This window comes from Convolutriloba macropyga, chromosome 12 (genome assembly GCF_964194025.1).
Source record: "Convolutriloba macropyga chromosome 12, txConMacr16.3, whole genome shotgun sequence".
Lineage (NCBI taxonomy): Eukaryota > Metazoa > Xenacoelomorpha > Acoela > Convolutidae > Convolutriloba > Convolutriloba macropyga.
Window position 1 is genome coordinate 10,072,088 of NC_134479.1, and position 144,179 is coordinate 10,216,266.

The 144,179-nt window shown below is 35.2% G+C and overlaps 4 protein-coding genes across 4 annotated transcripts; 2 read left to right on the plus strand and 2 right to left on the minus strand.

Moving 5' to 3' along the window:
• Nucleotides 1–34,708: 34,708 nt before the first annotated feature.
• Nucleotides 34,709–44,075, minus strand: LOC142350366 (uncharacterized). Its single transcript, XM_075402210.1, has 4 exons — nt 43,960–44,075; nt 37,039–37,200; nt 36,644–36,877; nt 34,709–34,830 (listed from the first exon to the last, which is right to left on the minus strand). The coding sequence occupies exons 1-3, from the start codon at nt 43,974–43,976 to the stop codon at nt 36,652–36,654; spliced, it is 405 nt and encodes a 134-aa protein (XP_075258325.1). The 5' UTR covers nt 43,977–44,075; the 3' UTR covers nt 34,709–34,830; nt 36,644–36,651.
• A 2,332-nt stretch (nt 44,076–46,407) lies between these two features.
• On the minus strand, nt 46,408–107,228 carry LOC142350989 (uncharacterized). The gene is made up of 4 exons (XM_075403020.1): nt 107,099–107,228; nt 50,890–50,943; nt 49,797–49,835; nt 46,408–46,508 (listed from the first exon to the last, which is right to left on the minus strand). Exons 1-4 carry the CDS (start codon nt 107,226–107,228, stop codon nt 46,408–46,410), a joined length of 324 nt encoding a protein of 107 aa, XP_075259135.1.
• A 26,797-nt stretch (nt 107,229–134,025) lies between these two features.
• Nucleotides 134,026–135,258, plus strand: LOC142350372 (uncharacterized). Its single transcript, XM_075402219.1, has 2 exons — nt 134,026–134,348; nt 134,547–135,258. The coding sequence occupies exons 1-2, from the start codon at nt 134,026–134,028 to the stop codon at nt 135,256–135,258; spliced, it is 1,035 nt and encodes a 344-aa protein (XP_075258334.1).
• A 45-nt stretch (nt 135,259–135,303) lies between these two features.
• Nucleotides 135,304–136,293, plus strand: LOC142350373 (uncharacterized). Its single transcript, XM_075402220.1, has 2 exons — nt 135,304–135,734; nt 136,041–136,293. Exons 1-2 carry the CDS (start codon nt 135,304–135,306, stop codon nt 136,291–136,293), a joined length of 684 nt encoding a protein of 227 aa, XP_075258335.1.
• Nucleotides 136,294–144,179: the final 7,886 nt, after the last annotated feature.

A 144,179-nucleotide genomic window follows, 5' to 3' on the forward strand; every position in this document is an offset into this window, starting at 1 on the left:
AAACAGTATTCCCCAAGTTTGGCACCTCCGGACATCTCAGAATCGCACCCCGTATACTACAACACGAGGAAAAATCCAGAGTTTACCAACCACTAGTATTCATACTTTATGTAAATGACTTCGGTGAGGAAATAGGGAAAAGTTCGGATGTTTTACAATTTGCAGATGACACAGCAATTTTATATCATGAAAAAAATGAACAGTGTTTAGAAGCAAAGGCTGAAAAAATATTGATGGAAACTGAACAATATATGAAACAAAACAAGTTAACTCTAAATGAAGGGAAAACAGAAATAATGGTTTTCAAAAATGAGAAGATACCAAATGTCAATTGCGTTGAATTTAATAGTCAATCATTGAAACCAACAGATGAAGTCAGATACTTAGGTGTTATTCTTGACAAAGAGTTGACATACCAAAAAAAAACTTAATAATGTGATCAGTAAAATGGCTTTAGCTATCACATCAATTTATTTGGTACGCAATCAAATACCTTTGAAGGCTCGAATAAATCTCTGAGATCACTTGTTTTATCCCATTTAGAATTTAGTGCAATATTTTTTCAAAGTCTGCCGTCCTACTCAAGTGACAGAATAAACAAACAAATTAGATGGGGCATAAAAGTTCGCTCTTTTCGAACAAAATATGACAGTGCTCATAAACTACTTCTTGAAAGTAAAATACTTCCCGCAGAACTTCAAATATCAAAAACTTCACTAATTAGACTTTTCGATATTGTCCAACAAACAAACATACAGGACCAAAAAAAATTCAGAGTAATCGGAGACGTTGAAATTAAAGTTAATAATCGTACATATGATTTTTCTATCACAACAAAATGTAAATCAAAATGGAGTCAAAATTCAATTATAAGAAATTTTGTTCGGAAATGGAATAAACTTTCAAGAGCTCTAAGAAAGGAAAAATCAAAGACAAAATTTTAAAAGTATTAAAGGAAGAGATGCAAAAAAGACACGAACGAGTTCCAATGGACAAAAAAATTGAAGGCTTTAAAAGTTTATTTTCATAAAATAATTCACGAGAACTAGAAACTGAACCTTAGTTTTTATTATTATTATTATTATTATTATTATTATTATTATTATTATTATTATTATTATTATTATTATTATTATTATTATTATTATTATTATTATTATTATTATTATTATTATTATTATTATTATTATTATTATTATTATTATTATTATTATTATTATTATTATTATTATTATTATGTTTAGTTATTCAAGGGAAAGATGTAGTATGTTTGATTTATAATATTACAACATGTAACTTTAACCTTGGGGTTATTCGAATTTACATGTTTGAGATTTTAAAAAAACCGAGGGCAATCCCAGAACCCATACCACAAAACCAGGCTATTCTCCTCAACATCAAACGTACCTTCAGACCCAAATGAAGCTCTCATCATTTATCCTGAAAACTACGACCCCATCCAATTGCGGCGGTACAAAGGCACTACAACCGAGCATGGGATACATAGCATACACGTAAAAATTACATTGCCACTCAGTTAGAACGTAATCTGAAGCGCTTTGCTGTCAGGTGCCCCATAGGACAACTTGAGAATGAATACTTTGAGAAAATACTCGAACAAAATCTTTTTTTGGAGGGTGTCCATTTCAATATAACTTCGCGCTTCGAAGAACGGTTCTTGCAGACCTCAAAGTTCTTCTTTGCGTTGGCCAAATTTGCCAACAATTAGTTCAACAAAACTTTCACGCGGTACAGCTCCCTGCCATTGTGTACCAAAATTACAACCCCTTCTTTTTGCGATTTGTTTTTCTTTTTTTTGAATCCCACCAAAATGCATGTAAAGAACCAATTGCATCGTTTCAACGAAACAAAGATACAACAAAAGATCCATAACTATCAATTCAGTCAACATCACTTTACGAGTACAAAACGTTACGTTAGTTCTCATTTATGGTACGTGAACACAAAAACAACATCCCCTTATTATATGCTCTACTCGTATACTATCGAGCCACAGTATGGCAAAAACATCTCGAGAAATTTTGATCTAATCAAGAACTAAATTCTTATCGTGCTGTTGACCGCGGCAAACTAACGCACTATCCTCCTTCAAAACAAAAATCCGCTATGTATCAATGGTAGCGCCACGAAGTGTATGTTCGGCTGTACGTTGAAATAGCAATATCTCGATTAGATGGCCCATAAGCTCGCGGATCACATACCGTTGACAGAAGAGAAGGAGTACCACCATCTCATCGCAGCGCAATGCCGATGTTTCCTTAAAACTCTTGCAGCCTGTCTTGCAGCATGTCTTGGGATTCGGAATTCCTGGAGTTCTTCCGCGATCCACAGATTCGCGCTGCAGGGTTTTGTTTTCGAGCGTAGATAACAAATCTCGCCCCTGAGGTCTCCGCAAACAGACACAAATCTCACAATTGGGAAACTTGCCAGCCAGATCTACCAACAAAACTCAAAATCTCTCTTCTCTCTTTAATCTCTGTTATTTCCGCCTGTTTCCTTCACTTTCTTTTTAATTCTTAATTGACAAAAAGAATGAGTAGCTCGCAGTGGCTAAATAGGATGCTAACCAGAACGTAAGCTTGTATATCCGGTCAAAAATTACCCGTACCAATAAGGAAATGATTATGGAAATTTTGTCTTTCAACTGAAACAAGCGCAAAAATTACATTGATCTTTCTATTTGAGAACAAAACGCTCATTATAAGACAGTGGGAGCCGGCTGATAACTGATAACCGACAAGGACTTTACTGACAGCTTCAAATTGCCCTCTAACTGGCACCTCCACTGATCCTACAGATCCTCCAGCAACGTTGGATTATTTTCTGACCAAAAATAACAAATTCACTCGACAGAAACACACACAATCTGCGAATCATCTGCTGCAGACTACAACCCGGACCCATTTTTTAACCACGGATGGTTGCTTTTGCTGAAAATCAAATCCATTGCGTGTATTCTCCAACAATCACAGTCTTAGAAGACTCTGCTCGCTTTGATGTATTGCACAACACTTTCACTTTCAGTCTCATAGATTTGTGCGCTTTTTCTGTGTTGTTGACTATGGTGCTGTATGTTTTTGCCACCATAGCAATTAAGTTTATCATCAATGCCTGCATTTGCCTGAGTCAGTCGGTCGGAAAAAGTAAGGTAAGGCTACTTTGCAGGCAGGAATAAGAAGTTCTAGCCCAGTAAAACCTTAGGGCGGTAAAAGGAACCCAAATATTGTCTGCCCTAGCCTTACAAACATCATGGTACAATTGGAGAAATCATTTGAGGACCACCGTATGATCAAGAGAGAGCGAAAAATTTTCTTGACTTTCTATAAAATCACTGTTTGCGTTTGGATGACTTAACATATAACTCCTCCAGACAAGTTCCCAGAGATCGATAGTTCGTTATTCACACGCTGTTAACTCAGATAAAAATATTTAAAACGAGTTGCAGTTCTACGTTAACATCAAATTCGTGAATTAAAAAAAGCTAAGCTGATGTGCAACCGATGGGTAAAATTAATTTGTCGATTTTAAATACGTGCATCAAAACTAAATTGTTTTCTTTCTGTTAGGTTGAATTGATTTTCTGTCGTCCTATAATTGTCTACAGATTACTTTAATAACTGGCCTCTGGTGAACATCGAGTAATACAGCGAAGATCTTGCCAACCACACTGCCAACTAATTATAAAATTAAACTGATTAAACCGATTCCTGGGCCAGGGCATCCACCCGCATCCCACCCGTTTTTAAGCGAAAATAAGGGTGTAAAGTCACCTCCACTCTTAATTAGCAAGGAAAAGAGTGTAAGATAGTAATTTCGAAAATTCCACTTTTTTGTACACTTTTGCACTAATTATACTCTTCAGTCAACCCTAATACACATTTAAAAATACAACACGATTAAACTCTTTAGTCCTTCCTTTATTACACTAGTTGAAGCCCTGGGGGTCGGTTCGTTTAAAGCAAAAAGTTATTTACGATATCCATTGAATATGTGAAAATAATTTTTAATAAGCGGGTTTGGCTGCATTAGTTACAAAATACTCAAGAGACATCTGAAAATAGAGCCAAAAAATAGCATTTTTTGCCAAAACTGATAAGTTCTCCAAGGTTTTGTTCTATAAACAGATTTTTTAAAATTTAGCTCAGCAAAGATCAACGAACGGCCAATGCAACATTACCAACAATTTCTATTTCACTAAAAATTGATCAATACTAAAACTTTTATATTATTCTAAAAATCTGAGCAAAAAAGTGAACAAATTGGAAATAGATGTTGCAATTTTGTTTGTTTAGGTTCAAAAACTGATGAAAACAAACAAAAATAACAAAACTAGCCTACAGGGCATAACTTCAAAACTAAGTATTGTAAATAATTTCTCAAAAAACCAATTGCAAGAGCTTTGTAGTGGTTGAAAACCAGTCAAGTATCGCTAAAATATGTTCGTTGTATTATGCTTCCACCAATATTTCAATGCTAGGACGAGTTCAAGGTTGAGGCTTGTGAAAAGAAGCTTAACAACGGAAAGAATCCAATAGAGCAAATTCATAAAACTGCTCGACCCTCTTCAACGATAATCATATTTCTTCACTACTTTGTATGTTTTTCGACACTTTTTGAGAAAACTTGACATTGGTCAGCCAAAAAAAAATGCCAAAATTAAGGAAATCGTGTTATTTAACTGAAACGGAAAGAAAACAGAGCCTCAAGGAAATAGATTTTTCCTCTTGATGCCCCTTTGCGCACTTTATAAAATTATATTTGAACTGAAAAACCACGTTGCTCTTGAAAGCTCTTTTGTGGTCTGGGGAAAACCAAACTTGGCCTTGATTTTGGTGAAGCTGATGCTAGAGTCCAAGATCTGGCGAGCTTTAGACTTCAGTGTTGTAGTTCTAATGTTATGGACGTCGTGGTTCCGCCAAGGTTTTTAGGTTATTAGGTTTTTAGGCTTATCACGAAAGTGACATAGAAACGAACGCGCAAACCTTGACCCTTCTCCGAAAATTAGTTTTCTTTAGGTTAATATTAGTCATTGCCGTATCGTATTTGGACATTCTGCGGTTAACATGCCAGTTACTGAATTTATGGCTACCAGAAAATTTTTTTCATAAACTGCATGGAATACCAGATGTAATCATTCATAGACCACAAGAACATGTTCTTGTGATCTGCGAATGATTACATCTGATATTCAATGATAGTCATAAGAAGCAGGTGATCTTGGTCTTGAAAGTGCCTAATTAATATTGTGCCTAATTAATAAGATCACCTGCTTCTTATGGCTATCATTGAATGTCAGGGATGCTTAATACCACGTTCCAGACAACCTAAGGGTGAGAGCCCTGAACTTTTAGTACTTACCATAAACGGAACTTAAATTGTTTTGAGGACTTTTTGCTTTTTTTGACTTTTTTTACGAAAAAGATTTCATGAAACATCAAGAAACTTAGAAGTTTTATTAAAGTTTCAAAGAACGAAAGAAGAACTTACCTGACGAACTTTATTGCTGTGTCGATAAGTAATGGCTACAAAACTAAACTCAATTCTAATTTTGTTTTGGCGCTATCATTATCTTATTGACCTATCAATCATATGTCAGAAGTAAATTCTCCCACCAACAGAAGCCTGATTCTAACATCCACTGACCTCCAACTAATGAACTCGATTGTACCCAAGCCATATATGATTCTCATGAAATGTTGATGAAAATAGAATATCACCTCCGGGATTCGGAGTTAAGATCTATTCACATGCCAATAATGTAAAATATTTTTAGCTAATCTAAATTTTCTCTGTATATTTTCGCATAGATAACCACTATAAATACAAGCTAATTTTTGTATATTTTCAGTTCAAAATTTAATTTAAAATTCAACTTATTGAATTCTTTGAACCGTGTTATCGACCACGACAATGGTGTCCAGACCACCTACAGACCGACAAATTTTGGATCTACAGAATGCAGAATCAGCTACTGCGTGGATTATGTCTTTTGTGGCGAAATGTCGCGCAGAGAAGAAAGAGGACAAGGTCAACACCGATGGCACTGTACAGGACCTACAGGTAACCAATCTCTTTCTTAGTATGTGCGGGCAAGATGCAATTATTAAACTTAGGAGCTTAATGAGTCCTAGGAATTTGATAGACACTCCGCATAAAGACATCAGATTGGCGATTCAAAATTATATTTCTCCTAAAGAGAGAGCAGCAACGGCAGAAAGGTGCTAAATTTCTGTCCGTAATCCAAGGTGGGGAGTCAGACGACGACTTCCTAGCACGTCTTAGAGAAGAAGCACGCTATTGTGACTTCGAAAAATTGAAAACAGCGGCCAACCCCGAAGAGGAGTTGGTAAAAATAAAGTTTATCTCAGGTTTGAGGGACCCTGAAGCAAAACTTAGACTACTAGACGGTATTAAAGCAAAACTAGCAATGTCGGTTACTGAAATGACCGAGAGCTTAGAGTTCAGAATTCAAGCAATGGCTTTTGCAAGTTCTTCATCAGGTAATAAGCCCTTTAATGTGAAAGAGGAAGTTGGGTTCAAATTCAAAAAGACTTTTCGAAAACCAAATAAAAAAAAGCGGCTAATAAATCAACAACATGTGCACTAGGTGTGGATGTAAGCCACACTCTAGTAGACCTTGTCCAGCGCTAAGTAAGAAATGCAACACCTGTGAAAAGTTGGGACACTTCTCAAAAATGTGTTGAAGCAAACCCTAACCAAATTCAGGTAAGTACAATAAACAGAATAACTTTTGCGAAGAAGAAAATGTTTCTTCAGAGCAAGCATCTCCAGCATCGGAGATGGGAATGTTTTATACTAAAGAACAAATCTTTAGCATGTCTGTGACATGGGAATATATCTCAATAAATAACTGCAAAGTAAAAATGCAGGTAGACACAGGTGCAGATAGCACAGTGATATCATCAAAAATATGGACTGAGCTTGGTAAACCTCAGTTGGATGGTAAGATAAGACATCTTGAAGCTTATGATGGTCATCAATTAACGCTTCTGGGGTCACTTACTTGTGACGTTGAGTGGAACGGAAGCAGGCTCACTCAAAAACAACTTGCAGTTGTGCAGTCTGATAAAGAATTTGGACTACTTGGTAGAGACCTTCTACCCAAGCACGGCGTGAACAACAAAACAGCCGAGCACCTACCTGCTGTGAAAGGTTACAAAGCTCATGTGAAGTTGATACCAGGAACACAGCCAATGTTCTGCAAAGCCAGAAAAATACCTCTACCTCTTCAAGACAAGGTCACAGAGAAGCTGGAACAAATGGTCAGACAAGGCATCCTTGAACCGGTACAGCCAGGAGGAGTCACTAATGCATCTCCAGTGGTGTGGCAGAGAAAGAAGAGTGGAGAACTGAGACTTTGCGTGGACTTGAAAGTGCACATCAATGGCAAGGTCATGGATGAGGACTACCCAATACCAGACATGGAGACGATCTTCCATAACCTACATGGCGCCTCATACTTTGGCAAAATTGACCTCTCAGATGCCTACTATCAAATTGAACTTGACGAAGAAGCAAAAGATATATGCACAATCAACACATCTCAGGGACTGTTCAAGATGTGCCGACTACCTCAGGGATTGAAAAACTCTTCTTCAATCTTCCAGAATTGTATAGAATCAACACTCAAAGTAATCAAAGGTGTTGTGATCTTTCAAGACGATGTGTTGGTGTATGGAACTACCAAGGAGCAGTTCGACAAGAGAATGCTTGCAGTCAAGAGTCGACTACGTGAGAAAAATTTTACTATTAATGAGAAAAAATCTAACTCAAAACCAGTCGGTAGCGTTAGCTTTTTGGGATACTCCATTTCAAAGGAGGGAATAGCACCAGATCCCAAACATGTTGACAAAATAAAAAATGCAAAAGCACCAACTAACAATAAACAACTCGAATCGTTTGTTGGGCTAGCTAATTTTTACGGAAGAATGATTCCTGATTTTGCAACAAAAATGCTACCCTTAAATAACATGAGAACTAGCGATTTCTCATGGGGCAAAATGCAACAAAAAACCTTTGAAGACATAAAAAATGAATTATGTGCTAACCCACTAGTACAGCCATATAGTCTACAAAAAGAAGCAACAGTTACTACTGACGCCTCTGAAAAAGCCATTGGCGGGGTTCTTTCGCAAGAAGGACATCCAGTCATATATGTATCGAGAAAATTGACTCCAGCGGAGCAAAACTACTCGAACATAGAGCGGGAAGCACTGGCAATTGTGTTTGTGGTCACAAGACTAAAACAATTCCTTCTTGGAAGACGATTTACCCTACAGACTGACCACAAACCACTCAAATATCTCTTTGCACCAGACGAGGAGATCCCGAAGACAGCATCAGCGAGACTCACAAGATGGGCAATAGCTCTAATGGGTTTCGACTATGAGTTGAAGTACACACCAGGGGAGCAGATACCCCATGCAGATGCTTTGAGCAGAATGGATTTTGACGAAGACGAATCCGACAACGATCGAGTGTGCTTCGCACTCAATAACATCTAATTCGCCCACAGTGATTTGGTGACCCAAGCAGAAATCAAAACTGAACTTGGAACAAACAGACTCTTCCAGGACATAATGAAACGAATCAAAAGCGGCAATTGGAAACAATGTTCAGAAGCGGAAAAAGGATTCGAACAACAGAAAGATGCACTTACTTTACATAATGGAATCATCTTTAGAGGCGTTGTTCCTTTCATTCCACCCAAACTACGACACTTGGTTTTGGCAAAAGCGCATGAGACGCATCCCGGAAAGAATGCAACTGAGGCATCAGTCAGAATGATAACTTGGTGGCCTGGCAATACCCAAGACGTTCAACACTTTGTTAGTAAATGTAAGAATTGTCAATTGAACAGGCCTAGCCTGGGAAAACAGTCTCTACGTGGCCAGAAGCCGACGTTTGGGAACGGCTCCACATGAACTGGGGTTATGTTAAGGACCAAGGCAATATATTAGTAATTGTTGACGCGGGTTCTGGCTGGATAGAAGCTTTCCCCGTGGGAAATAGAACATCAGAAACAGTTAAAATACATCTTAGTCAAATCTTTGCAAGATTCGGAATACCGAAAACTTTAGTATCTGATAATGGTCCTGAATTTGTAAGTGGTGATCTTAAACAGTAGTGTGAATCACTGGGAATTAAGAAAATAGAATCACCCGTCTATCATCCAAGAGCTAATGGACTAGCTGAAAGAGCAGTTCAGACAGTGAAGCGGGCACTTCAAGCGTGGAGTCCAAACCTTAATTTGTCATTTGGAGCATTCCTGCAAAGGGCACTGATGACACATCGCAACACTTCAAAGACGAGGAGCAAAACTCCAGTTGAGCTCCTGTTGGGACGCAGAGTGAGACTACCAGCAATAGCAGATTTCGACTTGTGCGAACCCATTCTATTCAAGGCCAACGAAAAGACAAATACAGTTCCTGCTACCTTCATCATCAGGAAGGGCCTGAACACATCTTTCATACAGCCTGAAAACTCAGCACGGACTATTCTAGTGAGCGACAACCAAATTGCGAGACTAGACGAGGACAATGTGAAAACTGAACCAGCAGTGGAGGAGACCATACTTCAATCAGAACCACAACCTCAGAACACAGATGTGGGACCTTCACATCAAGATGAAGCTTCTGCAGCCACATCATCTGCAGAGCACCAACAACCCGAAACCTCAGAGCCTTCACGAACATCAACCAGGAACAGAAAACAACCTGACAGATTTGGAGAACCTATACCCACAAACTTGCTTAAAAAAGGAGGAAGGATGTGATGGTTTCAATGAAACATCAAGAAACAATGGCTATCATTGAATGTCAGGGATGCTGAATACCACGTTCCAGACAACCTAAGGGTGAGAGCCCTGAACTTTTAGTACTTACCATAAACGGAACTTAAATTGTTTTGAGGACTTTTTGATTTTTGACTTTTTTTTACGAAAAAGATTTCATGAAACATCAAGAAACTTAGAAGTTTTATTAAAGTTTCAAAGAACGAAAGAAGAACTTACCTGACGAACTTTATTGCTGTGTCGATAAGTAATGGCTACAAAACTAAACTCAATTCTAATTTTGTTTTGGCGCTATCATTATCTTATTGACCTATCAATCATATGTCAGAAGTAAATTCTCCCACCAACAGAAGCCTGATTCTAACATCCACTGACCTCCAACTAATGAACTCGATTGTACCCAAGCCATATATGATTCTCATGAAATGTTGATGAAAATAGAATATCACCTCCGGGATTCGGAGTTAAGATCTATTCACATGCCAATCATGTAAAATATTTTTAGCTAATCTAAATTTTCTCTGTATATTTTCGCATAGATAACCACTATAAATACAAGCTATTTTGTATATTTTCAGTTCAAAATTTAATTTAAAATTCAACTTATTGAATTCTTTGACCCGTGTTATCGACCACGACACTTATGGCTATCATTGAATGTCAGGGATGCTTAATAACACGTTCCAGACAACCTAAGGGTGAGAGCCCTGAACTTTTAGTACTTACCATAAACGGAACTTAAATTGTTTTGAGGACTTTTTGCTTTTTTTGACTTTTTTTACGAAAAAGATTTCATGAATGAGTTCAAAAAAGAAAAACATATACTAATGGGGGTTTTGATCAATTAAACAAACAATTTTGGTTCATCTAGAAAAGATCGTAGATATAAGGAAGTATTGTACGTCATCGGTTAATTACTCCCTAGTCCAAATAACTTCTTTCCACCATACGTCTCAAGAGATCTTTTGAGGCAAATTCCGAGCTCCGATTTGCTGCTCCTTGCACCTACAAATAAGCTAAGGCAAATCCGATTTGGGTTCCTTTTCAGCCTCCAGCATAATACAGCTAGAGCCAATTATTTCTGCGCTCGATGTAGACTTACTTAAATCTACTCCATTAACCGATGCACGAAAACACATGAGAACTTATAACGTCGGAATATACTAAACACACCGGAGCAAGGGATATACACATTTTGTACAAACCAACAAGAGACTGACTGTAATATTTGCGCATGCGTCATTAGAAAGCAGATTATAGATTTTCGTCTGTTGCATGCATCGGGTGTTGAGAGTTTTATTCGAAATGTAGATAGCAGCTGAAAATTGGGTTACTGGTGTCTTCTTTGTCCGTGGGCGGGTGCTCTGACCAGTACCGTCGTGTCCTTGTCAGTTGTCAAATTGATAATGTCTCCCGCTGTTATTTGTGTGGATTTGATTCCTGCTGTGTGCAGTGTGTACCCGTACTTAACGCCAAGTCAATATCAGTACTGGGCAAGTCTAATTGCAAGTCTAGGTATCAGTACTGATTCAGAGCTATGATCATAACACATTTAAGACTTGTCAGACTTGGCCAAGACTTGGCAAGTCTTAATCCAAGTCTTGGCCAAGACTTGGCAAGTCTTAATCCAAGTCTTGGCCAAGACTTGCCAAGTCTTAATCCAAGTCTTGGCCAAGACTTGGCAAGTCTTAATCCAAGTCTTGGCCAAGACTTGCCAAGTCTTAATCCAAGTCTTGGCCAAGACTTGGCAAGTCTTAATCCAAGTCTTGGCCAAGACTTGCCAAGTCTTAATCCAGTCTCAAATGGCCGAAAAAAAGGTCAAAAATAGCCGAAAAAAAGGTCAAAACTGATCGAAAAAACGTCAAAAATGGCCGAAAAAAAGGTCAAAAATAGCCGAAAAAAAGGTCAAAACTGATCGAAAAAACGTCAAAAATGGCCGAAAAAAAGGTCAAAAATAGCCGAAAAAAAGGTCAAAACTGATCGAAAAAACGTCAAAAATGGCCGAAAAAAAGGTCAAAAATAGCCGAAAAAAAGGTCAAAATTGATCGAAAAAACGTCAAAAATGGCCGAAAAAAAGGTCAAAAATAGCCGAAAAAAAGGTCAAAACTGACCGAAAAAACGTCAAAAATGGCCGAAAAAAAGGTCAAAAATAGCCGAAAAAAAGGTCAAAACTGATCGAAAAAACGTCAAAAATGGCCGAAAAAAAGGTCAAAAATAGCCGAAAAAAAGGTCAAAACTGATCGAAAAAACGTCAAAAATGGCCGAAAAAAAGGTCAAAAATAGGCGAAAAAAAGGTCAAATCTGATCGAAAAAAACGTCAAAAATGGCCGAAAAAAATGTCAAAAATAGCCGAAAAAAAGGTCAAAACTGATCGAAAAAACGTCAAAAATGGCCGGCAGACCTTGCAAAAAAAATCAACAGGACCTCAAAAAAGCTACAAAAGCTGTTTTCCTATACTCAGTTAAAAAAGAGTACTACAACACTGAATTGGCCGCAAGCGACCAAAAAGTATAAAAACACCGACAAAATTTAAAGACATAATTTTTTTTAAATTAAAGACATAAAAAAATAGAGGCATCGTATTTAAAATATAAAGGCATCAGAGCTGATTTTTTTTTTCGTTTTTGACCCAGAGAAAAATTAATCGTTTTTTAAAGGCAAGTAAAGTATTATTAGACGGTTTTTGGGTCAAAACGAAAAAAAAAACAGCTAAAGAAGAACACGAAAAAGAAAAATAGAGGCATCGTATTCAAAATATAAAGGCATCAGAACTGATTTTTTTTTTCGTTTTTGACCCAGAGAAAAATTAATCATTTTTTAAAGGCAAGTAAAGTATTATTAGACGGTTTTTGGGTCAAAACGAAAAAAAAAACAGCTAAAGAAGAACACGAAAAAGAAAAATAGAGGCATCGTATTCAAAATATAAAGGCATCAGAGCTGATTTTTTTTTCGTTTTTGACCCAGAGAAAAATTAATCATTTTTTAAAGGCAAGTAAAGCATTATTAGACGGTTTTTGGGTCAAAACGAAAAAAAAAACAGCTAAAGAAGAACACGAAAAAGAAAAATAGAGGCATCGTATTCAAAATATAAAGGCATCAGAACTGATTTTTTTTTCGTTTTTGACCGAGAGAAAAATTAATCTTTTTCTAAAGGCAAGTAAAGTATTATTAGACGGTTTTTGGGTCAAAACGAAAAAAAAACAGCTAAAGAAGAACACGAAAAAGAAAAATAGAGGCATCTTATTCAAAATATAAAGGCATCAGAACTGATTTTTTTTTCGTTTTTGACCCCAAACACAAAAATGCTTTTCTTTTAAGACAAAATTGGTTATGATTTAAACTGTTTGGGGTCAGAACGAAAAAAAACCAAACAAAACGAGAACACACTAAAGAAACATACGAACATCGTATTTAAAAATAAAGACAATAGAGTTGGTTTTATTTCGTTTTTGAACCCAAACACAAAAATGCTTGTCTTTTAAGACCTAATTGACTATGGTTTAAGGTTTTTGGGGTCAGAACGAAAAAAAACCGAAGAAGACGAGAACACACTAAGGAAACATACGAACATCGTATTTAAAAATAAAGTCAAAAGCGGTGATTTTTTTTCGTTTCTGACCCCAAACACAAAAAAGCTAGTTTTTTAAGACCAAATTGAATATGATTTAAGATTTTGGGTTCAGAACATAAAAACATCAAAGAAAACAAGAACACACTATAGAAACATATGAACATCGTATTTAAAAATAAAGACAATAGAGTTGATTTTATTTCGTTTTTGAACCCAAAAATGAAAATCCTAGTTTTTCAAGACCAAATTGACTATGATTTATTGTTTTTGGGGTCAGAACGAAGAAAAACAGAAGAAAACGAGAACACAGTAAAGAAACATATGAACATCGCGTTTAAAAATAAAGTCATCAGAGTTAATTTTTTTTCGTTTTTGACCCCAAACACAAAAATGCTTGTCTTTTAAGACCTAATTGACTATGGTTTAAGGTTTTTGGGGTCAGAACGAAAAAAAACCGAAGAAAACGAGAACACACTAAGGAAACATACGAACATCGTATTTAAAAATAAAATCAAAAGCGGTGATTTTTTTTCGTTTCTGACCCCAAACACAAAAAAGCTAGTCTTTTAAGACCAAATTGAATATGATTTAAGATTTTGGGTTCAGAACATAAAAACATCAAAGAAAACAAGAACACACTATAGAAACATATGAACATCGTATTTAAAAATAAAGACAATAGAGTTGATTTTATTTCGTTTTTGAACCCAAAAATGAAAATCCTAGTTTTTCAAGACCAAATTGACTATGATTTATTGTTTTTGGGGTCAGAACGAAGAAAAACAGAAGAAAACGAGAACACAGTAAAGGAACATATGAACATCGCGTTTAAAATAAAGTCATCAGAGTTAATTTTTTTTCGTTTTTGACCCCAAACACAAAAATGCTTGTCTTTTAAGACCTAATTGACTATGGTTTAAGGTTTTTGGGGTCAGAACGAAAAAAAAACGAAGAAAACGAGAACACACTAAGGAAACATACGAACATCGTATTTAAAAATAAAATCAAAAGCGGTGATTTTTTTTCGTTTCTGACCCCAAACACAAAAAAGCTAGTCTTTTAAGACCAAATTGAATATGATTTAAGATTTTGGGTTCAGAACATAAAAACATCAAAGAAAACAAGAACACACTATAGAAACATATGAACATCGTATTTAAAAATAAAGACAATAGAGTTGATTTTATTTCGTTTTTGAACCCAAAAATGAAAATCCTAGTTTTTCAAGACCAAATTGACTATGATTTATTGTTTTTGGGGTCAGAACGAAGAAAAACAGAAGAAAACGAGAACACAGTAAAGAAACATATGAACATCGCGTTTAAAAATAAAGTCATCAGAGTTAATTTTTTTTCGTTTTTGACCCCAAACACAAAAATGCTTGTCTTTTAAGACCTAATTGACTATGGTTTAAGGTTTTTGGGGTCAGAACGAAAAAAAACCGAAGAAAACGAGAACACACTAAAGAAACATACGAACATCGTATTATTTTAATCGCTATATCTTCTTTCGCAAACAATTTGATCGCAATATCTTCTTCCACAATATGTTCTTTCGGAAAAGTTTTGACCGCAATATCTGCTTTCACATAAGTCGTTTGCAATACTTCAATCGCTATATCTTCTCTCGCAAAAATTGTTCGCAATATTTTAATCGCTATATCTTCTTTCGCAAACAATTTGGTCGCAATATGTTCTTTTGCAAAAATTTCAATCGCAATATCTTCTTTCGCAAAATTTATTTGCAATAATTTCGATCACAATATCGTCTTTCACAAAAATTCTGACCGTAATATCTTTTGCAAATAATAATGGTAAGAGTAAGAAAACGAATAGGAATAAGAACAAAAACAAGAAGCAGAATAAAACAGAAAAGAATTAGAAGAAGAATAAGAACAAGAACAAGGAGAACAAGAATAAGAGTAACAGAAAAAATAAGAATAATAATAATAAAAACAATAAAAATAAGAACAATGATAAGAAGAACAACAGCAACAATAATAGTAATAGTAATTTCCAAAAATAATAATAATAATAATCGTAAAAATAATAATATATTAATAAAAACAAATCAAACAAAATTTGCGAAAGATATTGCGATGGAAGTTTTTGCAAATGAAGATATTCTGATCAAAATAGAGCAAAGATTTTGCACAAGATGCTGCAACAAAACATTTTGCGAAAAATGTTATTGCTAACGAATTTACGAAAGAAGGTAATGGAATCAAAATATTGCCAAAGATATTGCAAAACAAGATACTGCTTATCGAAAATTTCGACCGCAATATCTTCTTCAACAAAAAAATTCGGTCTCAATAACTTCTTTCGCAAAACTCGGTTGCAATATTTTGATCGCAATTTCTTCCGCAATACTTTTGAGCGCACTATCTTTCGCAAAACTTTTCATCGCAATATCTTTTGGAATATTTCGATCGCAAAATCTTTCGCAAAAATACCGATCGCAATATCTTCTTTCACAAAAATCTTGATCGCAATATCTTTTGCAAATGATAGTAATAAGAAAAAGAATACGAATGCTGAGAAGAATAAAAATAGGAACAAAAGCATGAAGAATAAAAAATTAAGAATAAGACGAAAAATAAGACCAAGAATAAGAGAAAGAATAAGACGAACAACAAAAAAATTATAATATAAGTGATCTAATAATGAGAATAATAAGAATAAGAATAATAAAATTAAAAACAATAATAAAAAAAATAATAAAAATAATAACAATGATAAGAATAAAGAAAATAATAATAGTAATAATAATGATAATAGTAATACATAATAATAATAATAATAATAATAATAATAATAATAATAATAATAATAATAATAATAATAATAATAATAATAATAATAATAATAATAATAATAATAATAATAATAATAATAATAATAGTAATAATGCTGAGAAGAATAAAAATAGGAACAAAAACGAGAAGAATAAAAAATTAAGAATAGAAGAACAAGAACAAGAAAAAGAGAAAGAATAGGACGAACAACAAAAAAATTATAATAAAAGTGAAATAATAATGGGATTAATAAGAAGAATAAGAATAATAAAATTAATAATAATAATAATAATAATAATAATAATAATAATAATAATAATAATAATAATAATAATAATAATAATAATAATAATAATAATAATAGTAAAAATAATAATAATAATAATAATAATAACGATAAGAATAAAGAAAATAATAATAATAATAAAAATAAAAATAATAAAAAAAAAAATAATAATAATAATAATAATAATGATAAGAATAAAGAAAAAAATATTAAAAATGATAATAGTAATAATAATATTAATAAGAAACAATAAAATAATAATAATAATAATAATAATAATAATAATAATAATAATAATCACCCTTTGTTTCATCTGTTCCAGAGGATCAAATGTTGCTCCATCTTCTTCCCCTAAAGAAAGAAAAACACAAGGCAGAAGATTGCAATTACAAAGAAATCTTTTAGAACAACTACAAAGGAAGAGTTCAGATAGCTCAGTTTTTCAGAAGCTCATATTTAAAGCTCAGTTTTTATAGTAATTCACCAAAAGAGTCAACTAGAAAGCTTAAACAGTGCTGCATCATGTGATTGAGTCCATTTTTGGTGTGCCGAAGGTGAAACTTGTCTCTACCCTTCGCGTCAAAGTCGCTTTTCTTTATAAGTCTCGGGCTTTTGTATCTATCTTTAAGCTTTTCAGCTAAATAAAGATTACTTTTAGTCCTCAGATCCGGATCAAAATCCGCTCTGGGCAAAAAGCCACTAAATCTAACAATGCGCGGATGCAGCGCTTTAATGACATATTCAAAGTTTCTACAGATTTCGTCAACTTTCGATGAGTTTAAATCGTTGTCACCGCAAATGATGAAAACGTGAGTGTATTTCAGAAGATCACTGGTCAATGTTCTGAGATGAATGGATCTCCGGCCGCCGTGGCAATTATAAGACGGGCTGCAAAAAGCAAGAGAAAAGTCAGTAAATTTACATGACGAAGCCAACAACATAACACAATACTTACCGATAACGGCGAACTCGCTCATTTAGAGCAAGCAGCCCCTCAGCATCACGGAGATTAGAATCTCCGACGAAAACGATTCTTGTCTAAGGAAAGAGATACAATACTAAACATTAACCTCAAAGAAAATCATATAATAAGATATCGTATAAATTTAAACCTCAAGAATTAAAATATATCTCAAAGAAAATCAAATTGAATGTGAGGACCCACAACTTGCGTTATGAGTCTAAACATTCGAAACCATTACTTGTGTAATAGCTTCAGGCAACAGGAGGAAATTAGTTTGATTTTAGGCGTGTTTTGAAAATTATACCTCAATACTTAGCATTTAATTCAAAGAAACTCAAATTGAATGTGACGACCCATAACTTGCGTTATGAGCCTAAACACTAGAAACCATTACTTGTGTAACAGCTTCAGGCAACAGGAGGAAATTAATTTGATTTTAGGCATGTTTTGAAAATTATACCTCAATAATTAGCATTTAATTCAAAGAAACTCAAATTGAATGTGACGACCCATAACTTGCGTTATGAGCCTAAACACTAGAAACCATTACTTGTGTAATAGCTTCAGGCAACCGGAGGAAATTAATTTGATTTTAGGCATGTTTTGAAAATTATACCTCAATACTTAGCATTTAATTCAAAGAAACTCAAATTGAATGTGACGACCCATAACTTGCGTTATGAGCCTAAACACTAGAAACCATAACTTGTGTAATAGCTTCAGGCAACAGGAGGAAATTAATTTGATTTTAGGCATGTTTTGAAAATTATATCTCAATAATTAGCATTTAATTCAAAGAAACTCAAATTGAATGTGACGACCCATAACTTGCGTTATGAGCCTAAACACTAGAAACAATTACTTGTGTAATAGCTTCAGGCAACAGGAGGAAATTAATTTGATTTTAGGCATGTTTTGAAAATTATACCTCAATACTTAGCATTTAATTCAAAGAAACTCAAATTGAATGTGACGACCCATAACTTGCGTTATGAGCCTAAACACTAGAAACCATTACTTGTGTAATAGCTTCAGGCAACACGAGGAAATTAATTTGATTTTAGGCATGTTTTGAAAATTATACCTCAATAATTAGCTTTTAATTCAAAGAAACTCAAATTGAATGTGACGACCCATAACTTGCGTTATGAGCCTAAACACTAGAAACCATTACTTGTGTAATAGCTTCAGGCAACAGGAGGAAATTAATTTGATTTTAGGCATGTTTTGAAAATTATACCTCAATACTTAGCATTTAATTCAAAGAAACTCAAATTGAATGTGACGACCCATAACTTGCGTTATGAGCCTAAACACTAGAAACCATTACTTGTGTAATAGCTTCAGGCAACAGGAGGAAATTAATTTGATTTTAGGCATGTTTTGAAAATTATACCTCAATAATTAGCACTTAATTCAAAGAAACTCAAATTGAATGTGACGACCCACAACTTGCGTTATGAGTCTAAACATTCGAAACCATTACTTGTGTAATAGCTTCAGGCAACTAGAAGAAATTAATTTGATTTTAGGCATGTTTTGAAAATTATACCTCAAGAATTAACATTTATCTCTAAGAAACTCAAATTGAATGTGACGAACCATAACTTGCGTTATGAATCTAAACATTCGAAACCATTACTTGTGTAATAGCTTTAGCCAACAAGAAAGGAAGTTATTGGATTTTTGGCAAATAGTTTAAAATTTATACTTCAAGATTTAAAATATATCCCAAGGAGATTCAAACCGGAATCTGACGACCCATAACTTGCGTTATGAGCCTAAACACTAGAAACCATTACTTGTGTAATAGCTTCAGGCAACAGGAGGAAAGTAATTTGATTTTAAGCATATGATTTGAAATTTATACAAGAATGAAAATATATATTTCAAAGAAATTCAAATTGAATGTGACGACCCGCAACTTGCGTTATGACTCTAAACATTCGAAACCATTACTTGTGTAATAGCTTCAGGCAACTAGAAGAAAGTTATTAGATTTAATGCAAGTAGTTTAAAATTTATACTTCAAGATTTAACATATATCCCAAAGAGATTCAAACCGGAATGTGACGACCCATAACTTGCGTTATGAGTCTACATACTAGAGACAATTACTTGTGTAATAGCTTTAGGCAACAGGAGGAAAGTAATTTGATTTTAAGCATATGTTTTGAAATTTATACCTCAAGAATTAACCTATATCTCAAAGAAATTCAAATTGAATGTGACGACCCACAACTTTCGTTATGAGTCTAAACATTCGAAACCATTACTTGTGTAACAGCTTCAGGCAACAAGAAAGTTATTAGATTTTTGGCAAATAGTTTAAAATTTATACTTCAAGATTTAACATATATCCCAAAGAGATTCAAACCGGAATGTGACGACCCATAACTTGCGTTATGAGCCTAAACACTAGAAACCATTACTTGTGTAATAGCTTCAGGCAACAGGAGGAAAGTAATTTGATTTTAAGCATATGTTTTGAAATGTATACCACAAGAATGAAAATACATATCTCAAAGAAATTCAAATTGAATGTGACGACCCACAACTTGCGTTATGAGTCTAAACAGTCGAAACCATTACTTGTGTAATAGCTTCAGGCAACTAGAAGAAAGTTATTAGATTTAAGGCAAGTAGTTTAAAATTTATACTTCAAGATTTAACACATATCCCAAAGGGATTCAAACCGGAAAATGACGAACCATAACTTGCGTTATGAGCCTAAACACTAAAAACCATTACTTAAGTAATAGCTTCAGGCAACAGGAGGAAAGTAATTTGATTTTAAGCATATGTTTTGAAATTTATACCTCAAGAATTAACATATATCTCAAAGAAATTCAAATTGAATGTGACGACCCACAACTTGCGTTATGAGTCTAAACATTCGAAACCATTACTTGTGTAATAGCTTCAGGCAACTAGAAGAAAGTTCTTAGATTTAATGCAAGTAGTTTAAAATTTATACTTCAAGATTTAACATATATCCCAAAGAGATTCAAACCGGAATGTGACGACCCATAACTTGCGTTATGAACCTAAACACTAGAAACCATTACTTGTGTAATAGCTTCAGGCAACAGGAGGAAAGTAATTTGATTTCAAGCATATGTTTTGAAATTTATACCACAAGAATAAAAATATATATCTCAAAGGAATTCAAACCGGCATGTGACAACCCATAACTTGTGTTATGAGCCTAAACACTAGAAACCATTACTTGTGTAACAGCTTCAGGCAACAGGAGGAAAGTAATTTGATTTTAAGCAAATGATTTGAAATTTATTCAAGAATGAAAATATATATTTCAAAGAAATTCAAATTGAATGTGACGACCCACAACTTGCGTTATGAGTCTAAACATTTGAAACCATTACTTGAGTAATAGCTTCAGGCAACTAGAAGAAAGTTATTAGATTTAATGCAAGTAGTTTAAAATTTATACTTCAACATTTAACATATATCCCAAAGAGATTCAAACCGGAATGTGACGACCCATAACTTGCGTTATGAGCCTAAACAGTAGAAACCATTACTTGTGTAATAGCTTCAGGCAACAGGAGGAAAGTAATTTGATTTCAAGCATATGTTTTGAAATTTATGCCAGAATAAAAATATATATCTCAAAGGAATTCAAACCGGCATGTGACAACCCATAACTTGTGTTATGAGCCTAAACACTAGAAACCATTACTTGTGTAATAGCTTCAGGCAACAGGAGGAAAGTAATTTGATTTTAAGCATATGATTTGAAATTTATACAAGAATGAAAATATATATTTCAAAGAAATTCAAATTGAATGTGACGACCCACAACTTGCGTTATGAGTCTAAACATTCGAAACCATTACTTGTGTAATAGCTTCAGGCAACTAGAAGAAAGTTATTAGATTTCGGGCAAATAGTTTGAAATTTATACTTCAAGATCTAACATATATCCCAAAGAGATTCAAACCGGAATGTGACGACCCATAACTTGCGTTATGAGCCTAAACACAAGAAACCATTACTTGTGTAATAGCTTCAGGCAACAGGAGGAAAGTAATTTGATTTCAAGCATATGTTTTGAAATTTATACCAGAATAAAAATATATATCTCAAAGGAATTCAAACCGGCATGTGACAACCCATAACTTGCGTTATGAGCCTAAGCACTAGAAACCATTACTTGTGTAATAGCTTCAGGCAACAGGAGGAAAGTAATTTGATTTCAGGCATATGTTTTGAAATCTATACCACAAGAATGAAAGTATATATCTCAAAGGAATTCAAACCGGAATGTGACAACCCATAACTTGCGTTATGAGCCTAAACACTAGAAACCATTACTTGTGTAATAGCTTCAGGCAACAGGAGGAAAGTAATTTGATTTCAAGCATATGTTTTGAAATTTATACCAGAATAAAAATATATATCTCAAAGGAATTCAAACCGGCATGTGACAACCCATAACTTGTGTTATGAGCCTAAACACTAGAAACCATTACTTGTGTAATAGCTTCAGGCAACAGGAGGAAAGTAATTTGATTTTAAGCATATGATTTGAAATTTATACAAGAATGAAAATATATATTTCAAAGAAATTCAAATTGAATGTGACGACCCACAACTTGCGTTATGAGCCTAAACACTAGAAACCATTACTTGTGTAATAGCTTCAGGCAACAGGAGGAAATTAGTTTGATTTTAAGCATATGTTTTGAAATTTATACCACAAGAATGAAAATACATATCTCAAAGAAATTCAAATTGAATGTGACGACCCACAACATGCGTTATGAGTCTAAACATTCGAAATCATTACTTGTGTAATAGCTTCAGGCAACTAGAAGAAAGTTATTAGATTTATTGCAAGTAGTTTAAAATTTATACTTCAAGATTTAACATATATCCCAAAGAGATTCAAACCGGAATGTGACGACCCATAACTTGCGTTATGAGCCTAAACACTAGAAACCATTACTTGTGTAATAGCTTCAGGCAACAGGAGGAAATTAATTTGATTTTAAGCATATGATTTGAAATTTATACAAGAATGAAAATATATATTTCAAAGAAATTCAAATTGAATGTGACGACCCACAACTTGCGTTATGAGTCTAAACATTCGAAACCATTACTTGTGTAATAGCTTCAGGCAACTAGAAGAAAGTTATAAGATTTAATGCAAGTAGTTTAAAATTTATACTTCAAGATTTAACATATATCCCAAAGAGATTCAAACCGGAATGTGACGACCCATAACTTGCGTTATGAGCCTAAACACTAAAGCCATTACTTGTGTAATAGCTTCAGGCAACAGAAGGAAAGTAATTTGATTTCGAGCATATGTTTTGAAATTTATACCACAAGAATGAAAATATAGATCTCAAAGAAATTCCAATTGAATGTGACGACCCAAAACTTGCGTTATGAATCTAAACATACGAAACCATTACTTGTGTAATAGCTTCAAGCAACAAAAAACAAGCCAATTAAAATTTTGGGCAACTTTTTTTTTACTTTTGTAACTCGTTAATTATAACTCAAGAACTTTGAAAAACTTTTGAGGACAGAATCTAACATTTACAATTTAATTAACATTCATAAAACAGACTAAGAATGATCAAATGCATTGCAAAGTTTCATCGCAAAACACTCTCCAGCTATTGAAACACAGAACACTTTGGATAAAGAGTCTACATTAATCAGATCTTCACGCTCAGTTTTTCTGATTAAATAAAAGAAACCTGTCACAGGGCCCACTTCTTGCACAACATCAAATTCAGCAACACTGGCAAAAATCGTTCTATCAGAAGCCGCATTTGGAAGTATTATAAAATAAAGAATTTGTCCAAAATACTCGACATTTTTCCTTTTATAACGAACAAAGCTGTTGCATTTGCCAGAAAAAGGTGCACGAGAATAAGCAGGGGAGTCGAAATAAATTTTATTCACCAATAGACGATTCAGAAATGTTGCCTCTGGATATAGAAGACGACCCATTTTCAAACTTTCCGTTTCCAGCATGAACGCTGAAAAGTCTGATTTATTAAAATTTTCTTGGCCAAGCAGTTGTCTGACCAATCCGCCGAAAACACTCTCCTCAGACTTATTATGAAGATCAAGCAAACGCTGTCTTTGTAAGAAACGTCGACAAACAACTTCGCATTCGTGATGCGATCCTGTGAATACTTCGCCTAAAATCCTATTCGCAGATTCAAAACTCATCGCCGAGAAAGAAAAAAGCGGCCCAAATCTGCGAACTTGCGTAGGTAGATGGCGAAGGGAGTGGACATTGATGGTTTCTACTCGTTCATTTCCATCAAAAATATCAACCACGCTAGAGCAAAACTGATTCAATAGACGTTCAGCAACTACAACATCTTCTTCTTTACTGGATTCAAGCAACAACCGAACGCCAAACACAAAACTTAATAAATTGTCATACAAAAATTTGGGAATTCGTTTCCAAAAAACTACGGGACTCAGATAAAACAACCAGTTGAAAAATTCATTGGCTTTAAATTGGTTAATTTCATCAAGCGATCGGATTTTGCGAGAATAGGTAATGAGTTCTCGTGGGCAAGTTAGAGAAGGAACCAAATCGTTAATTTCTTTTCGGTAAGTTGGGGCCATCTTTTTCAGCAAATGCTTTAACAATTCTGGAAGCACTCCCAGCAAAATGCAATGCATATAATCTATGGGCGCTGTCAGCGGAAGACCAGACACGATATCGCTAAAAGCGCTCTGGCCTTTTACACCAAAACAGGATGCAGATGAGGTTGCTGACCTGAGCTTTGCAGCTTCTACGTACCGGCTATGCAAAGTTGTCTCTCGAATTGATCCCGACTGATTATAGGGATAATATGCATGTGCTCTTCCTATAGTTATTCCTTCAGCGGTACAAAAATGGCATCCAAAGTACCCATTGAACTGCACCATGTTTAAAACATGGGGTTTGGCAACCAAATCGGTCACCAGAAGTCTAACTTTGAAAGATGTTGTTATCTTCGGAAAATCCGGGGTAGAAATTTCGATTGGGGAAAAAAGTTCAGCTCTTAATCGAGGAACGATCTCATTCCAGTTTGGAGCACCAGAACCAACAAAGAGACAGGACAAAACAATGTTTTTGCGAGACATGCGCAAAATTGGTGGCATATCAGAGCATTGAAGCCAAACAGGCCACAACTCTTTTTTGTACGTGGACTTCTTAATATTAACACCGTCTGTTGACATCAGAAGATTCAGTTCTAGTGTGCTCTTTTGAATGCAAGCGATAGGTGCTATACTCGGATTTAGGTCTTGTTTCACGTTTTCTCTCCTGAATTGCGAATAATAAAAAATTTGTCGTAAATTTCGTTGAACAATTTTTTTTAACTGGTTGCGAAAGTTGAGGATAATTACGTTGCCGTTCAAACTATTCAGACTTGCCCTTGTCTGATTCGATAGATCTCGCTTCATTTGTCGCACCAGCGAATGGCCAGAAGGCAAACAATTATCCGTTGGAAGAAGAGCTTGCGTAACAGAGTACAAAGCTATCGAGGCTTCGTCCGATAGAGAGAAACGGGAACTGAACAAGTCCAGGAGAGCAGTAGCCTGCTGCACGGTAACAGTACTGATAGGAAAGAGCGGAGTTCCTCCTGCAGACTCAGTTGCGTCTATCGGTTGGGGACTTTCGGGTTTTTCTTGTGTTGTCGATAACGAACAATCAAAGGATCGATAACAAAGAGGAGAAGAAGCTCTGGGAAATTTATTGACAATCGATCCAACTTCAGAGACCACTTCTAGATCAGATGACAGACTTTCATCCGGGCTATCATCCACATGCGGCTCCAAGTTACCAGATGATTCAAGAACCTCTAGAGGAGAGCTTCTGTGAGTTATTACATATCGACTTTGAGAAACTGCAGCAGACGAGTCACCCGAAGGATCACTAGGAGGCACCTCGGTTATTCGGTTGTACATTTCCACTAGCTCCCTCTGACTCAACCTTTTTTTCTTAGGTTTGACAGGAGCTATAGATAGCAATTTATTCTCTTCGGCCACAGACTCCTGTACAAAATCTCTGACAAATTCACTAAGAAAACCTGCTAAAACCATCAACACCTTCTCTTCTAATTCTTCGCAAGTCTGACATTTGCAGGAATTTTGTTCGAAGAAATCGGGCCCATATTTGACTAAAATCTCAGAATTACTTGATATTCGTTTCTTTGTTCTCAATTGCACAACACCCGAGACGCTAGAGTAGTCGTACTCGCAATTAGGGTTACAGTCTGAATTGACAAATCGAACTGGCCCCACCAGCAAGAGAGTTTCTCCAGTTCTTTCCGAGCACATGACGGACCAATCAGTAACTCCATTCGGAATTGGTCTCACAAAACCCACAGGACCCTTAATTACCGCTGATGGTTTCAAATCCTCCGATCCAACGTATAGCAGACGATAGCCGTTGTGTTTATCGAGATCAATTTTAAAATTTGGCAGTAAGTTTGCATAGGAGGAGCAAACCGTTTCGTACGTTTCGCGCCACAATTTTGTCGTCGCAACAAGGTGATCGAATCGCCTTTCTGACAGAGGTCTCACTATACATTCAGCGCTCCGATAGCAGTTTTCAACTTTACGCTTGACGGCATAGAGATCACATTGGCTGAGCATGGCCCAGTCAACTTGTTTCGATAGCATTGAACTGAAACTACGTATCTTTTTTCAACAAAAGAAAAATGACTGAAGCAGCGTATAGGATAAAAACTAAGCATGAGAAAGAACATAATTCTTCAATTACTACTGATATTGAGCTGTGTGGCGGGGTAACGTTGTCGAGATCGAGCTACCGGGAGGGCTGCACAGGAGGTACGTTTTTGAAAAACAAAAGTAAAACTTCATTAAAAAGAACCTAAGAGCCGTACTTTTAGAAAAAAAAATTTCTCCCTTTTCCAATATTAGTCTGCATGGTTTCATGATTTGACACCCCTCCCCGCTGTTCAAAATTTAATCATCAATAACTATTTGGAAACAGTCAACACAAACGGTTCAGTGAAAATCTGCATAGAAAGGACCGACAGAAATAAAACTATTGCTACAAACTTCGAGAGATTAAAAACACCCAAGCAAACACTTCACTAATAGGGAACAAATGCTGATAGCTGTTGAAATAGTTTAAATTGAGCGTAGCAACGAGGAAAGGAACAAACAAAATTATTAATTTTTAACTTTTGAACAACAAAATCTGTTTAGAAGATAAGCATAAATATACAGTCCAAAATTGATATTCAAGAATTGCAATCTGTTGATTCTCAGAAAAGTCTTGATAAATTAGTCCTCAACTATAGGAACGCATTAACTAGATAAACCAGCACATGGAAAATAGGAGTGCTTGAGAGAAAGAAGACATGTGAAGAGCTTAAGAAGGAAAGAAAGAATTGAGTTCAGAAAGCAAGCAGTCCTTGGTTTCACAAATTCTAATTCTCATTTTGCGGATCGATATTTTCTTGTAGAGGTTGTTCATTTCCCTCAACAGGTGTCTCAACATTGCCAAAACTTCTACGTTCGTTTGACTTTAGCTCATTGGCCCGGTTGTTGTAGCTGACTTTCGCGTGCTCGTACATAGCCAGCCAATTTTCGCTGTACTTGAGTCTGAAGAGTTCTATAACAGAAAACAAGAATGGTCCATTCACAGCATACTTTTGCGCCAGAAAACGAGGAGATAGCAAAATACAAATTAACACTAAGACCAGAGAACCGTCAAATCTTTGCAACTCAAAACTCAAAACGTCTCCAGAAAATTCTAACGCATCTTTACCCTTCATTTGATTTTTTCGAACTGGACTGTAGTCCCTTCGTGCAGGTGCACCACTTCTTGGATTAGCCTTAGGCGACAGCATTAAGTTCTTTTGTTCATCAAGCGTCCACAACTTATTCGCTGCCTGCCGCATTATTGAGGCCGCTGACTTGCCGGTGATGGTCGCTAGATCGAACTCTTTGTTCGGTCCTTTGGACACAAGCAGTGAGGGTTGTGATCCCTCTTCAAATTGCCTTGGCTGTGGCAGCAGGAGACCAAAACGGGCAATCTGCTGATTCTGAAGAAAACAATCGGACATCGTTTTTACGAACCACCGACAAGGAAAACCACTTTTCAAGAAAACCGAATATTTAAAAGAAACAATTCAAAAATATTTCCAAGTGCAAGATCTCTACAAACTGACCATTATCTTAAGCTGATTTGCATGGTTCTGCAGCTCATTGTAATTTCTATTAGCAAGTGAGCTGATGGATGCTTTCAGGTCCTTCACCGCATTGTTCAAGTCAGCGACGGTGTCCCGCAATTCCGACTGGACCGTGACACTATAATTCACTGCTTCCAGCAGCTTTCTGTAAAGCTCATTTCCCTCTAGACCCTCTGTTGACACGTTGGTCTTACGAGACTTGCGGGGAATCCCTGGTGTTGATGTCTTAAGGGAACTGTAGCAGGGTTGGCTGTTGGTCTAAAGAAGGGCTTTCCTTAATAGCAGCATAAATTAGAAAACAAAAATCTGAGGGCGAACACTTTTACCTGTCGAACTATAGAGACTGGCTCTACCTCCTCCTCTTCATCTATCATCAGATCATTGTCACCCAAAACTCTTTGGAGATCTTCATCGCCGAGATCAGGCATTGAGGTGTGAACAGCACTACTCAAATCAGGGTTCAAAATTGTTGTGTTGTTTGCTTCGCTCGACAAACACTGACTGAAGTTCAGTCTTTTAGAAACCAAGGAGTGCGCAGAGGAAGGGCCCGGTATCAATTGGTTGCGTGGGTCCAGTGCTGTAAGGTTAGGGTCAGTACTGAGCTGGAACGAAAGCTCATCACTTGCCTGACTATCGTTTCTTTGGGATATTAGATATTTTTGCTCCTCGTCATCACAAAATCCCTTGTGGCCGACAGCGTTGACGAGAGCTGACCATATATAGGAGCCTGTTTTGGGGTTCTTTTTGACGTCTCGGACATCAATTGTGTCTCCAGCCTTTAAAAAACGGAAACCTTCTATATATATAACATATATTGACAAATTACAGAAAACAAATCAAGGCATTATTTTCAAAAAAGTTCATATATGAAGTAACCTGCCTTGATTTTTACCCGCTGCTCGTTGTTCAGCCCCAATGCATTACTGAAGTTGCAATTTACAACTAAGGTTGACTTGTTCTCGAACTTTAAGAACCAGAAGCGATTTTTCATGAAGGCTAGGTTCCGGTCATCAACGGCTTTTGCAATTTCTTTATCTTTCTGGCTCAACCCTCTTGTGTCACGCAGATGGGGCCCTGATCCCTAGAAAACAGCAGGTAGATAGAATCCACAATCGTTTCAGCTTCGACACTTCGGTAAAAACTGATAAAAAACTTTCAAAATTTGTCCTAATCATAATTTTTCGAGTAACGCTGTCAGAAAACCTAAAAATTTTCCTCAAGTTATAGTATCAATCGCAGCGAGACTTCACTAATTAGAGCGGTCTCAAAAACATCGGAAACCGTATATGTAGCTGCCTATTTCGACAACTCAATCACAAAGGAGTGAGGAAGGTATAATGGTAAAAACCCGACAAAAAAAATACAGTTGCCGTATGGTCCATTGTTAATAATTCAGATTACCGGAAAATAGTCGCGATAGACACTTGTGGCCTTCCATTAAACAACTAAAACATGAGATAGACAGATTGACCACCAGTCCTTCAATAGACCACAACAATTTTGAGTCAGAGTCGGAGTGTCATTTTTACGAGACACTTACGATCCATAAGGAAAATGCCCTGAAAAACTTGAAGCATGATGGGCTCATATGGCACGGAAAACTCATCACAGAAGTATTTCACAAGGATCAGCAAATGCATTTTGTCAAAGTCGGGGGTGATTTACAACGGAATAAGAATAGATCCGAAAAGTCACATGCATGTACCACCTGGATTGAGCACCAGGTATGTACCTGATACTCGATCGCTAAGAACTTTTCGAAATCGGGCTCAAATTAGACGGGACTAGAAACGTTAGTTAGCAGACAGGATAAGCTAACCCATGTTAAAAAAGCAGCTTCCTACGTGCTCTCAAAAAAAAGTTATTAGAGAACGAGCGTCAGGCCTACCTCATTTTTCGGGGGTACGGTACTTGAAATCCAGAATTCTGACCAAAGTATAAATCGCATCGGGACGGGACATAGCTCATTCAATTGCCCGTAAAATAAGCTTTAAAACTATATATATGACATTGTATTTGGACCAGTATTTCGCGAATTATAGACCAGGGAGCTATGAGTCCCCCGACATTAGGACCGATAATAATAAAAATAATATAGACTTTAGAGTAAACCCAGGGGTTCTTTAGACCCATAACAATTCAATCAGTCACAGTTTGAGTAGTTTTCTGTACAGAACAAGTACCAATAGGACATCCACATCTGATATGCCAAGTGCAAGAAGTCAGTTCGTTGTAGTATTCCAGAAAATATTCCCAGTAGATGTCTGATAGTCGGGTTTTCAGAGTTTCTGTGTCGTGAAATAAGTCAATACTGGTACTAAGCAGGTTTTGCAAGGGTTGATGCCCTATACCAAAAGTCCGCCTTTTGCCGAGTCTTGAGATTTTCATTTGCATTAATTTTGAGAGTTTTAGTAGACGACCTGGGGTACAAATATGAGGTACAAAATATAAAAAGGACCGTGTACACCATCCGGCAACGATGGATGTGGATCGGAACATAAGGGACAATGAGTAGCACTTAGCCGGATGCTGCACTTGAAGCTGTCCCCTGCAGGCAGTGTAAAGACGGCCCAGTCACAAAAATAAATGCGATCTAGTACTCATCGAAAGAATCCAAAAAAGTGCGACGAAATGGATAATAGGTTCTTCTCTCACATATAAGGAGGGTTTAATCAAACTGAAAATTCTACCTCTGTCTTTTTACTTCAAACTTCACAGCTTATTACTACTATGTGATCTCATAAACAATAAATACAACATTGCCATAGAAAAGTTAATACATTTCAACAACAAAAATCGGACGAGACAAGGCGCGAAATGTGAAATCAAACTTACGAAAAAACGATTATTCAAAAGCGACGAAAATTTCTGGTCGAGAACAGCCTATCTCTATAATATTGTCAACAAACAGACAGACCTTACCGACAACAAAAATATAAAATATCGGATCAGCGACATTTATTGGAAATTCTTTTTTAGAAGTTTTAACGAAATTGACATGTGCACTTGGAGAATTTGCTGCCTGTGCAAAAACTGTAACCCCATTTCGAAACTATCTCATTTATAACGATCAACAAGGGTGCTTCAACCCGTGCATTGCAGAAGCCTGAACTACTACTACTACTACTACTACTACTACTACTACTACTACTACTACTACTACTACTACTACAGGTCCCGAACGAGCATTAGGACCTATGAGGTACCTCATGCTCGTTCGCTAATAACTTTTTGAAATCGAAATCAAATTTGACCGGAGTAGTAACGCTAGTTAGCACACATAATAAGCTAACTCATATTAAAAAATGAGCTTCCTAGGTGCACTCAAAAAAAAGTTATTAGAGTACGAGCACCAGGCCTACCTCATTTTTCGGGGTACGGTACTTGAAATCCAGAATTCTGACTAAAGTATGAATCGGATCGGGACGGGACATAGCTCATTCAATTGCCCGTGAAATAAGCTTTAAAACTATATATATAACATCGTATTTGGACCAGTATTTCGCGAATTAAAGACCAGGGAGCTATGTGTCCCCCGACATTAGGACCCATGAGGTACCCTCATGCTCGTTCGCTAATAACTTTTTGAAATCGATATCAAATTTGACCGGAGTAGTAACGCTAGTTAGCACACATAATAAGCTAACTCATATTAAAAAATGAGCCTCCTAGGTGCACTCAAAAAAAAGTTATTAGAGTACGAGCACCTGGTACACCTCACTTTTCGGGGGTACGGTACTTGAAATCCAGAATTCTGACCAAAGTACGAATCGGATCGGGACGGGACCTAGCTCATTCAATTGCCCGTGAAATAAGCTTTAAAACTATATATATGACATCGTATTTGGACCAGTATTTCGCGAATTAAAGACCAGGGAGCTATGGGTTCCCCGACATTAGGACCTATGAGGTACCTCATGCTCGTTCGCTAATAACTTCTTGAAATCGAAATCAAATTTGACCGGAGTAGTAACGCTAGTTAGCACACATTATAAGCTAACTCATATTAAAAAATGAGCCTCCTAGGTGCACTAAAAAAAAAGTTATTAGAGTACGAGCACCAGGTACACCTGACTTTTCGGGGGTACGGTACTTGAAATCCAGAATTCTGACCAAAGTACGAATCGGATCGGGACGGGACATAGCTCATTCAATTGCCCGTGAAATAAGCTTTAAAACTATATATATGACATCTAATTTGGACCAGTATTTCGCGATTTAAAGACCAGGGAGCTATGACCCCCCCGACCACAATTTTATAACTCATTTCGCTTATAACCCATATTATAACCATATTATAACCTATATTATAACCGGGTTATAAACAGTGATATAAACAGTGATATAAAGAGTTATTGTTGGCTAATTATAACTAGTTTTACTAGCACTAACAGAGGGCAACATTGGCTCTTGAGTAAGTTTATATTGTGGGACATCTCTCGGCGCTTGTTCGGGCAGATTTGTAGGACTTTGCGCCATAATAGGGTCCACTGGGTGCCGCACCACGGGACCTCGGGCTATCATGGGAACCCTCACAGTAGCACCCCTTTTGACAATTTTGCCTCGGTTAAAGTTCGACATTTGGCTGATCTGAAAAGTACATAAATTTGGTGATTTTCGGCTAAAATTCGGCTCCAAACGGCTGAAAAATGGCTCAAAACGGCCCAAAACACCTGAAAAACCCTCAATGAACCCTCCCGGGGGGCTAATAATCACCCAATAATCAATTTGGTATGCCCCCGGCATCATTTTCTAGCACCCCGGGAAAGTGCCCAAAAAGTAATGCCAAAATCGTGGCACGTTGCGAAATTTTTTTGAATTCGAAAATTTCACTCGAATTTTTTTGAAAAGTTGGGTTTGACTTGGGAATCAACTTGCAAGTGTTACCCAAGTCTTGGCCAAGACTTGTCAGACTTGTAAGACTTTTTTTAAGACTTGCCCAGTACTGGAAAACGAAATAAGACTTGGATTTAGACTTGCCTAGTACTGATATAGACTTGGAGTTCGGTACGGGTAGTGGGTGAGCTAATTTCGAGGTAACAAAGAGGTCTCTATTCATATCCTTTTAGTACGTTTTGCTCCGATCAGATTTACAACCTTACCTTCTGGATAGCATCCAGTGAACTACTGTTAGCTTCTTGTATCTACTAATTTTGTAAATAAAAATTTAATTCCTTGAGTGTAAGTTCTGACCAGAGAAAAAAAGAATAGTGGAATTGTTCCCAACTCTTCAATTAAGAGCTAATGAACAGTTTTATGGAAAAAACTGCATGGAAAGAAACAATTGGGAATAAGAAATGTGAGAATGAAAATTAAAACTTTGAGTATTGGTGAGAAGGGTTGTGATAGCGAGTTTCCTGGGGATGAAAACTGTGTCTCTACGAGAATTAACAGGGCCCAACTAAGATGATCGACATCGAGAGTGGAGCGCGATTCTGCGGATCACGAAAAAAGCTCACTCTGGAAACTCAAATTCTCGAGATCGACAGGATGCAGGTGCCCTGGGGTAGAGGTCTACATGGTAGTGCGGCTATATAGATATTGTAGGGATTTAGAACTACTTCTCTTCTGCGCAGGATTGTTACCCGCGAGCATATCAACCATCCAGTTGCAAGATAGAAAATTGAAGTTAAATACTTTGTTGCTCCACTCCCAGTGCATTGCAACAGCTCAATTGGGCGAGTATAGGGCAAGGAGTTGCCGCGTACAGGGACACGAGGACAAAAATTTTCAGTGGAGGTGAAATTTCTCAATGTGTCTTTGCACTACTCAGTATCGATAAGGGAGGAATAGTTGAGATATTACGGCGATGTTATCTTTTTATTGACGTATTCGTGATGTAAAGTCGAATGGCTTAGTGGATTTGTCAGATTAAAAAGAAACTGGACAAAATGGTAGTTATGAATCCAGTGTTGCATCTTTGTCTTTTTTCCTCGATGGGATTGGTTATTTACATCCATCTGTAAAAATTAACATTTTCACTAAGAACAATTTACGGCTAACATTTATGTAACAATTACAGTCAGTAGCGAGCATTGCAATTTCTTCGTCTGATTGCCAACTGACTACCAGAAGCAGGAATAGTCTGGACGCAGTCTGATCAGAGGTGGTTTGGGTCTAGCAATTGGGCATGGAGGAACTTGATGATTCGGTTCCATTGAATTAATTTTTTAGGCTCGGGTTCACTGGTATTGTTTTGATATCTTTTTGCAACATAAAACTAGATTTCTTATTGTCAAGTAGTGAGGAAACGTTCTCGATTGTTGAAGAATCACCGAGAGCTGTATACATTGTACATTTAAGTCATTGGATGTAAAAACATTGATTTTGGTTTTCTTAAGTATTTAAAAAATTAATTATTAGTTAGATGCAAACAAAACTGCTTCATTGTTTTATACAAATTATATTTTTCTTTAAATACTGACTTCAGAGAATATGGAAGCTCTACTCATATAATAGACGTGTTAATTCATTCAACCCATCATTTATTTCGGGTTGTTTTGGTGGATCACATACTGATGCCCGTGAATTAAATAGGTGATACGTTATCGGTTGAATTGAAAAGGTAATTGGATTGAACAAAATGGTTGAGTCTTGGTATTCATACTAGGGTCACATAAGATTTTTTGGCCATCTTTAAAACGTGATTTCTTGGTAATCATTCTGGAATCCTATACATTTTCCTCTCTTTCAAACTAGGATCGTTGTAAGAACCCAAGTATGCACATATGAAAATCATATATGATCCTTGTAAGGATTCAAGCAATCTTCAACAAGCTGGTATGGAATCAAAGAAGATTCTATCAAAGCTCAAATGTATTGGAGGACTTCTCTGGGATAAAAAACCATTTAATAATATTCGAAATATTTGATTCCTAAAATTTGTTAAATTTCTGCTTTCTAAGTCCTGAAAACATATTCTCAACTAGATATTTTAAAAACATATAGTTTTAAGTATATGGTATATTTAGTTCCGAAACCGTTCGATGATTGTAAAATTAGTCAAAAATATCATGGGTTTTCAAAAATTGAATTTTTTCACCCCAACATTGACAGGACCACCACCAAGATACTTAATAGATATAAAATTTTCTCTCGAAAATTTTCATTTGAGTGGAAATATTCATTTCTGGTTTATTCCATTCTTTGCATCATAAAGAAAACTGAAACAAAAAGCTCTTATAGCGAGTGACTCCATAACATGAATAAAAAAGTATTTTTATTTTGTTTCACAGAATTTTCAAACAGTTTCATCAGTTAGTTAAAACCTGACATCAAATATCAGTTGTTTCAGAACCATTTTTTTATGCAGAAAAGTTAAATATTTTTTTTTCATTTGATCTGTAGCAGAAACATTAAGAAAAGTTTATGGATAAATTCAATTGTTTCTAGCAAGGCAAAAACAAATTAAAATTGACATTAATGTGCTTCGCATAGGCTAATGAGATTCGATAATGTTTTATGGAACCTAAAAAAATTTCTAATTAAAACGCCGAAAGCCAAGCTTTTTACAGTATTTCTAAATTAAGATTTTTGTAAGATTTTTGTAACGCCAGGATTTCACTGTAGAGTTTGGGTAACATCAATGCTGAAATTTATTCCATGATATTACCCGGACTTGAGTCTTAGAGCATTTCATCGCTGAACCAGCACATAGCAAGCATAGAAACTTGATTCAGTTCTTAAAATTTGTTTCTCCAAAATATTTTAAATTTCTTTATGTGCAGTCTTTTTTCATTATGATTATGTCGAGGTCATGAAGTTCACCCAGACTAATATTGTCCTAAATAATCTGAAAATCACCTATACCGCCATATTAGGTCTGAGCAGAATAATGTCATACATTTGTGGTTTATAACTGGTAATTACTGTAGTAGTATACACACAATTTATACATAAGCCATCGTGTAGGAAACCATCAAAAAGTCCAATTATCTTAGTAATTATGTCTTGCTGCACAAAATAAATGTTACAAGTACCCACGCGGGAGTCTGAGTCGCACATAAAGCAAACGTTGTTGACGGGAGTTAAGCTGAAATTTTATTTTGAAGAATGGTTGTTTTGAAGAATTGTAAATTGACATGAACAGAATACTTGCCATTTGGATAAGATCAACACTGAAAAACGGCGATATTTTTTCTCAACGCTTTTGGTTTGGAGTTCATAAATTTGACGGATTCACCGCATTCTTTTTTATCCATTTTAAACGCAGGTTTGTTCTGTGAATTTTTGTAAGAAATGCTATAAAACTATTATCACCGCCTATATCTTATATCTTTTTTGCGGTGAATGCGGTGAATCGCAGGGATCTCTTTATTTTCACCGCATTTAACGCAATTCTCACAAAAAAGAAAACCTCCGTACACGGGTTCGAACCTCTCACCTGCCGAATGTCTACATTTTTAAATTTTATTCCACTGCGTCACTTAGTTCTATGATATTTCTTGTGAACTTAAATCAGATTAAAGAAACGATGAAAAACAAATTCGCTGAATTTCTGTAATTCTGAATTTCGGTGAATTTTGGTAAGAAATAGTGGGTATATGGGCTTACGGGGACAGGGCAGGGGAGATGCATAATTTCAAGAATTTCATTTTTTCTCTTTTCTACCCAATTTTAACAAACTGCAATTTTTGAAATTATGCATCTCCCCTCCCCTGTGCCTTTAAGCCCATATAACCATTTCTGTAAGAAATACGGTGAAATACGGTGAATTGTTTTTTGACTGCATTCACGGCATTCAGCGCCTTTCTTATAAGAATTTGCCACAAATGTTGATGCGGATCAGGTTAGTACGAAATGCGGAGAATTTCCCGGTGAATTTTTGTAAGAAATGCGGTGAAAACCGGCGAATTAATTTCTTTCACCGCATTCGCAGCAATCACCGCATTTCTTTCGAAAATTTGCCGCATTCACCGCGTTTCTTACAAAAATTCACCCGAAAACCTCGACCCGGGCTGCTACTATTTTACGTACCTTTCTAATCATTGTTCTCTTTTCAATGTATTTATAAACTGTGACCGATAGTTGTGCGGACTTGTTCGTTTGATCATCTGAAATTCATCAGCCTTTGGGAATTCAGAAAATTGCTGACTTCGTTTTTTGATGTTCTGATAATGAGAGCCAACTTCGGCAAGATTATCGTAGTACGATGGTTTATTCAAGTTCTCGTATATGGATCCTCTATCACTGGTTTGTGGTTGATTTTGACTGTGAACATTGGAAAATGGGGTCTTTCCTATTATAGCCCCCCCCCCCCCCCCAGCTTAGTGATCAGATAACCTATAGCCCCTCATCATGGTATCTATACCATAATGGGGGGCTATAATTTCATGGGGGAGGGAGTGGGGCTAAGGCTAAATGGGAAATACCCGGAAAATGGGGTTTGGAAGGAATTTCCAGATTGGTCATTCTGTGGCCGATAATTGGCAACCATGCTGCTTTCGGTTGCAAACACGTTTGCGTAGTGAGATTGTACGTTAGCGTATGTGTTCGTTACAAAGTTGTGACGATTGCTGTAGATATCGGTATCACTATAAAGCAATTTAAATCTTTTTCAATTGCCAGTTATTGAAATTACAATTACAATAAGAAGAATTTCAGTTACAGGTATAAGTTAAAGTTGCAAACATTTTATGATATTAAATTATTGATACTCATCAAGGATGCTTTCGAGTGGCGAAAGACCTGTTTGAGTAATTTTATAACCGAGCCATTCGATTTCCGATTTAGCAAAGTGACATTTTTGGAGAATGATGCGCAAATTATCTTCAATTAATTTATTGAGGCATTTGATAACGTAATTAATGTGGTCGGATTCTGATCTGGCGCTAGCTAATTTGATGTCATCTAACAAACAATGTGTTTTGGAGACTAAAAACTTGTAGTCCATTGCTTTTTGAAATTCAGTTGACATATCAGTGAGGCCGTAAATTCCGGTTTTAAATCTATATGTACCTGTAGATTCACCACAAATGATATTGAAATTACTGTGTTTTGCAGTGTCTTGTATTGTAATGTAATTGTAATTGACTGTATGCTTATTTGAGATCTATAGTTGAAAATTATTGTTGTTGACCGTTTTGTGTGTTTGTAAGATGATGTTAAAATGGAACTATTAACATTTCTATGTTGGGCATTTGATCTTTATTTTTAAGAAAGGAATTGTTTAGGGCTTTAGAATCTAATGCTAATTTTATAGGTTGATCTATCTTTGCTGTAATTACTATCGGTGAAAAGAAGTTTTCGTCAGAACACCTAGATAACTTTTCGATATGTCCTTCTTTTTGCAGTTGGTCTAATTCAGTAGTAACTCTAGGTTGTAGATTATATAGAACGCCACTACATTTTTGGTGCTTTGCAGTAAATTTCTAGTGAAACTTTGACTTAACGACATGTGTCTTTGATAGACCAACTCTTGAAACTAGATCTAAAAATTTCGACCCGATAGCTTGTTTAACATATAGAGCTATCAATATTGTTAACGCATTTACCCCTTTTTGCTTGTTGTTGTACCACTGCCAAGGCAAGACTACCGAAAAGGTCTCTTCCAGTAATGATTTTGTGGCCATCCTCTACCACTGTAAGGCAAGCATACTCACAAATCCAGTGGTTCTAGACAACTGTGGTGGCAATTTTGACGAGGAACTTGACCGGTTCGCTTGAAAGTGTTTTGAGGTCTTTCTCACGTGCAGAAGCAATCAATCGGGCTGTTGGGGTAGTCTTTGAGATGTTAGTTGCCAAAGTTTTTGTTGTGTTGCTAAGCACGCTGCCAGAATCGATCATTGAATTTGCTGTGGTTTTTCCAACTTGACTTATTGCTTTAAGTGGTTCAAGTTGGTTGGCCATATCTCTGGAGAGAGCTGCTACATAGTTGTCAGAAACAGAGTCGCAGTTTGAGTCATATATTTCCTCATATAGTTCTCTGGATATGTAGTTTAGGGATTCTTCGTCTTCACTTTTTTTAGCTGTTACGTCAATCTGATTAACGTCTTTTTGTTATGGGTGTGACTATTGAGTTTGCAATTTCATAGGTCTCCGACACCTTTCAGCAAAGTGATTTAAGGATCAGCAGTTGTTACGTTTTTTTCTCTTCACAAATTCTCCTTTTTGCTGTTTCAATGAGAAAAAGACAAAGCTGTCATATGTTACGTTTCGGGTTTTTGTGAAGGATTTCTCCACTATGAGCAAAAGTTCTTTCATTGGCTCTTTTTCAATGAGGAAATGTGGGTGTTTGCTTTTGAAGATCCTGCGGCCTTCTGTTCCAATCCAGAAATTTAGAAGTAACTTCGCCTTTTGGTCGTAAATGTTCCATGGTTTATCGGCGCACAAAAGGCCGATCTCTTCAATCTTTTTGCATTTGTTTTGCCAGGTCGCCTTTGAAGGTTGGTTGCGAATCTTTCTATCGCGTTTGGTTGTCTGAGTGTGGTTTTCCAATGGTTCCTCATTCACAGGTTGTGGTGGGTATGTGACTCCTGTGGATGGTCCGTTGAGAAGAATTTCTAATTTTATCCTTTCTTCTGCCAACAGTGCGAGTTTCCATTGTTTCGTCAATTTCTCCAACGAAATGGGTGGTGTGATTGTTGCTTTCTCCAAGAACGCGTCGAGATGCAGGATAGAGTTTTTCTTGTTTCAGTTGCTGACTGTGCCATGTTAAAATGTTGAACTGGATCTTTGGTCAATTAAGCCACGATTGATTACTTTTAGTCAGATTAGGCAATTGGATGCGATTGCTAACTTTTCAAGACTGATTTAGAAATTTACTTTCCGAATTGAGTTTTCGCGTCGCGAATGGCAACTTTGCTTTATGAGCTTACTTTTGGAAAGCTTACTTATTTTAAACTGCAAGTGATTATGACGAACACAAAGGACAGAACAAAGTAATTCATACAAATTAAGTTAAAAAGGAAGTTAAAAGAAATCACAAGGCGATCACGCAGAAGAAAGGAAGTTAAATTCATTTACAAAAGTTAATAGACAGTTTCCCGAACATAAACAATTAGGAGTTTGTAACAATGATGATTGATTGAAATAAAGAATAAGGAAATTGAACTAATTAACTGCCCCTGAAAAAGAAAAAAAATGGGGTTTAAAACTAAATACGGGAATGGATATTTTCAGAACTGTACCCAGTCCGTATGACATACAAATTAGTGAAATTACAATTACAATTAGAAATTTTTCAGTTACAGCTATAAGTTACAGTTGAAAATATTTGATGTTATTAAATTTCTTAAACTCATCAATGTTGACATGCGCTTTGGTGACCAGAAAAACGGGCATAGATAACAACTCTTGCCAATTGGGTAAGATCGGATGCAGCAAACTCATTTTTCTAATTTTTGTCTCGTTTTCAAATTCTTTGTCGAGCTTTCTCCTAGTGAAAAGGTGTAAGCCGCTAAAAACAAGTCATGTTGGACTTAAAAATGTTTTATTAAACCTTTTCACTGTATTTGTTGCTAACAGACATGCAACCATCACACTCAAAAACGTGATGGCAAATTTACCATAAAACTGAAAGGAAATCTCTTAGAATTATCAATTTTAAGGTAAACTTTGCATGAATTTAATGTTAAACTGAATCGTTAAGATAATAATATACCTCAAGTTACAAAAAATACCCAGGTTGAGGTTCCAGACGGAAGCCAGTATGTGCAGACCGTCCCAGACGCCAAGCACCTATTTCCAGACCTTTGTGCGTTCACCAGACTTTCATGCGTTCATGTCCAAACTTTCGTGCGTTCTCCAGATTTTTGTACGTTCACCCGATTTTCGTGTCTTCAACTGATTTTCGTGCGTTCATTTTCAGACTTCCGTACGTTTTTTTATGTTTCCAGACTTTGTAATTTTGAACGCACGACGCCCCCTCGTGCGTTCATCTTCCGTCTCGACAAACTTGCTTCCGTTTGGGACCTCAACTTGGGTAGTAAGATTGCATTTATCTTTTTGTACCCTTTTCAAGTACAAAAGTGCAATTTTTCAGAAATGTTTCTTCTTTTGTTTTGAAGCTTTCACTAACAAAGTTTTCTCTGAACAACAATTTAACTGCGGATAAGATTGCCAAATCTTTATCTTTAGGCTTAAATCAGTTCTTTTTTCTTTCCTCAGGTGCGTTTATGGCCTTGAATATGAGGCTCAAGCAAGATCAGTTCATTCCAATTTTTGACTCTCTCTTTTTTTCTTCTCCTTTTCACTGTTCCGAATTTTCACAACAGATATTATAAACTGCGCTGTTGGCTTCTGGTGTTAGAGAATACTCTAATAAAAGCAAAATTTGACACTACCGCACTCAATGAAAAAATCCACGCCTCTTTAAGTTAAACAGACAAACATACACAAATATGGTAAAATATGAATTAAAGGTTGTTTATCTATCTCTCAAAATATTTTAATTCTAATAACCTCATCTTGTTTCACAAGAGCAACCTTGAAGCAAAAACAATATTTTACTTTTTTACGTTCATCGCTTTCTTTTTTTAAAAAAAAATTTATCTTTAATCTTTTTGTTTTTCTTCTCATTATACACATTATCACACATCTTTTTTGACAATTTTTTGACCAAAAACTTCTTTATTAGAACAATAATTCCTATATTAGAAAACGTCAAATGGAGTTACAACTGCCTAATAGGAATCAAAAGATCGATTATTGAAAACAGACAATTAGCAATAAATTAGGCGTTTAGGAAATCAAGTGATCTGATTTCTCTTTTTCTATTCCTGAAACTGTTTAACTGTTTTGGTTCACCATATATTTTATTAGTATTGGGCTTCTGTGTTTTTCTGACTTTTTTCTCGCTTTCAAACTTTTTGAGTCTATGTAGATACCCGTAAAGCTATCTGAAGTTTTTCCAAATAGATCGGTTCAGGTGCTTGCGAAACTGATTTATCTGTTATGTCGATTGGAAAACACACGTTCTGCGCGTTTAGGATGGCCTCTGAATTCGATTACAGGAAATTGTAAACGTTTTTACTGAACGATTTCACAGGACTTGACTTATCTCGCTCGCGTCCGTTGTCTTTACCCCGATGGGACGCATTCTACAGGAAATTTATTGTGTCGCAATACGAAGCAGAATGTTCGTTACGAAACTGATTATCCCAACTTTTATTGATGTTTTCCAGTTGATCGTGCTAGCAAACTGTTGTTCACAAATTGCTTATAATTGTTCTTTTTTTGTGATCATTGATTGCACAGTTTTGTTCACTTCAAGCTCACTTATTTGCATATTCAATTTTTTCAACACTTCCAACTAAAACTGCAGAGCAATTGCTACTTTGCTGGCTTCGAGTAAGTGAATTTCACAAGATTTTGTATGGAGGTAAACGCATTAAGTAAATGGTCTATAGCTGCTGAAAGTTTGACATGGATCATTTTTAAAACTTTCAATCTGTTCTCCACACTTCCGTGATAAAATACACGCTTGACATCCCCGAATTATTATGTTCTTCAGCGGGTTAAGTCGCTACGGGGTGGCTTGATTCTCCGATACCCCAGTTGAGACGTCGAATTATGAAAAAACCGTGGTCGACCAATATCGGGTACAGAAAGACAGTGGTCGACCGACGTTGGGTATGAAATGATTATTTGTTGACGCTAATAGTCTTGGTCGACTTTAGGTCAACCCTAATGGTCATGGTCGACTTTAGGTCGACCGATATGGTCATGGTCAACTTTAGGTCAACCGATATGGCAATGGTCGACTTTGAGTTTTGACAAATACGTTTTTGCATATAATGTAGTTTCAGGTGTTAATTGTTTTATTTCAGTTTGCAAAAATTTATGACCAAAAACAAAAAATATTTTTCTCCAAATCTTTTTTCGAGCCAACTTATTGTCCTTCTATTTCATATCATTGACATGTTTCTAGTGCATTTGATGCTATCTTTGTCATACGGGGTACTCACTTTAAAGTACCCGTGAACCCCTTTGCAAGATAAACGACGAATTCTTGCAAGACCCTTGCAAAATGGGCGTTCAGAAATGTTTAATCATTGAAAAACGTTATAATATCGTAACACAAAACGTATGATTGACTTTATTGGGGAGACTACCCATTTTTTTTCTCAATTGTTTACTGACATTTGGTTTTTTGGGTCCCTGCTACCTATTAATGATTTAAGGTGAATGAACCCACAGAAAAGTCTCATTTACAGAACAAAAAGTCGTTTTTCGCCAACCCTTTTCTCCCTTTGACGTCTGAACTCATAAGAGAGAATGATCTTTGAGTTAATGGGACTTTAAATTTTCACTTTTCAGGAACATTTTTTGACGTCTATCTTGCAAGATCTTGCAAGGTTCTTGCAAGATAGGCGTCCGGATCTTGCATCTTGCAAGATAAGCGTCATTTGCAAGAATCTTGCAATATCTTGCAAGATAAGATTCGGAGTTCGACTAGGGTTGTGTGCGAGTAGAACTCTGCGATGAAACTTGAACAAATGTCGGGGTTAATTGCAAAATTTTAGATTTATTAGCAGTATTAGCTAAAAATCTTTTTCAGCATATAATTCGACCAGACATCAAGTGTGTTAAGAACAAAACAATGAGGGAACAAATTTTGAAATTTTAGGTTTGCCCAATAACAGTGGTACGCAAATTATTGGCAACTAATCATTACCAGATTATTTTGAATGTACTCTCTCAAAAAACATTACCTAGGACTTAATTGCTGGCTCAAAAAATGATACCAGTTTATCTGCTCTGTTTTCTGAAAAACATTTACTGCAAGATATATTTTCTTGCAACATAAATGTCGCCTTTAACAATGAACAAACTATCTTGTAAAACTCTTGCATTCGTCGAACCTATTATCTTTCAATTAAACCCCACCCCCGTATTTTTTAAGCCCCCACTTACAAGTCATGTAATGTTATATAGCACGTTACTGTGGAAGAAGGGGGGTTAAAATTTATATTTAAATGTCCCACGTAGAAGTTGGGGAGAATTTGAAACAATTGATCTCAAAAGTGTTACTTCAACCGTTTTCTTGGATTGTTTCGGAACACAAATCGCATTTTTCTTTGAGACTTTTCAACGACAACAATTGTTTATGATAAAAAAGTTGGGATCTATTCTGTTTCGTCCCCAGTGTTTTTTATGCCCCCTGTTACAAATTATCGGTGGCCATATAGCAAGTTGCTATGAAAAAAATGAACGAGGGCCCGGGTGTGTAAAAGTTATATACCCCAGCTGGAGGGAGATAGGAGAGGAGAACATAGATCCAAAATTGTGCACGGAAACCTGAAGGTGAAGAGTTTTCATAAAACTATATTTTGGGGTACTCTTACACTTACCTGGATCGAAAATTCATTGCAGGAAAGGGAGTTGTCAAATCCAGCTTTGCGTAAAGGCCATCATCATCGCTATTCGAGTTTTGTCTTTGACGAGAAAAGCGCACTTTCTTTATAGGACTGTTGTTCATTTGGAGTTGGATTGTGAATTAATTTAACACTTTTTCAAGGCTTAGTACAGTTTTAGAACTACGAGAAAATATAATCAACAGTATGACTAATCTTTTTCCTAAAAGTCCGTCTTCTTGTCTTCCTAACAACCAATTGGGGGGGGGGGGTATAATGATGTAAGGGTGGAGCTGCAATGGGAGGATTTTTTTGGAAAACGCAGCTCAAAACTCTTACGTCTTTTTGGGCTGCATTAGGCTTCTAACGGGGGAACTAAGTGTAAGAGTTAGGCGTAAATACAATTTATCCCCCACTCTTACATCTTTTTGGTCTGTCAAGGGAGGGTAAATTGATGTAAGAGTTCGGGGGTAATGGAGTAATCAACCCCGAACTCTAACATCACTTTACCACCTCTAAACAAATTACCCGCTCATTCTTACCTCATTTTACCCCCTCAATCTTACATTGTGTTAGCCCCCATACTTGGAAGATTGCCAGTCTTGAACCCTCAAACTCTGTGTCTTCAGCTGGTTCTCCTAAACCTCCAGACCATCAATGCTTGTCCAACTCTTGACGGTCTATATATATGAATAACACTTGTTAGATTAGCCCCCTCTCAACAAACTACCCCTCACTCTTATATCATTTACCCCCTCAAAAAAATTAAACCCAAACACTCACACAATTTTACGCCCCTTGGCAGCCCAGCTCTTAGCTCATTTTACCCCCTCTGAGCAAAATAGCCCCTCTCTCTTGCAATATTCCTCCCATTCCTCCCATTGCAAGTCCCATTCCTCCCATTGCAGCCCATTGCAGCCCACGTTTACACGGCAATTTTAGTCAGGGGAGGTAACTCCTCAAAAGTCCTCCCATTGCAGCCCACTGCAACCCACTCTTAAACGGCGATTTTAGTCAGGGGAGATAATTCTTCAAGAAACCTCCAATTGCAGCCCACTGCAACCCAGTTTTACATGGCAATTTTAGTCAGGGGAGGTAATTCCTCAAAAGTCCTCCCATTGCAGTCCATTGCGGCCCACTCCCACATGTCAGTTTTAATCAGGGGAGGTAATTCCTCAAAAGTCATCCATTTACAGCCCACTGCAACCCACTCTTACGTGGCATTTTTTCTCAAGGAGATAATTCCTCAAGAAACCTCCCATTGCAGCCCATTAAAGCCCACGCTTACCTGGCAATTTTAGTCAGGGGAGATAATTTCTCAAGAAACCTCCCATTGCAGCCCACTCTTACATGGTTATTTTAGTCAGGGGAGGTAATTCCTCAAAAAACCTCCGATTACAGTCTTTTGCGGCCCACTCTTAAATGTCAATTTTAGTCAGGGGAGGTAACTCCTTAAAAGTCCTCCCATTGCAGCCCACTGCAACCCACTCTTACATGGCAATTTTAGTCAGGGGAGATAATTCCTCAAAAAACCTCCCACTGCAGCCCATTGCAGCCCACTCTTACATGGCAATTTTAGTCAGGGGAGGTAATACCTCAAAAGTCCTCCGATTACAGCCTTTTGCTGTCCACTCTTACATGTCAATTTTAGTCAGGGGAAGTATTTCCGCAAGAGTGCTCCCAATGCAGCCCATTGCAGTCCACTGTTACATAACAATTTTAGTCGGGGGTGATTCCTCAGAAGTCCTCCGATTGCAGCCCATTGTAGCCCACTCTTACATGGCAATTTTAGTCATGTTGGTAATTCCTCAAAAGCCCTCCCACTGCAGCCCAGCTCTTACCTCATTTTACCACCTCTGATAAAAAATACCGCACACTCTTACATCATTTTACCCCGCATAGACAAATTACCCCCTCTCTCACAACAAAATGGGAGCTTTTTATGTAAGACATTCGACCCGGCCCAATTGGTATGATCAGAGGTGAAAATTTCTGTAATAAAACGAAGAGATAAGACACCAAAAATTGCAACAAATATTGGTAAAACAAAAACAAAGTAACAAATTTTTCATGGAAACTTATATGTTCAAGAAAGAAGACAAAACAAATGGATGTGTAATGGTCCATTTAAACGAAACATATATTATTAAGAGTCAAAAAAAGATCGTCTTGATTGAAAAACCGCAATGAGATTAATGGCATTCTTGCTATTGGGTCAGGTGGTTATCCACATTACATAGTTGTCTGTTTAAGCTAAAATAATCATCAAAATATACTAATTCACGGTAATGATTAAGAAAATTCGGTGATATACGAAATAGTTACTAAAAATTTTTTGCCTGAATAACATTTTAAAGCAGTCGAAATTTGTATGTCTCTCTACTGGTACCAATCATTTCTTTCGACGTCAAATACATCGTTCGCGCAAAAATTAGTGGACAAAAATCAGTTGAGCATATAGTTCTTGAAACCCACAAAGTGGAGTGGGTGCGTGCAACTATTGAAGCTATTGAGAAGCCAATTCACAATCCTGTTTCGACTTCGATCTTTCAGCGACACGCCGCGTTCAAGGTGTTTCTAAAGTTATATCGACCATTTTTTGTTCAAGACAAGCCTGTTAAATAACTTGGAGTCCACTTACTTTCCAATCTTGTTTATACATGGTTTAAAAAAATCTTTCTTCTTTCTTCGGAAAAAATCTCGGAGTCAAGCGTCATGGAACATCAATAATGAATCATAAATTTCTAAGTCTTAAACCATACTTTCAACATTTTAGGATCACTTTTTGAACTTACACTATGGTACCAAAAATCTACGTACATCATGATTTCTACTTTTAAAGCATGATTCGTGCGTCATAAGCAGAACTTGCGGTAAGACATGAAAAAAGGTACGAAATTAAGAAGTTTTAAAAAAAATTACATTTTCACTTTCTCCGCTTAAACAGAAAAGATGGTTAAAAAGACTACTTTTTTCTTGCACGGTTTGCCAAGTTGTTGCGCTACGAGATGTCGGATTTTCATGGACAAAAATACAAACGCAACTCAAATTGAAATCAAGATCCAGTACACATATGCATACAAATGTTACTTGAGAAATAAGAGTTTTGAGGCCCAAAAATTAAGCGGAAGACCCCTAAAATTGTCAAAAAGATGCTTAAAAAAATAACTTGCGATATTTTGAAAGATATCAAAACTTCACTGGAGCGCATTAGAGTGAACCATAAGGCTTTCTTTTGGTACTATACAATTTCCAGAGGCACTGTTAGGCGAATTCTCAAAAATATGATGTTGTTTCAAGAAATGCTGCAAAAAAGTCAGTTTGAAGAAAAGCTTCAAACTGACTTTTTTTCTGGCAAAATGGCTTTTTACTGATGAAACAAGGGAGCTCCGGTGACGGAATTTTTTGACTTTTTCGAAGAAATGGACCAACATTTCTTAAAAAAGAAAAAAAAATTGAGTTCGGACAAACGATCATTTATATTTTGCAGTGCAAAACGATCAGATGGACGGAAAATGCTTGTTAAGTGTCCAAACAAGCTAAACGCTGCCGGTTATTTGGATATTTTGAAAAATTACCAAGAAAAAAAACATTTTCTGCACATTATTTTTAAACAAGATAATGCTCCCGTGCATAAATCGAAGATCGGCAATTTTTTGCAAGAGAAGGAGTGGAGGGTATGGAATGGCCAGCATACAGTCCGGGTCTGAATCATATCGAAAATTTAAGGGCAATTTTGAATTCAGCGACTACGAAAACAGACAGTTTTTGGAAAATTTAGAAAAAGTCTGAAAATTTGAATGAAAATGACGCAGAAGTCGTGAGAAACCTGTATGACAACTGTACAAACCGTCTGCTAGACATTGAAAGAGCTAAAGGCTTAATGATGCGTTATTAGAGATCAAATTTCTTCTCAAAGTGTAATGTTATTTGGTGTTTGTAATGCTTTTTTAAAAAAATCTTTAGGTGTACGTAGCTTTTTGGTACCATAGTGTATCAGCATAAACAGTTAGTTTGTAATTTTCAAGCTTAAGAAGTTCCCGCTTAAAATATTGTCAAATTTAAAAATTGTCAAACTTGGAGATAAATTCACTTGAAGCAGTGATGGATTTGTCTTCTCTGGACGTCGATTCATTCATCAACCAGTGATAGAAAAACAGGGCTTTTTTTCTCGCGCAATGTCGGCTCTTCTGTCTCTTTGGGCAACTCAGTGCATGTAGGTTGCAAATAAGAGTTTCTCGATCTAACTTCAAATGTTCAACGTTTGGGCAAGACAATGTCTCTAAATTTATTACGTTTTTCTGAAGTAGTTCCGTGAGAGTACTTGTTTTCTCTTTGCCCTTGGCGTAAAATACCGCTAATGGAAATCGAAGAATAATGCTGTCTATCATTTGTTGCAAATAGCAGTACGAATATTCTCCCGTTTCCCACAGAAGACCGTGCAAAAAATTAGAAACCCACTGGTAAGACTTTTGATCACTTGAAGAGAGCGTTCTGTATGAATTGGGAGGTAGAAAGGAAATTATTTCGATAAAGTTCTCAGTAGCAATAGCAAGTTGTTTAACTATGAAGCTAGATTTATTCCGAAAACCTTCAAAGTCGAGAACAACCGCTCGTGATTTCAGCATTCCAACATACTGAACAATCGTCTTTTGAAAGTTTTCACGTAAAAACAAAATGCAAGGCCGGTCACGTGACCAAGATACTCGTTTGTGACTGCACAAGGTAAAACGTATGAGTAACCCGGTCCCTTTTTGCTAAACTCATGAACAAAACCGGCAGCGTCCTGGAGAATAGCGTGTAATCTCAGAATTTTGAAAGACTTAAAACATTTGTCGAGTGATGAATTATCAATACCAATTATGCCCCCGGAAGGGATGTAGTTTGAGCGCGATGTTAAGATCAATGTTAGGATCCAAATGCAAACAAGTTGCTAAAAAGTACAAATATTTCTCTCTGTACTCTCTCTGATAAAATTCCCTCACAAACAAATTATTTTCGTGTATTATTTTCAAATCTGTTGTTGCAATAGTAGCAACCATTTCGTTCTATTACGTTTCCGAAAAGTGAAATTTTCATCAGTTGATTTATGCCGAGAATTTATAGGCTCTCGTTAAAAAAATTGACAATTCCATATGCTCCAATGTGATTTCATATTATCCTCATACAATAACCAATTCCATATTATATTCATAGGATATACCATAACCCATTATTCTCACAGGATATAGCATTCCATATTATCCTCATAGGATATACCATTCCATATAATCCTCATGGGATATACCACTCCATATTATCCTCATGGGATATACCACTCCATATTATCCTCATGGGATATACCACTCCATATTATCCTCATGCATTCTATACCCTATTATCCTCATGGCAGGATAACCCCCCCCCCCTACCCCAATACAGCTATATAATACTACTCATATTTTTTGCGAAATTATGCAGAAAACGACGTTAAATTTAATGCATAATTTTCGCAGAAATGAACCAATCCGAAAAAATATCACCTTTTGGAATTTATTGCAATTTAATATTGGTCGAAAGATGAAAATCTTTTTCTCACACAACCTTTCGTAGAAAAATATTTCAAATTTGTCTTTTTCTCTAATATCCTATTTTTACAAAATTCCAATGAGTTTTTTTAGTTAGTCTATTCACTTTTTTTGTAAATACTGGCAATTTATAACTTTCGTTATAGGAAAAGCGTTGTATTTTTGCCAAAATAACATTTTAGATCTGAATTGAGCGGCTGGACCCATTTTTGATCTGAGGATATAAGTCTGCTTTTTATGAAAATTGGTTTTTGAACGTGGCGTGACCTGACGATGAACTCAGGGCCGACGTTCCAGGTTGTTCATCTAATAACAAAACAGTTTAATGTACCCCTCCCCGATCTCACCAAAAATTCTTCAATTTATGCCTAATGAGCAAATTTCTCAAAATTTATTACAACAAAACTGCGACAAATGCGAGTAAATAAACTCGCCTAGGCGAGCTGGTTTGTATGTAATGATATAAAAAACCAAAAGTTACATAAATCGGACAGAAACTCTAAATTTGTCGAAAAGTATTAAGTTCCCGGGTCAACGATCATACAACTTTCTTTGATTTCGTACTAGGTCATATATGATTCTTAGTAATCATACTAGGTCATATATGATTTGTATTAATTCTTGGTAGTCATACAAGGACCATATATGATTTCCTAGAAATCATACAAGGATCATACAAAAAAATTAAAAGACTAAAAACTGTATAATTTTGGTTTTCCATTGAAGTTGAAAAAATTTCTTGGATTTCATACAAGGTCATATATGACACATAATACATTGACTGGTGCCACAAATTCTCGGATAATGTAGTCAGAGGACTTATTAAATTATTATATCGCCTTTGCAATCCACATTTGATTCTTTGTTTGCGCTAGAAGAATAACTTTGTGGTTTAAACGTATTCAGAAAAGGAATATGACGTGATATGCATTTTTTCTTGGTAATATTTTTTTATAAATGAGCATTTATATGTATAAACTGGCTTCAGAGTATGTCAAAAATTTTGTTATTTGTTTGGACTTACTCTTTCGTTATGTGCCCAACTTGCAATTGCTATTGTATGTTAGGGTCTTTTGGCGGATCACAATGTGATGCCGGGGTATCATATATGTGATGCCCTACCGAATAAAAACAAAAAAAAAAACTTAAATGATTAAAGATTTTCAAAAATAGATGTATGATTCTTGGTATTCGTACTAGGATCATATATGATTTCTTGGTAATCATACAAGGATCATATATGATTTCTTTGGTTTCATACAAGGATCGTACTAAGAAATCAAGTATGGACAGTATGAAATCATATATGATCCTTGTATGAAATCAAAGAAACTGCAACCCGGGTTGAGCTACAACTGACCTGCTGAAGGCATGTAACAACCTTCACCTCCTCCTTCGCCCCTTCCACATGAAACTAAACAAAGTCAAATCTACAATTTATCGGCCGTTTTTACAATTAAAATTAGGGATCTTTTCCGTTTGTGTCCTTTAATTAGGGACCTTCTATTCAAATTCACGCAATTCTTGCATCTTTTAGCGATTTTTAGCGGTGACACCTCGACCCGGGTTAGTGGAATTATTTGAACCCCCGAGATGCACGTTCCATACTTTTTGCGTAATGATTTACTATGTAATGGTACGTGTTCTGTAGGGGGAGCATATCGTACTGCAGGGATACGAACGGAAAAGATTCCATTTCTGAACATTTCGTTAATCCATCTGCTATTCATTTCAGTTTATTTTTTTCTTCCAAAAAACAAAACCAATGCATTCTCTCTGTGACAGGTTATATAAAAACGCATGATTTTATCTTTTGGTTTGAACACGCGGTTTGGAACATTTGTTAAAATTTCGATACAAACTATAGAAACAATAGAAAGTTTAATTTCCCAGAGAATCAGACAAGAGCAAATTGGTTCGAGTCGCTATATTGTTATCATTGAATCTCCATGAAATAGTGCTGTGAATCAAAATTCGGTTTAAATTGATGATTCTATAGAGACTTTATTATAGATAAATTGCAGTTGATTATCGAGTCTTTTTTCAGTCCCAAAATCAAATCACCAAATTGATCTTTTAAATAGATCTCTCCTGTGAAACTTTAAATTCTACTCTAAATTACCGTTTTGTCATTCCCTCAACATTGAGAAATTAAAATATGCGTTGAATTAAAAATGCATTTGTTGCGCTTGCAAAGGTCCATATCCCAACCGGTTACGGGGCCAGTTGTTTTCTAACTGACAGAGTTGGTTTTGTTAAACAAAACAAATTTGATGTTAACAGTTTTTGTTCCAACTCTGCATAGTGCTATTTCACTTCACAACTGTTATACCTGCTCATTCTAAAATGGATAAACAGACAGTGAAGATGTTGACCTGCACAGGAAAGACAAAGATTCCAATCTGAAACTCAAGATTTGTGGCAATGATGCAGACGAAGGCGCTCTGCAGAGCACTCCTGTGGACAGGTAGGTAGCAACTCAATGAACCTGCACCGCTGGCCATTGGATCAAACAATGAGTAGGTGAAGAACCACAAGGTGCTGAAGGATGCATATGAGAAGGATGTTGCTGGCATAAAAGAGAAGATACAATGTAAGATGCCATATGCACCTGACTCTAGATGCAATAACACTCATATTGAAGAGACATGAATTTGTCCCAAATGGCGGCATAGGAGTTGGAAAAAAGGCTTTGAAGCTTTTGCATGAGAGGTTTGAGTGCGTGGAGACGCCAACAGTGGTCACTTTGGTGGAACAGTTGGCACGACTTCAGCTCAGAAAGTCTGAGGATTTGGACAGCCTCTTCATCAGAGGACAAGAATTGTTCACGAGGTTACAAGGAGCTGAGGAAGCAGTCTCAGAGACCCTCTTCAACAAACTGTTCCGCAATAGTCTGCCAATGATATATGATGTTTTTGTTTTACAAGAAAAGCTTCAACTCTGCAACGAACTTCGCACAGTTGAATGGAAAGCAGTAGAAATTTCATGATAGCAAAGCACAGAGGCCTTCGGGATGAAGAGGATCAGTATCACTAGCAGTAAAACGCAACTTCAAAAAGGGAGCAGGAAAGAATACTGCTTTGCTCTTGTTGCGAGTGGGATCCCCGGACACTTTGCTAAGGAAGGAGGAAGGAGACAGCGCTATACAGGAGGTGTCGGGAATAAATGACTTACACAGGGCATGCAGGAGACGATGAGAAAAAGCCAAGCCTTACCCCATGTCAATGGGTCCAACAGTGACTACACCAGGTGAAGAACATTGGACGGCTCAGCCAGTCAAAGACAACAGTCATGCTAGTGGACAATGGTTGTACGGGATCACACAGTGTTAAACACGCGTTCTTGGACTTTCTGATTCTAGAATGATATACGGAGGCTGTGTGAGGATGATCAGACCCTCAATCAAAGCGGGAACCTAATGAGTACTCAGATTGTTTTTTGTGTGCTTGACTATTCTTGAAACCTTTCATCATGCCAATGATGAACGGTGTGGGAACATAGCTCCATTTTCGAGAAAAGAAACATCTCCATGAATATCTACAAGGGAACTCGGTTAAAATCAACTCAACGAAATGATTTGTTTTAAAATTCAATATGAGTTCCAATAAAGTGGATATTGCGAGGAAAGCCATAAGTCGCACAGACAACTGTAAATTTGGCAAATTGTATGAATTTTGAGCTCCGAGTGACCTGCCTTGGTCACTTACAACTTTCACCTCCTCCTTCGCTTCTACACATGTAACTAAAAAACGTCAAATCTACAATTTCTCAGCCACTTTTGCAGTTAAAATTAGAGATCTTTTCCGTTTGTGCCTCCCTCCCCGCTTCCAGGCTCGAGGTTTTGTCGAAAATTAATGTAAGATTAGCGGTGAATAGCGGTGAAAAAAAACAACTTTTTTCATCAAAAAATTCCGGCACCTTTTAGCGTTCAATGCGTTGAAAGCGTTTTGTTTTTGTAAGATTACCGATTTTTAGCGGTGGAAAACTTTTTTCACCTCATTCACCGGTTTTTTTTACAAAAAAATGCTGTACAGGGGTTCGAACTTCTCATATCCTGCATATCACCAACTTTATATTATACTGCGTCATATGCCACCTACTTCAAAGATATTTTCTGTGAATTTAAGATAAACGTTGAAATTAGCGTTGGATAATTGTAAGGTTTGCATTTTTAGCGGTAAATTTTTTTTTCATCGTATTCTGCTGGTAGCGTTGAAGAATTTGTTTCAACGCATTCTGCTTGTAGCGGTGAAACATTTTCTTTCATCGCTTAAACGTGAAAAGGTATATTCTCGACGCTCTAAAAAATTTTTCACCGCATTCATTGCATTGAGCGCAAATCTTAAACTTTTCACTCAAATTTACTCGACATCTTACATCTTTTAGCGCGTTTTAGCAGTGAAACCTCGATCCGGATTAAAGGGTTCACATTATTTGAACCCCGGAGATGCACCTGCCATACTTTTCACATAACATAATGCTTTACTGTGTAATGGTACGTGCTCTAAAGGGGGAGCATAAATCACTGCGGGGTTACGAATGGAAAAGATTCGACCTCTGAGCATTTTGATAACCTAGCTGTTATTCACTTCACTTTTCATGTTTCTTCTGAAAATAGAAACAATGCAACTTATCTAAGAACTGCATAATTTTATCTTTTGGATGGAACAAGCGGGTGGGAATTTTTTTTTAGAATTTCCATTAAAACTATAGTCATAAACTTAGTCAGAATTATTAGAAAGTTTAACTTCCCTGATAATCAGACAAAAGCAGATTGATTCAATACCCAAATTGTTATAATTAAATTTTCAAGAAGTAGAGTTGTGAACAAAACTTCGTTCAAACTGATGATTCTATGGTGTTATTTTTCTAGTTAGATTGCAGCGATTATCGAGACTTTTTTCATTCCAAATACCGAATCACCATATTGATCTAATAATCAGATCTCTCCTGTGAACTCTTAAATTCAACTGTAGATTACCATTTTGTCTCTCCCCTATTTTTGAGAAATTACATTTTTTTTGCAGAGTTGAAAACGTCTTTACTCCGCTTCTAAATGTCCATAGCCCAACAGGTTACGGGGCCAGATCTTTTCTAAGTCATGAATTTAGTTTTTTTAACAAAACAGTTTTGTTGCTAACAGTTATATTCCAGTTCTGCAAAGTAACAATTCACTTCACAACTGTTATACCTGCTCATTTCAAGAATGATCAACAGACAATGACGCTGTTGACCTGCACTGGAAAAGCGAGATTCTGATCTAAAGAGAGAGATTTGTGGCAATGATGCAGACGAAGGGGCTCTGCAGAGAAGTACTGGGGACAAGGAGGAAGCAACTCAGTGAACCTGCTCCGCTAGCCAATGAGGTAAACAATGAGAAGTAGAAGAACCACAAGTTGCATGAGAGGTTTGAGTGCGTGGAGACGCCAACAGTGGTCACTTTGGTGGAACAGTTGGCACGACTTCAGCTCAGAAAGCCTGAGAATTTGGACAGCCTCTTCATCAGAGGACAAGAATTGCTCACGAGGTTACAAGGAGCTGAGGAAGTAGTCTCAGAGACCCTCTTCAACAAACTGGTCCTCAATAGTCTGCCAATGATGTAAGATGTTTTTGTTTTACAAGAAAAGCTTCAACTCTGCAACGAATATCGCACAGTTGAATGCAAAGCAGTAGAAAATCCACGAGAGCATAGCAGAGAGGCCCATGGGATGAAGAGGCTCAGTGGCACTAGCAGTGAAATATAAGTTCAAAAAGAGACGAGGAAATGAAACTGCTTTGCGTGTCGGATCCTTGGACACTTTGCTATAGGTTGCAGGAGGCAGGAGACAGCGCTATGGAGCATGTTTCGGGAGAAGTTTCACCAACACAGGGCATGCCAGAGACGAGGACATGGTGACAAGTTTGAACAGATGGCAATGGGTCCAATAATGAGGAACATTGGGCGGCTCTCACGCAGTCAAAGACAACAGTCAAGCTGATGAACAGTGGTTTTACCAGATCACATAGTGTTAAACATGCGTTACTGGACTTTGTGCAGGTTCCTTCAGTTGTCTGAAGTCCCAAGGAGGAGGCTTCTAAAGTGATGGTTGGCGGCTATGTTAGGATCAGCGACCGTCAAACAAATGGGAAATCCAATTCGAACCCAGATTATGTTGTGCGTGCTTGACTTTTCTTCAAACCTTCTATCGTTCCTAAGATGAAAGATGTGGGAACATAGCTTCAGTTTCGAGAAAAGAAACAGCTCCATGAATCTCTACAAGGAAACTTGGTTAAAATCAACTCAAAAAAATGATTTGTTTCAGAGTTCAATTTATGTACCAACAGCGTAAAACTTGACGGTGCAGGGATATGGCAAAGACATTGTGGTCATTTAAAAAAGAAATGAGTAGGAGATAAAGATGAACTCGGTGAAGTGTGCAATTTGTCCCCACTGTCCAAAATAGAAAAGACTTCCTTACCCAGAATTGCAAAATCCAAGCAGAGGAGAAACTGGTGAGGGTGTTTACAGAAGTGATGAGACCACTCAGAGTAGAATCACTGTCTGAACTCTGGTTCTTCATTGTGTTTGCCGACCAGTACACAAAATTTGTGTTAGTGAACTTGCGTAAGGCGGAGATTGAGGCACTGGTCACCCTGAAGCAGCTTCCGCTGATTGTTGGGACGCTCAAGAAGCTGAAACGAGACAATGCAATGGAGTTTCTCTGAGCAGTTCAAGAGGTACTGTTTAGACTCAGGCAAGCTCCAGGAGTAGACCATAGCACACAAGGCACCACAGAACTGATTGGCTGAGAGTTGCAACAGGACATTGCTGGAGATGGCAACATGTTTTCTCATTAACTCATGTTTTCCAAGATTAAGTCGGGAGGAGCAATTCTCAACGCAGAGGTTCACAAATTTGAAACAAAGAGAAAACAGATTCTCAAAACAGCTGAGGCCAGGTATAAAAACTAAGCCTTCAATTAATAAGCTATCGTTTTATTGGCTGCGCAAATTTAAAGAAAAGGAAAGATTGAGATGTGAGATATCTTGAACCTAAGCACCCAAAGAAAAACTTATTGGTTGTATTAACGGGGACAATGGATGCCTCATGTTTATATCCATATCACGAAACGTGAAGGCAGTTCGAGTTGTGATCATTGAGGATTCTAAATGCGGCTCAATCCCTGACAAGACAGAGACGCCTGGCCTACTAGATGAGGGATCACAGCAATATGGGATCTGTCACTACCAGAGAGTGACATATGAGAGTTCACATAGTCAGAGACATTTGGCTTCTTTGGAGATGCACAGGATCAAGTGGACAGAGGAGAGCATAGAAGAAGAACACAAGCAAGGAAAGTATGGCAATTTTTTGAAGAAGTCGGATCCCCTCTTGTTGTGACTGATGGAACTATTTAGAACACGAAGCAGTCCACAACGACAAGATGATGATTGAGACCTGTGGTACCGGGCACTGACGAGGGAGGTTGAGGCACTCCAGGAGATCGAAAATTGGTACCTAGTGCAACCAATCATACACAGGGACGTCGAATGGGTCAAAGGCGTCTGCAAAATTAATTAGATATCCAGTGTAAAAGTCGACAAATAGAAAGCACGCCATCTGGTGAAGGTATTCAAACAAGTGGAAGGACTTTTTTGAGACCTTTGGGCCTAACCTGTAAGCCAGAGGATCAGGATTCTACTTCAAACACCAGCAAGGCAGGGCTATTTGGTCAACCAGCTTGATACCAGGTGGGCTTTGTTGCTCTCACCAATAGAGGAAGAAGTGTATCTGTAGCAGCGCGAGAAGTTAATGAAGCGGGGCTCAGATGGTGAGAATTTAGTGTGCTGACAGAATGGAGCAATTTATGGTTTGGAACAGTCTGCTAACAACTGGTAGAACTCGTTCCTGCTGATTAAAGGGATCATCAGAAGCCAGAAAGATTATTGTGTTTGAATAAGAGCGGAGGCCAGTGATAACATCTCTAATTTGGTCTGGGTTGACGGCATCGCAGTAGAATTAGGAAGCATAACCGTAATCTCTAATGTCAAGAAACCAATCGAGGTAAAATTTCACATGGAATACAGAGGAATATTACGCTGGTTTTTGGACCTCAGAATCAAACAAGAAGAAGACAAAGGCCCTGTCGACACAGAGCGCAACATAGAAAAAATGCTTGAGCTGCTTCAAAGGAATCAAAGCACATCTTCAAGAACTCCAGCTGATTTGAACTTAAAACTGACAGCACAGAACGAAGACAAAAAAACTAATAAGAACAATTACGGAAGCTTGATCTGGTTAATCAGACGAGGGTAGGCATGCTCACAGTCACTCTTCTCTCCAGACGCATGAATAGCGACCAATCGCAAATATTTATTCGGAAAACGACTTCGTAGATACCTTTAAGGTAAAAAAGTTTAAACACTTTCTTACACAAAAGAGGCTAGTTATGATTTAGTGTGGGAACGTGATGCCGACTGGTCTGTTGACGTCAACAACAGAAAATCAACAACAGGGCAACAAATTCAAGTTTAACGGAGGTGACACAGCACCCAGCTGGGATGTCAAAAAGAAGGCTTTGTCTTCATAATAAGCACATTACCAGGGCACATACTGTACTTGAGGGGCTTCATAATAAGCACAATACCAGGGCACATACTGTACTTGAGGGGCTTAGCATCCAACAGACTCATCTAATAGCAATTGTAAAGGACAATCAGGGTTATATCAGACATTGCTGAAACCAGTCAAGCACAAGAGGAGCAAGCACATCGAAACAAAATTCCACTTCATTAGAAACACGACGGGGGATTTTGTTCCTCTGAGAAAACTGCAGGAGACATGTTCGCAAAATCTTTACCCTTATCAAAGGTGGAAACTTCCACAATAGCTTTGTTGGGAGAAAAACCTACGCAATAAGCTGAAATCTGATTCGGGATGTTAAAAATTCTATTCAAGAAAAGTCTTAAACTCTGTTGGAAATATCAGAATTTTCAATTTTCCAGTTAATCAGACGAGAGCAAAAAAATCAAGTCTCTAAATTGATAAAAATGAATCTTCAAAAAAATGTTATTGTTAATCAATACCCGGTTCAAACTGGTGGTTATAGATAGTTATTATAATAGTTAGATCATTTGATATGATTTCATCCCAGCATGCTTTGAATGATTATGATATCACCGGAAGAGTAAGCGAAATCCACGAAAAGCGCTCGTTCATTCTACGCATGTTGACCTTTGCTACATATTTCTTGGAATTTTGCATAACCAAATCATATTGGTTAAGTCTTGCTCCGCTAGCTAATTTGGTAAACAATGAGAAGGAGAAGAACCACAAGTTGCTGAAAGATGCATATGAGAATCATGTTGCTGGCATAAAAGAGAGGACACAATGTTAGGTGCCATATGGCAATGACTCTAGATGCAGTAACACTCATATTTAAGAGACATGTATTTGTCCCAAATGACGGCATAGGAGTTGGAAAAAAGGCTTGGCGTGGAGACGCCGACAAGGGTCACTTTGGTGGAACAGTTGGCACGACTTCAGCTCAGAAAGTCTGAGGATTTGGACAGCCTCTTCATCAGAGGACAAGAATTGCTCACGAGGTTACAAGGAGCTGAGGAAGCAGTCTCAGAGACCCTCTTCAACAAACTGGTCCTCAATAGTCTGCCAATTTTATAGGATGGTTTTGTTTTACAAGAAAAGCTTCAACCCTGCAACGAACTTCGCACAGTTGAATGGAAAGCAGTACAAATTCCACGAGAGCATAGCACAGAGGCCCAAGGGATGAAGAGGCTCAATGGCACTAGCAGTGAAATGTAAGTTCAACAGTCAAGCTAGTGGACAGTGGTTTCAACGATGTGGGAAGATAGCTTCAGTTTCGAGAAAATAAACAGCTCCATGAACCTCTACAAAGAAACTCGGTTAAAATTAACTCAACAAAATGATTTGTTTCAGAGTTCAATTTGAGTACCAAAAGCGTAAAATTTAGCAGTGCAGGGATATGGCAAAGACGTTGTGGTCGTTTAAATAAGTGGATATTGCGAGGAATGAGTCACAGATAAAGATAAACTCGATGAAGTTTGCAATTTGTCCCCACTGGCCAAAATCGAAAAGACTTCCTGACCCAGAGTGGCAAAATCCAAGTAGAGAAGAAACTGGTGAGGGTGTTCACAGACGTGAAGAGACCACTCAGAGTAGGATCACTGTCTGGGCTCTGGTTCTGCATTGTGTTTGTTACCAGTACACAAAACTTGTGTTAGTGATCTTGCGTAAGTCGGAGATTGAGACACTGGTTAGCCTGAAGCAGCTTGCAATGATTGTTGGGAGGCTCGAGAAGCTGAAACGAGACAATGCAATGGAGTTTCTCTGAGCAGTTCAAGAAGTACTGTTTAGACTCAGGCATGCTCCAGGAGTAGACCACAGCACATTAGCCACAACAGAACGGATTGGCTGAGAGGTGCAACAGGAGATGGCATGATATTTTCTCAATAACTCATGTTAAACCAAGATGAGGTGGGGAGCAGCGATTCTCAACGCAGCGAGGGTCACAAACTTGAAACAAAGAGAAAACCGATTCTCAACAGAGCTGAGACGAGGTATGAAAACTAAGCCTTCGATTAAGAAGCTATCGTTTTATTGGCTGCGCAATCTTCACGAGAAGGAAAGATTGAGATGTGAGATATCTTGAACATAAACATTAAAAGAAAAATTTGTTGGTTGACTGACGGTTACAATGGATGCCTCATGTTTATATCCATCTCACGCAAGATGAAGGCAGTTCGAGGTGTAATCATCGAGGAGTCTAAATGCGGCTCAATCCCTGACAAGACAGAGACGCCTGGCCTACTAGATGAGGGGTCACAGCAACGTAGGATCTGTCACTAAAAGAGAGTGAAATATGAGAGTTCACACAGTCAGAGACATTTGGCTTCTATTGAGATGCACAGGTTCAAGTGGACAGAGCAGAGCATAGAAGAAGAACACAAGCAAGGAAAGTATGGCAATTTTTGAAGAAGTCAGATCCCCTCTTGCTGTGACTGAGGGAATTTATTAGAACACTAAAAAGTCCACATGACAAGGTGATGATTGAGACCTGTGGTACCGGGCACTGGAGAAGGAGGTTGAGGCACTCCAGGAGATCAAAAATTGGACCTAGTGCAATCAATCATACACAGGGACGTCATATGGGACAAAGGCGTCTACAAAGTGAAGAAGATATCCAGTGGTAAAGTCAACAAATAGAAAGCACAACACCTTGTGAAGGTATTCAAACAAGCGGAAGGACTTCTTTTGAGACTTTTGGGCCTAACCTGTAAGCCAGAGGACCAGGATTCCACTTCAAACACCAGCAAGGCAGGGATATTGGTAAACCAGCTGTATACCAAGTTGGCTTTGTTGCTCTCACTAATAGAGGAAGAAGTGTATCTGTAGCAGCGCAAGAAATTAGTGAAGCGGGGCTCAGAATGAGAGAAGTTAGTGTGCTGACAGAATAAATCAATTTATGGTTTGGAACAGTCTGCTATCAACTGGTAGAAATCGTTCCTGCTGAGTAAAGTGATCATCAGAAGCAGGATAGATTATTATGTTGGCACTAGAGCGGAGGCCAGTGATAACACCTCTAATTTGGTTTGGGTTGACGGCATCGCAGTAGAATTAGGAAGAATAACAGTAATATCTATTGTCAAGAAACCACTCGAAGTTGAATTCCACATAGAATACAGAGGAATATTTTAGTGGTTTTTGGACCTCAGAATCAAACGAGAAGAAGACAAAGTCACTGTCGACACAGAGCGCAATATAGAAAAAATGCTTGAGCTCTTGCAAAGGAATCAAAGCAAATCTTCAAGGACTCCAGCTGATTTGAACTTGAAACTTACAGCACAGAACAAAGACAAAAAAAGCAAATCAGAACAATTACGGAAGCTTAGTTGTATCACTTTTTGATCTGGTTAAACAGACGAGGACAGACATGTTCACAATCAACCTTCTCTCCAGACACATGAATGGAGACCAATCGAAAATATTTATGCGGAAAACGACTTCTTAGGTATCTTTAAGCTAAAAAAAAGTTTTAACACTTTCTTACACAAAAGACGCTAGTTATAATTTAATGGGGGAACGTGATGCCGACTGGTCTGTTGACATGAACAACAGAAAATCAATGACAGGGCAACAATTTCAAGCTTAACGGACGTGGCACAGAACTCAGCTGGGATGTCAAGAAGAAGGCTTTGTCTTCATAATCAGCCCAATACAAGGGCACAGAAGCAGCAGTTCAAAAGGTTCTGTACTTGAGAAGCTTAGCATCCAACAGACTCATCCAATAGCAATTTTAGAGGAAAATCAGGTTTAAATCAAACGCTGCAAAACCAGTCAAGCACAAGAGGAGCAAGCACATAAAAACAAAATTCCACTTCATTCGAATCAAGACGGGGGATTTTGTTCCTCTGAGAAAACTGCAGTAGACATGTTTGCAAAATCTTTACCCTTATCAAAGGTGGAAACTTTCAGAACAGTTTTGATGGGAGAAGAACATGCGCAATAAGCTGATATCTGATTCGGGATGTTGAAATTTCTATTCAAGAAAAGTCTTAAACTCTGGAAATATTAGAATTTTCAATTTACCAGTTAATCAGACGAGAGCAAATAAATCAAGTCACTAACTTGATAAAAATGAGTCTTCAAAAAAATGGTATTGTTAAACAATACCCGGTTCAAACTGGTGGTTATAGATAGTTATTATTATAGTTAGATCATTTGATATGAATTCATCCCAGCATGCTTTGAATGATTATGATATCACCGGAAGAGTAAGTGAAATCTAAGAAAAGCGCTCATTTTTTCTATGCATGTTAACCTTTGCTACAGATTTCTAGGAATTTGGCAGAAGCAAATCATATTGGTTAACTCTTGCTCCGCTAGCCAATGTGGTAAACAATGAGAAGGAGAAGAACTACAAGAATGTTGCTGGCATAAAAGGGAAGACACAAGTTTAAATGACATATGGCAATGGCTCTAGATGCAATAACACTCATATTGAAGAGACATGAAATTGTCCCAAATGACGGCATAGGAGTTGGAAAAAAGGCTTCGAAGCTTTTGCATGAGAAATTTGAGTGTGTCTAGACGCCAACAGTGGTCACTTTGGTGGAACAGTTGGCACGACTTCAGCTCAGAAAGTCTGAGGATTTGGACAGCCTCTTCATCAGAGGACAAGATTTGCTCACGAGGTTACAAGAAGCTCAGGAAGCAGTCTCTGAGACCCTCTTCGACAAATTGGTCCTCAATAGTCTGCCAATGATATAGGATGTTTTTAATTTACAAGAAAAGCTTCAACCCTGCAACAAACTTCGCACAGTTGAATGGAAACCAGTAGAAACTCCTTGAGAGCAAATCACAGAGGCCTAAAGAATGAAGAGGTTCAGTGGCACTAGCAGTGAAATGTAAGTTCAAAAAGGGACGAGGAAGTGGAACTGCTTTGCGTGTTGGATCCCTGGACGCTTTGCAAAGAACTGCAGAACGCAGGAGATAGCGCTATGAAGCAAGTGTTGGGAGAAGTGTCACCAACACAGGACATGCCAGATACGAGGAGACGGTGACAAGCTTGAACCAATGGCAATGGGTCCAATAATGAGGAACATTGGGCGGCTGTCAAAGACAACAGTCAAGCTAAAGAACAGTGGTTTTACCGGATCACATAGTGTTAAACATGCGTTACTGGACTTTGTGCAGGTTCCTTCAGTTGTCTGAAGTCCCAAGGAAGAGGCTTCTAAAGTGATGGTTGGCGGCTATATTAGGATCAGCGACCGTCAAACAAAAGGGAAATCCAATTCGAACCCAGATTATGTTGTGCGTGCTTGACTTTTCTTCAAACCTTCTATCGTTCCTAAGATGAACGATGTGGGAACATAGCTTCAGTTTCGAGAAAATAAACAGCTCCATGAATCTCTACAAAGAAACTTGGTTAAAATTAACACAACCGAATGATTTGTTTCAGAGTTCAATTTAAGTACCAACAGCGTAAAACTCGGCAGTGCAGGGATATGGCAAAGACGTTGTTGTCATTTAAATAAGTGGATATTGCGAGGAATGAGTCACAGATAAAGATGAACTCGATGAAGTGTGCAATTTGTCCGCACTGGCCAAAATCGAAAAGACTTCCAGACCCAGAGTGGCAAAATCCAAGTAGAGAAGAAACTGGTGAGGGTGTTCACAGACGTGATGAGACAACTCAGAGTAGAATCACTGTCTGAACTCTGATTCTTCATTGTGTTTGCAGACCAGTACACAAAATTTGTGTAAATGAACTTGCGTAAGGCGGAGATTGAGGCACTGGTCACCCTGAAGCAGCTTGCGCTGATTGTTGGGACGCTCAAGAAGCTGAAACGAGATAATGCACTGGAGTTTCTCTGAGCAGTTCAAGAGGTACTGTTTAGACTCAGGCAAGCTCCAGGAGTAGACCCTAGCACACAAGGCACAACAGAACTCATTGGCTGAGAGGTGCATCAGGACATTGCTGTAGATGGCAAGATGTTTTCTCATTAACTCATGTTTTCCAAGATTAAGTCGGGAGCAGCAATTCTCAACGCAGCGAGGGTCACAAACTTGAAACAAAGCGAAAACAGACTCTCAACAGAGCTGAGGCGAGGTGTAAAAACTAAGCCTTCAATTAATAAGCTATCGTTTTATTGGCTGCGCAAACTTCACGAGAAGGAAGGATTGAGCTGTGAGATTTCTTGAACCTAAGCAACCACAGAAAAATTTGTTGGTTGTACTGACGGTTACAATTGATGCCTCATGTTTATATCCATCTCACGCAAGGTGAAGGCAGTTCGAGGTGTGATCATCGAGGAGTCTAAATGCGGCTCAATCACTGACAAGACAGAGACGCCTGGCCTACTAGATGAGGGGTCACAGCAACGTGGGATCTGTGACTACAAGAGAGTGACTTATGAGATTTCACACAGTCAGAGACATTTGGCTTTTGCGGATATGCACAGGATCAAGTGGACAGAGGAGAGTATAGAAGAAGAACACAAGCAAGGAAAGTATGGAATTTTTTCAAGAAGTCAGATCACCTCTTGCTGTGACTGAGGGAACTAATTAGAACACGAAACAGTCCACATGACAAGGTGATGATTGAGACCTGTGGTACCGGGCACTGACGAAGGAGGTGGAGGCACTCCAGGAGATCAAAAATTGGGACCTTGTGCAACCAATCATACACAGGGACGTCAAATGGGTCAAAGGCGTCTACAAAGTGAAAAAGATATCCAGTGGTAAAGTCAACAAATAGAAAGCACAACGTCTTGTGAAGGTATTCAAACAAGTGGAAGGACTTCTTTTGAGACCTTTGCGCCTAACCTGTTAGCCAGAGGGTCAGGATTCCACTTCAAACACCAGCAAGGCAGGGATATTTGGTAAATCAGCTTGATACCAGGTTGGCTTTGTTGCTCTCACTAATAGAGGAAGAGGTGTATCTGTAGCAGCGCAAGAAATTACAGTGTTCACAGTCAACCTTCTCTCCAGACACATGAATGGCGTCCAATCGCAAATATTTATGCGGAAAACGACTTCTTAGGTTTCTTTAAGGCAAAAAGGCTTGAACACTTTCTTACACAAAAGAGGCTATTTATGATTTAGTGGGGGAACGTGATGCCGACTGGTCTATTGACGTGAACAACAGAAAATCAACGCAGGGCAACAAATTCAAGCTTAACGGACGTGACACAACACTCAGCTAGGATGTCAAGAAGAAGGCTTTGTCTTCATAATAAGCACAAAACAAGGGCACAGAAGCAGCATTTCAAAAGGTTCTATACTTGAGGAGCTTAGCGTCCAACAGACTCATCCAATAGCAATTGTAGAGGACAATCAGGGTTATATCAGACATTGCCAAAACCAGTCAAGCACAAGAGGAGCAAGCAAATGGAAACACAATTCCACTTGATTCGAAACAAGACGGGGGATTTTGTTCCTCTGAGAAAATTGCAGTAGACAAGTTCGCAAAAAGTTTACCCTTAACAAAGGTGGAAACCTCCAGAACAGTTTTGATGGGAGAAGAACCTACGCAATAAGCTGAAATCTGATTCGGGATGTTGAAATTTCTATTCAGGAAAAGTGTTAAACTCTGTTGGAAATATTAGAATTTTCAATTTACCAGTTAATCAGACGAGAGCAAAAAAACCAAGTCACTAAATTGAGAAAAATGAATCTTCAAAAAAATGGTATTGTTAATAAATACCCGGTTCAAACTGGTGGTTATAGATAGTTATTATTATGATTAGATCATTTGATATGAATTCATCCCAGCATGGTTTGAATGATTATGATATAACGGGAAGAGTAAGTGAAATCTAAGAAAAACGCTCATTTATTCTGTTCATTAACCTTTATTAGAGATTTCTAGGAATTTTTCAGAAGCAAATCATATTTGTTAACTCTTGCACACCCCACCATAAATTTTTGTAATTCCTTCAATTTTGCTAGTTTAATTTTCTACTCATTTGAAAAGGCATTTAATCCTCTCGCGAATGTCTTTAACTCATCAAGTTATGGCTCAGAGGTCTCCAAATCAGAAAAATCAATTTCTAAACAAAAACTTCTATTCTGTTGTTAACAGTCGCAATCCTTTTCTGCTTAATACCTTTTCTTTTCACAAATGTTCTGTCTGCTCGTTCTACGATGGATCAACAGGCAGTGAAGCTGTTGATCTGCACAGGAAGGGCAAAGGAGTTTCCAATCTGGAGAACAATATTTGTAGCAATGAAAAGGACGAAGGGGCGCTGCAGAGCACTATTTGGGACAGGGGAGAAACCAAGTGAAACTGCACCGCTGGCCAATGGGGCAAGCAATAAGGAAGATAAGAACCACATGGTGCTGAATGATGCATTTGAGAAGGAAGTTGCTGATATTGTTTTCTCTATGCTTTTTGAGGAAAGTAATTTCTTTTACTTATTTGAAAACGCTTTTATTCTGCTTGCAAAAATTCATAACCCAATAATATTCATTGATACCTAGACCCTAATAGACGCTTCAGATCTTTTTAAAACATTTTTAAAAAAGCTGATCGATAGTGACCCGGGGATTGAATAACCAAACGCTTGTTGTTAAGTTTATCCCCGACATACACAAGTGTTTGAAATGTATTTTGACCTTCTTATTAACACATATAGACATTTATATCATCATCGGAACAATGAAAGCTAATGATAGCGTAAATTCTATATGAAATATTATAAAAAACACTATTATATCACATACGAGTAAAAAAACTATCAATTCATCTCATTTTTAGATCAAGAAAAAGTAAATAATTGGATGAGAGAAAAAGAAAGCTTGCAGATGAGGTTAGAAAAATAACTTTTTGTCGCCCCTTTTGATCATTTTGTAATTGGTTTGCTTTTCTGGCTAAAGTTGACCACGCAAGTCAAAGGCGGATGCTTGCATGAAAGAAATGCAAATCATAAAAACTTCTACAATTAGAAGATTCATTTTTATTCTCATATTTTAAAACTGAAATTACAAAATTTATAGGTGGTTTGATTAGCTTGAAAAGAATAAGTAAACTGTTTTATATCTTTGTTGCTTTTTAATTGTTGAAAAAATGTATCAGTTTTAAAGAGATACTGGTTAGCTTCAGAATTTGATATTATACTCTTTTGATTTTTGTACCTATTCAGTCTCAATGCTTCATAAGTACAAAAATAACAGTTTTAAAAAAGCTGCTTCACCAACTTTATTTTACAGTTATTACAAAAACACGGGAACTGCAAAATAGGTTCAACTGCGCTTCAATTGTTTCAGAACATCTGTTAATGATTCAATTTTTGAGATTTAGATAATTTTGGGTAACACTTCATCATCTAGATTTCTTATCACTTGATTCAGATGTCATTTTTTTAAATCTTTGATCAGTTGGAAAAAAAATATGTTGACTGAGCGTGAACATAATTCCAAAAAATTAGTTTTTAACTGTGCGCAGCTATTGTTGGTTATTTTGTAACATCAACAGAATTCAACGCAAACCAATTGCAAAGAAATTGGTAAATTATTGATACTGATTGTGTTTTTTCAACATACGGGGCAGTAGTTTTTTCTTGATTAATGGCGGAACTAGTTTCATATAACGACATATTTGATTTGGTCGTGATTGTGGCTAAAAGACGTCAGTAATATGAGACCACAAAAACCACGTTAAGTGCCTTCAATCTCACAGCATTTGACGACTGTTTTTGTCCTTTTCATGATGCATCCTAATGTTTTCCAATTACTAAAAATCAACAACACAAAAATGTGGTACAACCACAGGAGTTTATGAAGCGATGATCGAACGGAGAGAAGCTTGTATGTCAACTTAATAAATCAATTAATGGTTTGAAGCAGACCCCTAACAAATGGTAAAAAGGAATTTGGCAACTCCCTACTGGGACAAGGTATTACCAGGATTAATGGATGGTCACACCTTCACTTTGTTCTGGGTTGACAACATCATAGTAGCATCAAGAAGCACAACAGTAATCTCCAATGTCAAGAAAGCACTGGGTCAACTTTCCATATGGAAAACAGAGAACTATACGAGTAGTAAGAAACCAGTACACCTGAGATCACTTTTGGCACATTTTCCCCAAACATGTTCGATCATGCGCGCGGATGAAAAGTTCTTGGCAATTATTCCCTGTATGTTAGGATTGTTGCCTGAAAATTTAATGGACTTACCTTTTTGAACAGGACATGTTGGCTTACAATTTTATAATATTTTTTATAACCCAATAATATTCATTGATACCTAGACCCTAATAGACGCTTCAGATCTTTTGAAAACATTTTTAAAAAAGCTGATCGATAGTGACCCGGGGATTGAATCACCAAACGCTTACTGTTAACTTTATCCCCGACATACACAAGTGTTTGAAATGTATTTTGAACTTCTTATTAACACATATAGACATTTATATCATCATCGGAACAATGAAAGCTAATGATAGCGTAAATTCTATATGAAATATTATAAAAAACACTATTATATCACATACGAGTAAAAAAAACTATCAATTCATCTCATTTTTAGATCAAGAAAAAGTAAATAATTGGATGAGAGAAAAAGAAAGCTTGCAGATGAGGTTAGAAAAATAACTTTTTGTCGCCCCTTTTGATCATTTTGTAATTGGTTTGCTTTTCTGGCTAAAGTTGACCACGCAAGTCAAAGGCGGATGCTTGCATGAAAGAAATGCAAATCATAAAAACTTCTACAATTAGAAGATTCTTTTTTATTCTCATATTTTAAAACTGAAATTACAAAATTTATAGGTGGTTTGATTAGCTTGAAAAGAATAAGTAAACTGTTTGATATCTTTGTTGCTTTTTAATTGTTGAAAAAATGTGTCAGTTTTAAAGAGATACTGGTTAGCTTCAGAATTTGATTTTATACTCTTTTGATTTTTGTACCTATTCAGTCTCAATGCTTCATAAGTACAAAAATAACAGTTTTAAAAAAGCTGCTTCACCTAAACTTTATTTTACAGTTATTACAAAAACACGGGAACTGCAAAATAGGTTCAACTGCGCTTCAATGGTTTCAGAACATCTGTTAATGATTCAATTTTTGAGATTGAGATAATTTTGGGTAATACTTCATCATCTAGATTTCTTATCACTTGATTCAGATGTCATTTTTTTTAAATCTTCGATCAGTTGGAAAAAAAATATGTTGACTGAGCGTGAACATAATTCCAAAAAATTAGTTTTTAACTGTGCGCAGCTATTGTTGGTTATTTTGTAACAACAACAGAGTTCAACGCAAACCAATTGCAAAGAAATTGGTAAATTATTGATACTGATTGTGTTTTTTCAACATACGGGGCAGTAGTTTTTTCTTGATTAATGGCGGAACTAGTTTCATATAACGACATATTTGATTTGGTCGTGATTGTGGTTAAAAGACGTCAGTAATATGAGACCACAAAAAGCACGTTAAGTGCCTTCAATCTCACAGCATTTGACGACTATTTTTGTCCTTTTCATGATGCATCCTAATGTTTTCCAATTACTAAAAATCAACAACACAAAAATGTGGTACAACCACAGGAGTTTATGAAGCGATGATCGAACGGAGAGAAGCTTGTCTGTCAACTTAATAAATCAACTAATGGTTTGAAGCAGACCCCTAACAAGTGGTAAAAAGGAATTTGGCAACTCCCTACTGGGACAAGGGATTACCAGGATTAATGGATGGTCACACCTTCACTTTGTTCTGGGTTGACAACATCATAGTAGCATCAAGAAGCACAACAGTAATCTCCAATGTCAAGAAAGCACTGGGTCAACTTTCCATATGGAAAACAGAGGACTATACGAGTAGTAAGAAACCAGTACACCTGAGATCACTTTTTGGCACATTTTCCCCAAACATGTTCGATCATGCGCGCGGATGAAAAATTCTTGGCAATTATTCCCTGTATGTTAGGATTGTTGCCTGAAAATTTAATGGACTTACCTTTTTGAACAGGACATGTTGGCTTACCTCTTTAATAAGGTATATAAACACACTGTGGAGAATACTGTTTGTATACAAATGTCTAAGGGCTTTAAATCCACTCTATATTTGTCATGAACACTTTTGCGTAGAAATCTGGGCTTCTAATGTGAATAAACTATATATTTGTATTGCGTAATCAGGGTTAATTCCTGCATACGCAACTTTGAAGCACACAAGTTTATAAGTTTATAAGGGATATTTAAACACTGTGAAGAAGATTGTTTGTATACAAACGTTTGCAGGCTATAAATCCAGTGAACACTTTTGCGCAGTAGCAGAAATCTGGGTGTCTAATGTGAATAATCTATGTATTGGTATTGCGTATGCAGTCTCACGTTGAAGATTTTGTTTTTTAACTACTTGTGAAAATTCTGGGTAGGAAGCGTTCTACTTTCTGATGAAATTATTACCTAAGGGCTATTTTTAGAACACAAACTCAAACTCGAACTCGTCTGGCTCAGACTGTTAATAGACTTCCCTTTCATTTATTACACAATAAGCCATATGATTCAGACGTATTACATTTTGACGAAATTTGTATCCGAAAACAACAAGTTCGAACACGATAAAAGGAAGTAATTGATTCTTCAATAGAATTTATATAAAAAAGGAACAAAAAAAGCATTCTGAAAGATAATAATTTACTGAAACTTTGACCTCAACAACTGTTGTTTTGTCCAGCAAAGACCCAGTGACAGGGAAGACAATCTTCGATTAGAAAGAACACAAGTTGAGAGTAACTTCCTGCAATTTAGATCAGGTTAATTCATCATTTGAAAAGAAATCATCGTTTGAAGTTATACTGAGAGTGAAGTCCTTGAGGAGTACGAAAAGTATAGAAACATATTGTTTTTAGTTTTGAAGGATCTATCAGAAAAACGAGTAGTGTCAAGAAGAACAGTTGGGTGGAACAACATCTTGTCACTTTGGTTGCAAAGAATACAAAGACACAAAAGACGGAAAAAACCTTGTTTGAATTCCGAGCGCTTCAAAAACAAATCAGGAAGCAAAAAAAGGATAACATCTGGAAACCAGACGAACAGCGTTTTGTTTGTCTATCATCAGAGCGCATCCCTAAGCAAGAGGAGTGGTTCAAAACAGAAAACGTATGCAAAGTAAGTTAAAAAAAACTTCTTTTGTCTTCATGTAGCTCCTCCATCATTTCAACCTATATAACTCATCCACGGATCAAAACATGGTAGTCGGAAAACATCAATTTTGCTCACATAGTATACATATGAGTCATCAAAGGTCAATTGTACATCATTTTTTTCCTCTTAATGTACAAGTCCTAGAGAAAAGTTTCTTTAGAAAAGGTTGTTCCATTAGTGAATACTAACACAAAACTACTTTAAAAAACATCAATTTTGCTCATATAACATATGTATGAGTCATCAAAGGTCAATTGCACATCATTTTTTTCCTCTTAATGTACAAGTCCTAGAGGAAAAATTCTTAAGGAAAAAGTTGTTCCATTAGTAAAAACTAACACAAATATACTTTAAAAAACATCACTTTTGCTTATATAACATATGTATGAGTCATCAAATGCCAATTGTACATCATTTTTTCCCTCTTAATGTACAAGTCCTAGAGGAAAAATTCTTAAGGAAAAGTTGTTCCATTAGTGAAAACTAACACAAAACTGCTTTAAAAAACATCAATTTTGCTCATATAACATATGTATGAGTCATCAAAGGTCAATTGCACATCATTTTTTTCCTCCTAATGTACAACTCCTAGAGGAAAAATTCTTAAGGAAAAAGTTGTTCCATTAGTAAAAACTAACACAAATATACTTTAAAAAACATCACTTTTGCTCATATAACATATGTATGAGTCTTCAAAGGTCAATTGTACATCATTTTTTTCCTCTTAATGTACAAGTCCTAGAGGAAAAATTCTCAAGGAAAAGTTGTTCCATTAGTGAAAACTAACACAAAACTACTTTAAAAAACATCAATTTTGCGTACATAACATATGTATGAGTCATCAAAGGTCAATTGTACATCATTTTTTTCCTCTTAATGTACAAGTCCTAGAGGAAAAATTCTTAAGGAAAAGTTGTTCCATTAGTAAAAACTAACACAAATATACTTTAAAAACATCACTTTTGCTCATATAACATATGTATGAGTCATCAAAGGTCAATTGCACATCATTTCTTTCCTCTTAATGTACAAGTCCTAGAGGAAAAATTCTTAAGGAAAAAGTTGTTCCATTAGTAAAAACTAACACAAATATACTTTAAAGAACATCACTTTTGCTCACATAATATATGTATGAGTCATCAAAGGTCAATTGTACATCATTTTTTTCCTCTTAATGTACAAGTCCTAGAGGAAAAATTCTTAAGGAAAAGGTGTTCCATTAGTAAAAACTAACACAAATATACTTTAAAAACATCACTTTTGATCATATAACATATGTATGAGTCATCAAAGGTCAATTGCACATCATTTTTTTCCTCTTAATGTACAAGTCCTAGAGGAAGAATTCTTAAGGAAAAAGTTTTTCCATTGGTAAAAACTAACACAAATATACTTTAAAAAACATCACTTTTGCTCATATAACATATGTATGAGTCATCAAAGGTCAATTGTACATCATTTTTTTCCTCTTAATGTACAAGTCCTAGAGGAAAAATTCTTAAGGAAAAGTTGTTCCATTAGTGAAAACTAACACAAAACTACTTTAAAAAACATCAATTTTGCTCATATAACATATGTATGAGTCATCAAAGGTCATTTGTACATCATTTTTTTTCCTCTTAATGTACAAGTTCTAGAGGAAAAATTCTTAAGGAAAAAGTAGTTCCATTAGTAAAAACTAACACAAATATACTTTAAAAAACATCACTTTTGCTCATATAACATATGTATGAGTCTTCAAAGGTCAATTGTACATCATTTTTTCCCTCTTAATGTACAAGTCCTAGAGGAAAAATTCTCAAGGAAAAGTTGTTCCATTAGTGAAAACTAACACAAAACTACTTTAAAAAACATCAATTTTGCTTATATAACATATGTATGAGTCATCAAAGGTCAATTGTACATCATTTTTTTCCTCTTAATGTACAAGTCCTAGAGGAAAAATTCTTAAGGAAAAAGTTGTTCCATTAGTAAAAACTAACACAAATATACTTTAAAAAACATCACTTTTGCTCACATAATATATGTATGAGTCATCAAAGGTCAATTGTACATCATTTTTTTCCTCTTAATGTACAAGTCCTAGAGAAAAATTTCTTAAGGAAAAGTTGTTTCATTAGTGAAAACTAAAACAAAAACTAATTTAAGAAACATCAATTTTGCTCACATAACTTATGTATGAGTCATCAAAGGTCAATTGTACATCATTTTTTTCCTCTTAATGTACAAGTCCTAGAGAAAAGTTTCTTAAGAAAAGGTTGTTCCATTAGTGAAAACTAACACAAAACTACTTTAATAAACATCATTTTTGCTCACATAACATATATATGAGTCATCAAAAGTCAATTGTACATCATTTTTTTCCTTCTAATGTACAAGTCCCAGAGAAAAATTTCTTAAGGAAAAGTTGTTTCATTAGTGAAAACTAAAACAAAAACTAATTTAAGAAACATCAATTTTGCTCACATAACTTATGTACGAGTCATCAAAGGTCAATTGTACATCATTTTTTTCCACTTAATGTACAAGTCCCAGAGAAAAGTTTCTTAAGGAAAAGTTGTTCCAATAGTAAAAACTAACACAAAACTACTTTGAAAAACCTCAATTTTGCTCACATAACATATGTATGAGTCATCAAAGGTCAATTGTACATCATTTTTTCCCTCTTAATGTACAAGTCCTTGAGAAAAATTTCTTAAGAAAAGCTTGTTCCATTAATGAAAACTAACACAAAACTACTTTGAAAAACATCAATTTTGCTCACATAACATATGTATGAGTCATCAAAGGTCAATTGTACATCATTTTTTTCCTCTTAATGTAAAAGTCCTAGAGGAAAAACTCTTAAGGAAAAGTTGTTCCATTAGTAAAAACAAACACAAATATACTTTAAAAAACATCACTTTTGCTCATATAACATATGTATGAGTCATCAAAGGTCAATTGTACATCTTTTTTTTCCTCTTAATGTACAAGTCCTAGAGGAAAATTTCTTAAGGAAAAGTTGTTCCATTAGTGAAAACTAACACAAAACTACTTTAAAAAACATCAATTTTGCTCACATAACATATGTATGAGTCATCAAAGGTCATTTGTACATCATTTTTTTCCTCTTAATGTACAAGTCCTAGAAGAAAAATTCTTAAGGAAAAGTTGTTCCATTAGTGAAAACTAACACAAAATTACATTAAAAACATCAATTTAGCTCACATAACATATATATGAGTCATCAAAGGTCAATTGTACATCATTTTTTTCCTCTTAATGTACAAGTTCTAGAGAAAAATTTCTTAAGGAAAAGTTGTTTCATTAGTGAAAACTAAAACAAAAACTAATTTAAGAAACATCAATTTTGCTCACATAACTTATGTATGAGTCATCAAAGGTCAATTGTACATCATTTTTTTCCTCTTAATGTACAAGTCCCAGAGAAAAGTTTCTTAAGGAAAAGTTGTTCTAATAGTAAAAACTAACACAAAACTACTTTGAAAAACATCAATTTTGCTCATATAACATATGTATGAGTCATCAAAGGTCAATTGTACATCATTTTTTCCCTCTTAATGTACAAGTCCTAGAGAAAAATTTCTTAAGAAAAGGTTGTTCTATTAATGAAAACTAACACAAAAATACTTTAAAAAACATCAATTTTGCTCACATAACATATGTATGAGTCATAAAAGGTCAATTGTACATCATTTTTTTCCCTCTTAATGTACAAGTCCTAGAGGAAAAACTCTTAAGGAAAAGTTGTTCCATTAGTAAAAACAAACACAAATATACTTTAAAAAACATCACTTTTGCTCATATAACATATGTATGAGTCATCAAAGGTCAATTGTACATCATTTTTTCCCTCTTAATGTACAAGTCCTAGAGGAAAATTTCTTAAGGAAAAGTTGTTCCATTAGTGAAAACTAACACAAAACTACTTTAAAAAACAGCAATTTTGCTCACATAACTTATGTATGAGTCATCAAAGGTCATTTGTACATCATTTTTTTTCCTCTTAATGTACAAGTCCTAGAGGAAAAATTCTTTAGGAAAAGTTGTTCCATTAGTGAAAACTAAAACAAAAACTAATTTAAGAAACATCAATTTTGCTCACATAACTTATGTATGAGTCAACAAAGGTCAATTGTACATCATTTTTTCCTCTTAATGTACAAGTCCTAGAGAAAAGTTTCTTAAGAAAAGGTTGTTCCATTAGTGAAAACTAACACAAAACTACTTTAAAAAACATCAATTTCGCTCACATAACATATATATGAGTCACCAAAAGTCAATTGTACATCATTTTTTTCCTTCTAATGTACAAGTCCTAGAGAAAAATTTCTTATGGAAAAGTTGTTTCATTAGTGAAAACTAAAACAAAAACTAATTTAAGAAACATCAATTTTGCTCATATAACTTATGTATGAGTCATCAAAGGTCAATTGTCCATCATTTTTTTCCTCTTAATGTACAAGTCCTAGAGAAAAACTTCTTAAGGGAAAGTTGTTCCAGTTGTAAAAACTAAAACAAAACTAATTTAAGAAACATCAATTTTGCTCACATAACATATGTATGAGTCATCAAAGGTCAATTGTACATCATTTTTTTCCTCTTAATGTACAAGTCCCAGAGAAAAGTTTCTTAAGGAAAAGTTGTTCTAATAGTAAAAACTAACACAAAACTACTTTGAAAAACATCAATTTTGCTCATATAACATATGTATGAGTCATCAAATGTCAATTGTACATCATTTTTTCCCTCTTAATGTACAAGTCCTGGAGAAAAATTTCTTAAGAAAAGGTTGTTCCATTTATGAAAACTAACACAAAACTACTTTAAAAAACATCAATTTTGCTCACATAACATATGTATGAGTCATCAAAGGTCAATTGTACATCATTTTTTTTCCCTCTTAATGTACAAGTCCTAGAGGAAAAACTCTTAAGGAAAAGTTGTTCCATTAGTGAAAACTAACACAAAACTACTTTAAAAAACATCAATTTTGCTCACATAACATATGTATGAGTCATCAAAGGTCATTTGTACATCATTTTTTTCCTCTTAATGTACAAGTCCTAGAGGAAAAATTCTTAAGGAAAAGTTGTTCCATTAGTGAAAACTAAAACAAAAACTAATTTAAGAAACATCAATTTTGCTCACATAACTTATGTATGATTCAACAAAGGTCAATTGTACATCATTTTTTCCTCTTAATGTACAAGTCCTAGAGGAAAGTTTCTTAAGAAAAGGTTGTTCCATTAGTGAAAACTAAAACAAAACTACTTTAAAAAACATCAATTTTGCTCACATAACATATATATGAGTCATCAAAAGTCAATTGTACATCATTTTTTTCCTTCTAATGTACAAGTCCTAGAGAAAAATTTCTTAAGGAAAAGTTGTTTCATTAGTGAAAACTAAAACAAAAACTAATTTAAGAAACATCAATTTTGCTCACATAACTTATGTATGATTCAACAAAGGTCAATTGTACATCATTTTTTCCTCTTAATGTACAAGTCCTAGAGGAAAGTTTCTTAAGAAAAGGTTGTTCCATTAGTGAAAACTAAAACAAAACTACTTTAAAAAACATCAATTTTGCTCACATAACATATATATGAGTCATCAAAAGTCAATTGTACATCATTTTTTTCCTTCTAATGTACAAGTCCTAGAGAAAAATTTCTTAAGGAAAAGTTGTTCCATTAATGAAAACTAACACAAAACTACATTAAAAAACATCAATTTTGCTCACATAACATATGTATGAGTCATCAAAGGTCAATTGTACATCATTTTTTTTCCTCTTAATGTACAAGTCCTAGAGGAAAATTTCTTAAGGAAAAGTTGTTCCATTAGTGAAAACTAACACAAAACTACTTTAAAAAACATCAATTTTGCTCACATAACATATGTATGAGTCATCAAAGGTCATTTGTACATCATTTTTTTTCCTCTTAATGTACAAGTCCTAGAGGAAAAAATCTTAAGGAAAAGGTGTTCCATTAGTGAAAACTAAAACAAAAACTAATTTAAGAAACATCAATTTTGCTCACATAACTTATGTATGAGTCAACAAAGGTCAATTGTACATCATTTTTTCCTCTTAATGTACAAGTCCTAGAGGAAAGTTTCTTAAGAAAAGGTTGTTCCATTAGTGAAAACTAACACAAAACTACTTTAAAAAACATCAATTTTGCTCACATAACATATATATGAGTCATCAAAAGTCAATTGTACATCATTTTTTTCCTTCTAATGTACAAGTCCTAGAGAAAAATTTCTTAAGGAAAAGTTGTTTCATTAGTGAAAACTAAAACAAAAACTAATTTAAGAAACATCAATTTTGCTCATATAACTTATGTATGAGTCATCAAAGGTCAATTGTACATCATTTTTTCCTCTTAATGTACAAGTCCTAGAGAAAAACTTCTTAAGGAAAAGTTGTTCCAGTTGTAAAAACTAAAACAAAACTAATTTAAGAAATATCAATTTTGCTCACATAACATATGTATGAGTCATCAAAGGTCAATTGTACATCATTTTTTCCTCTTAATGTACAAGTCCCAGAGAAAAGTTTCTTAAGGAAAAGTTGTTCCAATAGTAAAAACTAACACAAAACTACTTTGAAAAACATCAATTTTGCTCATATAACATATGTATGAGTCATCAAAGGTCAATTGTACATCATTTTTTCCCTCTTAATGTACAAGTACTAGAGAAAAATTTCTTAAGAAAAGGTTGTTCCATTAATGAAAACTAACACAAAACTACTTTAAAAAACATCAATTTTGCTCACATAACATATGTATGAGTCATCAAAGGTCAATTGTACATCATTTTTTTTCCTCTTAATGTACAAGTCCTAGAGGAAAAACTCTTAAGGAAAAGTTGTTCCATTAGTAAAAACAAACACAAATATACTTTAAAAAACATCACTTTTGCTCATATAACATATGTATGAGTCATCAAAGGTCAATTGTACATCATTTTTTTCCTCTTAATGAACAAGTCCTAGAGGAAAATTTCTTAAGGAAAGTTGTTCCATTAGTGAAAACTAACACAAAACTACTTTAAAAAACATCAATTTTGCTCATATAACTTATGTATGAGTCATCAAAGGTCAATTGTACATCATTTTTTTCCTCTTAATGTACAAGTCCTAGAGAAAAACTTCTTAAGGAAAAGTTGTTCCAGTTGTAAAAACTAAAACAAAACTAATTTAAGAGATATCAATTTTGCTCACATAACATATGTATGAGTCATCAAAGGTCAATTGTACATCATTTTTTCCTCTTAATGTACAAGTCCCTGAGAAAAGTTTCTTAAGGAAAAGTTGTTCCAATAGTAAAAACTAACACAAAACTACTTTGAAAAACATCAATTTTGCTCATATAACATATGTATGAGTCATCAAAGGTCAATTGTACATCATTTTTTCCCTCTTAATGTACAAGTACTAGAGAAAAATTTCTTAAGAAAAGGTTGTTCCATTAATGAAAACTAACACAAAACTACTTTAAAAAACATCAATTTTGCTCACATAACATATGTATGAGTCATCAAAGGTCAATTGTATATCATTTTTTTTCCTCTTAATGTACAAGTCCTAGAGGAAAAACTCTTAGTGAAAAGTTGTTCCATTAGTAAAAACAAACACAAATATACTTTAAAAAACATCACTTTTGCTCATATAACATATGTATGAGTCATCAAAGGTCAATTGTACATCATTTTTTTCCTCTTAATGTACAAGTCCTAGAGGAAAATTTCTTAAGGAAAAGTTGTTCCATTAGTGAAAACTAACACAAAACTACTTTAAAAAACATCAATTTTGCTCACATAACATATGTATGAGTCATCAAAGGTCATTTGTACATCATTTTTTTTCCTCTTAATGTACAAGTCCTGGAGGAAAAATTCTTAAGGAAAAGTTGTTCCATTAGTGAAAACTAAATCAAAAACTAATTTAAGAAACATCAATTTTGCTCACATAACTTATGTATGAGTCAACAAAGGTCAATTGTACATCATTTTTTCCTCTTAATGTACAAGTCCTAGAAAAAAGTTTCTTAAGAAAAGGTTGTTCCATTAGTGAAAACTAACACAAAACTACTTTAAAAAATATCAATTTTGCTCACATAACATATATATGAGTCATCAAAAGTCAATTGTACATCATTTTTTTCCTTCTAATGTACAAGTCCTAGAGAAAAATTTCTTAAGGAAAAGTTGTTTCATTAGTGAAAACTAAAACAAAAACTAATTTAAAAAAAATCAATTTTGCTCACATAAATTATGTATGAGTCATCAAAGGTCAATTGTACATCATTTTTTTCCTCTTAATGTACAAGTCCTAGAGAAAAACTTCTTAAGGAAAAGTTGTTCCAGTTATAAAAAATAAAACAAAACTAATTTAAGAAACATCAATTTTGCTCACATAACATATATATGAGTCATCAAAGGTCAATTGTACATCATTTTTTTCCTCTTAATGTACAAGTACTAGAGAAAAATTTCTTAAGAAAAGGTTGTTCCATTAATGAAAACTAACACAAAACTACTTTAAAAAACATCAATTTTGCTCACATAACATATGTATGAGTCATCAAAGGTCAATTGTACATCATTTTTTTTTCCTCTTAATGTACAAGTCCTAGAGGAAAAACTCTAAGTGAAAAGTTGTTCCATTAGTAAAAACAAACACAAATATACTTTAAAAAACATCACTTTTGCTCATATAACATATGTATGAGTCATCAAAGGTCAATTGTACATCATTTTTTTCCTCTTAATGTACAAGTCCTAGAGGAAAATTTCTTAAGGAAAAGTTGTTCCATTAGTGAAAACTAACACAAAACTACTTTAAAAAACATCAATTTTGCTCACATAACATATGTATGAGTCATCAAAAGTCAATTGTACATCATTTTTTTCCTTCTAATGTACAAGTCCTAGAGAAAAATTTCTTAAGGAAAAGTTGTTTCATTAGTGAAAACTAAAACAAAAACTAATTTAAAAAAAATCAATTTTGCTCACATAACTTATGTATGAGTCATCAAAGGTCAATTGTACATCATTTTTTTCCTCTTAATGTACAAGTCCTAGAGAAAAACTTCTTAAGGAAAAGTTGTTCCAGTTGTAAAAAATAAAACAAAACTAATTTAAGAAACATCAATTTTGCTCACATAACATATATATGAGTCATCAAAGGTCAATTGTACATCATTTTTTTCCTCTTAATGTACAAGTCCCAGAGAAAAGTTTCTTAAGGAAAAGTTGTTCCAATAGTAAAAACTAACACAAAACTACTTTAAAAAACATCAATTTTGCTCACTTAACATATATATGAGTCATCAAAGGTCAATTGTACATCATTTTTTTCCTCTTAATGTACAAGTCATAGAGAAAAGTTTCTTAAGGAAAAGTTGTTCCATTAGTGAAAACTAACACAAAACTACTTTAAAAAACACCAATTTTGCTCACATAACATATGTATGAGTCATCAAAGGTCATTTGTACATCATTTTTTTCCTCTTAATGTACAAGTCCTAGGGGAAAAATTCTTAAGGAAAAGTTGTTCCATTAGTGAAAACTAAAACAAAAACTAATTTAAGAAACATCAATTTTGCTCACATAACTTATGTATGAGTCATCAAAGGTCAATTGTACATCATTTTTTTCCTCTTAATGTACAAGTCCCACAGAAAAGTTTCTTAAGGAAAAGTTGTTCCAATAGTAAAAACTAACACAAAACTACTTTAAAAAACATCAATTTTGCTCACTTAACATATATATGAGTCATCAAAGGTCAATTGTACATCATTTTTTTCCTCTTAATGTACAAGTCATAGAGAAAAGTTTCTTAAGGAAAAGTTGTTCCATTAGTGAAAACTAACACAAAACTACTTTAAAAAACACCAATTTTGCTCACATAACATATGTATGAGTCATCAAAGGTCATTTGTACATCATTTTTTTTCCTCTTAATGTACAAGTCTTTAGAAAAGTTTCTTAAGGAAAAGTTGTTCCATTAGTGAAAACTAACACAAAACTACTTTAAAAAACATCAATTTTGCTCACTTAACATATATATGAGTCATCAAAGGTCAATTGTACATCATTTTTTTCCTCTTAATGTACAAGTCATAGAGAAAAGTTTCTTAAGGAAAAGTTGTTCCATTAGTGAAAACTAACACAAAACTACTTTAAAAAACACCAATTTTGCTCACATAACATATGTATGAGTCATCAAAGGTCATTTGTACATCATTTTTTTCCTCTTAATGTACAAGTCCTAGGGGAAAAATTCTTAAGGAAAAGTTGTTCCATTAGTGAAAACTAAAACAAAAACTAATTTAAGAAACATCAATTTTGCTCACATAACTTATGTATGAGTCATCAAAGGTCAATTGTACATCATTTTTTTCCTCTTAATGTACAAGTACTAGAGAAAAGTTTCTTAAGAAAAGGTTGTTCCATTAGTGAAAACTAACACAAAACTACTTTAAAAAACATCAATTTTGCTCACTTAACATATATATGAGTCATCAAAGGTCAATTGTACATCATTTTTTTCCTCTTAATGTACAAGTCCTAGAGAAAAGTTTCTTAAGGAAAAGTTGTTCCATTAGTGAAAACTAACACAAAACTACTTTAAAAAACACCAATTTTGCTCACATAACATATGTATGAGTCATCAAAGGTCATTTGTACATCATTTTTTTTCCTCTTAATGTACAAGTCCTAGGGGAAAAATTCTTAAGGAAAAGTTGTTCCATTAGTGAAAACTAAAACAAAAACTAATTTAAGAAACATCAATTTTGCTTATAACATAACATATATATGAGTCATCGAAGGTCAATTGTACATCATTTTTTTCCTCTTAATGTACAAGTCCCAGAGAAAAGTTTCTTAAGGAAAAGTTGTTCCAATAGTAAAAACTAACACAAAACTACTTTAAAAAACATCAATTTTGCTCACTTAACATATATATGAGTCATCAAAGGTCAATTGTACATCATTTTTTTTCCTCTTAATGTACAAGTCCTAGGGGAAAAATTCTTAAGGAAAAGTTGTTCCATTAGTAAAAACTAAAACAAAAACTAATTTAAGAAACATCAATTTTGCTCACATAACTTATGTATGAGTCATCAAAGGTCAATTGTACATCATTTTTTCCTCTTAATGTACAAGTCCTAGAGAAAAACTTCTTAAGGAAAAGTTGTTCCAGTTGTAAAAACTAAAACAAAACTAATTTAAGAAACATCAATTTTGCTCACATAACATATATGAGTCATCAAAGGTCAATTGAACATCATTTTTTTCCTCTTAATGTACAAGTCCCAGAGAAAAGTTTCTTAAGGAAAAGTTGTTCCAATAGTAAAAACTAACACAAAACTACTTTAAAAAACATCAATTTTGCTCACTTAACATATATATGAGTCATCAAAGGTCAATTGTACATCATTTTTTTTCCTCTTAATGTACAAGTCCCAGAGAAAAGTTTCTTAAGGAAAAGTTGTTCCAATAGTAAAAACTAACACAAAACTACCTTAAAAAACATCAATTTTGCTCACTTAACATATATATGAATCATCAAAGGTCAATTGTACATCATTTTTTCCCTCTTAATGTACAAGTCCTAGAGAAAAGTTTCTTAAGGAAAAGTTGTTCCATTAGTGAAAACTAACACAAAACTACTTTAAAAAACACCAATTTTGCTCACATAACATATGTATGAGTCATCAAAGGTCATTTGTACATCATTTTTTTTCCTCTTAATGTACAAGTCCTAGGGGAAAAATTCTTAAGGAAAAGTTGTTCCATTAGTGAAAACTAAAACAAAAACTAATTTAAGAAACATCAATTTTGCTTATAACATAACATATATATGAGTCATCGAAGGTCAATTGTACATCATTTTTTTCCTCTTAATGTACAAGTCCTAGAGAAAAGTTTCTTAAGGAAAAGTTGTTCCATTAGTGAAAACTAACACAAAACTACTTTAAAAAACACCAATTTTGCTCACATAACATATGTATGAGTCATCAAAGGTCATTTGTACATCATTTTTTTTCCTCTTAATGTACAAGTCCTAGGGGAAAAATTCTTAAGGAAAAGTTGTTCCATTAGTGAAAACTAAAACAAAAACTAATTTAAGAAACATCAATTTTGCTTATAACATAACATATATATGAATCATCAAAGGTCAATTGTACATCATTTTCTTCCTCTTAAGGTACAAGTACTAGAGAAAATTTTCTTAAGAAAAGGTTGTTCCATTAGTGAAAACTAACACAAAACTACTTTAAAAAACATCAATTTTGCTCACATAACATATATATGAGTCATCAAAAGTCAATTGTACACCATTTCTTTCCTTCTAATGTACAAGTCCTAGAGAAAAATTTCTTAAGGAAAAGTTGTTTCATTAGTGAAAACTAAAACAAAAACTAATTTAAGAAACATCAATTTTGCTCACATAACTTATGTATGAGTCATCAAAGGTCAATTGTACATCATTTTTTCCTCTTAATGTACAAGTCCTAGAGAAAAACTTCTTAAGGAAAAGTTGTTCCAGTTGTAAAAACTAAAACAAAACTAATTTAAGAAACATCAATTTTGCTCACATAACATATATATGAGTCATCAAAGGTCAATTGTACATCATTTTTTTCCTCTTAATGTACAAGTCCCAGAGAAAAGTTTCTTAAGGAAAAGTTGTTCCAATAGTAAAAACTAACACAAAACTACTTTAAAAAACATCAATTTTGCTCACTTAACATATATATGAGTCATCAAAGGTCAATTGTACATCATTTTTTTCCTCTTAATGTACAAGTCCCAGAGAAAAGTTTCTTAAGGAAAAGTTGTTCCAATAGCAAAAACTAACACAAAACTACTTTAAAAAACATCAATTTTGCTCACTTAACTTATATATGAGTCATCAAAGGTCAATTGTACATCATTTTTTTTTCCTCTTAATGTACAAGTCCTAGAGAAAAGTTTCTTAAGGAAAAGTTGTTCCAATAGTAAAAACTAACACAAAACTACTTTAAAAAACATCAATTTTGCTCACTTAACATATATATGAGTCATCAAAGGTCAATTGTACATCATTTTTTTTCCTCTTAATGTACAAGTCCTAGAGAAAAGTTTCTTAAGGAAAAGTTGTTCCATTAGTGAAAACTAACACAAAACTACTTTAAAAAACATCAATTTTGCTCACTTAACATATATATGAGTCATCAAAGGTCAATTGTACATCATTTTTTTTCCTCTTAATGTACAAGTCTTTAGAAAAGTTTCTTAAGGAAAAGTTGTTCCATTAGTGAAAACTAACACAAAAATACTTTAAAAAACACCAATTTTGCTTTAATAAAATATGTATGAGTCATCAAAGGTCAATTGTACATCATTTTTTTTCTTCTTAATGTACAAGTCCTAGAGAAAAGTTTCGTAGGGAAAAGTTGTTCCAATAGTGAAAACTAACACAAAACTACTTTAAAAAACATCAATTTTGCTTTAATAAAATATGTATGAGTCATCAAAGGTCAATTGTACATCATTTTTTCCGCTTAATGTACAAGTTCTAGAGAAAAGTTTCTTAAGGAAAAGTTATTCCATTAGTGAAAACTAACACAAAATTACTTTAAAAACATCAATTTTGCTCACATAACATATATATGAGTCATCAAAGGTCAATTGTACATCATTTTTTCCCTCTTAATGTACAAGTTCTAGAGAAAAGTTTCTTAAGGAAAAGTTGTTCCATTAGTGAAAACTAACACAAAATTACTTTAAAAACATCAATTTTGCTCACATAACATATATATGAGTCATCAAAGGTCAATTGTACATCATTTTTTTCCTCTTAATGTACAAGTTCTAGAGAAAAGTTTCTTAAGGAAAAATTGTTCCATTACTGAAAACTAACACAAAACTACTTTAAGAAACATCAATTTTGCTCAGATAATATATATATGAGTCATCAAAGGTCAATTGTACATCATTTTTTTCCTCTTAATGTACAAGTCCTAGAGAAAAGTTTCTTAAGGAAAAGTTGTTCCATTAGTGAAAACTAACACAAAACTACTTTAAAAAACATCAATTTTGCTTTAATAAAATATGTATGAGTCATCAAAGGTCAATTGTACATCATTTTTTTCTTCTTAATGTACAAGTCCTAGAGAAAAGTTTCGTAAGGAAAAGTTGTTCCATTAGTGAAAACTAACACAAAACTACTTTAAGAAACATCAATTTTGCTCAGATAATATATATATGAGTCATCAAAGGTCAATTGTACATCATTTTTTTCCTCTTAATGTACAAGTCCTAGAGAAAAGTTTCTTAAGGAAAAGTTGTTCCATTAGTGAAAACTAACACAAAATTACTTTAAAAACATCAATTTTGCTCACATAACATATATATGAGTCATCAAAGGTCAATTGTACATCATTTTTTTCCTCTTAATGTACAAGTTCTAGAGAAAAGTTTCTTAAGGAAAAATTGTTCCATTACTGAAAACTAACACAAAACTACTTTAAGAAACATCAATTTTGCTCAGATAATATATATATGAGTCATCAAAGGTCAATTGTACATCATTTTTTTCCTCTTAATGTACAAGTCCTAGAGAAAAGTTTCTTAAGGAAAAGTTGTTCCATTAGTGAAAACTAACACAAAACTACTTTAAAAAACATCAAATTTGCTTTAATAAAATATGTATGAGTCATCAAAGGTCAATTGTACATCATTTTTTTCTTCTTAAGGTACAAGTCCTAGAGAAAAGTTTCGTAAGGAAAAGTTGTTCCATTAGTGAAAACTAACACAAAACTACTTTAAAAAACATCAATTTTGCTTTAATAAAATATGTATGAGTCATCAAAGGTCAATTGTACATCATTTTTTCCGCTTAATGTACAAGTTCTAGAGAAAAGTTTCTTAAGGAAAAGTTATTCCATTAGTGAAAACTAACACAAAATTACTTTAAAAACATCAATTTTGCTCACATAACATATATATGAGTCATCAAAGGTCAATTGTACATCATTTTTTCCCTCTTAATGTACAAGTTCTAGAGAAAAGTTTCTTAAGGAAAAGTTGTTCCATTAGTGAAAACTAACACAAAATTACTTTAAAAACATCAATTTTGCTCACATAACATATATATGAGTCATCAAAGGTCAATTATACATCATTTTTTCCTCTTAATGTACAAGTTCTAGAGAAAAATTTCTTAAGGAAAAGTTGTTCCATTAGTGAAAACTAACACAAAACTACTTTAAAAAACATCAATTTTGCTTTAATAAAATATGTATGAGTCATCAAAGGTCAATTGTACATCATTTTTTTCTTCTTAATGTACAAGTCCTAGAGAAAAGTTTCGTAAGGAAAAGTTGTTCCATTAGTGAAAACTAACACAAAACTACTTTAAGAAACATCAATTTTGCTCAGATAATATATATATGAGTCATCAAAGGTCAATTGTACATCATTTTTTTCCTCTTAATGTACAAGTCCTAGAGAAAAGTTTCTTAAGGAAAAGTTGTTCCATTAGTGAAAACTAACACAAAATTACTTTAAAAACATCAATTTTGCTCACATAACATATATATGAGTCATCAAAGGTCAATTGTACATCATTTTTTTCCTCTTAATGTACAAGTTCTAGAGAAAAGTTTCTTAAGGAAAAATTGTTCCATTACTGAAAACTAACACAAAACTACTTTAAGAAACATCAATTTTGCTCAGATAATATATATATGAGTCATCAAAGGTCAATTGTACATCATTTTTTTCCTCTTAATGTACAAGTCCTAGAGAAAAGTTTCTTAAGGAAAAGTTGTTCCATTAGTGAAAACTAACACAAAACTACTTTAAAAAACATCAAATTTGCTTTAATAAAATATGTATGAGTCATCAAAGGTCAATTGTACATCATTTTTTTCTTCTTAATGTACAAGTCCTAGAGAAAAGTTTCGTAAGGAAAAGTTGTTCCATTAGTGAAAACTAACACAAAACTACTTTAAAAAACATCAATTTTGCTTTAATAAAATATGTATGAGTCATCAAAGGTCAATTGTACATCATTTTTTCCGCTTAATGTACAAGTTCTAGAGAAAAGTTTCTTAAGGAAAAGTTATTCCATTAGTGAAAACTAACACAAAATTACTTTAAAAACATCAATTTTGCTCACATAACATATATATGAGTCATCAAAGGTCAATTGTACATCATTTTTTCCCTCTTAATGTACAAGTTCTAGAGAAAAGTTTCTTAAGGAAAAGTTGTTCCATTAGTGAAAACTAACACAAAATTACTTTAAAAACATCAATTTTGCTCACATAACATATATATGAGTCATCAAAGGTCAATTGTACATAATTTTTTCCTCTTAATGTACAAGTTCTAGAGAAAAGTTTCTTAAGGAAAAATTGTTCCATTACTGAAAACTAACACAAAACTACTTTAAGAAACATCAATTTTGCTCAGATAATATATATATGAGTCTTCAAAGGTCAATTGTACATCATTTTTTTCCTCTTAATGTACAAGTTCTAGAGAAAAGTTTCTCAAGGAAAATTTGTTCCATTAGTGAAAACTAACACAAAATTACTTTAAAAACATCAATTTTGCTCACATAACATATGTATGAGTCATCAAAGGTCAATTGTACATCATTTTTTTCCTCTTAATGTACAAGTTCTAGAGAAAAGTTTCTTAAGGAAAAGTTGTTCCATTAGTGAAAACTAACACAAAATTACTTAAAAAAACATCATTATTGCTCACACAACATATATATGACTCAAAGGTCAATTGTACATCATTTTTTCCTCTTAATGTACAAGTCCTGGAGAAAACTTTCTTAAGGAAAAGTTGTTCCTCGAGTGAAAACTAACACAAAACTACTTTAAAAAAACATCAATTTTGCTCACATAACATATATATGAGTCATCAAAGGTCAATTGTACATCATTTTTTCCCTCTTAATATACAAGTCCTAGAGAAAAATTTCTAAATAAAAAGATGTTTAATTAGTGAAAAGGAACAGAGAACTACTTTAGGAAAACCCAAATACTGCTCACAAAAAATATATAAGAGTCATCAAAGTTCATTTTCCCAAAGGTTTTTCAAAGGTTTATTGTACATCGTTTTTTTCACCTCATAATGTACAAGTCGCAGTGGAAACTTCAAAAAAAAACTCTTTCATTGGTGAAAATTAACAGAATCTAACTTTACTTTGCATTAGTTGTTTATAACGTATGTACGAGTCAGCAAACGTCAATGCTCATCATTTTATTCCACTTGAGGTACAATTATCGGGGAAAGTTCCTTCATTAAAAGGTTTTTCGTAATTTAAAACTCGTACAAAACTACTTAAAACTTTACGCAGACTAAAATGAGACACATTTTCTCTTCATAATATACCAATCTCTGTGAGAAACCTTCAGAGAAAAAAATTTTTCAAAAAAATCTCGATCAATCAGCAAAAAACTAACGGAAACATTCTCAAAAGAGTATCAGTTTTGTTGACGAAAATGTAAATGAGTCATTAAAATCAATTTTATATCATTTTTCTCCGTCTTAATGTACACAGAGATTCAATATTTCAAAAAAAAACTCGTTTCATCAGTGACAACTAACATGCAACGACTTTGAAATGTATTAATGTCGGTAATGTAAATTATATATGCATCACCAAAATATGTAATTGTACGTCATTTTTAATCCGCTCAATATACATGTCCCTAAGAAATAGTTCCTAAGTAAAAGTTGATTCTTGCGGAAAATAATTTAAAGTTATTTCATAATGTATGAAGCTTGGCCATATAAACTATAAACAAAAAATCATTTATTACTAGTCATTACTAGTAAACAATAAATCATTTATTATCTTTCAATGTGCAAGCAGTAGATTTAACCTTTTTCAATGAAAGTTAGTTTTCTGCAAAGAAAAACGTTCAAAGAAACATCTATTTTATGCACTTACATTACGTATAATTCATCAGGGCTCAGAAGTACACCATCTCAGATTACCTAATGTGCCATAGTACAGCAATTTTTTGAAAACTTTTTTTTACCAGAAAATTGTTTTGAAAGTAAATTCGTCAATGGAAACTTAAAAAAATCGATTTTGTGCTCATTGTCGAGAAAGGAAAGTTCGATTGTTTATAGTTTCTTATCTCTCAAGGTACAAGCGTTATACCAAACTCTACCTCATGATAATTTTTTTATGGGTGAATCCCGAAGCTGAAACAATCAAAGGCGCTTCAATTTCAAGCTCACACGCTATTTTTAAGTGATCAAAATTTAAAGGTATCTGGCTGAATAACTCTTTAGTTGATAATTTTACGTTAAAAAATTTGCCATTAAGATTTAACAAAAAAAAGAATCGATTGTACATATCAATACTCCAATTTTTGGTTATAGGCGTAGCACAGAATTTTATTGTTAAAAAGATCTATATCATGGATATTTACGTAGACAAGTTATACAAAACTGAACCAGGAATATTTGACCTAACTAAAATTGTTAAATTGATTGCGCAATATCTCTTTCATAATTTAATCCACAAAGTTCACGGAACAATACTTCAAGACAGAAGCTTTAATGCTTAAGTACTATCAACATTGTCTACAGGCGCTGATCCAAAGTATTAGAAGATCAGCAGTAATTATAATCTTTTTGAAGAGTTGGAACTCAAACCAAATTGGGTTAGTCATTACTATGTATGAGTTGGAATAAACCGATGTACAATTTACTCAGTGTTAATTTTTCTGTATAAGTAGCTAGAAGACACCAACATTTGAGAGTTTTTCATCAAACAAAGTCCGAAATATTTTTTTCAAATATGGTAGACAAAAAGATTTGATGTTGACTGTTCAAACTGATTTTTTTGTAACATAATTTGAACGAAACAAAGTTACGCACTTGCAACTAAAATCTTTATCTTTTTTCTTTTTTGAAAAACGAAGCAATGAACCATGCATGCACTTAGAGTTCTATCTGGTAGGTTTTTGTGCATGCATGGTTCATTGCTTCGTTTTTCAAAAAAGAAAAAAAGATAAAGATTTTAGTTGCAAGTGCGTAACTTTGTTTCGATCAAATTACGTTACAAAAATATCAGTTTGAACAGTCAACATCAATTCTTTTTGTCAACCATATTTGAAAAAAATATTCCGGACTTTGTTTTATGAAAAACTCTCAAATGTTGGTGTCTTCTAGCTACTTATACAGAAAAATTAACACTGAGTAAATTGTACATCGGTTAATTCCAACACATTCATAGTAATGACTAACCCAATTTGGTTTGAGTTCCAACTCTTCAAAAAGATTATAGTTACTGCTGATCTTTGAATACTTTGGATCAGCGCCTGTAGACAATGTTGATAGTACTTAAGCATTAAAGCTTCTGTCTTGAAGTATTGTTCCGTGAACTTTGTGGATTAAAGTATAAAAGAGATATTGCGCATTCAATTTAACAATTTTAGTTAGGTCAAATATTCCTGGTTCCGTTTTGTATAACTTGTCTACGTAAATATCCATGATACAGATCTTTTTGACAATAAAATTCTGTGCTACGCCTATAACAAAAAATTGGAGTATTGATATGTACAATCGATTCTTTTTTTGTTAAATCTTAATGGCAAATTTTTCAACGTAAAATTATCAACTAAAGAGTTGTCGAGCCAGATACCTTTAAATTTTGATCACTTAAAAATAGCGTGTGAGCTTGAAATTGAAGCGCCTTTGATTGTTTCAGGTTCGGGATTCACCCATAAAAAATTATCATGAGGTAGAGTTTGATATAACGCTTGTACCTTGAGAGATAAGAAACTATAAACAATCGAATTTTCCTTTCTCGACAATGAGCACAAAATCGATTTTTTTTAAGTTTTCATCGACGAATTTAGTTTCAAAACAATTTTCTGGTAAAAAAAATTTTCAGAAAATTGCTGTACTATGGTACATTAGGTAATCTGAGATGGTGTACTTCTGAGCCCTGATGAATTATACGTAATGTAAGTGCATAAAATAGATGTTTCTTTGAACATTTTTCTGTGCAGAAAACTAACTTTCATTGAAAAAGGTTAAATCTACTGCTTGCACATTGAAAGATAATAAATGATTTATTGTTTACTAGTAATGACTAGTAATAAATGATTTTTTGTTTATAGTTTATATGGCCGAGCTTCATACATTATGAAATAACTTTAAATTATTTTCCGCAAGAATCAACTTTTACTTAGGAACTATTTCTTAGGGACATGTATATTGAGCGGATTAAAAATGACGTACAATTACATATTTTGGTGATGCATATATAATTTACATTACCGACATTAATACATTTCAAAGTCGTTGCATGTTAGTTGTCACTGATGAAACTAGTTTTTTTTGAAATATTGAATCTCTGGGTACATTAAGACGGAGAAAAATGATATAAAATTGACTTTTAACGACTCATTTACATTTTCGTCAACAAAACTGATACTCTTCTGAGAATTTTTCCTTTAGTTTTTTGCTGATTGATCGAGATTTTTTTGAAAAATTTTTTTCTCTGAAGGTTTCTCACAGAGATTGGTATATTATGAAGAGAAAATGTGTCTCATTTTAGTCTGCGTAAAGTTTTAAGTAGTTTTGTACGAGTTTTAAATTACGAAAAACCTTTTAATGAAGGAACTTTCCCCCCGATACTTGTACCTCAAGTGGAATAAAATGATGAGCATTGACGTTTGCTGACTCGTACATACGTTATAAATAACTAATGCAAAGTAAAGTTAGATTCTGTTAATTTTCACCAATGAAAGAGTTTTTTTTTATGAAGTTTCCACTGCGACTTGTACATTATGAGGTGAAAAAAAACGATGTACAATAAACCTTTGATGACTCATTTTATATTTTTTATGACACAAACTAATACATTTTAAAATAATCTTGCTTTATTTTCAGAAATGAACGTTTTTTTACCTGTGATTTTCTCCAGGACTTGTTCATTAAGAAGAAAGAAACAATGTACATATGACCCTTAATTTCACATATACTCATATTTAACTTTTATTAGCAAAATTGATTCAATTTTGAGTTTTTTTGTTATCGTTCAGATACAAAACAAACTTATAGAAGGAATTTTTTACTGTAACTAAAGAAAAATTATGTACTTATGATGACATTCACATAAGTTTAGATGACACATGATGACATATGAAACAACTTTTACATGAGAATTTTTTTGTTGTGGTCTTGTAAATTTATTTAGGAGAGGGCGATGCACAAGCAAACTTCGATGATTCATTTATACTTTATGTAAACAAAATTGGTACTTTTTCAATCATTGTTTGTTTTAACTACGAAGCAGTTTTCTTGCTAGAACTTGTAACTTAAGAGGAAAGAATTGAAGTACAATTGACTTTTCGGGACTAATACAAAATAGAAATTTTTTTGGACGAAACTGACAATTTAAGTATTTAATTGGTAGTTTTCACTAAGGAAACAACCTCAACCAAACAAATTTTCCACTAGATTTGTAAATTAAGAGGAAAAAATAATGAGTTACAAATGAACTTTGTTGACTCTTTTTTGAAATTGTTGAAAAATTGTTCTCTTTTTCTCTGACTTGAACATTAAGAGGAAAAAAAGATGTGCTAATAACATTTGATGACTCATATTTCAATTATGTTAGCCAAATTGCTAATTTTCATAACGTTTTTGTGTTAATTTTCACTAATTGAGCAAGTTTTCCTTAAGAATTTTTTTCTCTATGACATGCACGTTGAGAGGGAAAAATGACCTTTGATGACTCTTATATATTTTTTGTGAGCAGTATTTGGGTTTTCCTAAAGTAGTTCTCTGTTCCTTTTCACTAATTAAACATCTTTTTAATTAGAAATTTTTCTCTAGGACTTGTATATTAAGGGGAAAAAAATGATGTACAATTGACCTTTGATGACTCATATATATGTTATGTGAGCAAAATTGATGTTTTTTTAAAGTAGTTTTGTGTTAGTTTTCACCCAAGGAACAACTTTTCCTTAAGAAAGTTTTCTCTAGGACTTGTACATTAAGAGGAAAAAATGATGTACAATTGACCTTTGAGTCATATATATGTTGTGTGAGCAAAAATGATGTTTTTTAAAGTAGTTTTGTGTTGGTTTTTACTAATGGAACAATTTTTCCTTTAGAAACTTTTCTCTGGGACTTGTACATTAAGAGGGAAAAAATGATGTACAATTGACCTTTGATGACTCATACATATATTATCTGAGCACAATTGATGTTTTTTAAAGTTTTTTTGTGTTAGTTTTCACTAATGGAACAACTTTTCCTTAAGAAACTTTTCTCTAGAACTTGTACATTAAGAGGAAAAAAATGATGTACAATTGACCTTTGATGACTCATACATATGTGATGTGAGCAAAATTGATGTTTTTTAAAGTAATTTTGTGTTAGTTTTCACTAATGGAACAACTTTTCCTTAAGAAACTTTTCTCTAGAACTTGTACATTAAGAGGAAAAAAATGATGTACAATTGACCTTTGATGACTCATATATATATTATCTGAGCAAAATTGATGTTTCTTAAAGTAGTTTTGTGTTAGTTTTCACTAATGGAACAATTTTTCCTTAAGAAACTTTTCTCTAGAACTTGTACATTAAGAGGAAAAAAATGATGTACAATTGACCTTTGATGACTCATACATATGTTATGTGAGCAAAATTGATGTTTTTTAAAGTAATTTGGTGTTAGTTTTCACTAATGGAACAACTTTTCCCTAAGAAATTTTTCTCTAGAACTTGTACATTAAGAGGAAAAAAATGATGTACAATTGACCTTTGACGACTCATACATATTTTATTAAAGCAAAATTGATGTTTTTTAAAGTAGTTTTGTGTTAGTTTTCACTAATGGAACAATTTTTCCTTACGAAACTTTTCTCTAGGACTTGTACATTAAGAAGAAAAAAAATGATGTACAATTGAACTTTGATGACTCATATATATGTTAAGTGAGCAAAATTGATGTTTTTTAAAGTAGTTTTGTGTTAGTTTTCACTAATGGAACAACTTTTCCTTAAGAAACTTTTCTCTAGGACTTTTACATTAAGAGGAAAAAAAATGATGTACAATTGACCTTTGATGACTCATACATATGTTATGTGAGTAAAATTGATGTTTTTTAAAGTAATTTTGTGTTAGTTTTCACTAATGGAACAACTTTTCCTTAAGAAACTTTTCTCTAGAACTTGTACATTAAGAGGAAAAAAATGATGTACAATTGACCTTTGATGACTCATACATATTTTATTAAAGCAAAATTGATGTTTTTTAAAGTAGTTTTGTGTTAGTTTCCACTAATGGAACAACTTTTCCTTACGAAACTTTTCTCTAGGACTTGTACATTAAGAAGAAAAAAAATGATGTACAATTGACCTTTGATGACTCATACATATATTATTAAAGCAAAATTGATGTTTTTTAAAGTAGTTTTGTGTTAGTTTCCACTAATGGAAATGGAACAACTTTTCCTTAAGAAATTTTTTTCTCGGACTTTTACATTAAGAGGAAAAAAAATGATGTACAATTGACCTTTGATGACTCATATATATGTTAAGTGAGCAAAATTGATGTTTTTTAAAGTACTTTTGTGTTAGTTTTCACTAATGGAACAACTTTTCCTAAAGAAACTTTTCTCTAGAACTTGTACATTAAGAGGAAAAAATGATGTACAATTGACCTTTGATGACTCATATATATGTTATGTGAGCAAAATTGATGCTTTTAAAGTAATTTTGTGTTAGTTTTCACTAATGGAACAACTTTTCCTTAAGAAACTTTTCTCTAGAACTTGTACATTAAGAGGAAAAAAATGATGTACAATTGACCTTTGATGACTCATACATATTTTATTAAAGCAAAATTGATGTTTTTTAAAGTAGTTTTGTGTTAGTTTCCACTAATGGAACAACTTTTCCTTACGAAACTTTTCTCTAGGACTTGTACATTAAGAAGAAAAAAAATGATGTACAATTGACCTTTGATGACTCATACATATATTATTAAAGCAAAATTGATGTTTTTTAAAGTAGTTTTGTGTTAGTTTCCACTAATGGAAATGGAACAACTTTTCCTTAAGAAATTTTTTTCTCGGACTTTTACATTAAGAGGGAAAAAATGATGTACAATTGACCTTTGATGACTCATATTTATGTTAAGTGAGCAAAATTGATGTTTTTTAAAGTACTTTTGTGTTAGTTTTCACTAATGGAACAACTTTTCCTAAAGAAACTTTTCTCTAGAACTTGTACATTAAGAGGAAAAAATGATGTACAATTGACCTTTGATGACTCATATATATGTTATGTGAGCAAAATTGATGCTTTTAAAGTAATTTTGTGTTAGTTTTCACTAATGGAACAACTTTTCCGTAAGAAACTTTTCTCTAGAACTTGTACATTAGGAGAAAAAAATGATGTACAATTGACCTTTGATGACTCATACATATTTTATTAAAGCAAAATTGATGTTTTTTAAAGTAGTTTTGTGTTAGTTTTCACTAATGGAACAACTTTTCCTTACGAAACTTTTCTCTAGGACTTGTACATTAAGAAGAAAAAAAATGATGTACAATTGACCTTTGATGACTCATACATATTTTATTAAAGCAAAATTGATGTTTTATAAAGTAGTTTTGTGTTAGTTTTCACTAATGGAACAACTTTTCCTTAAGAAACTTTTCTCTAGGACTTGTACATTAAGAGGAAAAAAATGATGTACAATTGACCTTTGATGACTCATATATATGTTAAGTGAGCAAAATTGATGTTTTTTAAAGTAGTTTTGTGTTAGTTTTCACTAATGGAACAACTTTTCCCTAAGAAACTTTTCTCTAGGCCTTGTACATTAAGAGGGAAAAAAATGATGTACAATTGACCTTTGATGACTCATATATATGTTAAGTGAGCAAAATTGATGTTTTTTAAAGTAGTTTTGTGTTAGTTTTTACTATTGGAACAACTTTTCCTTAAGAAACTTTTCTCTAGGACTTGTACATTAAGAGGAAAAAAATGATGTACAATTGACCTTTGATGACTCATATATATGTTAAGTGAGCAAAATTGATGTTTTTTAAAGTAGTTTTGTGTTAGTTTTTACTATTGGAACAACTTTTCCTTAAGAAACTTTTCTCTGGGACTTGTACATTAAGAGGAAAAAAATGATGTACAGTTGACCTTTGATGACTCATATATATGTTAAGTGAGCAAAATTGATGTTTTTTAAAGTAGTTTTGTGTTAGTTTTTACTATTGGAACAACTTTTCCTTAAGAAACTTTTCTCTGGGACTTGTACATTAAGAGGAAAAAAAATGATGTACAATTGACCTTTGATGACTCTATATAAATTATGTGAGCAAAATTGATGTTTCTTAAATTAGTTTTGTTTTAGTTTTTACAACTGGAACAACTTTTCCTTAAGAAGTTTTTCTCTAGGACTTGTTCATTAAGTGGAAAAAAATGAATGTACAATTGACCTTTGATGACTCATACATAAGTTATGTGAGCAAAATTGATGTTTCTTAAATTAGTTTTTGTTTTAGTTTTCACTAATGAAACAACTTTTCCTTAAGAAACTTTTCTCTAGGACTTGTACATTAAGAGGAAAAAAAATGATGTACAATTGACCTTTGATGACTCATATATATGTTAAGTGAGCAAAATTGATGTTTTTTAAAGTAGTTTTGTGTTAGTTTTTACTATTGGAACAACTTTTCCTTAAGAAACTTTTCTCTGGGACTTGTACATTAAGAGGAAAAAAATGATGTACAGTTGACCTTTGATGACTCATATATATGTTAAGTGAGCAAAATTGATGTTTTTTAAAGTAGTTTTGTGTTAGTTTTTACTATTGGAACAACTTTTCCGTAAGAAACTTTTCTCTGGGACTTGTACATTAAGAGGAAAAAAAATGATGTACAATTGACCTTTGATGACTCTATATATATTATGTGAGCAAAATTGATGTTTCTTAAATTAGTTTTGTTTTAGTTTTTACAACTGGAACAACTTTTCCTTAAGAAGTTTTTCTCTAGGACTTGTTCATTAAGTGGAAAAAAATGAATGTACAATTGACCTTTGATGACTCATACATAAGTTATGTGAGCAAAATTGATGTTTCTTAAATTAGTTTTTGTTTTAGTTTTCACTAATGAAACAACTTTTCCTTAAGAAACTTTTCTCTAGGACTTGTACATTAAGAGGAAAAAAAATGATGTACAATTGACCTTTGATGACTCATATATATGTTAAGTGAGCAAAATTGATGTTTTTTAAAGTAGTTTTGTGTTAGTTTTTACTATTGGAACAACTTTTCCTTAAGAAACTTTTCTCTGGGACTTGTACATTAAGAGGAAAAAAATGATGTACAGTTGACCTTTGATGACTCATATATATGTTAAGTGAGCAAAATTGATGTTTTTTAAAGTAGTTTTGTGTTAGTTTTTACTATTGGAACAACTTTTCCTTAAGAAACTTTTCTCTGGGACTTGTACATTAAGAGGAAAAAAATGATGTACAATTGACATTTGACGACTCATATATATATTATGTGAGCAAAATTGATGTTTCTTAAATTAGTTTTGTTTTAGTTTTTACAACTGGAACAACTTTTCCTTAAGAAGTTTTTCTCTAGGACTTGTACATTAAGTGGAAAAAAATGAATGTACAATTGACCTTTGATGACTCATACATAAGTTATGTGAGCAAAATTGATGTTTCTTAAATTAGTTTTTGTTTTAGTTTTCACTAATGAAACAACTTTTCCTTAAGAAATTTTTCTCTAGGACTTGTACATTAGAAGGAAAAAAATGATGTACAATTGACCTTTGATGACTCATACATATGTTATGTGAGCAAAATTGATGTTTTTTAAAGTAGTTTTGTGTTAGTTTTCATTAATGGAACAACCTTTTCTTAAGAAATTTTTCTCTAGGACTTGTACATTAAGAGGAAAAAAATGATGTACAATTGACCTTTGATGACTCATATATATGTTATGTGAGCAAAATTGATGTTTTTGAAAGTAGTTTTGTGTTAGTTTTCACTAATGGAACAACTTTTCCTTAAGAATTTTTCCTCCAGAACTTGTACATTAAGTGGAAAAAAAATGATGTACAATTGACATTTGATGACTCATACATATGTTATGTAAGCAAAATTGATGTTTTTTAAAGTAGTTTTGTGTTAGTTTTCACTAATGGAACAACTTTTCCTTGAGAATTTTTCCTCTAGTACTTGTACATTAAGAGGAAAAAAAATGATGTACAATTGACCATTGAAGACTCATACATATGTTATATGAGCAAAAGTGTTGTTTTTTAAAGTATATTTGTGTTAGTATTACTAATGGAACAACTTTTTCCTTAAGAATTTTTCCTCTAGGACTTGGACATTAGGAGGAAAAAAATGATGTACAATTGACCTTTGATGACTCATACATATGTTATATGAGCAAAAGTGATGTTTTTTAAAGTACATTTGTGTTAGTTTTTACTAATGGAACAACTTTTCCTTAAGAATTTTTCCTCTAGGACTTGTACATTAAGAGGAAAAAAAATGATGTACAATTGACCTTTGATGACTCATACATATGTTATGTGAGCAAAATTGATGTTTTTTAAAGTAGTTTTGTGTTAGTTTTCATTAATGGAACAACCTTTTCTTAAGAAATTTTTCTCTAGGACTTGTACATTAAGAAGAAAAAAATGATGTACAATTGACCTTTGATGACTCATACATATGTTATGTGAGCAAAATTGATGTTTTTCAAAGTAGTTTTGTGTTAATTTTCACTAATGGAACAACTTTTCCTTAAGAGTTTTTCCTCTAGGACTTGTAAATTAAGAGGAAAAAAAATGATGTACAATTGACATTTGATGACTCATACATATGTTATGTGAGCAAAATTGATGTTTTTTAAAGTAGTTTTGTGTTAGTTTTCATTAATGGAACAACCTTTTCTTAAGAAATTTTTCTCTAGGACTTGTACATTAAGAGGAAAAAATGATGTACAATTGACCTTTGATGACTCATACATATGTTATGTGAGCAAAACTGATGTCATTTAAAGTAGTTTTGTGTTAGTTTTCACTAATGGAACAACTTTTCCTTAAGAATTTTTCCTCTAGGACTTGTACATTAAGAGGAAAAAAATGATGTACAATTGACCTTTGATGACTCATACATATGTTATATGAGCAAAAGTGATGTTTTTTAAAGTAGTTTTGTGTTAGTTTTCACTAATGGAACAACTTTTCCTCAAGAAATTTTCCTCTAGGACTTGTACATTAAGAGGAAAAAAAATGATGTACAATTGACCTTTGATGACTCATACATATGTTGTATGAGCAAAAGTGATATTTTTAAAGTATATTTGTGTTAGTTTTTACTAATGGAACAACTTTTCCTTAAGAATTTTTCCTCTAGGACTTGTACATTAAGAGGGAAAAAAATGATGTACAATTGACCTTTGATGACTCATACATATGTTATGTGAGCAAAATTGATGTTTTTTAAAGTAGTTTTGTGTTAGTTTTCATTAATGGAACAACCTTTTCTTAAGAAATTTTTCTCTAGGACTTGTACATTAAGAAGAAAAAAATGATGTACAATTGACCTTTGATGACTCATACATATGTTATGTGAGCAAAATTGATGTTTTTCAAAGTAGTTTTGTGTTAATTTTCACTAATGGAACAACTTTTCCTTAAGAGTTTTTCCTCTAGGACTTGTAAATTAAGAGGAAAAAAAATGATGTACAATTGACATTTGATGACTCATACATATGTTATGTGAGCAAAATTGATGTTTTTTAAAGTAGTTTTGTGTTAGTTTTCATTAATGGAACAACCTTTTCTTAAGAAATTTTTCTCTAGGACTTGTACATTAAGAGGAAAAAATGATGTACAATTGACCTTTGATGACTCATACATATGTTATGTGAGCAAAACTGATGTCATTTAAAGTAGTTTTGTGTTAGTTTTCACTAATGGAACAACTTTTCCTTAAGAGTTTTTCCTCTAGGACTTGTAAATTAAGAGGAAAAAAAATGATGTACAATTGACATTTGATGACTCATACATATGTTATGTGAGCAAAATTGATGTTTTTTAAAGTAGTTTTGTGTTAGTTTTCATTAATGGAACAACTTTTCCTTAAGAATTTTTCCTCTAGGACTTGTACATTAAGAGGAAAAAAATGATGTACAATTGACCTTTGATGACTCATACATATGTTATATGAGCAAAAGTGATGTTTTTTAAAGTAGTTTTGTGTTAGTTTTCACTAATGGAACAACTTTTCCTCAAGAAATTTTCCTCTAGGACTTGTACATTAAGAGGGAAAAAAATGATGTACAATTGACCTTTGATGACTCATACATATGTTATGTGAGCAAAATTGATGTTTTTTAAAGTAGTTTTGTGTTAGTTTTCATTAATGGAACAACCTTTTCTTAAGAAATTTTTCTCTAGGACTTGTACATTAAGAAGAAAAAAATGATGTACAATTGACCTTTGATGACTCATACATATGTTATGTGAGCAAAATTGATGTTTTTCAAAGTAGTTTTGTGTTAATTTTCACTAATGGAACAACTTTTCCTTAAGAGTTTTTCCTCTAGGACTTGTAAATTAAGAGGAAAAAAAATGATGTACAATTGACATTTGATGACTCATACATATGTTATGTGAGCAAAATTGATGTTTTTTAAAGTAGTTTTGTGTTAGTTTTCATTAATGGAACAACCTTTTCTTAAGAAATTTTTCTCTAGGACTTGTACATTAAGAGGAAAAAATGATGTACAATTGACCTTTGATGACTCATACATATGTTATGTGAGCAAAACTGATGTCATTTAAAGTAGTTTTGTGTTAGTTTTCACTAATGGAACAACTTTTCCTTAAGAATTTTTCCTCTAGGACTTGTACATTAAGAGGAAAAAAAATGATGTACAATTGACCTTTGATGACTCATACATATGTTATATGAGCAAAAGTGATGTTTTTTAAAGTAGTTTTGTGTTAGTTTTCACTAATGGAACAACTTTTCCTCAAGAAATTTTCCTCTAGGACTTGTACATTAAGAGGAAAAAAAATGATGTACAATTGACCTTTGATGACTCATACATATGTTGTATGAGCAAAAGTGATATTTTTAAAGTATATTTGTGTTAGTTTTTACTAATGGAACAACTTTTCCTTAAAAATTTTTCCTCAAGGACTTGTACATTAAGAGGAAAAAAATGATGTACAATTGACCTTTGATGACTCATACATATGTTATGTAAGCAAAATTGATGTTTTTTAAAGTAGTTTTGTGTTAGTTTTCACTAATGGAACAACTTTTCCTTGAGAATTTTTCCTCTAGGACTTGTACATTAAGAGGGAAAAAAATGATGTACAATTGACCTTTGATGACTCATACATATGTTATGTGAGCAAAATTGATGTTTTTTAAAGTAGTTTTGTGTTAGTTTTCATTAATGGAACAACCTTTTCTTAAGAAATTTTTCTCTAGGACTTGTACATTAAGAGGAAAAAATGATGTACAATTGACCTTTGATGACTCATACATATGTTATGTGAGCAAAACTGATGTCATTTAAAGTAGTTTTGTGTTAGTTTTCACTAATGGAACAACTTTTCCTTAAGAATTTTTCCTCTAGGACTTGTACATTAAGAGGAAAAAAATGATGTACAATTGACCTTTGATGACTCATACATATGTTATATGAGCAAAAGTGATGTTTTTTAAAGTAGTTTTGTGTTAGTTTTCACTAATGGAACAACTTTTCCTCAAGAAATTTTCCTCTAGGACTTGTACATTAAGAGGAAAAAAAATGATGTACAATTGACCTTTGATGACTCATACATATGTTGTATGAGCAAAAGTGATATTTTTAAAGTATATTTGTGTTAGTTTTTACTAATGGAACAACTTTTCCTTAAAAATTTTTCCTCAAGGACTTGTACATTAAGAGGAAAAAAATGATGTACAATTGACCTTTGATGACTCATACATATGTTATGTAAGCAAAATTGATGTTTTTTAAAGTAGTTTTGTGTTAGTTTTCACTAATGGAACAACTTTTCCTTGAGAATTTTTCCTCTAGGACTTGTACATTAAGAGGGAAAAAAATGATGTACAATTGACCTTTGATGACTCATACATATGTTATGTGAGCAAAATTGATGTTTTTTAAAGTAGTTTTGTGTTAGTTTTCATTAATGGAACAACCTTTTCTTAAGAAATTTTTCTCTAGGACTTGTACATTAAGAGGAAAAAAATGATGTACAATTGACCTTTGATGACTCATACATATGTTATGTGAGCAAAATTGATGTTTTTCAAAGTAGTTTTGTGTTAGTTTTCACTAATGGAACAACTTTTCCTTAAGAATTTTTCCTCTAGGACTTGTACATTAAGAGGAAAAAAATGATGTACAATTGACATTTGATGACTCATACATATGTTATGTGAGCAAAATTGATGTTTTTTAAAGTAGTTTTGTGTTAGTTTTTACTAATGGAACAACTTTTCCTTAAGAATTTTTCCTCAAGGACTTGTACATTAAGAGGAAAATAATGATGTACAATTGACCTTTGATGACTCATACATATGTTATATGAGCAAAAGTGATGTTTTTTAAAGTAGTTTTGTGTTAGTTTTCACTAATGGAACAACTTTTCCTCAAGAAATTTTCCGCTAGGACTTGTACATTAAGAGGAAAAAAAATGATGTACAATTGACCTTTGATGACTCATACATATGTTGTATGAGCAAAAGTGATATTTTTAAAGTATATTTGTGTTAGTTTTTACTAATGGAACAACTTTTCCTTAAGAATTTTTCCTCAAGGACTTGTACATTAAGAGGAAAAAAATGATGTACAATTGACCTTTGATGACTCATACATATGTTATTAAGCAAAATTGATGTTTTTTAAAGTAGTTTTGTGTTAGTTTTCACTAATGGAACAACTTTTCCTTGAGAATTTTTCCTCTAGGACTTGTACATTAAGAGGGAAAAAAATGATGTACAATTGACCTTTGATGACTCATACATATGTTATGTGAGCAAAATTGATGTTTTTTAAAGTAGTTTTGTGTTAGTTTTCATTAATGGAACAACCTTTTCTTAAGAAATTTTTCTCTAGGACTTGTACATTAAGAGGAAAAAAATGATGTACAATTGACCTTTGATGACTCATACATATGTTATGTGAGCAAAATTGATGTTTTTCAAAGTAGTTTTGTGTTAGTTTTCACTATTGGAACAACTTTTCCTTAAGAATTTTTCCTCTAGGACTTGTACATTAAGAGGAAAAAAAATGATGTACAATTGACATTTGATGACTCATACATATGTTATGTGAGCAAAATTGATGTTTTTTAAAGTAGTTTTGTGTTAGTTTTTACTAATGGAACAACTTTTCCTTAAGAATTTTTCCTCAAGGACTTGTACATTAAGAGGAAAATAATGATGTACAATTGACCTTTGGAGACTCATACATATGTTATATGAGCAAAAGTGATGTTTTTTAAAGTATATTTGTGTTAGTTTTTACTAATGGAACAACTTTTTCCTTAAGAATTTTTCCTCTAGGACTTGTACATTAAGAGGAAAAAAAAATGATGTACAAATGACCTTTGATGACTCATACATATGTTATGTGAGCAAAATTGATGTTTTTTAATGTAGTTTTGTGTTAGTTTTCACTAATGGAACAACTTTTCCTTAAGAATCTTTCCTCTAAGACTTGTACATTAAGAGGGAAAAAATGATTTACAATTGACATTTGATGACTCATACATATGTTATATGAGCAAAAGTGATGTTTTTAAAGTACATTTGTGTTAGTTTTTACTAATGGAACAACTTTTCCTTAAGAATTTTTCCTCTAGGACTTGTACATTAAGAGGAAAAAAAACGATGTACAATTGACCTTTGATGACTCATACATATGTTATGTGAGCAAAATTGATGTTTTTTAATGTAGTTTTGTGTTAGTTTTCATTAATGGAGCAGCTTTTCTTAAGAAATTTTTCTCTAGGACTTGTACATTAAGAGGAAAAAATTGATGTACAATTGACCTTGGATGACTCATACATATGTTATGTGAGCAAAATTGATGTTTTTCAAAGTAGTTTTGTGTTAGTTTTCACTAATGGAACAACTTTTCCTTAAGAATTTTTCCTCAAGGACTTGTACATTAAGAGGAAAAAAATGATGTACAATTGACCTTTGATGACTCATACATATGTTATGTGAGCAAAATTGATGTTTTTTAAAGTAGTTTTGTGTTAGTTTTCACTAATGGAACAACTTTTCCTTAAGAATTTTTCCTCTAGGACTTGTACATTAAGAGGAAAAAAATGATGTACAATTGACCTTTGATGACTCATACATATGTTATATGAGCAAAAGTGATGTTTATTAAAGTATTTTTGTGTTAGTTTTTACTAATGGAACAACTTTTCCTTAAGAATTTTTCCTCTAGGACTTGTACATTAAGAGGGAAAAAAATGATGTACAATTGACCTTTGATGACTCATACATATGTTATGTGAGCAAAATTGATGTTTTTTAAAGTAGTTTTGTGTTAGTTTTCATTAATGGAACAACCTTTTCTGAAGAAGTTTTTCTCTAGGACTTGTACATTAAGAGGAAAAAAATGATGTACAATTGACCTTTGATGACTCATACATATGTTATGTGAGCAAAATTGATGTTTTCCGACTACCATGTTTTGATCCGTGGATGAGTTATATAGGTTGAAATGATGGAGGAGCTACATGAAGACAAAAGAAGTTTTTTAACTTACTTTGCAGACGTTTTCTGTTTTGAACCACTCCTCTTGCTTAGGGATGCGCTCTGATGATAGACAAACAAAACGCTGTTCGTCTGGTTTCCAGATGTTCTGCTTTTTTGCTTCCTGATTTGTTTTTGAAGCGCTCGGAATTCAATCAAGGTTTTTTCCGTCTTTTGTGTCTTTGTATTCTCTGCAACCAAAGTGACAAGATGTTGTTCCACCCAACTGTTCTTCTTGACACTACTCGTTTTTCTGATAGATCCTTCAAAACTAAAAACAATATGTTTCTATACTTTTCGTACTCCTCAAGGACTTCACTCTCAGTATGACTTCAAACGATGATTTCCAAATGATGAATTAACCTGAATTAAATTGCAGGAAGTTACTCTCAACTTGTGTTCTTTCTTATCGAAGATTGTCTTCTCTGTCAATGGGTCTTTGCTGGACAAAACAACAGTTGATGAGGTCAAAGTTTCAGTAAATTATTATCTTTCAGAATGCTTTTTTTTCCTTTTTTATATAAATTCTATTGAAGAATCAATTACTTCCTTTTATCGTGTTCGAACTTGTTGTTTTCGGCTACGAATTTTGTCAAAAAATGTAATAGGTCTGAATCATATGGCTTATTGTGTAATAAATGAAAGGGAAGTCTATTAACAGTCTGAGCCAGACGAGTTCGAGTTTGAGTTTGTGTTCTAAAAATAGCCCTTAGGTAATAATTTCATCAGAAAGTAGAACGCTTCCTACCCAGACGTTTCACATGTGGTTAAAAACAAAATCTTCAACGTGAGACTGCATACGCAATACCAATACATAGATTATTCACATTAGACACCCAGATTTCTGCTACTGCGCAAAAGTGTTCACTGGATTTATAGCCTGCAAACGTTTGTATACAAACAATCTTCTTCACAGGGTTTAAATATCCCTTATAAACTTATAAACTTGTGTGCTTCAAAGTTGCGTATGCAGGAATTAACCCTGATTACGCAATACCAATATATAGTTTATTCACATTAGAAGCCCAGATTTCTACGCAAAAGTGTTCATGACAAATATAGAGTGGATTTAAAGCCCTTAGACATTTGTATACAAACAGTATTCTCCACAGTGTGTTTATATACCTTATTAAAGAGGTAAGCCAACATGTCCTGTTCAAAAAAGTAAGTCCATTAAATTTCCAGGCAACAATCCTAACATACAGGGAATAATTGCCAAGAACTTTTCATCCGCGCGCATGATCGAACATGTTTGGGGAAAATGTGCCAAAAAGTGATCTCAGGTGTACTGGTTTCCTACTACTTATACGGGTTTCTAGGCTTCAGTTTTAGACGAGAAGAGGGCAAAGTCACAGTCGATCGAGAGCGCTAGATAGCAGGCCATAGGTAGCTCTTTCTTCATCAGAAGCAAAATATCAGAGCATGGCAGCAGCAGTCCAAGAAGCACTTTACTTGCAGCAAACTCTAGAGGATTTTGTGATCCCAAAAATAAAATCGTCTTCTTGATCTATTAATCAGATTCATCCTGTTAATCTCTAATTTCAACTCTTAAATACCATTTTGCTATTCGCATTTTGAAAAATTAATTCTTTTTTTTTTCCTATTTAAAATCTCTTCTACTCCGCTTGTGAAAGTCTATAACACAGCAACGTTTACTGATACTTAGAACCTAATAGACGCGCGTCAGCTCTCGTTAAAATGTAGCAAAAAAACGATATTGACCCTGGGATTGAATAATCTAAACGCATGTTGTTTATCCCCGACATACACAAGTCTTTGAAATCTATTATGAACTTTTTCATAAAAAGGGGGAAGAAGGGAAGCATTTCAACATTTTTATCAGCATCGGAACCCTGAAAGCTAAGGAATGACGTAAACTCTTTATAATATATTATTTTAAAACTTTTTATTATATCGCATAAGAGTCCAAAACTATCGATTGATTCCATTTTTAGATTACAAAAAAGTGAATAAATGGTTAAATCAAAAGAATAAATGAGCAAAAGAAAGCTAGCAGATGAGGTTAAAATACTTACTTTCTCCTCCCCTTTTGTTCATTCTGTAATTGGATTGTTTCTCTCCCAAAGGTTGTTCACGCAAGTCCAAGGCAGATGCTTGCACGAAAGAAATGCAAGTCATAACAATGTCAACAATTAAAAGGTTCATTTTTATTCTTTTATTTTTAATCTGAAATCGAAATCTTTATTATGATTACTATCTTTACTATGGTTAGCTTGAAAAGAATAAGTAAACTGTTTGATATCTTTGTTTCTTTTTAATCATTGGGAAAATGGGTCAGTTTTAAAAAACTATTGCGGTTTTGTGTTATAATTTGATAACCTATCCTTTTGATTTCTGAATCTATTCTATTTCAATGCATCGTAAGTACAAAAAGAACAGTTTTATAACAGCTTACTTTATAGGTATATTTTAAATATAAGGACTGCAAAATAGGTTGAAATCCATATTTATTGCTTAATTAGCGTTGTATCAAAAGTTGAACTGTTTTACATCTTTGTTTTCTCATGAATAAAAAAATGTTTCGGTTCGAAACATTTTTATAATTTTTGTATTCTATTTTTTTTCTGTCATCTACTGTTTGATTTCATGAGCCCATTGCAAGAGTTTACATCAGTTTTCATAAATGTTCAAATTTTGGGGTTGAATTTTGTGGAGCAAATATCCCACATATCATTGTTTACTACTACATTTGTGCAATTTTATATAGAATGTTAATCTTAAAAAAATACAAATATGTATTTTTATCTTGTAGGTCTATTTTAAGACAAAAATTTATCTTGTAAAAATATTGTAAGGCGAATGGCTACCTGGTAAGACTCTTGTAAGACGAATGTTTATCTTGTAAGACTATGCACACTTTTGTAAGATTCTGTCATCCGTAGTTTACTCGGACATTCAGCTACGCTAACTCATCTAAATTGTTTTGCTCGAAGTTATGCATATCATAATATTTAGTTTGAACGAATTAGGCCCTATGGCATAATTAATGCTTCTGAGGAGTACCGTGTTAGTTTCTATAGGAAGTAATATTCAAAGACCATTCAAAGATTTTCAAAGTTCATCAATATTCCTTGTCAAAGTTAAGTTAAACTGAGATAATGTACAGAAACAAGACGCAATAGCAAGTAATTGACTGCTTAAAATTGCGCTTCAATGGTTTCAGAACATCTGTTAATGACTAAAATTTTTGAGTTTCAAATATTTTTTGGTAATACATCCTTATCTAGATAATTTATGACGTGACTCAATCGTCAATAATTTTTCTTTGTTCAGTTCAATAGAAGGATGTTGACTGAATGGAAACACAATTTCAAAATGTTACTTTCTAACCTAAATTGAGTATCAGCAAAAAGTTTGACTGTATAGAGCTTTTGTTGACTATTTTGTACCACAAAAAGAATTTAACGCAAACCAATTGCAAAGAAATTGATAAAAAAAAGCAAAATCAGTATCAAAATTTTATCAATTTCTTTGCGATTGGTTTATGCTGATTTCTGTTGGTGGTACACAGTAGTCAACATTAGCTCTACACAGTCAAAATATGTGGTGACGCCCAATTTAGATTAGAAAGTAACATTCTGGAATTATGATCCCAGTCAGTCAACATCCCCCTATTCAACTGATCAAAGAAAAATAAATTGACGATTGAACAAAGAGAATTTGTCAGATTTCAATAAGCTTTCATTTTCTACGAAAAAGAAGGCGTTAAAGAAAGAGATCTCGTTTGGAAATCAAAAAAGCAACGATAAACAAGGACATTTACCAATAAGGTTTTTTTTGTTCATTTTTACGAATAGAAAACAATAGGATGCAGCTTCAAAGTCACAAAAACAGCTGTTAAATGCTGTAAAATTGAAGGAAGTTAACATGCTTTTTTGGTTCTACATTTCTGATGTGATGTAACCGCAATCATGATCAAATCAAAAATTTAAATATATGAGCCTAGTTGGCCATTTATCAAGATAAAAGTATTGCCACATATGTTAAAAAAGCAAAATCGGTATCAAAATTTAAGTGACAATGCCCTTATCGCGATAAATGGCTAACTAGTCTCATATAACTACATATATGATTTGATCATGATTGCGGTTACATCATATCGGTAATATAAAACTATGAAAACCACGTTAACTTCCTTCAATTTTACAGCATTTAACAGCTGTCTTTGTGACTTTGAAGCTGCATCCTATTGTTTTCCTATTAGAAAAAATGAACAACAAAAAACCTTAATGGTAAATGTCCTTGTTTATCGTTTTCTTTTGGATTTCCAAACGAGATCTCTTTCTTTAACGCCTTCTTTTTCGTAGAAGCTGAAAGCTTATTGAAGTTTGGCACATGCTCTTTGCAAAATCTGTCTCCGTTTAATTTGTCGTGTACTCAAGCTGTCAAGGAGCTCTCAATAATTGCCACTTGCTTCTGCGGATTGTAAGGAGAGCAAATATGAGCAATTTTGTTGCTGCCGAACACGACATTGCTTCTTTGCAACCATTTTCTCCCACACTCTTCGAACATGCAGTTCTGCAAGCGGATTGAACACCCAACTAGTTCTATAAAGAATCAGATGTTTTTCTGTCCGTTTTTTTTCCTTTTGCAATATGCAGTAACCTTTTCTTTCATGTCAAACGTAGTTTACCCCATTTTGGCTTAACTTTGTATTTTATTTGTATCTTCGCAGAAACACGCTCAAATCCAAAGACACTATATGTTTCTAACTTGGACACAGCTAGGATATATTAGGTAATACTCAGCTATACTAAGTACCAAATGAGTACTTTATACACTGCTCCTAGAGTTCGCCATGAGAACAGACATCACTATCGCTTTTCGTATATTCAATCAATTTTCAGAGCTGAAAATAAGTCAATTTAATCCGCCCCAAAACTTTCAAAATCTGTCGAGACATTAATCGCTTTTGCGGGCAAAAATGATGTTACAGGTGCTTCTGTTTGTGTTCTAACTTTTCAGCTGGTAAATCAATTGTTCTTGGTAGAAGGTGAGACATTCAGTTTGCCTGGTTTGAAAAATTCAGTTTCAAATGGTTATGTATATGCTCACTGCCTCCGTTCTGATATTGATTGTTCTATTGCTTACTTAGCATGCATAATTACACTTTGATTGTTTCCACGGCAAACAGATTAGCTCTTGAATTCCAATCGACAATTGCCTATTCTGCCTTCAGCACGATTCGCTACCTATTCGTCAGAAAAAAAAACAGTGATAATGGTAAAATCTTGCTGCTTCAATATCGGCCGCTAACTTTCGGTCAGCATTGAGTTATTTCATCTTTTCAGCTTTTCAGTAAATTTCTCTGGCTGTTATAAACCGTAGATTGCAGTTTTTGTCTTTCCTCAGTGGTTAACATCTTTCTGGCAGTTTGTTTTTGCATGAACTGGCTTAGCTAGTGATAATATATTTCCTAGACAGCTAAACTCGCAAAATTTTTCCCACTAATTTATCGATATTTTCAGTTTACTTTTTGAAAACTTGTTACTGCGTTTTTTTTCTTTATTGACAAACTGATCATCCACTTTTCCATTCGTATCAACCAAGCCAGGCCAGCGAGGAGCTCCGTTTTTCTGAGTTTCTTCATCTTAATTTTTCCTCTTCCTATGCCAGCTGGATTGTTGACACGACTCAATCGTTTCCGCAGTGAATCATCTCTTGTGTCCAGTATCTCTGTAGATCAAAACTTCGCATATGATTGCTGCTAAACACGGGGGCAGTGTATCGCGACCAAAAACTGCAACTGTTGTCCGTTTTGTGTTGTTTGGATATCGGCTTAATCACCTCTTTTTGAATGATGCATGAGGCTTCCACCTCGATATTAAAATGTGCCTCATTGGTTACACGCTGCAATTTGCAATTAGATACGCTAACTCGGCTAGGTGTTCTGAAAGTGGGTTTCTGGAAGTTGGTTTCTTTAAGTAGGTAGGCCACTACACGCATCGTTTCTGATGCGTCAGAGAACAAATGAAGAATAATTTTGTCATGAACTGTACCGAAGTGTCTGCTACCAATACTTGTTTAAGTTTTTCTCCAATACTACTAAAATTAATTGAGAATTAACTTCGCTAACATAGCGGTGGTTATCAATACAACAGATCAACAGTTTATGAATCTCATTTCATTAATTTTTTTTTAATTTTCCACATGTAAAATGTTTGTTTTTATTCTCCCCGTTTTGGTCTGGTAAGAATAAAAATGGTCGAACCGCAGTTTTACAATGCTCCCGTTTGCTGCAAGCGTTTTGGCGGCTCATCATAAACAGACCAATTTGGAACCTTTGTATTAGTAAAACCTTTGTATTAGTCTAAACCCGTAATTGAAACTGACCGAGTCGACTGAGCTAAACTCTTTGATGCAGATCAAAATTTTCGACAAGGATTCCAACAACAATGGATCAAGCAACCTCGCCTCCAATCCGGTGAGCACACGAAAAGCAAAGTAGTCAACTGGGGAGCCCGTGCCAACAACATTGCCGCTGATCCCTGAAAAGCGGTGATTGACAAGAATTGCTTGAGTTTACGGAAAGCCACAGACAACCCCTGCGCCTGGAAAGAACTATTCTCACTCAACAGAGCCAAATGCTTGAGCGGTTTTGTGAAAGTTGACGATATTCCGCTCAGGACTTCAATTGCAAGGGGGACAAATGAGATTCCCATTTTTGCTCAGTTATCGTTGTTGAGGCAATATTTTTGTTCAGCTGCCGCTTCAAGCGGGTATCCTGCCTTTGTGGCCGCATTACTGAGAGAGTTAGATTGCAGCGACGAAGTAACAGTTACTTTAAATGCCGCAGATTTCCCCGTTTTCCAAGTCGAGACAAAGTTGTCTCCGGGGCATGATTGGATTTCTGGAATGAGTTTTTTTTCCACGACTGGTGAGAGATTCGCAGATGAGCAAGCAGAAACTATTCTGTCTCGAATCCGGTCATATTTTGCAATTGTGTCTGCTCGACCATAACACGCAATGGAATGAGCCCTATAGATGTCAACAACTCCGGCTTTACAGAACGGACACTTCATTTTGGCGTCATATAGAGGGATACCCAACCTGCATTTTGCACTAATTCTAAATCCATTTGGTGTTATATGAAGCCAAGAGCTCGAATGGGGGAGCAAACAACCACGCACCAGCATGTCGAACAGACAACGAGCGAAGTGCGGATTCTCACTCACAAGCTAGATTCTATTTAAGTCCTTGAAATTTTTCATTATCGAGAGCTTGTTGGATCGTCTTTTGCGAAAAATTTGGGATTTCTAATTGTGCTAGAGTGGAATAAAGATCTTGAAACACTTTGCATTTTTTTGGTTTTTATCGGTTGTTTTGGAAACAATATCTTCAGAGGAAAGAACATACCCAACGTACCATTCTTTATGCTGGTCTTGGCCTTGGCGGACACCCATTCCTGATAGGGTTACAGGTAGGGCTGCATGAGTCCCGGATTCTTCTGGAAGAACAATTCCATGGCTAATCTCAAGTTTTTGGTGCTGTTGGGCATCAATTTCGTTTAGAGATTTAAAATCTGGACTTTTGGGCGTTAGAAATCGCAAGGAATAAATTATTTTGGGGGGCCCAGTTGCGTAGGATACCTAAAGCGCGCTGAGAGTCATCAAAGTAATCCAACTTTTCAAAAAGTAATCAAGGTAATCAAGGTAATCCAACTTTTCCAATCCTCTTCTCCTGTCTTTTAGTTAAGTTTCATGCAGAAAAACTCTGGGGTTCTTAACGCAACTCTGTGGACCTCAAGTCCCGAAATATCATTTCGTTTTGTTTTTAAGTCGAGTCTTTCTAAGTTTAGTGCACTACAGTTCGAACTTATTGACGCTGACGTGGAGGCCACGATCATGTACAAGATGCCAAGATCTAATGAGATTGTTTTCTGAGTCCACCAAGAGACATCGTCTTCTAGATACCAGGAATGCTGCTGATGCTCTGGCGACAATTCCTGAATTTTCTCTATAATGCGCCAGAGTATCAAAGAAAAAAACAGAAGGGCCCAATGAGTCGCCTTGTTGGATACCACTTTCACTGCTAAGAGCAAATTTCTGATAGAATAATTGAATGTGTTGTGAATAGCAGAAATTGTTAAAAGCGGTAATGCCAGGCATTGAATTGACAACGGCTTTCAGCATTTGACTGCCTTTTATCAAATTGAATTTATCGCAGAATTCAATTTGCAAAATACCCGAGGAACTTGACGAGGTGAGTATTTTTTCATACGAGAGCTTTTTTAAATCTATAATAGCTTCCGCTCCACCCTTCGCTCCAACACCCAATTGCAGGCTCTGTTTAATATATAGACATTGGGTTTTTCATATCATTGATTCTGCTTTTTTTCACCATTTTCTACTTTTTTTCCAATGCTAATGGTTTTTATCATCTATATTCTGCAAAAGTCTTCTCATGAGAATAATGAACATTAAAAAGTTCAACTGTGTGAAACCCTGGATCAAGTAATAACAAGGTGTTCCTTTGAGTATATGGAGCTTCAATTTTTTATTGCTTTATTTGCGCAACAGATTTTTTTCGTTTTTCACACTCCGTGGTAGTCAAGGCGTCTCCGCATATTGCGTTGAGCCTCAACTGAATTCTTGATATTGTCCGACTTCAAGTCTTTGTTTTCTGCTTCACTGTTGCTTTTCGTCTTGAAGTTATATTAATTTTGTCCGAGAGGAATCTGATGAAAACTTCGATAGCTTCTTATAGTATTTCCACTGACTTTATGAAATTGTCCTGGTGAAAGTTGTTTTGAAAGGCATTTACTGTAATAATAAACTTTAGTTCCATTATTTGAGAGCCTAAATAGCAGAAGCTGATAAAAGTGTGCTCCTCATAATTGCTGCTGATATTCGTTTAATTTGTCAATTCTTCGACGCCACAGAAAACTCCAGCAACCTCTCTCGTTGTAAGAAACTTGAACTTGAACGAACGCCGAATGATATGTCATAATACGTGTACGTGTCACACCCTTTGTATATACCAGAAACTCACCATCAAGCGTTAGATTATTCAATCCATGGTCACCTTCGTGATTCATTGTTTGCTTAAATGGTAATCAAATGGTCTGATTTTGGTCTTTGCATTATGTGGTTTCTTTTTTCACAAATTCAGAATCCTGGACAGGTCATTGTAGACCATCTGGTCTTGTTATCTGTCCTCTTCATGTTACAGTTTGTATAGTGCCAGTCAGTCCTTCTTGTCTATATAATTTTGTGTTAAATTTTGAAAATTGCTATAATTTTCAATTATGCATGAAGAAATTAATTCTTTCTTTCTTTCTAGAATATTTGTCCATGGCTTACAAATTTTTGGTATCATTGAGCATAGCCGGAAAAGATAGGTTTGTAAATATGCGCTGATTAAAATTGTTTTAAAAACATTTTTTGTAACTGTGGTGACACTACTGCAGTGTTTGGCTAAGATCAGACAAAATTTGACCTGATTAAATCTTTAAAACTGCGAACGTAATTTCTTCAGATCCTCTATTTCTGATCTAGATTCTTTAGTTTATATGATCAGATTTTGTTTTATTTTGTTCGTTAGTACAGTATGCATTAGTACGAAACTTAAGATTAAACACAAGATAAAACTTAAAACAACTGATAGCAATGACTACATTAAATTTCAGTCTTGTTGTTTTTCACGCATTTTTGCTTGATTGTGATTATCAAGCTAGTGCATCAAATTCAAAAGGAAAAACTTCTGTTTTGCCCATTGCTGATGTGGAGCTAAAAAACGCCAACATATTTTTTCTTCAGATGCAAGTTTGGTGTCTATTCTGGTTCAACCCCCCGCCCCGCTCAGTGAATTTTGGGAAAATGGGAAAGGGAGTCTCCGGTGGGTTTTTAATAGTTTTTAATACTGGTGGGGTTCCTTTATTCTTTAATTAAAGTTCTTATTGATTTACAACCCCGGTCGAGGTTTTTGGTTAAATTTTTGTAAGAAATGCGTTGAATGCGGTGAATTTTTTAAAGAAATGCGGTGATTGCGGTGAAAATAATATTTCACTGCTTTTCACTGCATTTCTTACAAAAATTCAACGCATCGACTTTTGTGGCAAAATAATGTAAGAAATGCAGTGAAAGCGGTGGACGCGGTGAAATAAAATAATTCACTGCATTTCACCGCATTTTTCGCAAAATTCACCGCATATGATTTCCAAAGTTTACTAAATCTGATTTAAATTCACAGGAATTTTCAAAGCTGAAAGTGACAGTTGGCGCAGTGGACTGAGCAGTTGAAGGCATGCAGGAGGTGAGAGGTTCGAACCCGTGTGGGGAAGATTCTTTTTTTGTAAGAATACTGAGAACGCGGTGAAAATATATAATTCACCGCGATTCACCGCAAAAGGATGTAAGAAGTACAAGGGTGAAAATTTTTTTCGTCGCATTTTACCGCATTTCTTACAAAAATTCACACCAAACCTCCAACCGGGAAGTGGGGTACCCGAGTCGAGGCGCCCAAAGTCAACAATTGATGAACAGAGTGGAAAGAGTGGAAAAATTAGAGTTTTCCACCGTTACTTCGCCAAATTTTTAGAGTGGAAACAGTGGGATGAAGGTGGAACATCAAAAAATAAAAACGAAAAAAAGTGGGCATTTCGATTTAAAGGTAAAATTAACTGTGGAAATTTCGATTTATTGGCGAAAACTCAAATTGAAATATCCACTGCTAATTCCGCCTTTAAATCAAAATATCCACTTTAATGTTCAGTTTTTTTATTTTCCAGCTTTATTCCGCTGTTTCCACCCTTAAAAATCGATGACGTAGCGGTGAAAAAGTCCAATTTGGCCAGTTTTTTATTCTTTTGAGTGATTTGTAACGTTGAACGCCTCGAAGCGGTCGGTAAAATTCTCGGCCCGGAAACCATCTCAAAAGACTACGGAAGTCGGAGCAGATGCTTTTTATGAATTTATTTAGCTACAGTATTGTCGAAAATATCTCAAGTTTATTTGAAAATCTACTTTTGAGTTTTTTCCTATATGTTTTGGTGATATTTCCAGCCTGCTTTTCTCGGCGAGGCTGGGGACCTGCTATGACTGAGTTTAAAACGTTCACGAGCCGGGTATTTTGATCGACGAAACTTTAGTTTTAACTATTTTCATCTAACAACTCGCATAAAAGCGTCGATCAGCAACAAAGAAACATATAAATAATCTTTCGGCAAAACAGAACATGCCGCAACTGATATGTCTCATCAATCATCAAACAGGTCAAACTTTTTTTAAACACCATAAGTAAAAGCACTTAGATATAATGAAATCTACTCTCTGTTTCTGAAAGTGTTCTAGTTGATACGTCTCGAATCTTTTGAATCTTTTGTATCTTTTATATAACCAACCTGCATTTTTTCTCAAGATTCTTCATAACTCCAGAGATGTATACCCAAATTCTCATGGGGAAGTCTACCCGGTCTGTGTATCGTTCGTTTGTTCTTCCTCTGTTAACACAATTAAAAAGCAACGATATAGTAAAAAAATCATAATTTAGCAAAATTGGCTAAAATTCAAGGGAAATGCTCAACCCGTGTTTGCAAGAATGTTTAAATTATCACTGTGGACTTAGATAAAAATTGTGTATTCTTTTTTGCGCGCTATGAATAACAGTTCTGCTCTGCTGATATGCCTATTTTTTCGTGCGCTGTATATAACAATTCTGCGCAACTTATGCACTCATCATAACTCAATTCCGCGCTGAATATATCTAACTGTTGCAATTAATGTATCATTAAGCCGCAATTGTGCCTCATTCTGAACGTTGTTTAATGTTTTATCAATTAATAGCAAACAAAAGTGATTAAAAGTGGTTTACAGGTTAAAACTATACCTTATCTGTCTGCAATTTACACCAATGTTTTTTGTTAGAGTTGTAGCTTAAGAAATGGGACTGACATCACCACCCACTCTCAAGGTTTTTTTGGCTTTGAGGGATTTTTCAGAATATAAACAATTATACTAGCTAATAATTGATAATTTTTCGATACCAGGAGGTTAATAGTACACCATATAGGGTTCCAATTTTCCACAATGTTTTTGTTTGTTTTGAGTTGTATGTCTGTAATTTTGATTGACACCATCACAAACTCGAAATCTTCTTTTTCTGACGGATTTTTCAGATTAAAGTCAATTATACTGGCTCAGATTTTATACGGATTTTGATGGGCTAACACGAGAAAATTTCTCATTGGTTTTCTATCTAGCAATATCAATTTAATCGAATCACTCCCTCCGTTTCGCGCCTATTTTTTTGCGTCTGTTTATACGTGTATTTCGACAGGTTTCTTTAGCCAGCTGTCTATTTATTTCTTTTTTAAAACTCCGTCCATTCATCGTAAGTGACTATTGACGCGTTGACACTCTTCCGAGTACCTTATATAACAAAAATTTACCACTGCTAAGGCGATATTTTTGAAACCAATTTATAGAAAAGGGGCTATTCAAAATCAGGTTTATAACCCGGGTTTTGAAATCTGATTGGGTTCATTTGCATTTTGAGATATCCGAGTTCTCTGCACTTTTATCTTGCTGATTGTTTCCTTTGGGAATAACTCCGCGTCGTAGTGATTGATGTCAGATATAACTAAATAGCGGATGTGAGAACGCTCGGCAGATGTGCTGTAATTTTGCCAGAGAGGTCCACGATATTCAGTTTCACTTGGAAGAACTGCTGCTGTATGAACTTTACAAGACCGGAGACACACACATTTTTCATTTGAAATCTGTACTTCAGCTGCCGACAGTCAACCTATGAAAAAATTCTAAAACCTTTTCAATATGTTTCTTTTTGTTTTTCGACGTGCTTTGTTGGAGAGTTTTTACGGCCAATTTTATACGTGCCATCATATATCTCCAATACATCTCAGGTTTAGAAACCATTTTTTAGCAGAAGTCATAATGTTCTGATTCGCCTATTTCTTCGTATTTTAGGGCTATGAAAGCCCGGTGTGGTACGGTTGTACCATAATCTAGTTCCCATTTAGTAAATTGTACTTAATTAATTTATACTTGTCCTTGTAAAACTAAAAGTCAATGTTCACATAATTATAAATTACCGCCGACTAAAATGTCATTATTTCATACTGTTCACACCTCCCACTTTTACTCAACTATTCATTCTTATGAATCTTCTTACTGAATTCAGTCGTTCACAATCTAATCTCTTTTCCACTAGATAAAAACTTAGCGGATTTGAAGGAGAAATCCATCATCATTTAAATTGTCTACATTCGCACCGCGATTGTAGTTAATTCTAAAAGTAACAATCCAATTGACGCTGGAAACTTGGATTCGTACCTCGAATCCATACATCTAAATCTAAGTGGATTCGCAGCACGATTGTACCCTATAGACAGGGTTATCACATGGCGCAGTCAGCTACAAAAGAACGCGCACTCTTGGGAATCGAGCCCTTTTGGGAAAAACCGACGTTGGAGCCTCCATTGCAATGGGACAGATGGCAGGTCATGCTAAAGTTAGCCATCATGGCTAAAGAAGGAATATCAATCGATACTCTTCTTGAGGACCCCCCAGAAAAAGTTACCCTTCCCCCAGAACCAATCTACGAGGAGGACGTTCAAAACAGCACTGCTCAAAGCGAAAGAGACAGACGTACTAGGAATGAACAGCTAAAAAACCGATGCCAGAAAGCAGAACTTGTGGGCATACTATGTGGGGAAAAGCCTTGGAAATACTGTGACAGTAAAGCAGTATCCCTAACGTATCTCAGCCTGGGAGTTGAAGGAAGACGAATTTTTGGTTCACAAGAACCAAGTATCCAAATTGACAGAGTGACCATGAAAGTTCTGTGGGAATGCCTTGATGAAGTGTTCACCAAACAAAGGAATATTACATTTGACAGATATACATTTTTATCTCGAAAACAAATGAAAGGCGAACCAGTGGAAAAGTTCTACGGGTGCCTTCGAGAACTTTCCCTAAATTGTGATTTGGGAAGCCGTGAGGAATCGATAATACGGGACGTGTTTATTGCTAACATGCAAGATGGAGAAATTCAAAGAGAATTGCTAAAAGAAACACGAGAACCTAAAAAAGCTCTCGAAGTAGCGATCAGTATCGAAATGGGCATACAACCACAACTTAAAATCTCTGGAACCTCAACCAACCATTCAACTAATGAAGTTCACTCGATAAACAATATCCAAGGACCGTGGAATAGAAAGCGACCATCTACAAATCAATTCGTAAAACCGACAATCTGTCCGAATTGTGGGTATAGTTGGACTCCATCTCATAGACAAAATTGTCCCGCCCGTGGGAAAATATGTAAAAATTGTGGAATCTCTAACCATTTCGCTAAGGTTTGTCGCAAACCAAAACAAGCTAACAAAGCCAGATCTCGAGTAAATTACGTAGATGACTCAATTTCGGAAGCGGCTACAGTCGGCACCACGACATCAGTGACCGAACAGGTAAACAATATTAGCAAACTTCTACAACAAAAGAGCATATACGATGCCAATTACGATTCCGACTACGATGATTACGATGACAATTGTGTAGCGGCAATTTCATACAATACCGACGCTCGCGAGGTAGAACCCGTAAATTTGGACATTCGAGTTGGAAATACGAGCACCAAAGCATTGGTGGATTCAGGAAGTGTTTGTACGATTGTTAACAAAAGTCTAGCAGACAAAGTGGTATTGGAAAGCAAAGATAGCTATTGGATACAGTCCCCTGAAATCCACGACTTAAAAACTTTCTCCAATGACATAATCAAGATAAAAGGTATAATCAAGACATCAATAAAGTGCAACGACTGGATAGCCTCAGATGTTGATGTAACTGTCGTTGAAGATGGTCACCGACCAATCATTGGACGAGACCTTTTCCCAAAACTAGGTTTCTCAGTAATCCAATCAAAACAAGTGGCAAACATTGGTCAAAATCAATGCCCAATTAAGCGGCAAATTTCTTTTGACTTTCCTGAACTCATCACCCGCGTCGGTAAATCTCTAAAACATTCAGTAAAGTCTACATTTCATAATGAATTTACACCTACTCATCAAAAAGGAAGACGAGTACCTATTAATTTACAACCATTAGTTAACATAGAACTCCAAAAATTACTTAATGAAAAACACATCATTAAATTAAATAGTTGTTCTGACAAAAACTTCATCTCACCTATAGTTATTACAGTTAAAAGAGATAAAACAGTTAAATTAGCACTAGATTCAAAAATTTTAAATAAGTCTATTCACAAAAACAAATATCAAATGCCAAATATTGATAATTTGATTGACACAATTCAGCAAAATTTAAACACATCCGCATCACAAGAAACAGCATGTTATTCCACACTGGATTTGAAGGACGCATACAGCCAACTTAAATTAGATCCGGAAACGGCCAAACACTGTAACTTTAATATTATCAGCGGTAAGAGAACGGGAACATATCGGTTCATTACAGGTTTCTACGGTTTAACTGATATGCCAGCAGCTTTCCAAAAAGTAATGGACTATACTTTAGTCGGACTAAAAAATACTTACTGCTTTCTAGATGACATTATAGTGGTTAGCCGTGGGTCCAAAGAAGACCACTTAAAACTTGTTTACCAGTGCTTAAAAAAATTAGATGAGGATAACCTGCGAATCAACTTACCTAAATGTCATTTTGCAAAAACCGAAATAGAATGGTTAGGACATAAATTCAGTCAATCTGGAATAGCCCCACTTGAGTCAAAAACAGCGGCAATCGCATCTCTAACAGCACCTAAAAATTTAAAACAACTCCGATCATTTTTAGGTTCTGTACACTACCTTGGTAAATTCATTCCTAACTTATCTCAATTATGTCATCCTCTTCGTCCATTATTAGAAAAGAACACAAAATTCATTTGGAACATATAACACGAAACACATTTGCAAGCAATTAAAAATAGAGTAGCAGACGCCACAGAAAACACACATTACAATCCTCACTTGGAAACGCGGATCAAATGCGATGCCTCTAGAGCAGGGTTCGGAGCAGCAATAGAACAACGTTCACCTACAGGTTGGCATACGGTTGCATTTGCATCTCGATTCCTTAACTTAAATGAGGAACGTTATAGCATTAACGAACTTGAATTACTAGGTGTTGTGTGGTCCGTCGAATATTTTAAATATTATTTATTTGGCAAATCATTTACAATCATCACAGATCATCGAGCATTACTCTCAATCATGAAAGAACACAGATCAAACAAATCTTATAATAGTAGATTAACACGATGGATTGATCGTCTTTTACCTTTTGATTTTAATATTGAACATATCCCCGGTGCAAAAATGGGACTGGTAGATTATATTTCTCGCCAACCAAATCAAAAAGCAAAAGTTACAAACAAATATGACGAGGAATTTGCGGTAGCAACAATTACCCGCATTCGTGACGCAATTGCAGCAATTTATGTAAATACCACACCACAAACCTGTCAATCACGACACTTTAACAGCGTCATTACCACACATTCCACACGTGCCTCACATCTTCGCTCAACAAACTATTCCAATTTGCTTTCTGCCATTAATCGAAACACAAATCAGTTGCTTCTTAAATACTCTGCAAACGCAGCACAATTGCAATCTCATTCTAATACCAGTACAAACTCAACTCAAATCCAGTCACAAATAAACACTACATCCAACCACACTCATATCCACGTAATTGAAAACCACAAAATGAGTACTTCTTCACACAGCCGAAACCCGCAAACTCCCCCTACCCACAGCCGAGTGACATTTCAATCCACTCCAAATTCAGGAACGACCCGATCTTCAACTGAGGGACACCCTTCCCCTAGTGTCGAATTGTCAAAAGAAGAGGTGTTTGAGAACAACCTGACAGAGTTGTTCACAAAAGGCTTTCTGGCAGTACTGACCAGCAAGGCCGCAGTTCTGAAGGAGGTACGGGACTGCATACTTCAAGATGACCCCCAGAGATGCAAGGAAGTCAACCCGTACCTATTCTCGTACTGGCGAGACTTGCACGTCCGCTCAGGATGTGTTTGTGTGGACGAACGCGTTGCAATTCCACACTCCATTCAAGACGCGGTGTTGGAAAGCCTCCACTTAACGCATCCAGGAAGTTGGGGGATGATAACGCTTGGCCAATACGCGTTCTGGCCGTATATGCACCGCGAAATTCTAAATAAAGCGGCCACGTGCAAACCTTGCACGGATATTGGTAAGAACCTTAAACCTGTTATTCCGGCGTCTAATTGGAAACCTTTATTGCCATGTACAGAGCCAAATGAAGAAATACAGATTGACTTTGGAGGTCCTATCACGAACGAAAAAGATCAAGACACATATTTTCTTGCATGTATTGATCGTTTTTCCAAATATCCTTCTGTAGAAGTATTTGATAAAGCTAATGGACCAAATGTACTAAAATTTTTAGACGATTACATTCAAACACACGGTGTTCCCCGAAATATTAGACTTGATCAAGCACGATGTTTAATAGGTTATAAAGTTAAAAACTTTTGCAAACAACACAATATTAACATACTAACTGCCCCTGTAAATGATCATAGAGCCATAGGATTAGTGGAGCGTTTGATACAAACAATTAAAAGACGCTTAGGCTGCATGAAATTAGACAATAGAAATAAAACATTCACAATTAAAGAAGCAATAGAGTCAATTTTATATCAATTACGTATATGTAAACAAAAGACTACAAATGTAACACCTTTCCAAGCACACTTTGGACGTAAGCCAAACACACCACTAAGTAATATAAGTACAACACTTAAATCATCTAATCTGTCATATGAAAACATTCTTCACCACTATTTAGACGCTGATACTGTCCCTGTTGAGGATTACTTGGATGAAAATGGATGGGTGACGGGAGACAGAAGCGACATACTGATTGAAGAGGCAATGCAACGGGCACAAGTTGACGCCAGACGCCGCTACAACGGCGAACACAACAAATCTGTCTCTCGCTTCATATTACATCCCAAACTGAATAACCCCATCCCCAGATCGGAAAAGTCACTGGACTTGAAGCTCGCTCGCAAGGTGACTAAACGCTCCAAACGAGACCTCCGCGGTCTTTGGGAAACACTGGCACCAGGAAGTGCGGTTGTTCGTACATCAGATACGACATCCGTCATCAAAGAACCAGGAGTACCTGAAGTAAGCGTTCGCAATAGCGATATTGCTAAATTCGGTACTCGCGCCGAAAGGAACACTGAACTCTGGCAATATGCGCAACGTCGACCCCTCCCTTACGATAAAACTACGGAAGAGAAAATCGCGCAGCACACGAAGGAATTAAAGAAGAAGTTTCGCGGGGAGATAAAAATTCGACACCGTCCAACACAGTCAGATGCAGCATCGGGTGTGTCATCTGCCAACAGCAACATTTCAAAAGCAATGTTGGCACGAAAACCACGAAAGCCCCAAGTCGGGGGAAAACGATCACGTAACACATCGGTGAGCATGAATACCTCAAATGCATCGTCTGTTGCTGCCCCTTCCGTAACGTCATCAACCACGTCTCCCTCGAATACTAGTACTAAACAAAACCGACGAGCTCCAGAATATTACGGATTCGAAAGCTCGGTCAATTCGGTTAGTGATGATTCAACAGCTCCGGTTTCCAAGAAACCGAAACGAACAAATCCGGTGATCGAAACAATCCTCCATGAAGAAGCTACAAGGCCGCCAGTTCCCGAAACAGACTATGAATTGACGATTGCAAGCCCCTCTGCACCACCACCAGTGGGAACTTGGTCCCCTGAAGAATACAATTACGACGATTACGCTCGTGAAGTTAGCATGAGTGTATTCGATGCGGAAAACAAAATTTAAACCAAAACTATTTCAAATTGTCATTGTTAACTTATTAACTTAGTTTCAATCTGTAATTGTTAAAAATCATTCCGGAATTGCCCTGCTTTTCCACTCATTTCATGTTTTCGTTTAATTTTAATTCTCATTGTGTGTTAGTTCTCCATTCCTTTAATGTGATGTTGCATTTGTAACGCTAATCCGCGTATTATAAAGTTGGATGGATTCGAATCACGTTTGTGCATTAATTTATATCGCGTGCATAAAATTTACTGCATATGTCGTCAGTTTCCGTTATGTTCGTTCTTTCTTTTATTTGAGACTCGAATACACTAATCCTACGGAACTCATTAATCGTTCCTCATTATGTATACTATCTATAATAACCAGTACATATTTTAATATTATTCTAAATTTTATAATGATGCAGTTTAAAATTTTTTGTTCAGCGCAGGATATGTGGTACGGTTGTACCATAATCTAGTTCCCATTTAGTAAATTGTACTTAATTAATTTATACTTGTCCTTGTAAAACTAAAAGTCAATGTTCACATAATTATAAATTACCGCCGACTAAAAAGTCATTATTTCATACTGTTCACACCTCCCACTTTTACTCAACTATTCATTCTTATGAATCTTCTTACTGAATTCAGTCGTTCACAATCTAATCTCTTTTCCACTAGATAAAAACTTAGCGGATTTGAAGGAGAAATCCATCATCATTTAAATTGTCTACATTCGCACCGCGATTGTAGTTAATTCTAAAAGTAACAATCCAATTGACGTTGGAAACTTGGATTCGTACCTCGAATCCATACATCTAAATCTAAATGGATTCGCAGCACGATTGTACCCTATAGTCAGGGTTATCACACCCGGCGTTTACAAGTTTGAACAAAAGGAGAGATAAGCAAACAACTCACTAATTTGCTCTAAAAATCCTTTCTGGAAGAAAACCAGCATATCAAATAAAGCGTAGCAAACCGAAAAATTTTCGGAAAGTTGTTCATACTAACTTGCGGTAGCAAAACTACAGAGTTTAGTTCTTTCGGTATTTGAACGATCAATTTTAAGCGCTATTTTTGTTAATTTTTGAAAGACAACTCAAATTTTCTGTTCAAGTATAGCACTCCAAATTGTTCATGTAAATAGGCAAAAAAATACCTGACACATTTTCAAGTCTTTCGCCGATCCGGTTGTTTTGGCTTCTCCATTTTTGATTGAGCTCTAAGTGTTGACTGAAGCAGCAGAGACTATATTTGAAAAGAGTGTGTCAGCAAAAATAGTATGTTAGCAGAATTTTCATTAATTCATTGTTTCGTGAAACAATCATCAGTTATGTCCCTAAAAACAAGGCAAAAACCAGAATCACCTACCTTTCCGGGCACCACTAATCAGCAAACTGCGGTCAAAACAAAAAATAATTTGCAAATTTCCTGGAACAAAAAACTTGATATTTTGGGATATAATTTCAAGAGCTCCAGAAAAGTAACAGTAAAAATTCTCAAAACATCTCGCAAAACTGGAGAAGCACTTTGATTTCTGTACTACAGATATCAATAATGCCAAATAAATGATTTCATTGCTTGTTTCAGGTTTTTACATCAAAACATTCAGTTATTTGTGAGAATAAAGAAAAATAAACGGAAAAAAACATAAGCAATAGAAACCCACTTTATCGTTTGGGAGTATGCTTAAACGTTATTTTGTCTTTACGTTAACATTCAACCCCTGATTTTGGACCCGTTCTGTTCAGTGCAATATTTTTCTTCAAATGCAGGTGTGGAAAAGCAGAAAAATAACTGTTCCTGGCTATTCTCGTTAAAAAAAAAGAAATTTCCAAAACTGAGATTTTGGTAGAATGGTAAAAAAAAATGCAAAAAAGCAAAACAATGAGTTTCTCGGTATTCATTACCAAGGCCAAAAAAATTGCTCCGGAAAAAATTTAGAAGAAAATTCTCAGAAAAATCCCGCTAACCAGGATGTCCTGTCACCTGCAAAATTAGCAGCTGCTGTATGAACTTTACAAGACCGGAGATATACACGTTTTTCATTTAAAATCTGTACTTCAGCTGCTGACAGTCAACTTACAAAAAATTTCCGAAACCTTGTCGATATAGTTCTTGTTCTTTTTTGACGTATTTCGTTGGAGAATTTTTAGGGCCAATTTTGTACGTGCCAATATATATCTCTACATCATTTGAATTTTGGTACTCCGGTCCAAACTGAAGTGCAAATTATCTCAGGTTTTAAAACCATTTTTTAGCAGAAATCATTATGTTCTGATTCGCCTAATTCTTTGTATTTTGGGGCTATGAAAAGCCGTAGTGTACAAGTTTGAATGAAAGGAGAGATAAACAAACAACTTACAAATTTGTACTGAAAATTCTTCCTGAGAAGAAACCAGCTAAACCAATAAAACGTAGCACATCGAAAAAATTTCGGAAAGTTATTCATGCTAACTTGCGGTAGCAAAAATACAGAGCTTAGTTCTTTTAGTATTTGAATGATCAACTTTAGGCGCTATTTTTTGTTAATTTTTGAAATACCGAGACATTTTCAAGTCTTTCGCCAATCCTCCTGTTGTGGCTTCTCCATTTTTTATTGAGCTCTAAGTGTTGACTGAAGCAGCAGAGACTATATTTGAAAAGAATGTGTCAGGAAAAATAGTTGATTTCAGCAGAATTTTCATCAATTCATCGTTTCGTGAAACAATCATCAGTAATGTCCCTGAAAACAAGGCAAAAACCAGAATCAATTACCTTTTTGGGCACCACTAATCAGCAAACTGCGGTCGAAACAAAAAATAATTTGCAAATTTCCTGGAACAAAAAACTTGATATTTTGGGATAGAATTTCAAGAGCTCCAGAAAAGTAACAGTAAAAATTCTCAAAACATCTCGCAAAACTGGAGAAGCACTTCGCTTTCTGTACTATAGATATCAATAATGCCAAATAAATGATTTCATTGCTTGTTTCAGGTTGTTACATCAAAACATTCAATTATTTGTGAGTATAAAGAAAAATAATTAGAAAAAACATAAGCAATAGAAACCCACTTTATCGTTTGGGAGTATGCTTAAACGTTGTTTTGTCTTTACGTTAAAATTCAACCCCTGGTTTTGGACCCGTTCTGTTCAGTGCAATATTTTTCTTTAAATGCAGGTGTGGAAAAGCAGAAAAATATCTGTTCCTGGCTATTCTCGTTAAAAAAAAAGAAATTTCCAAAACTGAGATTTTGGTAGAATGGTAAAAAAAATGCAAAAAAGCAAAACAATTAGTTTCTCGGTATTCAATACCAAGGCCAAAAAAATTGCTCCGGAAAAAATTTAGAAGAAAATTCTCAGAAAAATCCCGCTAACCAGGATGTCCTGTCACCTGCAAAATTAGCAGCTGCTGTATGAACTTTACAAGACCGGAGATATACACGTTTTTCATTTAAAATCTGTACTTCAGCTGCTGACAGTCAACTTACAAAAAATTTCCGAAACCTTGTCCATATAGTTCTTGTTCTTTTTTGACGTACTTCGTTGGAGAATTTTTAGGGCCAATTTTGTACGTGCCAATATATATCTCTACATCATTTGAATTTTGGTACTCCGGTCCGAACTGAAGTGCAAAACATCTCAGGTTTTAAAACCATTTTTTAGCAGAAATCATTATGTTCTGATTCGCCTAATTCTTTGTATTTTGGGGCTATGAAAAGCCGTAGTGTACAAGTTTGAATGAAAGGAGAGATAAACAAACAACTTACAAATTTGTACTGAAAATTCTTCCTGAAAAGAAACCAGCTAAACCAATAAAACGTAGCACATCGAAAAAATTTCGGAAAGTTATTCATGCTAACTTGCGGTAGCAAAAATACAGAGCTTAGTTCTTTTAGTATTTGAATGATCAACTTTAGGCGCTATTTTTTGTTAATTTTTGAAATACCGAGACATTTTCAAGTCTTTCGCCAATCCTCCTGTTGTGGCTTCTCCATTTTATTGAGCTCTAAGTGTTGACTGAAGCAGCAGAGAATATATTTGAAAAGAGCGTGTCAGGAAAAATAGTTGATTTCAGCAGAATTTTCATCAATTCATCGTTTCGTGAAACAATCATCAGTAATGTCCCTGAAAACAAGGCAAAAACCAGAATCAATTACCTTTCCGGGCACCACTAATCAGCAAACTGCGGTCGAAACAAAAAATAATTTGCAAATTTCCTGGAACAAAAAACTTGATATTTTGGGATAGAATTTCAAGAGCTCCAGAAAAGTAACAGTAAAAATTCTCAAAACATCTCGCAAAACTGGAGAAGCACTTCGCTTTCTGTACTATAGATATCAATAATGCCAAATAAATGATTTCGTTGCTTGTTTCAGGTTGTTACATCAAAACATTCTATTATTTGTGAGTATAAAGAAAAATAATTAGAAAAGACATAAGCAATAGAAACCCACTTTATCGTTTGGGAGTATGCTTAAACGTTGTTTTGTCTTTACGTTAAAATTCAACCCCTGGTTTTGGACCCGTTCTGTTCAGTGCAATATTTTTCTTTATATGCAAGTATGGAAAACTTAGAAAAATAACTGTTGCTGGCTATTCTCGTTAAAAAAAGAATTTTCCAAAACTGATATTTTCGTAGAATGGTTAAAAAAAGGCAAAATAAAGAAAACAATGAGGTTCTGGGAATTCAATACCGAGGCCAAAAATTACTGTGCAAATTAGAAGAAAATTCTAAGAAAAATCCCGCTAACCAGGATGTCCTGTCACCTGCAAAATTAGCGGGAAAATTGAAGAAAATCAGCAAAAGTAAAATTTACAAAGATGGCCACCGTGGGTGGTAGGTATGTACTAGAATTTTTTTGAAATACAAGCAAGTAGAAAAAATAGCCCACTATGATATGGGTAATTGCAAAAGTGCTAAATGTCTTTTACTCCCCAAACTACCAAATAGTTTTGGAAAAGAAATTTCTCAAATTAATAAACAATTAGAATCGCACTTCATTTTGATCTAACTGAAATTATTGTAAACGGTCCGTAACCGCTTAGCCCCCCAATACTTCCCCTTGTTATTTAGTTCAAATTTATTGAGTTCATATTCATAATCGCTGTAAAAGTCATCTCTTTAACTTTGATTTTTCATGATTTCAATGCCAAACCTTTTTATTCAATATCATACATGAGTTTCATTGTGCTAGACATAACTTTGATAGTAAATGCGGGTATAAACCACACCTTTGTAAGCTATTATTTAACAAGCATACAAGCTTATAGAAGAACATACAGCAAAATAAACTCTTGAAAATCAGTCGTTGTCTCTGAAAGCGGATCAGACTAAAAAAAGATAACAAATTTTGGCGCATCCTCGGTTTTAAAACCGAACCATCGACTCACAATACAGAGACAACTTAAAATTTCTGACTTGTAGTTTTTCACTAAAACCTTAAAAAATCCCACCACCTAGCTGAATTAAACGTGCTATAGATTTTTTCCATCTGATATTTTAGCTCTTCAAATTTCTAGGCTGTCAGGCTTTCTAAGTAAGTTACAGTTCGATGACCTTCCCCCTGCATCATTCATTGCACTCCGAACATTATGATGCAATCCGCTTAATGCAGTTCTCTAATCCATGCGGCTAGAGGTCCCACATTTGCTAAAAAGATTGACTGGGGCCTGAGCGGGTGAGGCTGCGGGTTCTCTTTTGAACCAACGCATAGGCTGACGACGGGAATAGTCGAACATATACATAGGTATCAAAGCCTGATCTTTCTTAGAATATAGCACGTTCTAGTTCAGCTAAAACCCTCTGACCCTAAGTCTAGCGAAAGAGCATTTAAAATTTCAGGGTTGGATTAAGCCCTTCTTACATTCAAACAGATACTCTAGCTGATTCTGATTTACAGTTTTGCACCTGCTGACATGCAAGTGCAAAAGTTTTTGTTTCTAGGCACAAAAATTTTTAAAAGGTAAAACAGTATCCTCCCCAGGTTAGGGTGTTTCTTTGCGACCGTGATCAGACAACCCCCCCCCCCCCACAGCGCAAAGCGTGCATAATAGAATTTAATAAAAAACAGCATTCAAGCAGGATTTGGTAAAACATAAGACAAACAAACCATTAATAGCTGTCCACAACAGCAGTATAAAGAGCAATCAAGTTATTTTTAGATACAAAATAACAATTAATCAGCGTTCAAACAACATTTTAAGTGCAGTGACTCATAACACTCATAGTGCAATAATATTTTTTTGTGAATGTCATCGTGCAACCATAAACAAAGTAACCATTAACCAATGAGAAAAGCCAGAACCATGCCAAGCAAAACCAAAACAAAATCAACCTCCAAGGCTCAACTCATGCAACTCTTGACGTTCAAAGTCATTGAGTGGGAAGCAGCACAAGACCTACTCGACGAACAAATGCAACAAACAGAAGCAGCAGCAGACCTCCAAGAGCTCGTTGACGAACTTCGACAGCAAAAAGCGGAGCTTGCTCGCATGTGTAACGAACTCATAGAACAGCAGTTGACTCAAGAAGAGTTCGACACTGTTGCTGCAGAGTCTGCACGGAGAAATTGCAAATGGCTGAGGACCAAACAAAAAGTTAGATTGCTTCATGGGTCAAACCATCGAAAGTTCATCTCTTCCGACACCTCTTCGGAAGAACCCAACAAAATACGCAGCAAGGTGGTTGTTTCAGGAAGCAGACGTAAACAACCAAGCGGAATGAGACGTAAAACGCCAATGCAAAATGCAAGTGAAAACGCTGAGAGCTGGGATGAGGTGTTCAGTTCTGATGACCATGATGGTGTACCGTCCACAAACAGTCATCGTGATTTTCAAAAAGAAAGAACAAGTGTAGAAAAAAAAACAATGCTCAGCAACAGAAACCAAAAGAGAACAGTGAGATTCAGGAGCATCGCAGCTTCAGTGAAGATGCGAAACAGGTTCAGAGTTGCCCGATTGTTGATGTGAATGTTCCAAATCAAGGTTTTGCTACCCTCAATAATTCTGGCGATCAACCATCAGACACTGTGTACTGGAATTCCGGTACAGCAACCGGATTTCAACATCAAGCAATGCCTGACAATTTCACTCAAACTTTTGCAGACAATCACTATCCGCGGGATCAGCAGCAGTGACGTCATTTGCTCGGTAGTCAAATGGATCACTCATTCCCAGACACAAACAAAATGATGAACGCTCCCAACGGAGAGACCAACCGTCACTTCAATTTCATGCCACAACAGTTTTCTGAGCAACAGTTCCAACAACGACCCCACAGTTCTGAATGGACCAACCATCAAGTAATGATGAATGCGTTCAGTCTACCAAAGATTAGTCTTGACCATTTCTCAGGCGATCCTTTGATAAGGCATCAATGGTACAGCTTTTTCAAGTCAACCATTCACGACAATCCAGCTCTTTCAACTGTTCAGAAAATGATATACTTGTAAAACTCGGTAACTCACAAAGCAAAAGACTTCATCTGTGGTTACCCTTACAACGGAGACTTCTATGAGGAGGCACTTCAGGAACTTATCAGAAAGTTTGGAAAGCCGCAGCATGTTGTGAGTGCGTACTTCACACAACTTGAACAATGGCCTAGGACCAGAATGGATGATCCCAGCAGCTTTGTAAGTTTTGCGTCCTTCCTCAGACGTTTGGTACAGACCTTTCGACTTCACCATTTTGAATCGGACCTGAACCCTTCTGCGGTAGTTAAAGTTGCCCAGGAGAAGTTGACAACACCAATGACGATTCGCTGGAATCAACATGTAAGGAGCATGAGAATAGAGCAGCCAAATCTGGCTGACTTTGCAGATTGGATAAGCACATATGCAGAGGCTTGCGGGGATGTCTTCACAAAGACCACAAAGGACAGACCGGGTTGAACGGCCTTACCACGGCCAGAAACACTCCAACATAGTTCTTCAAGCCAGCTCAAGTTGTCAACTATGCTCTGGGATCACAACCTTGGTCGCTGCAAAGAATACCTGAGCAAGTCTGTAGCTGACCGTCAGCAATTGGTGAGGCATCACAACTTGTGTGTCAATTGCTTGAAGAGACATGAGAGTGGATTTTGTAAATCAAAGATTCGATGTCTTGTAGACAGATGCAATAGGTTTCATCATTCAACTCTCCATCGAAACGACTTCAGGACTTTGCAGAGAAGTGATTTCCAAGCAACGAGTAAAGGGGGATTTCAATCCAGGAACAATCCGGTGCAGTCAAACTACGGTAGAAACTTCAACCATACAACGTCTCAGCTTTCGTCAACAACCAGTAACACGCCAACTACCAACAACAGAAGGGGATACAATCAAAACAGTTTCAACCCTCGTAACCCAAGCTATGGAAACAACAACTCGCAGCAAACTGCCAATCAGCAGCACATCAATCCCCAGCAAACTAATGACAGAAGTCACACTCACTTTCAATCAGTGACTAGCAACGAACTGAATGATGATTCATCAAAACTTCCACGGGTGGAAAACCACACTTGTAGCAGAAATCGGGAACCCACATGGGTCAGAGTTTTTACTCAACTACAGGCAATACCAGTCACGCTCTTCTACAAAGACTTCAACATAGAGACCTATGCACTTTTGGACAGTGGAAGTGATAAAACACAGATCACACAAAACATTGCTGATGCTCTTCGGATTAGAGTCCCCAAAGATATAGAACTTCCTCTAGCTTCGCTACATGGGGAGCACACAGTAACAACAGCTGATGTCATGATTGGAATTGGTTCACTTCACAGATGAAAAAGCGGTGACAAGTCTTCCTGTGTACGCAACCTCCATTGAGCAGTTCCAGATGCCAATTGTCCCCGCAGAAAAGTTGAATAGACTTTGTAGAGACCATGATCATTTAGCAGAAATCAACTTCCCACAAATTCGTGACAACAAAATTGGAATACTCATAGGTGCAGATGCTTTTCTGGTTACTGTTCCAAGACATTTCACTACCGGCAAACCAGAAGCACCCTACGGAGTCACCACACTGTTAGGATAGACTTTGACAGGCCCTGTGCCACAAGAGTCAACCAAACCATAAAGGAAGCAGCAGCCACAATATCACTCTTTTCAACCATCTCAAGCGAGGTAATGACGACCCGGTTGAAAATCTTCTACATATTTTTTGGACCTTTGAAGGTGTCAACTTTAGTCAGGGTTCTACGAAGGGACACAATGAAGAAGACCAGAAGTCTTGTTGGAAGACTTTGGCAGAGACCACATATTACAACGGGGAAAGATATGAGATTGGACTCCCTTGGCGAGAAAACGTCACGCTACCCAACAACTAATTCATGGCAAGGGTTCAGTGGCACGCCCTGCAGAAGCGATTAGAGAGAGACAACCAACTGAAACAGAGATATATGACCACTATCTTTGATGATATGGATAAGGGATACATAGCAGCTGTTACGAACCAGGATGCAAAGAACATTTGGTACATACCGCATCATCCCGTCATCAACAAGCAACAACCAAATAAGATAAGACAAGTGACAAATGCAGCCTCAAAATACAAAGGGGTTTCTTTGAACGATGCACTGCTAACGGGACCGGACTTTTTGTGCAATCTACATGGACTTCTTCTACGGTTTCGTCAGTACAAGGTTGCAGTAACAGCAGACATAGAGGCTATGTTCATGCAAGTTGGAATCAGAGAAGAAGACCAAGATGCTCTCCGTTTGTTGTGGAGCAACAATGATCAGGAGAGGACATCCAAATACCAACGAATCTTTTTTGGAGCAACATGTTCTCCTGCCTGCGCAATTTTTGTTCTGCAAAAGTGCGCCAACGATAACAGACAAGAACATCCAAAAATCTTTGACTCAATCACAAAACAATTCTACATGGATGACTTCATTCAAACATTCTCAACAGAGGAAGAGGCAGCAAATACAGCGACTTAGCTGAAACATGTTCTCAAAACAGGGGGATTCAACCTCACCAAGTTTCTCAGCAATAACCCTGCTGTGCTGGAAAAGATTCCAGAGGAAGACAGAATTGGAGTTCTAAAGTTACAAAGGATACTTGGTCAAACATGGAACCCTGAATCCGATCAATTTCTTTTTGCGAAACCCAAACTGAGCTATGAAAGAGAGAATATCACTTAGAGAAAGCGTCTCTCAATGGCTGCTTCTTTGTTTGATCCCATTGGAATAATCTCGCCTTTTGCAATTCGACTGAGATGCATCTTGCAAAAAGTCGTCAAACAAGGACACAATTGGGACCAGCTACTATCAAAGGAACATTACGAGGAAATTCAGCAATGGATGGAAGACTTCCAGAATATGCCTTCAATTCAAATCCCCAGATGTCTAGTTCCCAACGTCGATGGAACTCACGAGTTGCACACTTTCACAGACGCTTCACTTTCAGCAGTATCAGCAGTGGTGTACCTGAGGACAATCTCCGCTGACGGCTCAATAGCTACCCACTACGTCATCAGCAAGTCCAAGGTGGCACCAATCAAACAGATGAGCATTCCCTAATTGGAGCTCGAAGCAGCTACACTGGGAGCAGAACTAGCAGGCTTCTGTGAGACCGTGATGACAAAAGATATGAAGAGCAAAAAATTTTGGACCGACAGCACAGCAGTACTCAGCTGGATCAAATCAAAGGATCGACAGAAGATGTAAATCGCAAATAGGCTCAACAAAATTGCTGAGAACTCAAACAAAGACGACAGGCGACACGTACCAGGAAAAAGGAACCCGGCTGATCATGGTACCAGAGGTCTAGCTCCATGCGATCTTCAAAAATTGTGGATAACAGCACCTTCTTTCCTGATCAAACCTGAGAGCGAGTGGACATTCTCCAGTGACAAAACAGCTCAAACATACGCCACTCAAGTTGATGTCAAGACCAGTGAAAAACCGTTGGTAGATCCAAACAGATTTTCAAATTGGCCTAGACTCCTTGGCACAATTAGAACAGTGTTTCGAGCACTGCGCGTACTGAAAATGTTGATCAAACGCGACGTACCTTGCGACTTGGACGACTTCGCGGATGACGAAAACAAGGCTCGGAGCATTCTCTTGAGGATATCTCAGTCCACACACTTCAAGGACACAGTTTCTCGACTTCAAAGCGGACTACCCCTAGACAAGAAGGACAAACTATTACCATATACACCCTTTCTGGATAGCGACGGACTACTTAGGGCTGAGGGACGAATTCAGAAATCTGGATTGCCTTTTCGGAGCAAACATCCAGTGATACTCCACAGCAAGTGCAGAGTTTTCAAACTGCTTATTGGGAAGGCACATCACGACTGCGGAATTGAACATGTTCGTGCACATATCCAAGCAACGTTCATGATAGTTGGAATCCGCAGAGCTCTAAGAACTTTAGGGAAGTAATGCTTCATCTGCAGACGCTGGCGAGCAGACAATGTCAGACCGAAGATGGCTCCTCTACCAAAATTTCGCTTTCCGGAGCACTCCAAACTCTACCCATTTGTGAATACTGGAATGGACATGTTCGGTCCCTTTCACATTGAAAAATCCAGAACCCAGACAGAACTCAATTATGTCTGCATGTTTACATGCTTGGTCACACGAGCAGTACATTTGGAAGTTTGTGAGGACCTCTCTACTGACTGTCTACTGATGGCTATTCGACGTTTTGTATCCAGACGAGGATACCCTGATGTCATTGTTTCGGACAACGGGAAAAACTTTGTTGGAGCTAACCAGGCGAAGAAACTCAATTTTCAGGAAAACTACAAACCAGACAACAATTACATACGTCTCCCGCTGGCCCAACAGAACATCCAGCGGACGTTCAACCCACCTCTGGCACCGCACTTCGGTGGGGTTTGGGAACGACTTATCCAGTCGGCTAAACGAAGCCTACTTGTTGTCCTCGGAAGCCGCCGACTAAACTTTTCAGTCTTCCATACAGTCGTAGCGGAGGCAGAAGGAATTCTTATTTCACGCCCACTGACGCATTTTGGGAGCACTTTGACCGACGAGGAACTATTAACACCGAATCATTTCCTGATGAGAAGACGCCACTTCTGCCTAAAACCTCTGGCAAACAACAGAACCCGATTTTCAATTAAAGACTTCAAGGAGTCATAGACCCTTTTGGACCACTATTGGTCTTGTCTTCTCAAAAAATTTGTACCGGAACTTAACAGACGGACAAAATGGCAGCAAGCCAACGCTGAGATCAAGGAAGACGATGTTGTTTGGCTCTACAAAAATTTTACACCCCGAGGAATTTGGCCCATTGGTCGGATCGTCAAAGCACATGTGAGTAGAGATGGAGTGGCAAGAAGCTTCGACATCAAGACCAGTACTGGCATGGTGCAACGTCCCGCAGTGAGATTGGGCAAAGTGTTTGAAACTGACAATGATCCTTCTTCTTCGTTGACCGCGGAGGGTGAATGAATACTCCTTCAATCATGTCAAATTGATGCATAAAACTCACTTAAGCGGAAACTTTTGAGGCAGTAAATTTGAATTTCTGATGTCAATTATTTTTTTCTTTTCTGATGAATTTGATTGCTAAGTTTTGTTGTTGCTTGCCGGAGTGTAAACGGTCCGTAACCGTTTAGCCCCCCAATCCTTCCCCTTGTTATTTAGTTCAATTTTATAGAGTTCATATTCATAATCGCTGTAAAAGTCATATCTTTAACTTTGATTGTTCATGACTTTCAATGGCAAAACTTTTTTATTCATTATCATACATGAGTTTCAGCGTGCCACACTTAATTTTGATAGTAAATGCGGGTATAAACCACACCTTTTTTAGCTATTTTTTAACAAGCATACAAGCTTATAGAAGAACATACAGCAAAATAAACTCTTGAAAATCAGTCGTTGTCTCTGAAAGCGGATCAGACTAAAGAAAAGATAACAATTATCGAAGTTATAAGATAATGCATCCGCGGACAAAGCTGACGTGTGAGATTGTGTTATTTTTAGCGTCGAAAAGAGCGACAAAATCTTGTCACGTTTATCCACGCTGGCTGAAACGCAGGCAGCGTGAAAAATTGTGACAAAATAAAAGCAAATTTGAATTAGATTTGAATTTAATTCGCTGGCTGTCAAAATTTCACAGAAACTAATAACCCTGATATCAGCGAAATAAAACATTATTGCCGATAATAGGGAGAAAATTGAGTAAATTTACTAAAGAAATCCAACCTTTGCCACGTAATGAAAGTTTTAATAGGAATGTTATGTTGTTGGCAACAGCCGACGTCAAGTGAACTTTGGATTTGTTGAGACGAATGAAGGAGACAGATACATGGTCCCAGAGGAGGGGGGAACTGCTGCCTGCCAAAACATACATCCTGCATTAGAAGTAATATCTACAGAAAATCTTGAGGAAGGTGAGTAAAGAAGTGAATTTGCTTAATTTTTGCTCCTACCTTATTCGCGGGGGCGGAACTATATGCTCACCTGGTTTTTTTTCTGTTCAGTCAGTTTTTGCCGGTCGATATAATTATTGTACAGAGTTGTGCGGTAACATTAGAGATTACTTCAAGACTAAGATATCAAAAAAAAACGTTTTTGTCCGTTCTGACTAAGATATAAAAAAAACGCTGATTTCCCATTACCTGCGTCTGCCGGTACCAAGAAATCAACTTCCAAGGAAACAAGAAAACTGGCTAGCGCTTTCCGGTACCGACATCTGTTCAATGCAGAAAGAGCTCAAATTTTGTGGAAATGGTTTCCACAGAAGAATTAGGAGCCTCAAAATGAAAAAAAAAGGATCAAATAGCTGTGAAAAGTACTTTTGTGCAACTGTGAGGGCATTTTACAAAATTTCAATCCTTTTACTTGCTTTGCCGCTCAATTTTACGGTATATTTTTTTAATATTACTAAAATGAGGGGGTTACACTGAACTCAATCTGAGGCACAATTCCTTGCGGATCGCGCTTCCGTCAAACATATTTTGCGTTGAAAAGCAGTTTTCATTTTTCAACTTCCAATTAAAAAGTGAAAAACACTGAATAGAACTTCCATATAGGGTATTACCTTGTTATCTTGCACGCACAATTTATTCGCATAGGAAAAATGGAATCTGGTAATGAAAACCAGTAATACTTCTCAAAAAATGTGTATCGGTAGACGCCGGTAAAGTGTTGTTTTTGTTCATATTTTCTATAATGTTCACTAAAATTTTCAGCAATTTAACATAAACATTTTAAAATTGTCAATTATTTTATTGTTTTCATATCTAAAAACAGAGGAGTGGTTTTTTTTCGCAAAATTTTTTGGTGGGTGCTTTTTAAAAGATTAAACGTTATTTTTAATGTTTTGAGATAGTGATCTCATCGTTCTGCACAAAAGGTGCGTCGCCCAAATTTTCAAAAAACAATTCAACATTTTCAAATTTGCAAATTTTTCTTAAATTTTTCTATGAATATCATGAGAATCAAAAGCAACCATGAACAGTCTAATTTCAGAAAAAGAGAGTATCTGAGCATATAATGTATCGACTGCAGATAATGAGGTAGCAACATGTACACTGATAAAGTACTGAGCCGACGATATACAATGCAATGTTTCAGTAAAGATTTACTATCTATGGCAATAGGGTCCGAGCTGCCTCTAACTCATCAATTTTGGATCTAATTTCAAACAATAACAATGCTCGATTTAAAAGCATCCAGCATGTGTTTGATGCCAATCAATCAACTTTGTACTTCCTACAAACTTCTGTCTGTCTGTTGTATAAAACGGTGGTCAATAGTTTTGAAAAAACCCCTAGAGCTGCTCGAGATGAATTGGGTTAATTATTTAAGTGCTATCACACAGTTCAAGGTTTAAACCAAATTTTGTTCTTTTCAAAACAAAAACTAAGCAATTCAAATACGTCAAGAACGAAACATGGTTTAGTTAGAATGATTTTCCTAAAAATTGGTGTTTTTTGAAGTAATTAAGTGTAATATATTTCTAAAGGAATCAAACAGAAAAGATGCCTGAGTGTATTATTCAGTTTCTCTCAACTAATAACAAACAATCCGTGCCGAGAAGTTTGTCGGATTCAAACGTAAATTGTCGGTTTATGTCCATTTTACTTTGCCAAAACCGATCAAAGCCCTTTAATTTTTTTTTGTAATTTTGAACAGTTTTCGTCGGTATTTAAACGTAAGAAACGCCGGCTGTCGTTGGTTGTTGTCCGTTCCAAAAACGTAAGAAGCGTCGGTTTTAATGGCATTTATAACTTTGATCTTTTCGAGGTCTATATACAGTCGAGGCTATCGCAAAAGTCAATATAAGTTCTTTTGTGTAGCCCATTTTGGTCGAGCATGGTCTGTTCATAGAAATTTTTGGTCGAGCACGGTATTTTCTAGGTCTATATCTCTCCAAAACAAGAAAGTGAAAAGTCCAATGAATCCAACGCTCCTTAGTTCAATACCGATCATTTCGACAAAAATTGACAATATCGGAAAAAAACAACAATCAAAAACCGAAGCTTCTTAGTATCAAAACAAAAGAAACCGACAAAACCGACAGAAACCGACGCTTCGTACGTCGTTTTTACCAGTCTTTCTCGATGCGGTTACGGAATGCAGAAACTATCTCTGACGAACATTATTCCGCAAATTCAAAATTTGGGTACGGTAAACGCCCGTAATGTGTTCTTTTTGTTCACATTTTCTGTAATGTACACTAAATTTTTTAGCAATTCTTCTTGAACATTTTAGAATTGTTATCAAGTATTTTATTGGTTTCACATCCGAAAACACTTTAACCTAACTGTTCAATCTGACTTTTTTGCTAAAATTTTTGAGAAGGTATCTGAATTGAAAAAAATTTCAAACGTTACAAATATTAACTGGATAATTATCCAAAACGCATCGTTTATTTTTGCTACATTAAGATCTTTATCGGAAAATTTTGCATAACAGTAACATTGGAGAAATTACGTTTTTCTAATAGACCTCTATTGATAGCAAGGCTAGTCCTAGCCTCAACTTGGCCTTAACAGTCTATTGTCTCTTTCTCATTTTGTAAACATTTGATTAAGAACTTGGGTGTGCGAGGTCGGAACGTTTTGATAAAGTGCACATCAACGAGTCAGCTTTATATATTGCTTTCTTCAGAAAATTTTATAACAAAAACAGATAAATAAGAAATTTTGAGCGGATTTCTACAAGGTCTCGCAGTTGTACAATTCAAAGATTGTATATTGCTAAAAACCATAAAAAACTGAACAAGTCTGGCTGAACTTTGGTAATTTTGTGCTAAAAATTAAGGTTGTCAATAGTTGCAATTATCTTTGCACCGATTGTGGCATCTAACTGTAATGTTCGTAAGAGCAACTTTAGGTTCATTTGCAGGTTCCAGAAAAATATGAGAATAACGTAGAAAACAACGGGATCAGAGTATCAAAAGTTTTAAAAGTGTGCTAGAACTCAGAAATTATTATTTTTTTGCATATACTTGTCTGGCAGCTACAATTAGTCGGGGACAGTCAGATATATATCGCTTCTAACTATTGTCAAATCTTTCCTCCTCCCGGTCTTACCACCTAGAGCTAATCAGTACAGAAAAATTGTAAATCCCACACTGTTCTTGGACTGTTTTATGCTTGTCCGTTTTCCGTTAAAATGAAAACTAGAACTGGCTCCTATAAACTTTCAGAGTAAGCACTTCACACTAATTTCAACATGAATTTAATTTGTCAATGAATATGATGCACTTGTTTTTTTTCTCCTTAACATCTTATAAACATTCTTCTTTTGTCCTACTGATTCGGCACTGTACGGGGGAAGGGAGCACTAGGGAACACTTTCACAACGTTCTCCGTCACACGGGGGGGGGGGGGGGGGGGGGGGGCAAAAAGTGCTTACCCAGATAGAGTAGAGCTTCTTAACAGCCTTTTGCAATCCAATTGGAAGGAGCAATCACTTCACTTCTAATCTCACCAAATCAGAGTGGAGCGTTTCATTTTTTTAAAATAAAAATTTGTACCGCTCAGCACTGCTTTTGCGCATAATCATGGAAAAAAACTAGTTCAATACCTAATGGTTTTGGGTGATAGGTCCAGGTTAACGTCAAGCAAGAGAGCGATTGCAATGAGAAGAACTTATAATACTTTAATTATATATACTTTAATTAATTTTGGGACACGGACGGCATGCCAGGGACAATACCAACAGTTAAACTGCAGTATGAAAAAGGCCCTAAATAATTCCTCCCCTCCCAACCCTATTCATTTTTTTGGGGGGGGGGGGGGGGTCCAAAACAGTGCTGTTGCGAGTGGGGCTGTGATTAGTTTATCTCTGAAGCAATATCCCAACACAGTCCAATTTGCAAAGAATTTTACATTATCTGTTTTACCTTCACTCCAGTTGTCCAATCAAAGTGCCAAGCTAACGATTGTGACAGAGATGGTCAAAAAATTCACAACTTGATCAAAAACTCGATAGAAAAACTTATCAAAACCTTCCATAGAAGTTCTCATGTCGTTTAATCAATACAACGTTCATCAACAATTTGACTCTAAATCCCCTTAATTTGAACACCATTCTACTCGGCGAAATTTTCGACACCTACAATTTTCTTTTCAACTAGGAAGGTATCTCTCCCAAAACACTTTTCGACTTCTTACATTACTTTGCTCCGGATATCGACTCGAAGTACTTCCTCATAAGTTCTACCTCTATACCAGGAGCGACACGCATCCTGATGTCACTTTGATTGCGCGGATATTTCCTCAAAAATGTTTCTTTTGGAGCGCCTCAAAAGATAGTATTTCAGATAGTATTCTCATCGTTCTGCTCAAAAGTGCTTCGCCCAAAACTTCAGAAAAAAATTCGAAATTTGTCAATGATTTTTCTATGAACATCATGAGAATCAAAACCAAAGATGAACAGTCTAATTTTAGAAAAACACATTGTATGTTGTGGCTCCTCAAGAATCTCAGCGAAACCTAATCTTCACGGCCTGGTTCTCAAGTTTTACGCCGTCCTGGTTCTTCACTCGGTTCGATTTGACTAACAATCTTGTGGAAACTATTAGTCGCTCGAACGTATTAAAGGACTGTAACTTTAATTTTGTTGATTGAAGTTAAGAAAATCCTCTGTGATAGTCTATTGTTGACATAAGCACTGATGGTAAGTACGTAGCATTAAATGCCTCAAATGTATGACATTTGAACTTTGATAACCACATAAGGGATCATAGAATAAACAATTTAAGAAACTTAACAATAAATGACAAATTATCAAAAAATGCACTTTTTGCACCATATAAGTGTTATTAGCCACACCTATGGGTATGATGCAATTTATGTTCGTTGGCTCCATTGATAGTTTAGGGGTTACCCTAACCGTTTGCTAAAATTTTGTGTTGCTCAGGGTTTCCTTTCCCAAAATGGGGGGGTGAACAAAGTTTCGGTCCCAACTTGTAAAATTTTTGAGTTTTGACCTTTTTTAAGTTTTGACAAAATTTCAAGTTTTAGGGTTTTAATTTCATTTCTGTTGATCTGATAGCTCATGCTGCTGCTCATTAATGGCGCCAACATAACCGGCCCTGTTTTTTGATATCGGAAACACCATCATAGAAGACTGGCGCCAATTTCACTACCGGTCTGTTGAATTCGCCATTTGCCATCTTGGCTCTCGCTGAACGTACGACGCCATCGTCGCCTTTGAAGACTTTGATGACTCGTCCCATCTTGTATTCACATCGTTTCACTGAATCGTCTACCATCCACACAAGTTCTCTTTTTTTCAGATTTCGTAAATGTTCTTTTGACCTCTTTGATCTCTGACTCCATTGTGGAAGATATTCACGTGTCCATCTTTTCCAGATCATGTCGGCAAATGCCTGGGCCGTTTTGAAGGACTTTTTCAGATCATGGTAGCGCTCGCTGGATGGCATAAATGGTGCACTTGCATTTTCTTGTCCTAGCAAGAAGTGATTGGGTGTCAGGGCTGTCAGATCCTCTGGGTTGTCACTTAGTGCTGTCAGGGGTCTTGCGTTGAGAGTTTGCTCCACAAGACACGTCGTTGTACTGAGTACCTCATCGGTGAGGCTTCGGTTGTCCAAGATTGCAATCCTGACCTTTCTGCAATTTTTAACCAATCTTTCCCAGATTTCACCAAAGTGTGGCGCTCCAGGTGGGTTGAATGTCTAAACGATCTTTTTCTGAGCTAAGTGGCTTTCAATCTTAGTTTTGTCTCACTCGTCCATGAATGTTTTCAGTTCCTTGGCTGCTCCAACAAAAGTCCTTCCGTTGTCGCCGATGATGGTACTTTGATAGCCCTGTCGTGTGATGTATCTTGTCACTGCATCTAGACATGACTCGGTGTCCAATGACTGTGCAACTTCGATGTGTACTGCTCTTGTTGTTAGACAAGTGAAGAGGCAGCACCATCTCTTCATGGTACTTCGTAGGAAATTCACTTCGATGGGTCCGAAGTAGTCGACTTAGGTATGGGTGAATGGGAAAACATGCTTATCAAGTCGCTCTCGGGGCAGGTCCGCCATCGGTGGGTGGATTAGGTTGGCGTTCCTGTGTCTGCATTTGATACATCTCGACTTGATTTTTCGTAATGCATTTCGTAGTCCAATGATCCGGTATTCTTGTTGAAGCATGTTTTTTACGTATTCTGTGCCTTCTTGTAATTTGTCACATTGAGCTCTCTCCAACAGAAGTTGTACTACTACATGCTTCGCTGTCAACAGTATTGGGTGTTTGGCATCGTAATCAATGTTCGCATGCTTCAGTCGACCTTTCACTCAAATTGTTCCATCTTCTTCACTGAAGGGTGACAATTTGGCGATGTTTAATGTTTTCGAGATTTCTTTGCTGTTAGTTATCGACTTTGAAACATTCGGGAAGCTTTCAGCCTGAACACATCGAAACAATATTTGTTCTGCTTGATGGATCTCTTCTGCTTTGAGGGGGCCCTTCTCCTTCTTCTTGAGCCTCCTGCAATAGGCAATGAAATTTTTGATTTCATTGAAGCTGCTGTAGCGGTTCCAGTCAAACGGTTGCTCGACATGTGTTTCTGCTGCTACAGTACTGATAGCTGGCTCAGCTTCAATTTCGTTCACTTGGCACCACGGCTTTGGCCACTTATCTTCATCCTTTTGTAGTCATGCCAGCTCGTTTAACCACACAGAATCCTGGACTCCTTCAATGGACATTCCTCGGGTTCCTATATCGGCAGGATTCTCGGGTTCCTTTCTGTCGCCATTGATCCATCGATGACTTTTCTAGTATCTCCGCTGCTCTGTTCGCAACGAACATTTGTTATTTTTGTGCGCTGCTTGTAGCCACTGTAGGACCGTTGATGAATCGGTC

Coding starts and splice junctions, on each gene's coding strand:
- LOC142350372 (XM_075402219.1), top strand. CDS start 134,026: ATGGCTGCTTCTTTGTTTGATCCCATTGGAATAATCTCGCCTTTTGCA. Junction 134,349..134,546: donor ACCCACTACGTCATCAGCAA/GTCCAAGGTGGC, acceptor AATCGCAAATAG/GCTCAACAAAATTGCTGAGA.
- LOC142350366 (XM_075402210.1), bottom strand. Junction 36,878..37,038: donor TTCCAAACCCCATTTTCCGG/GTATTTCCCATT, acceptor CAATGTTCACAG/TCAAAATCAACCACAAACCA.
- LOC142350989 (XM_075403020.1), bottom strand. CDS start 107,228: ATGAACCTTTTAATTGTTGACATTGTTATGACTTGCATTTCTTTCGTG. Junction 50,944..107,098: donor GAACAAAAGGGGAGGAGAAA/GTAAGTATTTTA, acceptor GACTTTGTTTAG/TTTCATGTGGAAGGGGCGAA. Junction 49,836..50,889: donor TTGTTACATGCCTTCAGCAG/GTCAGTTGTAGC, acceptor TTTTGTTATTAG/ATGAACAACCTGGAACGTCG.
- LOC142350373 (XM_075402220.1), top strand. CDS start 135,304: ATGGCTCCTCTACCAAAATTTCGCTTTCCGGAGCACTCCAAACTCTAC. Junction 135,735..136,040: donor GTTTGGGAACGACTTATCCA/GTCGGCTAAACG, acceptor GGAACTTAACAG/ACGGACAAAATGGCAGCAAG.